The 144,179-nt window shown below is 46.8% G+C and overlaps 1 long non-coding RNA gene across 1 annotated transcript; it reads left to right on the top strand.

Moving 5' to 3' along the window:
* The first annotated feature begins 59,994 nt into the window (after positions 1-59,994).
* LOC147724717 (uncharacterized) lies at positions 59,995-120,040 on the top strand. The gene is made up of 3 exons (XR_015309931.1): positions 59,995-60,157; positions 101,018-101,122; positions 117,656-120,040. It is a non-coding gene; the product is annotated as an uncharacterized LOC147724717 (long non-coding RNA).
* Positions 120,041-144,179: the final 24,139 nt, after the last annotated feature.

The raw sequence follows: 144,179 nt of genomic DNA, 5'->3' as shown, positions 1-144,179 counted from the left end.
ACAGATAACCAGTTTCACTTATTGCAAATTGAAATTATAAATTGACAGGCAACACAATACATAAGTCAATCTGAGCAGTATGTCATGTGTGACCCGAGTCTTAAAGGTTTGACCTTTGTTACTACAATCTGCGGGGCCATAGCAGGATGTGTGATGGTATGTAACATTTGACGCACCAGGGCCGTGTCAAGTGGTCGGTGAGGGGGCTGCGTCTATGTCGACGGTGTTAGCCTGCTCCAAGACATATGACTGAAGGGTGGCCCAGATGTCTCGGGGGCGAGAAGATGGTGGGAGGAGTTCGGTCTAGGTGGTGAGCTGTTCTTGGCAATAGACTAAATTGTTCAGCCACACTTTGAATTTAGGTGCTCTTCCCCTTCTCCATTTACAGGCCACCCTTCATTTGGCGAGCATAGTGCCAGAGAGACATATTGTCTCAGGGAAGTGGTCAGCGCCTTGGTATAGCCTAGTAGTGTGACCAGAGGGTCTCTGGGGATATGCCGTCCAGTCATGCGGTCCAAAGCCCCCAACACCTCAATCCAGTAGTTTCGGATGGGGGGGCAGTCCCAGGCTGAGTGTCTGAAGCTGGCTCCCTCCCTCCCACACTTATCACACCGGTCAGCGTCACAAATGTGGAGGCGCATCAGGCCCGCAGGAGTGTAATAGAGACGGTGAAGGTAGCGATAATGAATGATGCGTAGTCTACTATTAGCGGATATTTTTCTGGTTTGTTGACAACCATAGGACCACTGGTCGTCAGTGATGGGAGAGTCTAGTTCTGCTGCCCAGCAAACCCTAGCCAGGGGGTGGTCATATTCACATTCATTTTAAGTGGTGCAATAGAGCATTGATATGGCATGTATAGGGGTTTCCTTCTGAAGGAGAGTGTGCAGCAGGGCGAGTACAGGAGGTTCCTGTGGGAAGCTCGGTGTGAGGGTTCTAAAGTCCTGCTTCAGTCGAATATTTTAAAAGCGTTCTAAATGGGTGGGCATGGTGGTTCCAAAGAAGTCCTCACTATTGCGGAATATGCCTTTGGTGTATAGCTGACCACATGTGTGAATCCCTAGTTTGCGGAGATGGCAGCATCCTCCCTCCCGCACGACCAGGAGGTCAAGCTGGCCACGGATAGGCAACAAGGGGGAGTATAGTATGGTGGTATGAAGGCGGTAGGCCAGGTCATGCCAAGCGCTAGTGGTGCAATTCACCGTGGAGGAGGCTAGTCGGCGCGGTATAGCAGGTGCGCTTAAGTATGCGGAGTAGGGGGTTAGGGACATGTAACCGTCCTCGACTGCTAAGTGAGGCATGTGGTGGGTCAATCCAATATACCGCAAACTGGGCCTGAGCGCAGCTAAAATACAGTTCTAAATCCGGGCTCTCAAAACCTCCCTCACTAAAGGGTCGTGTGAGCATGTCCCAGCGCAAGCGGGCGTGTTTCCCTCCCCAGGTGAGGCGGAAGAGTTGAGTCTTGAGGGCTTGAAAAAAATGCGTACTAGGGGCATAAGGGATCTTGATAAAGAGGCAAAGCAGTTTCGGCAGGATTACCATCTTTATAAGTGAGGCTTTCCCGGCCATGGAGAAGGGCATGGCAATCCATCTGGTGATTTTGCTTGTTAGGAGATCCAAGGTGTGCCGACAATTCGCCGTCATCAAGGCGCCGCCGTCACGTGCAACGACAATCCCCATGTATTTAAGCGTGTCCTCACACCATGCCAAGGGGTAGTCTGCGGTGAAGTGCGGTGTGGCAGCAGTTAGAGGGAAAATGTGGAATGGTCCCAAGTTAATGTTGACCCCTGGGAGGAGGCCAAAGAAGATAAGCAGTCGAAGGATGGAATTAAGGCTGTTCTCCGGGTTTGCGCAGGTACAGAGTGAGGTCGTCAGCGTACATGGACATCAGGAGTTGGTGCTCAGGGTAAATAAGGGCATGGTCTCGATAATGTTGGCGGACCTTAGCAGCCAGAGGCTCGATACCTAGGGCAAAAAGGATAGGGAACAGTGGGCATCCCTGCCTAGTGCCTCTGGCCACGGGGAAGGGAGGGGATCTAGTTTCCTTAATTAGAACTCTGGCCTGTAGGTCAGTGTATAGTAGGTTAATCCATGCTAGGAAAGGGGCGGGGAAACCCCTGCGCTGGAGGACGAACGCCATGTAGTCCCATTCTAGGGAATCGAAAGCCTTGGTGGCGTCAAGGAAGACAGCCACCGCGTTCATATCAGGATCGATATTGTGAAGGACAGCAAAAAGAGTCCGGAGGTTGTGGGAAGTGCCTCTCCTGGGAATGCACCCCAACTGGTCAGGGAGGACTAGGGTGGTCATGAGGGGACTGATGCGATTTGCAATAAGCTTAGCAAGTATTTTTGCATCTACATTGATAGGAGAGAGGGGTCTGTATTAATCGCACTGTGCGGGCGGTTTGTCTAGTTTGGGTAGGGAGACTATGAGCGCCTCCCTCATCGATCGCGGGAGGATACCCGTCTCTCTGGCATCCTCATATACATGGCACAGGGCAGGAATGATAAGGTGAAGATAAGTTTTGTCAAACTCGGCGGGGAGGCCATCCGGGCCAGGGGCTTTGCCAGACTGTAATTGCATTATAACGGAGATGATTTCATCACCTTCATGATGTGCTAGAAGGAATTCTCTCTGGTTATCCCCAAGCCAGCTGATGGCGGTGTCATCAAAAAAAGGGGTGAAGTTGACGGGGTGTGTTTTGTGTGAAGTTTACAGGGCACAGTAGAATTATTTGAAAATTGCAGCTATCTTGGTTGTGTCTCTGTGTATGTTCCCTTCCTCGTCAGAGGTTTCCAGTATGGTGTTGGAGAACCTCGGGCAGATCAGAGCCCCAAGAGCTTTCCCCGGTCACTCGCCCTTCCCATACCGGTGGGCTTGAAAATATTTCCCCCTGAACTTGCATTCCCTTTCTGCCGTCTCCTGGTATTCTGTGAGGAGTTCCCTTAGATGTAGCTGTAGCTCGGGGTGGGCGTGGTTTGTTTCTGGCTCTCCGTGTGTTTGAGTTGTCCCTCCAGCTTCTGAAGTGTGTGTTCAGATGTCTCTCAAAATACCTCCGCTTTTGGCAATGCAGATGCCCTGCACGTTGACTTTGAAGGCTTCCCAAATTGTGGAGTATTAGGCAACAGAGTTCTCATTGCGGGGGAAGAAATCTTTAATCTCTTGTTCAAGCTCGGTTTTAAAAACAGGGTCTAGCAAGGCTTGTACAGGCAGGTGCCAAGACAGGTATGGGGATGCTTCGTGTGGGGGTGCGAGCGTGATTAGTACGAAAGAATGATCGGAGTAGGTGCGCGACAGATGGGAGGCACGGAGCAGCCATGGGGTAAGGCTTCTGGAGATAAGCCATGTGTCTATCTGGGACCAGGAAGAGTGGACGGCGGAGATACAAGTGCCTTCTTTGTGTAACGTGTACATGCTACACCAAGCGTCCATGAGGCTATAAACTATGTGGTTGAGGGTACTGTAGGCGTTGGAATAATGATGAGGTTGTGGGTAGGATCTGTCCAGTGATGGATCCAGAGTGACATTAAATTCTCCTCCCCATACCAAGTGCCTAGTTCCCAAATCTAGTATCCTTCCCCACAAGTCCCGGAAAAAGTCGAGGTCGTCAGTGTTTGGGCCATAATAAGAGACAAGTGCAATAGATTGGGATGCCAGTCTTCCCCATAGTATGCTGTATCTACCTTGTGGGTCAGCAAAAGCTCCAACAGAGGTAAAGGGGAGTGTACGCTTGACCAAGGCGATCGTGCCGCATGCGGAGGTGGAGTAGGAGGAAAAGCAGCGGTGGAAGCGAATGAGGAGGGGGTAGTGGGGCTAAGGTGTGTTTCTTGGAGTAGAACACAGTGTATGTTGTGACGGTCCAGGTATGAGAGCATGTGGCAACCTTTGCGGGGGTCTCCCAACCCTCTCACATTCCAGGTTAGGAAGTTGTATTGGGTGGAGCTAGGGCGGGACACCATAATAGCAGAATATGAGTGGTCTGTTGGGCGTCAAACAGTGTTTGAGTCAGTCAGTTGCATCGGTCAAAGGTCTGCGTCGCGGAATGCCAGTAAACAGTAATAAACAAATTAAACCCACCTCCCCCTCTCACATCAGCAGCCCAATCCTGCCGTAACTAGTATCCCTCCCATTATTCACCAATGCCTCGTGCTCCAGGTATAAACAGAGCAAGATAGGGGTTCCCTGAGTGGATAGCTGCTAGAGGGCGAGCCAAAAAAACACTTCGCGGTGGCGAGGGTGCTAGGGATAAGAGTGGTGAAAAGTCTCAACTTGCCCTGAGTTCATGCAGTACAATTCTTACGTGAGGGCAGCGGTCAGCACACTAACAGGCGAGGCCTAGTAGGTGCATGACATATAAACTCTCGGTGATAGGTATAATGATATAGGCGGCAAGCCTGACTGTTAGAAAGCAATAGAGGATGTTAACGTAAGTTCGTGGTGTAGTTCTTACAAGAGAGCTGACATGTTATTCGAAATCTGAAGGGCCCCGTTGGCAGGGGAGTGGGCAGAAGGGGAGGAATGGCCAGCATTTGTCTTAGGCAGAGTATTTATAAAGTCCTGAACATGTTGGGGGTTTGTAAAGATATGTTGCTTTCCCTGGTAGGTGACTTTAAGGCGCGCTGGGAAAACCATGGCAATGTTCAATTGCTGGAGTTTCTCTTTCATCTGCAGATATTTTCTGCGCGCCTCCTGAACGGCCATAGTGAAATCTGGGTATAATGACACCTCAACCCCATCGAAGTGCACTGTTATGTTGTTCATAGTTTGACATTTTATTTAAATGTATTCATTATACTTGTGCACGCTCTTATTCACGTGTCATATGTTCTAATGCACGCTCTGTGCTTCGCGTTTCATGGAACACGGAATGTGAAGCAGGAGCAGTTGGTCAGATCCTACAGGAGCATCGTGCTGTCCAGTTGGGCAGATGTACCTGCTTATTTTATTTACAAATAAACAAGAACTACAATATCATAAATCTCTTTGAGTTATAACTTAACATGCACCTTGCCGTGCTACCGCGCGAGCCGCAGCGTAGTGTCCCGATCCCTCTAGTTAACGAACCTCGCAATGATGGGGCGAGCGGGGGCACCCGGTACAGAGTGGGGGCGAGAGATCTGTGTGCCCTCTCAATAATGAAGACTGGTGAGAAGGCCTCTACTCCGAAGGCCCCGATGAGCATACGTACTACATAGTCCTCCATTTTCCCCGTGGCTGTAGATTCCGGCATGCCTAGAATCCGTAGATTGTTTCGAAGTGAGGTGGAATTCTAAATCTTCATTCTTCTTGGCTATGACCTTCAGGACCCTCTCCATGTCGAGCGTTTTATCAACATTTGGGGTAGAGGTGTCTTCCAGATCCGATCTGCGGCATTCCGTTTCGTTAAGCCGTTCTTCATGGCGGTCGCTTTTGTGTGTAAGATTGTCCAAGCGAGCGCTCATTGCGTCCATTTTAGACTCTATGGACATTAAGCTGGACTGCATGATCAGGAGGAGTTCTTTCAGATCCTCAGTGGAAGTCGGTGGATCAGAAGCGGTGGATCCAGGTTGGTCCCCCTCTGCCTCAGCCTGCGTGCGCGCCGATTTACGGGCTTCGAAGGTGAGTTTTGGTTGCTTGCTGTCCGCTTTGTCCATGGCGGAGACTTCCAGGTAGGGGGGAGCAGGCGATGAAGTGGCTCCAGGGCTTGTGGTTGATGACCTCGTGAGACGCTGTGGTGGTGTCAGTGCCAGTCGCCCCCAGCGCCCCACGCTGGTCGAATGGGTAGGCCTAGGGGTGGTCTTCAATCAGGAGGCAGCGTGCCAGGAGGACGTAGATGCAGCCAGGAGGGGGGCGATCGGCAGACCCCTCACTGCGGGTGAAAGAAGCGAGGGCCACACGCTGCAGGTGCAGGGCAGCAGGCAAGGGCGTCGCAGGTGGACTCACCGACCTCAGCGGGTGCAGGGTGTCACAGCAAGGTAGCAGGCAGGCCAATCGGAATGCGCATCGAGTTGGAGGCAGCAGAGGTCGTCAAGCTTCTATCACGGCCAACAAGGGGCTGGTGGGCCAGGGCCCTCCAAAATGTGTATAGGTCCAGGAGTAAGGCAAGGCAAGTCGTATTGTTTTTCCCCCAGCAGCAGCCGAGCGAGCAGGCCCAGCGACGGTCCTCAAGCGGCGGTGGGCTCCCCGGGAGTTAGAGGTGCAGCTGGAAGGAGGGCCTCAAAACAGCAGCTCGTCCCAGGCAAGGATGGCAGGCCTGGGCGCCGCGGGCATGGGTGGTAGGCAAAGGCGGCGGACACCGCAGGCGGACTCACCGAGGCAGGCGGTGTGAGGTTCTTCTGCAGCAGTACGGGAGCGTTTGGCGTCCTTGGCTGCAGTTTCTCAAGAGAGCCAGCCCGGGCCACCGGGGCAGAGTCCCTCCAACCCTCCGCTAGGCCACTCAACCATGCAGCATTGGCAGATCTCCCAGGTCACGGCAGAGTGCCGGCCCAGCCCGCGCGGCCCCCGCCAACAGTCCTCCACGCTGGATCGTCAGGGCAAGCGGCGCCAGGGCGGAGCGCTGATCATAGATGCCTCTACAGGGCAATGTGCTCTCATGTCTTCCAGGCCCCTGGAGATCAGCCGTGCAGTTGGCAGCGGAGATAGGTGCGGGCCTCCAGTCAGTGTATGAAAGACATTTATTGCAGCTACTTTTCTTCCTTCCAGGAGGTGAACAGAAATAGGATTGAGGATCAACATTATCAGAAGTTTGTTCTAGGCTGGTATCTTCAGATTTACCTGAATCTAGTCATTCTCGACATCGTTATAGATTTTGCTCAGAGATGTTGGTTTATGTCGTTAGTTCTCCTGGTTAGTAGCCTACAGTAAAAAGTACTATTTAATGGACTATTCTTCTTAGGGGTTATATGAAACAAAGTGTTAGCAAAGAAAGGGGAACTAAGATGGCGTTACTCACTTTTAAAGAAGCAGAACTGTTATGATTGGTTAATGCAGCTGTGATGTATATTAAGTTATGATGGAAAATGTCGTTTTTTGCATTGAATTGTATTCATTGGCTGTGGATTTTGTACAGTAAAGATTGAGAAACATAATCCTCACCCTTGTGTCCTTAATACAATTAGATAAGAGGAAACAACGTTCAATTCTATTAAGGACACAGAGGCGAGGACTATCCATTTCTCTCTTCGCTGTATTACTCATAGCATTTGTTTTAAAGTCCATATCTTTAACAGTATAAACTACATTTCCCAGAAACGTATGAGAAAGAACCAATAGTCATACTATCAATCTAAAGTTCACTATCCACATGGCAAATTTATTTGATTCATGTTGCCACCTGCTCGAAAAAGCATTCGCTAGACATGTCATCATAATGTATGAAGCCCAACATAACAACCAATAGAAGCGTCTTTATTTTTTTCAAATACTAGATTCCTACTGGGATTATCCCTCCCAGGAATGTTATCCCTTCAAGATTCCTGGGGGGGATAATCCTCACCTCCGTGTCCTCAACAGAATTTAAACTTTCCTTCTCGTTAGCTAGGAAATGTTATTTTCTATTTCAAGACCGGAGGCGAGGATTGTGCATGTTCTGTCCAGTCTACCAAATACTGCAATTGCCTTAGAGGCCATTGTCCCTCTCATAGAGTAAGCTCCAAATTCTGTTACATCTACATCAGCTTATATCATGATCCATATTAGCGACCTGGAAATAGAGGGTGAAGACACTGATTTGATGGGTTTCCACACCAAAATGAGTGTTTCTCTTTCTGGGCTTACCTGTGCCGTCATGGATATAACCACACATAACTTAGGTGCATCATTGAAAGTTAGATATCATACTGACCTGCTATAAGTTGCTGTTCTCCTAGACACAGTAGATGTAATTCCTTCTGATGTGAACATATACCCTGAGATATCTATCGCCCTGACTTCAGAAGCCATTTTACAGGAAATCAAACACAATAGCATCGCCAATTTCACAGACAATTCCTTCCTGTTCAACAGTTCATTGTACTGCCAATTCATAAAGAATCGAGGTACCATACTGATGCCCCGAAGACCAGAGTATCTGGGTTATGGGGGTTTGCCCAAGAAGACTCATTAGTTTGCCAACCTAAGGGTGTTCTTCTACAGCCACCTACTTGACAGGGCTGTGTTCACCATTCTGTAAGCAAGTCCTGAATGAGCTCTCTCTGTCAAGAAGTTCAAGATGTGAACACTTCCTGACCCCATGGGATCCAGATGTCTCTTCAGGCACTAACCAGAACATTGTCTCCATGCCAAGCAGTATCTTTTGCTGGTGCCTGTCGTCCATGCCAGTTTGATAATGTTGGCTGCCTTCCCAATGTCCCATGAAATCCTCCAGGCCATGAGCTTGTGGTGGCACTGCAGTACCAGTGAATGGGGATAACCTTAACAGTTGAGTAAGATGTTTGACCCTATCAGGTCGGTAATGCTTTAGGAGGATGCCATGACAGTTCCATTAGCGTATAGAACCAGGCTTGCGATTTCCATGCAGGAATCACCAAACCCAGCAACACTTGCTGCCATCTGACTTCAGCGGAGACTTTGCTTAACAATGTTAAAGGGGAGAATGCATATTTTTGTCATCTCTGCCAATCCTGATGGAAGGCATCTACAGAGCCCGCTCGGGGATCCAGTGTCCAATTGACATGTCGGCCGTTGAGTGTTCATCCTCGAGGAGAGAAGATCCCTATCACATGGTCCCCGTCTGGCCATCAGGGCGTTGGGGGTTTTCAGCTCCAATCTCCAGTTACTGTTACCTGCACTTTATCTGGAGTTCCAGTCCCCTACAGTGGTCTGTGTTTCTAGAAGATATTCTGCTGTCATTGTAACCTGCATTTCCGGCGAAAGTGACAAAAGTCACCAGTACTGACAGGTTATTCGATTTCATGCCCCCGAAGAGGATGATATACTTTACAGCTGACATGTTGTCCATCTTCAAAAAGACACAGCGGGACACTCTGTCCTTGGTGAGGCAAATGAGCCAGTCAGGGGTTTTATCCAATTTATGTGTAGTTTCAGTTCCTCCTCTAACCCTCTGTCTCCTATGAAGATGTTCCTGCCTCTCGCACCCCAGCCCCACCAGCTGGCGTCCGATTCTTTTATTTGGTCCGGAGAGGCCCCAAAGAACGCTCTCTCATTTCAGGCATCCATGTGATCCAGCCACCATTGGATCTCTGTCCTGCCTTCCTGTGACAGGGGACAAGCTCCGAATAGGCCATTCTCTTTTTAGGTGAAAAGCTTTGAGCGTGTCTAACGCCCTGTAGTGAAGAGGGCTGAGATCGAAGAAGAGCAGCGGACCTACTATTATGGCCAATAGTCATAAAGAAATCCTGTCTCATCTCATGACTTACTTTGGTTCTTTCTTGATATTCAATACCTTCTTTCCTGGAAGGCTCAGCATAGCTTTTATCGATTCTATTACAAAACAAGTAAATTGCATAGTTTGCTTCGGTATCAAAACTGATTGCATTTTGTTGATCACAAAGCCCACATCTTGCAAAAGCGCAATAGTTGTGCTCAAGGTGGAGGTCAAATGGTAGCATTGTAACAACAAGAGGATGTAGTCCAGGTATATTAGCCTATTACCCCTCGTCCATAGATGCTCCATCACTGGTCGAAACAGCTTGGTAAAGCAACCTTGCGCTGATGATAAGCTGAATGGAAGTGCTTGAAATTCATAAATTTGCTCCCTCCAAATAAACTTGAGGAATCTCCTTTGTGGGGCGTAAATGAAAATAGTCAGATAAGTGACTATTAAATCTGATTGCACGATCCAATTCCCTGAAATCAGTATGTATCTCAGTAGGTGAATCCCTTTAATTTTGAAGAGGAGATATAGGTGTATCCCTTTAATTTTGAAGAGGAGATATTTCAGCCACTCATTCAATTCCTTTGAACTGATGACCGGCCTGAAACCTTTGTCTGTTTTCTCCACTAAGAATACATTTCTCACGAAACCTCTCAGGTTGAGTATGGACCTGGAAATCACTCCTCCGTACAACAGTTCTGTCACCCCCTTGTCTATAAGACTCATTTTTTGTGCTGAGATATTCAGGGGTCTGAGGTGGGTGGCCTGCACAAGAGTCCCATAAAACTCTATGTGGATTGTTTTCATTATCCATGTATCAGACGAGATGTCCCTCCATTTGTGTGTAAACCATTTCAGCCTCATCCCTAAACAGTTGAAGGAAAAAATGGGTAATTCTTACCAGGCAGGCAACTAGAGCCAAATTTCGGGGGGGGGGGGGGCCTGAAAAATATTTCGGAGGGGGGAGGGGGCTAATTCTTTCACCATAGACAGAGTGGCTGTAATAAGTGGTAAACACACCAAAAGCCCCATTTACAATTAATGGTCTTTTAAAGACCTGTTAAGTACTCGGGTGCGGCTGCAATTAGATGCTCGCCAGCCCGCGAAGACGTGTCAGCCCGGGCTGACACACAGCCCGGGCTGACAGCCCGTGAGCCCAATGGGTGTTGCGTGCCTGATTCTTACCAGAGTACCCTTCTGGGGCATTTTTTCCACTTCTGATGCCTCTGTTGCCCCTGCTTCTTCCAAATCCGCTTGATGGGAATAAGGTGCCTGCATAACATTCAGTCTATGAGACAGATTTGCTTTCTCTGCACTCTATAGGAGCCTTGCTGATAGAGCTGGCCGGAGGAGCGAACCCTGGCTCTTGAGGCTCCAGAGAAAACCTTTCCAGGAATAATCTTTTTAATCAATGTCTGTGCTTTGCCCAGTGCCAAGAAGGTTGATACAGATTAGCCTAGCGCTTTCACGAATGGGTCTCCAGAAAAGTTTCCATGGGATAATGCTCCTGCTTCTGATGATGCAAGGCCCCTGAGTTTGGGATTTATATTAATGAGGAGGGACCCACGTCTTTGCCTGACAGAGCACAATGTGTTATCTAGTAGCACATGGCCCTTTGCGCCCCTCCGGACACTATCTCCTGTGACATTGTAGTACCTGAAGAATTTAGCTCCTCTGCAAACTTGATGATTTTTGTGAAAGGGCCACCATGTCAAGGAGTTTATCCTGACATGCCATCCAAGAGCAGTCACTTTCTTTCTTGGAATCCTTCATATACTTTTCGAGTCAATTTCTGGAGTTGGTGTTACTTACCCTTCCAAAGAGGGACTAGGACATTCCGCCTCCAGTCGTGCATCTTTTTCGAAGGGTGTCGGATCTTTTCTGCCACATAATCAGCCACTTTGTTGTCTTGGATACATTCTGAGGACCTATGGCGATAGAGGTACTCCGGTTCAAACATGGTATTAGGATTTGTCCCTTCCTGCAGTATTCCTTTGACAATAGGTGCAGGTTAGCTTAGCCTACTACAACCCAGGCGCTCCTCAGTGGAGCCCTCTTTGCTGTCTGTGCCACTCTCCAATAACGAGGGAAAATCTGTTTTAGAATCGATGCTAGGGGCAATGTCATCATCAGATTCCCCAGGCACTATTTCTTCTCCCTCCAGCATCTCCGCATGTCCCCCCCCCACTCGCTACCCCGCTCCCGCCTCCCAGCTGCTCCTCCCTCCCACAAAGGTACATAAAGAGTGGCTCACAGGGCAAGGAGCTGTGACCTGACCTGACCTGGTCGGTCCGGTCGCTCCTCTTGCTGCGTGGCCACCCCGAGTGTGCCCGATCCCCTCTCGCTGCCGCCGCCAAATCAAGACTGCACCTGTCTTGGTTTGGCCCCTGTCCCTGACTGTCCCTGTGCCTGCTTGTTTTTCTCGTGTCAGATGTTTGTTCTGCTGCCGTTTTCTCATTTTTTTCGTGTTGCCCGGTAAGTTTTGTCCCATTGACCTCGTTGTTCCCTGCCCCACCCCGCTCCCTGCCGCTGCTCCCCCACGGCCCCACCCCCGCTCCCTCCAGCATCTCCGCACGCTCCCCCCCACTCTCCATCCCGCTCCCAACTCCCAGCTGCTCCTCCCTCCCAAAAAGGTACATAAAGAGTGGCTCACGGGGCAAGGAGCTGTGACCTGACCTGACCTGGTCGGTCCGGTCGCTCCTCTTGCCGCGTGGCCACCCCGAGTGTGCCCGATCCCCTCCCGCTGCCGCTGCCGAGTCAAGACTGCCCCAGTCTTGGTTTGGCCCCTGTCCCTGACTGTCCCTATGCCTGCTTGTCTTTCTCGTGTCAGCTGTTTGTTCTGCTGCCGTTTTCTCAGTTTTTTCGTGTTGCCCGGTAAGTTTCGTCCCATTGTCCTCGTTGTTCCCTGCCCCACCCCGCTCCCTGCCGCTGCTCCCCCTCGGCCCCAACCCCGCTCCCTACAGCATCTCTGCACGCTCCCCCCCACTCGCCACCCCGCTCCCGCCTCCCATCTGCTCCTCCCTCGCCCCGCCCCCCACTCTCCTTTATGGCAGAGTGCATGTGTACGTGCAGCGTTGACGCGCAGCGGGCGCGCCGATTGTGCGCCAAAGGCACGCCAAAGGTAAGCCCGTCTGCGCCCGTCCGTGTCTGGACCGCGCCCACGCCAGAACCCCTGGCCCCCGCAGAGGCCAGCCCACTTGCCGGACCTACGACGCAGCCACCCTCAACCCACTCAACAACGGTCGGACCCCCGGCTGCCACCGACCTACCCCAGGACACACCCACAGTCCCTTCACCTGCCAATCCTGCAAGTTCTCCTGCATCCGGACCTGCACCGCACCCGCCAAGCCAAGCACCAGCAGCAACCACCTGAAGTGCATCCTGCTCAACACCCGCTCCATCCACAGACAGGCCGTCGAACTCTGGAACCCGACTCCACATCCCCAGACGTCGCCTTCCTCACGAAAACCTGGATGAACGCCTCCTCAGCGCCCGACATCGCCATCGCCATCCCGGACAGATACAAGATCACCCGGAGGGACCGCGTCAACCAGATCGGAGGAGGCATCGCCATCGTCCACAAGCACACCATCTGTATCATGACCAGCTCTGACGACACGTTCGCCGCAGCTGAACACCTGCACTTCCAGATACACACCGACCCCAAGACCACCCTCAGAGGTACCCTCATCTATAGACCCTCGGGACCACGCACACTATTCAGCGAAGACATCGCCGACTTCATCAGCCCGCACGCCCTCCCCTCCGCTGACTACATCCTCCTAGGGGACCTCAACTTCCACCTGGAGAACAACAATGACCGTAACACCACCACCTTGCTGGACAACCTCGCCAACCTCAGACTCAAGCAACTGGTGACCACCCCGACCCACTATGCCGGCCACACGCTTGACCCCGTCTTCTCCTCCAGCAAGGACATCTCCTTCAGCCACGCCACCGGACTCCACTGGACAGACCACGGCTGCGTCCACTTCAGCTTCAGAAGGACCACGCTCCACCACCACCCGCAACAGGTTCCCCGCAGAAGCTGGAACAAGATCACAGCCGACCAGCCAGAACCCTCCCGCCAGCTCAGCGAATCCCAACCAAGCCGCCAACAACCTCACAAGTTGGATCAGCAACTGCGCAAACGACCACGCACCACTGAAGACCCCCCCGCCAGACCCGGCAACAAGAAAGCATCCTCGTTCACCGACGAACTCAAGAGCTCTAAGAAGAACTGTCGAGCCCTCGAGAAAGCCTGGCGCAGAGACCCGACACCAGATAACATGACCACCCTCAAGCTCGCCACTCGAAAACACCACCAGCTGATCCACACCACCAAGAAAACCACATTCAAGGAACGACTAGACAACAACGCCCACAACAGCAAGGAACTCTTCAACATCGTCAAAGAGCTCTCGAACCCTAGTACCGGAAACAACAATATCACCCCATCGCAAGACCTCTGCAACTCGCTCGCCTCGTTCTTCCACAGCAAGATCGCAGATATACACAACAGCTTCAGCACACAGCCGATGCACTCTACGACCACACCAACGCCCCGCACCACCACCCTCCGCGCCTGGACCCCGATCAACACCGAAGACACCATTCGCACAATGAACTCCATCCACGCCGGATCACCAACCGACCCCTGCCCTCACCACGTCTTCAACAAGGCTGACTACATCATCGCACCCCATTTCCGGGACATCATCAACACCTCCTTTGACACCGCCACCTTCCCAGAGAGCTGGAAACACGCCGAACTCAGTGCCCTACTGATGAAACCATCAGCGGACCCCACCTACCTCAAAAACTACCGCCCCATCTCGCTCCTTCCTTTTCCTGCCAAAGTCATCAAGAAGACCGTCAACAGACAGCTGGCCGCCTTCCTCGAGACGAATGGATCCCTCGACCACTCGCAGTCCGGTTTCAGAGCCAAATACAGCACCGAGACCGCCCTCATCGCAGCCACAGACGGCATCCGAGCCCTGCTCGACAATGGGAAACAGCGGCACTCATCCTCCTGGACCTCTCCGCGGCGTTCCACACGGTCTGCCACCGCACCCTAGTGCAGCGCCTCAGCAACATCGGAATCCAGTAGAAGGCACTGGAGTGGATCATCTCCTTCCTCGCCGGAAGAACCCAGAGAGTCCGCCTCCCCCCGTTCAGATCAGAGGCCACCGAAGTAATCTGCGGCGTACCATAAGGATAATCGCTCAGCCCCACGCTGTTCAACATCTACATGAGCCCCCTCGCGGCCATCGCACGCCAACACAACCTCAACATCATCTCCTATGCCGACGACACCCAGCTGATCCTCTCCCTCACCAACGACCCAGCAACCGCCAGAACCAACCTACACGAAGGGATGAAAGACGTAGCCGAGTGGATGATGAGCAGCCGCCTGAAACTGAACTCAGATAAGACTGAAGACTAAGCATGGGCGAATTTTGCGGATCTCGCGTTCGCGAATTTTGCGGATTTGCGAATTCGCAATCCGCAAAATCCGCGAATTCCCGCGAATTTGCGGATTTTTTTTTTTTTGTGTTCGCCCGTGTTTCTGCCAGTTCGCGAGGGTTTTTACAATTTCGCAATTTGCGAACTTACCTGTCGGGTCGCAAGTTTTGCGAACTTGTTGTTTCTACGTGTCCAGCCTGTTTGGGACACTCTTCTTCATCACTGCCACTCTCTGTCACCACTGCCACTCTCTGACTACTCATGCCACCCTCTGGCCCACCCATGCCACCCTCTGTTTCATCACCACACCCTCTGGTTGTCCAGTGTACATTATTTTCGGCAAAGCAAAGCACACCTTCCCTGCCTCAAGTGACCTGAATTAATTTGGGGCTGATTAATGTGTCACAGAATATTTTTTTAGCTGGCACCTGCTTCCTTAGTGCGCCCTGATTAGTGATCTTTTGCACTTGCTAAGTGCTTTCATTGTTGCAAAATTAGTTACAACACCTGCCCTGCCCCAACTGACAATAATGAATTAGGGGCTGATTAATGGATTTTAACTTCCAGCCTGGCTCCTGCTTGTCTCCCTTAGCTGTAATTCAGGACCTTTGTGGCATATGTGTAACTATTCTGAGGTTCAGAGCAGGGTCACATAATAGTTGCAACTGGCAACTGAACTCTGGAGGGGCCCCTCAGGAAGCACTACAGGAAATGGCTACTAATGATGAGCCTGAACTTTTGAACCTGGCAAGTAGTTTCAGTTTTGCTAAGATCGTATTTCTGCAATTTAGCACTTATTCGCGGGGCGCGAAATTGTACTGGGAAGCCGCGAACTTACGCGAACAGTGCGAGCAGTGTGAGCAAAATCCGCTGCTCGTGGATTTGCGGATTTTGCGGGAGATTCGCGAATCTCGCGGATTGCGGATTTCCCGAAAATCCGCAAAATCCGCGAGCGGAACGGATTTTCCGCCCATACCTACTGAAGACCTCATCCTGGGATCATCACCCTCCGCCTGGGATGACTCCTGGTGGCCCCCTGCCCTGGGCAGCGCACCCAAACCAACGGACCACGCCCGCAACCTGGGCTTCATCCTGGACTCCTCCCTCTCAATGACCAGACAAGTCAACGCCGTCTCCTCGTCTTGCTTCAACATCCTACGCATGCTACGGAAGATCTTCCGGTGGATCCCCACCGAAACCAGGAAGACGGTCACCCAGGTGCTCGTCACCAGTCGACTGGACTACGGGAACTCCCTCTACGCCGGAACCACAGCCAAACTTCAGAAAAGACTCCAGCGCATTCAGAACGCCTCAGCAAGACTCATCCTGGACATCCCCCGACACAGCCACATCGTCGGACACCTGAGAGATCTGCACTGGCTCCCCGTCAGCAAGAGAATCACGTTCCCACTCCTCACCCACGCACACAAATCTCTACACAACCAAGGCCCCAGATACCTCAACGACCGCCTGACCTTCTACGCTCCAACCCGCCAGCTTCGATCGACCAGCCACGCCCTCACCGCCGTTCCCCGCATCCGAAGAGCCAAAACGGGAGGAAGATCCTTCTCCTACCTGGCGGCCAAGACGTGGAACTCCCTCCCCATCCACCTCCGCCTGACCCAAGACCACCTCTACTTCAGGAAGCAACTCAAGACCTGCCTGTTCGAGCAGTAGCGGACCACCCCACCCAAGCGCCTTGAGACCCTCCGGGTGAGTAGCGCGCTATACAAATGCCTTGATTGATTGATTCATTGATCCCTCTAGGGTCTGTGTTTGAGCATGCATGTACTCTTATGGAAGAATTTGCATTGTTTTTTGAAGCCTTCAAGTTGCCCTGCATCATGCTTAGCAGCCGTCTGTGTCTGTCTGAAAGGTTGCACCCCTGAGCCAGCCTCACAGTTTATTTCCTCCCCAAAGGCAGATATTCCACCACTTATGTGAGCTGCCCACTAATAGGATTGAGAGCTTTGGAAATAGCCAGACTCAAGGCTCTAACTGTCTTCTCCAGCAGGGGCTGCTCAATGGACAGCCATTACTCATCCTCTCCCTCATAATATTGAGAGTGTTCATAGTCCCTGAAGGACTCCATTCATTGAGGGTGGGAGCATCACAGTGTGTAACACTATGTGTCTGTCAAAAAAGCAATTTTATAAACACAGGCTGCCCCTCGCCTTTGGGGTGGTGAACAACTGTGTAATGTGCATCTATGGTAGTGATAAACATCTGTTGGGTGCACAGGTCTGCATAGCTTACCACACTGCGGCGTTAGTTCTCACCAAAGAAGTTAAATCTGATGGCTGAGCAGTGCTGGGTCAGAGGGCTGTTAGGGAAAACCTCTTAATCCCCAATGGAGTTCTCTTGAAGGGCCTCGTCTGGAGCCAGTAGAGCGCAGGGCTTCCCCACCTCAGGCCGTCAAAGTACTGGGGAATGCCTACGTATAGCATGGCACCTCGCCACCTTGGTCTCCTCACACAAAGGAAACATTTATTCAATTCCTCAGGCAGCGCTCAAGCCTCCCACACTGAGTATTGTTGTGGAAAACGCATCCCAATTTACACACAATCAATTATTAACATACATAAATGACAGTAATGAAAAAAATGATGTGACTTAGCTGACAAGCAGTGAAGAAAGAGGAATAGGAAAGAATTTCATGAACGGATATGAAGGCATCTGTTATGTGATTGTCCGACTGTTTGTTAATGGTTCTTTCCCATATGTTTTTGGGAAATGTAGTTTTTTTTGTAAAGATATGGGGCCAGATGTAGGTAGGCTATTACCGGTCGGTAACGGCCGAAATCAGCCGTTACCGACCGGTAATAGACTTTTCCTATGTAGGGGGCAAATTTACAGATTCGGTAAATAACGAATCGCTATTTACCGATTCGATAAATGAAATGTAGGTAGCACTTCAAATAGTGCTTCTGCGCTAAAAGGATTCGTTATTTAGATGCAACAGGGTGTCAAAGTGACACTCTGCCACCCTTGACTTTTTCCCTATTTTACCGAATCGGTATTTACCGATTCGGTAATTGCCATTCATTCCTATGGGCCTGGAGGCCCATAGGAATGAATGTACCAATTCGGAATGTACCGATTCGGTAATTGCAATTCATTCCTATGGGCCTGGAGGCCCATAGGAAAGAATGTCAATTACCGAATCGGTAAATACCGATTCGGTAATTACCGATTCTTAACGATTCGGTAATTTTTAATTACTTTTTATCTACATTGCAATTACCAATTAGAAAATACTGAATCGGTAAAATTCGGTATTTTCGAATCGGTAATTTACAATTATCTACATCTAGCCCATGGACTTTAAAACAACTGCTATGTTTCATAAAATGAAGAAAGAAATTCATAATCCATGGAAGTGATAATTCTGACAGGGATAGATTGAAAATTGTATATTGAGCACATGTGGTTACATCCCATGTTTATGGTCTGGCTTGATAGCACAACTGTCTCCAGGTAATTATGTGAGAATCACCAGGAGAGGGACTAAGGCTCCTTCTACATGTTGGGGGCCAGAAGTACATGTTTTGATTGGGAAAAATGTGCTTGCTTCCACACAAAAAGTGCTTGCCCCCCACACAGCTGTGCTCATTTTGTTCATCCACCTGTGAGAGCTTGAACTTTCAGGGGCACACACAGGACACTGAAATGTTACTAAAGTGTATTAGATAACTAGATAATATATGGCCTTGTTCTCTGGCAGCAGTCAGAGCGCAGTCAAGGTCATGTTTGAATGTGGAGCTGTCACCTCATCTTTTAACCTTCACCAATATTATTCTACAGTTCTTTGCTTCCACACAAATAAATATCCATTCTTGTAATGCTTCACATTATCACAGAGCATTCCTTTGAAGCCACACCTATCATACATGCCAATAGACCTGATTCAGGCAGTAGACTCCTAATTTGGCTGCCTTCTGCCTGCAATTGCCTCTGTTTCCATAGAAATCAATAGGGGAACTATATCCTCCTGATTATTTTTTTTAATTCTCACACATACCTCTTCTGAAAATGTTGGTATGTATGACCCATTGACATTGCTTGTTTCATAAATGCATACGGATGCATAGCACTAGTGCAGACTGGTTCATTTCAACAGTCTTCATTCTGAGCCATCATTTTCTGGGCCCATACTTTTAACTTAGTCTTGGTCATCTGATGAATCTTTCTTGTGTGCATTGGGGAGAAAGAGAGTTAGTGGTGAACTTGTATTATATAGTGCAACCCATTTGGCTACACAATGACGACCAGGAATCGGTAGCCAGGTTTAAACAGGCTGTATTACACCTTAATAATCAAGTTCAAATAAAACACTCAACACCATACTATAAAGGTACATTATTGCCAAAGGGATACCAAGACTCCTAAAGAAATTCAGGCAGATCAGAATTAATAAGACAAGAAGTTCAACAGCTGTTACAAAGAGCAACAGCACGGCCACCTGATGTTCAGAAAACAATCTAAAGTTGTATGGACTATACATTAGTAATCTAAATATCCCAAGCACAGTCCACAAATAAAGAATTATTCAGTTATTCAAAGAGTCTCAGAAATCAAAGAGTCTCACATGGGAAATAAAGGCAGGGCACAGCAAATATGGGAGGCCCAGCACTTGCGTTGCAGAAGCTCTGTCTAGAGTCTCCAAGGGATTGACTGAGTCACACTTAAAGTAGAGTCCAAAAGAGTCATTCGGTCTAAACCTCTAAAGGTCAATTCAAAGGTCAGTTAGGAATCGTGAAAGGGATCAAGTGGAATTCTGCATCAGGTCTGCAGAAGGGTTTCGGCAAGGAAATCCACAAGTCTGGGGAAAAAGAGTTCTGCTCTCGTCCAGGAAAAGGTGTTATTTTCTCGTTCTGGGCAAATAGTAGGTTATAGTCTATAAAAACCGTAAGAAACACCTCTTTAGTTGCAAAATACTAAGGAATGAATTGTCCAAGGGGTTTACATGTTGCAGGCTGCAACAGTCATTGAAAGTCCCACACTAGACATGGGAATGGCGCTTCTTTTTCATCCCCAGGTTTGTGATTCATTACTCTCCATAAAGGGCTTCTTCCCAGACATCTATCTATCGCTAGTATAAGAATGTATCTATTCTAAACTTGCAATGCATAAGAATAGCCACAAGAATTTGTAGATTCAGCAGAAACAGTAGACAGTGAAATTTTAATATGCAGCATGGTAAGGTACAGGCCTACAGAATCTTTGTTTTGTTATGTTAATTATACTTATAGGGCACACAGTTACCCCTAAGGTGTCCTGGCGCTTAGTTCAACAGTCAACAAGTTTGAATGGATGCCCTGTATACTACTGATTGTTAAAAAGTCAGGTCTTTAACACCTTCCTAAAGGAAAGCAGATCTGGGTTGGCCCGGATATGGAAAGGAAGTGCCTTCCATGCCCTGGCAGTACAGGTGTCAAAGCTCCTACCCCCGGTAGCTGATTTGAATTTGACCACTATAATGGTCTTAGCTCTAGGGGAGCGCAGAGTTCTTGCAGTCGTATACCACTTAAATATATTGCCTAAGGTGATCTGGTCCTACATCATGCAGAGCTTTGAAGGCAAAGCAGAGTAATTTAAATCTAACCGAAATGTTGCCAATGTGCACACGTGCTTCTAAAAGTTCAAAAAGGTAAACACAATACTGTGTGCATCCACACCTGGTGCCTAGTCCAAAGGCAGCCGGTGCATAATTTTGTACAAGTCTGGCAGGAACACAATGCCAGTAACAAAATAAATTGTTATCATAAAATTTAAATCAAGTTGTAATCCAATAAATCCACTTCGATTCAACTCATATTCATATTTCCAAGGAATATTTATTCTCGGCTGTTCATTCATAAACAATAAGATATCCAATCAGTAATCATTTTCCATGATATGATCAACAGCCCAATGCATTTTGGGTCAATAACACGACCCTTCATCAGGGGTCATCATTCGAGGTTCAGAATGCTGTCGGCCATGAACATGAACCTCGATGCCTGTGTTACCAACAGTGGGAAGGTGTTCCTCCTACAGACTTGTATATCATTTAAAGCTAACCCATTACCTTATTGGCAGCCAGAGGAGCTTGCTCATTTCTATTTTGAAGTACTTGAAGTTTGTTCAAATGTTGCTGCTGAATGTTCAGATATAGGCTGTTATAATAATCTAACTTAGATAAAATCAAGGAGGTGATTACTATTTGTTTGCTGTCTGGAGGCAGAAGATGAAGAATTTTTCTTATTATTCTAAGCGCCTGGAAGGTGGCGGGGGTGACTGCATTCACCTGCTCTCCAAAGGTGAACTTATTATCAACTACTACACCGAGGTTCTTTACATTCCTAACTGAAATTGGAAGAGACCCTGCTGAGGCAAGAAGGCGGCCGAATGCTCGGCCGAGTGAGCTGACCACTCAACCCCTCCGGTGCTGACCTGTAATGACAGCGAAGAGAGAGCAGCACTGACCTGTGTCCAGGGCACAAGTCCTAAAAAAAGAAGTGGGGGGACTCTCCAAGGAAGGCGTGGTCACAGGAAGTGACAACACGACAGGAAGTGACATCACGACAGGAAGTGACATCACGGCAGGAAGTGACATCACGACAGGAAGTGACATCACAACATCCTGAGTGTCCTATAATAGCACGTGTTAAGTCTGGTTATTCCACGTCCCGAAGAAAGGGTGGTACGAGTAACTGGAAGGAAGAGACTCTGGGTTCTGCAAGTGTGACCATTGTCCACTGGGGTACAGTTATAGGCAGAGGTCATTCCACTGAAATGACGCTCCAGTCAGTACCTCTGAAGGTCTGCCTACTTGGGGCGGATTTGCTGAGGCAGACCACTCTCAGTGTCTGCCATGCCTGGCAGGAAAAATGAACACTGCCCACCACTTGTAGGGGAAAATCTCTCTGTGGGTAGGAGACATTTTTATTTTTCAGAAACAAACCCTTGAATTGTGGGCTTGTTTCTGAAAAACAAAGAAGTTTGCGAAGTGGGCTGTAACAATATGACAGCCCACTCAGCATTCAGTCTTGCCAAAAGCACATCTACTTCACTAATGGATACACTTGTGTTAAAGAGTTCCCCATCGACACAGTAAAGAGTTATACGTTGGGTGGGTTGTCCTCCATAGGGAGCGGTAGTAAAGGTTACAGAATATTGTACGTTCTATTATATGACCTGCTTTTTTGGGCAGCATGTTTATCCCTCAGTTAAAGATATTGCCAAGATGCCATTTTTCTAATTATCCAAATACAGCCCACATTGCCATATTATCAGACTGAATAAACTATGCACTTAAAGTAGCTTAAATATAGATGTATTTAGGTGGTAAATGGTACTAATGAGATGAAACATTTGCCCAGTTGCGGTGATTCCCAGGATCAAGAAGGCCAGAAGTGGCTGTAGCCTCTTCTCACTCAATGCCTCCAGACTATGGAATGCCCTCCCACTGCATCTACGGAGCAAACCAAAGCATTTGAACTTCCGAAAACAGTTGAAGACCTGGCTGTTCATATAAATGCTCAGACCCCCTCCCCTTAGCCCCGCGCAGCGCTGGGATGCCTCCGGGTAGCCATGCGCTATACAAGTAACAATACAATACAATACAGTTAGTGTTAGCATGTGCAAAATTTCAAAATAACAAAGTAACTCTATCATAAAATATGCAGCATTATACTACATAACTTGCCTTTGCTTGCCTCATAATTCCACCCTGCTGCATAATTTGGTCTTCTCCTGACTCATAATTCCAGTGACCCGGACTATGGCAAAAGGCAAAGGTGGGCGAGACACCAAATTACCAGGGACAGCGGAGCCAAGGGTCTGCTCTGGCTCTTAAGAACCCATACACAAGCCAAGCCTTGAAAAAATGTGGTGTGTCAATCGTGCAGCACAGATTATGTTAGACTATAGTAAACTATCGAACGCACCTCGTGTTAGTACTTCACATTATGTGCAAAGTATTTATCAAACAAGACCTGAGAATCGTTCCAGCTCCCCCACCACCTCCCCCCAAAAGACAGTGCTATTAGTGAACTAAAAGGCAAGTCAGGGGTTTTGTACAGTGCAAAGCCTGAAGTCATGTATTTGAAGGTGTATTCTTTGTGATGATAAATAAAAAGGAGGATTGGTTTAAAACTTTTTGCCTATACTTTAAGATGAATGTTTAATGTGGTTTTTACAGTTTTTTGATCAACATCGACTGGAAAGTATTGGAGCTCTTCATTTGAGTATCAATACTGGAACCTGTTTCCAGGGCCGGCTTTAGCACTGGTGGTGCCCAGTTAGCGCCCCCCAATGACCACTACCGCCACAGATTCCCTTACAACCACCCTTTAACAGGATTCAAAATGTAACACCATACTTGAGAGTTCTCTGTAATAATAACAATTGTTTTCTACCCAAACAAATCTTTTTTGCAACAATAAAAAAATGGAAGACTGGGGAAAAAAGTATAACACTCTAATATATAACTTGCAGTTTGCATGCAGCGCTTTGATTACAGTTGATAGCTCGCTGTTCCATTTTAGGATTTTAACTTAGAAACTGCAAGTAACTAAAGAATACCTCTAACAAAAGCAGTAACCCACTGAGCTACCTTCATAAATACAGGTCTGTGATGTATGGTACACGTCCTTTGCATCAGGCATATTAACCCATATTACAATGAGTCAAAACTTTCACTAGACAAAACTCAAATCTCACTCCAAGTAGAACATTAATCACCGAAGCTATGTAACATTTTTATTGTGGCTAGGAACGAGGCAGAAGGTGCTTTTTAAACTTTAATATCATAGCTGCCAAGGTTTCAGATTGCTATGTGTGACATTTTCATAATTTCAGTGTAATTATGAGTGACATTCGACGACTATGAGTGACACTCTACTGCCACAAGCAAAATCAAGCAATGAAGACTAGGGAAACATAAATGTCAGAAATTGCACCCATTTGAGCACCAAGAAACCATAAGATCATCTTAAAACACCTGTAAATCGCCAAAAATGGGAGGGCGCTAACCAACTTGAAACCCCGAGAGTTTCTGGGCTCTCTTCTTGGGATCTGACTGTCCCGAGACCGAGTCAGTCATGTTCAGGGCCTCTCTCACGTGATGGAGTCGACCACCAGCCCAAACAACAGAATGTGAGAGAGGCCGGGCTACAGGCTGAGAACCGAAAACGAACCTGGGCTGGTGGTCATCTGACACATCAGGGCCTCTCTCTCTAGTCACGTGGTGGGAGTCGACCCACCCTCACCACCTGAGCCGGCCCAAGCAAGATGTGTCTGTCTTGTGAGAGTAGAGGCAGGCTGGACCAAAAGCGAACCTGCTTGGTCATCTGTGATGTGCTGGTGGGACCTCCGAGTTCATCCTCCCTTGGCCCGGGCCGGGCAAGTAATTGCTTAATTCTCTCACCTTTTGCCGGCAGACAAACAACTGTGCGAGTCGTTAAACTCCCCCTCCCCCCACCACCACTCCCCACTCCCCACACAGGATGAGAGCAGACAGACAAACTGTGCGCCCTGCCTGGCAAAACACCCACCACCCGTCGTGGTAATGGTTTTGTCTGAAGACGGAAACCCTTTCAGTTTCGTTTGTACTGGTGCCCAATGCCTCTGAAGGATGACTCACAGAGCAGCCCTGCTGCTCGATCTGCAGATTAAATTGATTAAACACATGCAGATTATATCATCTTGCAGATAAACCACACACTCCGTTAGACAGGATTAAGAGGCAGAGCAGCCCTGCCTGCAGATTTTGTCTGAAACGGAGATTTTGCAGCCTGCGTGACGGTGAACTCGGCTCGTACACTGTAGAGACAAACTACTAGTTACTTACGTGACTTCACTAGCAGGAGCGCCTCTTGCCAATTTCAGCAACACTGGGCGTAATGACACGTCCACACCCTCTCATTGCAGTGTGAAACACATTCACAAAGGATTAGTTTCACACTGCCTGCTAAGGGCCTCTTGGAAAACTGTAAGCAGCCCCTTTGTAATGTAATTGCTGTACTGGGCTTCCTGGTGCGCCTCCCGCTTTGTAAAGGGACGTTTTTCTCGAGGGGAGAGCGCACTCCCACAGAGCGTCTGGGCGCTGTAGGAAGCAAGTGCAAGTCTGCAACACGCGCAGCCTAGAGGCAAACATAATTCATCAGTGATGGTGGACGCGGTTTTGACTGAGCAGGGTGGACGGCGTCCACCCTGAAAAACCCTCGAAAATAAGTAGGGGGATGCCGTCCACCCGTGTGGTACCCCGACTCGTGCCCTGCCTGTGTCGGAAAGTGAACATTATCCGCGGTTACTCCTTGGTTCCTTATTCGGTTCTGCTTATGCTTCTGAGACTATGCGGAGTGCAGTGCGCGGAGTCGAGGACTCTGCTTCCCTGCTGGTTGGTGCTGCGGGCTCTCGGCAGCTCCGTGATCGCAACTGGCCGCCCGAAGGAGTGGGTTGGCTGTATGTTGCCGTCGCCGAAAACCGGGAGTAAGGGATTGAGAGGACGTGGAGCCGCCTCAGCCTCAGCTTTTGAGGATACGACGAGGACAGCCATGGTGGCAGCTGGAGCGAGCGGCTCAGCGGGAGGTGACTGCGGGATAGTAAACCCACGACCAGGTGCAGAGAAGGGAAACGTACCAGAACAACCGAGGTGTTTGAAAAATGGAGCCACAACACACGGTAAGCAGTCAGTACCAGCGATGTTTAAGGTTCAGACTGCCAAAAATAAAATTACCTGCAATACTTCTAATGTGACTGGTAATGTTGGTCGGTCACCCTCTGGGAAAAATAAGGCTGTGATATCTGAAGCACAAAGGGAGAAGGTTATGAAAGCGCCCCAGAACCAAGCTGTTGGCACTATCGGTCTTGAGGAAGGCGGTGGAATGATGGCGCCTTTACTCACTGGGACTGGGGATCCGGTTCCAAGGGGTTCAAATACAGGACTGACCTAGTTCAGACAGTGGAAATGACAAATAGTCTTTTTGAAGAGCCAAATACAGTAGGAATACTGCAACTCCAGGGCATTCTGAGAGATGAAGTCCAAAGAAGGAGCAGCATGGGAGGGGACATGGAGGGTCCGGACTCCAACAGCAACGAAATGACAGTAATTGCCTAGAGGAGGAACTTATCGATAATTTTTTTCGCTCTCAGATCAGACTAACTCCTCAGAAGACGAGAGTCAGAGCAATAACTGGAGAGGGGAAGGAAGTGAAACTAACGGCCTGCATTGAGGAGAAGATGTGGATAATACTTTGGCTATTCCTGGCACGATTAAAAAGTCCTCTACCCTCCCCTTGTCTGGTAGCAGGGCCGATGGTGCCGCCGGAGGTATGACCTACTCCTTCTCCCCGAATTTAGGAGCAAATCAAGATATTGGAAAAAATGGTGAGCCCCTGGCAGAGACTGGTAGTTTGACGCAATGTAAGGAAGAAATAACACTAGCCACAATCTATCAAGTAATTATGGCTGATCGAGAGAAGACCAGGGCGGAGAGTGCTCGGACGCAAGGGGCCGCAGAAAATTGCAAGCCTCAATCAGAAGAATTGCTAAGTCCTGCGCGGACTCTGCAGCCTGAAATGAGGAGGCAGAAACTAGGATATCCCAATTGGAGGATGAACTTGATACACAGAAGAAAAAGACGGAGTCTTTGTAATTGCTACGGGATGATACCCTGATAAAGCTGACTGATTTAGAGAACCGCGCAAGACGGGACAACCTGTCCATACTGGGCGTTCCCGAGAGGAAAGAAGGGTGCAATATTCGCCAATTTGATATAGAGCTATTTGAAGATGGTTTTCCAGACTTACCTCAGTGGGACTGGAAGATGCAAATTCAAAGGGCAAATCACTTCCCCTTTAACCAAAGAAGAGAAGCCGGGCATAGTGACAATCGCCCGTGCGCTATCATGATCTCTCAAAATTATTTCCTGGCCAGGGAATCCTTGTACGATCTTGCTAGACCTGATCGAAAAAGATCTGGGAAGGGATGTGAATTTTTTGTCTGTCCGGACTTTTGCCAAAAGACGGTAGAGAAGCGCTGGCTTCTCCGGCATTTAGTATCTGAACTTCAGGCTAAAGGGGCCCAGGCATTTCTTATGAGTCCAGCCAAATTGAAGGTGGTCTTTCAAGGTCAGACACAGTATTTTCAGTCAGAAATTCAGGCCAAGGAATTCTTATTATCAATGACTGTGGCGTAAAAATAGAGGAAAGGGAAAAAATAATAATGTCTCTATTAGTGCAATTGAAGGAAACCCCAGTCGTAGAATACAAAGTGGTAGTTTAATTTCTTCTTCTCCCCATCTCTTCATCTCTTCGGACCATCTGTATCCGGCCCCTTCTTTATAGTTATCTCCTCTTCTCTTTTTTTTCACTTTTCCTCATCCTTTATACACAAATGTATTCTCTGGGTTCTTGAGTTCTTTACTCACCAATACATTTCTCTTACTTATTTACACAGCTTAGGTTAAGGTCACACTGATAAGAGGGATGAGCTGGGTTAGCTCTACATCACCAGGGACAGTAGGTCTCAATGCCTCGTATGTTGGGGGATTGGGGGGTGTGGGGGCTGAGGCTGGAGAGGGAGGGCATTTCTGGGGAGGGTTATAAGGTTTGACGTAGTATGCCTGCAAGAGACCCACATCTGCTGGAATAACCGATTGTGGTTAAAGGAATTGGGACTGGACCTTGTTGCATGTACTCGACAAGCTACTAATACGTGTGGGACAGCTATAATCGCAAGGCAAGGGCTCTTAACCTGTAAACGGTGAAAGAAGATAGTCTAGGGAGGTGGGTAATCATTGAGGCTGGCATTAGTGGGACATTGTATACCATATGTTCCTTTTACTGCTCCAACTTAGATGATCTCACCAGCTTGGATTTTTTCAGTACTGAGTTAGCCTTATGGTCACCATTGATAGTGTTCGGTGGGGATTTTAATATACATTTGAATGCCTGGTATAATCTCCAAAGCAGTGATCCCTATTTTGGACGTAACACAAAAACTTTTAAGTCCTTACGAGGTTTGTCAGGAGCATGGGCTAACTGATATCTGGCATAGTAAGGGTTAGATTTGGGGGTCTCTAGTCGGCACAGGTAAGTACGTGTGACAAATAAGGACCGTCTCCACTAGTCTGGATAAGGGGATTACACTCCTAAAATAACCCCTGCTCACCCCCTTGGTAGCTTGGCATGAGGAGCAAGGCTTTATCTCAGAGGCGCTGTAAGTTAAGCAGTTGTGACCACATACAGTAACCCAGTGACTACACTAGAAATGGACCCCACACAGGTTTTATATAAAAAATAAGTAGACTTTATATAAAGTTACCACAAGACCATAAACAACAAAAATACACATATGATTACTTTAAGATGGTAGATTTAAGCGTAGTTCAGTTCAGTTCTTAGATGCGACACTCTGCGTCAATGTACCTTAGGTTGCATTGCGCTTCTACGACAAGCAATGTCGCAGCATGGGAAATGCGGCAAAGTTCAGATACAAAGAAATAAAGACATGAAGGTCTTCCAGATGTGGCACGCTTCTCGGGGATGCGTGAAGTCCTCGGTTCGATGCGTGGACTGCAGCGGCACCACCCTTACGATGCGACGACAATAGCTCCAGTGGCGACGCTCTTCTCCCACGAAGCGTAAAGCTTCCGCTCGATTCGACAACTACAGCGGCAACATCCAAGATGCGACGGTGGCGAGCTTCTCTGTGATGCGAGGTGCTCTGGAGCCATGACCCACACTTTCTAGCCAGGTTGAAGCTCTACCAGAGTGGCATTCTGGTCATACCAGCGCTACATCTCCTCCTGGCTGGCTTCCAGATTCGCCTCAGTTGCCTGAAATGCCTAGTCTGGTTCCTGAAGGCCAGCATGTAGCTATATACATCCTGGGAGATTTGCTGGGATCATTGCTCCCAGCCTTCTTTAACCAGACTCTGAGGTCCTCTGACTGGGTGTCCATAGAGAAGCTCAAAGGGACTGAACCCTAGAGATTTCTGTGGCACCTCACGGTATGCAAAGAGTAGGCACGGTAAGAGGAGGTCCCACTTGCGCCTCATGGGTTCCTCAAGACCCATTATCATGCCCTTCAGGGTCCGGTTGAACCTTTTAAACAGCCCATTTCCTTGGGGTGGTAAGGAGTGGTGAACGTGTAGGTTACACCACACTCCTGCTACAGGGACTTCATATACTTGGAAATGAAGTTCGTTCCCCGGTCTGACACTACCTCGCGAGGAAATCCCACTGGGGAGAAAATTCCCATCAGTGCTCGTCCCACCACAGGGGCCGTCACTGTCCTCAGAGGTATGGCTTCCAGGTACCGGGTGGCATGGTCCACCAAGACCAGGATGAACTTGTTGCCCATGGTGGTCTTGGGGTCCAGTGGCCCCACAATGTCAATCCCCGCATCCTCAAAGGGTGTACTGACCACAGGGAATGCCTGGAGAGGAGCTTTGTGCTTCCTCCCACTCTTTCCACTTGCCTGGCAGGTCTGACAAGTCCTGCAAAGAGTATCAGAACTATTGCGCATTTGGGGCCAATGAAAGTGGGTGACAAGCCTCTCAAAGGTCTTGTCCTGCCCCAAATGTCCTGCTAACGGCACATCATGAGCCAGCCCCAGTAGGAAGGCTCTGAACTTCTGTGGTACCACCAGCACACGGGCTGACCCAGGTTCAGCAACCTTAGGCTTACTATAGAGGAGACCATTTTCCCAGTAAATCAAGTGTGACCCTGACTGATCACCTGCTGCTTGGCTTGCAGCGTGTTGCCGCAAGCCCCCAAGAGAAGGGCACTCTCTGTGTTCCTTGTAAAATTCCTCCCTGGAGGGGCCTTCTTCTTGCTGCCAATGGGTCAGCTCAGGCTGTTCCCTCAGTTCAGCTACTTGCTCCCCGGTAGGCTCCAGGGCATCCCCCTCAGGGTCTACCTCCTCCTGGGCCGTGGGAACTTCGGGGCGTGTTTCCTGCGCCCCGCCACTTCTCTCTTTGGCGGGTTCTTGGGGCTCCCTCTCAGGCTCCGTCCTCTTGAGAACCCCTACTGGCTGATATTGACCTGGTGGTCACGCACGCCCAGTCAGGCAGTCCAACCATCTTTATGTGAGTTGTTTTCTCCACCTTTTCCCAAGGGGAGCTCTTCAAATCATTTCCCAACAAACAGTCAACAGGCATGGGGGCCTCACATCTACCTGAAGAGTACCAGAGACCCCCCCACTCAAAGGGAACCTGAGCCATAGGACAATGACTCTCTGTGTTTTCGGCGTTAACAACTCAGCAAAATGCATGAGGGACAACCTGCTCTTGAGACATCAGGGGACACTTAACAGCTGTCCCACTGGCCCTTGTATCTCTAAGAGCCTTCACCTTTTGGCCGTTGATGGTCACTCGCTGCCCATATTTATTAGTGTCCCTGGGCAGCTGAGCTTCTGAGACCTTCTCACAGTCTCCTATAGAGACTAAGGTCATCTGTGCGGGACCCCACCCACCTTGGACATCAATCTCCTCCCCCAAGGCTACACTAGCCATCTCCCGGGGCGGAGCACCATTGGGTGCTTGTTTACCAAACAGGCGGCGCCTCGTATCATTCGCCATATGACCCAGGCCGCCACACTTGTAACACATTAGGGGCCCCTGGGGAACAGGACTACCTGTCGACCCCCTTCCTTTCTCTCAGGGGGGGATGGGAACCTTTCACTGGGTTCCCTTGGGGACTACTTTGAGGTCCTTTACGGAACTCCTTCTGTTTACCCTTGTCCCCCCCACTCTCTTCTGCTGGGGACCCTTCCCACCTTTGGCTGAGTCTCCCACATGACCTTTAGGGACCCGGGTGCTCACCCAGCAGTCCGCCGCCTCAGCAAGCTTCCTAGGGTTAGTCAGCTTGCTACCTATCAGATGCTGGCACAGCTCTGAAAAACTATTATCAGACAAGTGCTCCCAGGCAATCGAATCAAAGAGACCTTGAAAATCATTAACCTTGCTGCCCTTTACCCAACCATCCAATGCTCTGCAAAAGAAAGTGACATATTCAACCCAAGTACTGTTTTCTAACTTTTTGTATTTCCTGAACCTCTGCCTATAGAACTCAGGTGTCAAACCATATCTAGACATCAATGCTTCTTTCATGTAGCTGTATGAATTGTGGACTTCAGAAGGCAAGTCTAACAATGTATCCCGCCCCTCACTAAGGAACCTTCCCCACAATCCCGCTCCACAATCTCTCTGGGGGACCCGGTGGGAAGACATGGCTACCTCATAGGCTCTGAACCACTGACCAACATCATAATTTTTGTAAAACTCCTTCACCACATCCTTTGGAATATACACTCTACTTTCTGTATGTACTGGCGGTATGCTGCCACCAGAGGGAGTAACTTCTAAACTTTTGGTTTCAAACTCCAACTCCCTCAAAACTTTTTCATGCTCAAACTGCATTTTCTTTTCCTCAATATCTAATCTTCTATTTTCTAATTCCAGTTGCCTATTCACCTTGAACTTGGTCATCTCCACCTCATGCCTTCTTGATCTCTCTCTGTCCTCCAAATCCTCTGGAGACAGACTTTTGTTAGAAATAATGCTACCTGCGGAGGAAGGTGCCTTCCTTCCTCCTGGGCCAAATAGCCCTTCCTGCTGTACAACTGCCTGGTCATCCCCCTCCTCAATTTCAGGGGTTTTCCTTCCTTCTACGCAGGCCCTCAGAGCCTTCTAGAATTCTTCTTTCTTGGTGCACCCAACAGTGGCAACCTTGAATTTCTTGCAGAAGTACTTCAGATGCTTTACTTTGTAGCTTTCCAATTTTTCTTCTTCCCATTCAAGATCAATAGAGGCTACGGATTGTCCTCTCTCTACTACAACTGAATCAGCCATATTTCAAAAATAGAACAAAAAAATCCAAAAAGAAATCTACCAAAAAGTATGTGGTATCGTTATGGTCAGCACACACTAAGTAGTGTTCACCGGTCAATGTACATGAGTCACAAATGCAAATCTAGAATCCTCACCGCTGACTACCAAAGTTAGATTTGGGGGTCTCTAGTTGGCACAGGTAGGTACATGTGACAAATAGGGACCCTCTCCTCAAGTCAGGATAATGGGATTACACTCCTAAAATAACCCCTGCTCACCCCCTTGGTAGCTTGGCACGAGCAGCAAGGCTTTATGTCAGAGGCGTTGTAAGTTAAGCAGTTGTGACCACATACTGTAACCCAGTGACAACACTATAAATGGACACCACACAGGTTTTTTATCAAAAATAAGTAGACTTTATATAGAGTTACCAGAAGACCATAAATGACAAAAACACACACTATGATTACTTTAAGATGGGAGATTTAAGCTCAGTTCGGTTCAGGTCTTAGATGCAACACTCTGCGTCAATGTACCTTAGGTTGCGTTGCGCTTCCACGACGGCAGCAGCAGCGACGGCGACACGCTTACTCTTCATTGCAGCATGCTTCTCTCCGATGCGGTTCAGTGCGACAGTTCCAGTGGCGACACCCTCCTTCAGAGTTGCGACGGCAGGCACAGCGATGGCGACACGCTTCTTCTCGTTGAGTCGCACTTCCAGCTCCTTGCAACACACAGTTCCTCAGAAGACCCAAAATAGCAGCAGGCACTTCCACAAGAACTCTGGGGAGCTGGGGGTTGAAGTCTGTTGTCCCTGAGACTTCAGCAGGAAGCAAGCTCTTTTCAAAAGCCCATGGAGATCCTTCACAAGTTGAAAGCAAAGTAAACAAAGTTCCTTTCTCCTTCCTTTGGCAGTGGGGCAACCATTGCAGGCCAATCCCCAAAAGCAGCACTTCAGCTTGGGAATAGTCTCTCCTCAGTTTCTTCAGGTTCCTCTCCTCAGTAAAGGTTTCTTCTTGTTGTCCAAAATGATCTAATTTATTGGGATCAGGGTCCCAATATTCATACCCCAAAATCCTTTGGTCTCTGAGGGGAGAGGGGCCTTTGACCAGTCCAAACCAGTTCTGAAGCACTCTACCAGACTTCTCCTTTTCTTTCACAGTGCAGGGCAGGCACATCAGGCGCCCCACAGGAGGTGGAGCCAGCATTGTGGAAGGCAAGTACAGTCCTGGAGTACTTTGTTTACAGGACTCCTTCTCTCCTTTCAGTGTGCAGGGCAAAGAAATCCGCCGCTCCCCAGGGGGTGGAACCAGCATTGTGGCAGGCAGGCACAGCCCTATTCAAGGTTCTGGTGCAACTCCTCCCTCCCATCTAGATGTAGATGTCTCTATTCACCACTGGGTGACTCAGCCTGTCTCTTGGAATTCCCCAGTCCTGTCACTCACAAAACCAGACAAAGGAATGCACAACTTAGCAGAGGCAGGTTTGAATGATACCTACTTTATAAAAGTGGTATTTGCAAACACAGAATATTAAAATAAACTTCACTAAAAGATGTATTTTATTATTCAGAGTGCAGGCATACTAAACTCGATTTTCTACCATGTTCTCTTATTCAGTTAGGATCATAAACATGTAATAACCTAATAGCCCATTCTGGCCTATGGAGAACAGGTAGCCTTGCAATAGTGAAAAACGAAAATGGCTGTAATTCACTATTAGGACATGCCATAAACATCAGGGCTTGTCCTACCTTATACTTACAATGCACCCTGCCCTTGGGCCTACCATAGGGGTGACTGATATGAAGAAAAGGGACAGTTTAGGGACTGACAAGTGGGTGCACTTGCCCAGCATGACAGTACCAGACTGAACGCAGGCTCTGCAATGGCAGATCCTAGACACATTTTACAAGGCTGCTTCTGTGGGTGGCACAACCAGTGCTGCAAGCCCACCAGCAGCATTTGGATTTACACCCCCTGGGCACACTCAGTGCACTAGACTAGGGTCTGACAAATAAACCAAATATCCAATCGTGGAACCACTTATTAGTACATCAATTTACAATAGGGAGCACCTGCACTGTGGCACTGAATAGCAGTGGCACAGTGCCCAAAGCATCTAACACAGCAAAAATATATGAGGCACAAGCAAAAAATGGAAGGGAGACCCACGCCAATGGTGCCAGGTCTAACAGTAAGCGTCAAGGAGAAGCTGGATATACGTTTTTCTCGGCTCCCCATAAAAAATGTGTGCATTTAGATTACTTTTTCATCACTAATTTAATAGCAGGAAGGGTTACTTGTGAGCTTTTCCCTAAACTGATCTCTGATCACAATCTTTTAGTGATCCAATTCCCAACTATAAACTCGGTACAGGCAACGACGACATGGTCGTTTAACAGGAAGCTACTGCTGGATGTAGCATATTGTCAACATATTTCAAAATGGATCGTAGAATTTTTTGAGAGAAACAGAGGGACTGCCTCAGAATTGATAACTTGGAATACGTTTAAGGCGTCAGTAAGGGGCGAGACCCTGAGCTTTGCTTTGCACCGGCAGAAGAAAATAAGGAAAATGGTCAATGGCTGGTTGGATCAGCTTAGAGAAGCTGAAGAAGAGCTTATACAGGCAATCGGGGATCCACAGAAGAGTGGGGACTGTCGAAAAAAGATAGCATTAGCTCAGACTAAAGTTCATAAGCACTTTGGGTAAGAGCTAGCTATGAAATTTAAGCAATATAAGGCTAATGTATATGAATTTGGAGAGAACACAGGTAGATTGCTGTCTAAACGAATCCAGCAAAGAGCAGTGTTAAATAGGATATGTCGTATAAAAAATTCAGGGGGACAGATCCAGGACCTTCCGGATAAAGTCTTGGAAGTCTTTCATGGATTTGATCACAGACTTTATACTACAGAGAAAGAGGATGTAGGCTGCGCAGGTGAGGACTTCTTGTCTGACTATGAGGTGGGTCAGATCACTTTGGACCAAAGAGAGATGTTGTCCGCCCCGATCACAGGTGAGGAGATAGAGATGACCATAGCATCGCTGGCGGCAGGCAAGGCTGCGGGCCCAGATGGACTCCCCCTTGAATTTTATCACACTTTTAGACAAGTACCCAGAGATGTCAAGGCTTTCCTAATACAGCTATTGGGTAAGCCCTTGTCAATTACAGCTAGCCTAGTGATTCTGGGGATGGATCAAGTTCAAACTGATCTGACTATGTCGGATACTGGCTTCACATTCATAGCAATTGCCATTCTGAGAGCTAACATTACATCTCATTGGTTTAGTCCCGATCCTCCAACGTTCATTAACTGGAGAGCAAGACTACTGGCTATATATAGTTTGGACCTAGCCGTCTATAGACTTAAAGGGCGGAGGAAACAGGAATGGGGCAAAGATGGTTTGGATGCCATTGACTAAATGGATTGAGGAATAATTATTTTGTCTTGTTTTTTTCCAGTCTCTAAAGATAAATGGATTTTGTCTAGTGATCAGTGGCATGGTGTTCAGTTTATAATTTTCTTTTCCTTTTCATGTCTCCTCTTCATTATAGTGTTTTGTTAATTCTATGGAAGAGTATTTGTTGTATAGTACGCTGTTAAATTTGTCATAACAATTGTCATTATGCATGAAAAATCTGAAAAAAAAGGAATAGGAAGAGACCCTAATTCCTCCGGCCTCCATCTTGGGGACCAAAACTTTGCATTGTTTCTGAAGATAATCTTCTTGGTCTTGCTGGAATTAAGACAATTTATTCATTTAATCAATTTAAATCATGACAATTTAAGTTATTACATCAAAGACCGCACAGTTAATATGTGTGTGCTCAATTAAACATAAACGATTATACGTTTAGTATTTTAGTTCACAGTGCATTAGCATACAGCAAATAATCAAATTTCTCAATAGTAAGTATGACTGAGAACTACATTTGAAAGTACCTACATGCAACATAAATACACACATTGCACAATCATTATCGTTTTTATTAAAATCATACTTTACACATCTAACGATGGATAAGTACTAATATTTATGACACTAAAGGTTACACAATTTTACACATTAACAAATCAAAAGCACAATAACATGAAGGAAACAATTACTTTCAGTTCATCTAATTATTATTTCTAAATCAATTATATTTAATGCATTATCTATTAATCAATGACAGTTCCCACATTAATATTTCATTCGTCATAGTTAAACACTATATGAGTAAATTCAGATGTTCTAAAATAAAGATACTATTTCATAACAATATTCAGTGTAATGCCATTCATCATTGTGTCACATGTGCAAAGTGCATGTTTAAATCAGGTATCTGTTTACGTTTCCTGTCATGATCTGCGATGTACAAAGAATGGGCAACTTTGCGCTGTACCAATTTTTTTTACGTTTTGGAAAATAAACGTATGTTTCATGAGTGTTCTATGGTACGAATTCCTGTGACACAAATGGCATTCACGTGATGTCATCCCATATGCTAATAAGCACACTAACGAATTTGGAAACTTAAATTCTATCAGGACCGGAGGCTCCGATTATGCTTCTGATTTTTTTACTACTAATTTCAGCGGCCAATCACAATAAACACAAACTACATTACCCATGTTTCCCTGTACCTCCCATGTCATATGCTCCAATGATATACGAGCTACCATTATAACTGCAGAAGTCACCATTTTGTGTCCTCTCTTTCTTTACTGCTTCGCAGCCAGATAAGTTCAGTCTTACTTCTATCCTGCATGTAATGACGTGTTGGTAGATACATTTATTCTCTGTTTCAGTGGAATCCTATGGTGGTTCTATGAGAGACTAAGGGCCAGATGTATCAAAGGGTTTTACCCATTCTGTGTCAATGGGAAAATGTGCTCATACATATGGCCCTGAGTCTGCTATTGGAGGGGTGACTCTTCTCCCGATCTCAGGCTGCGCATCAGGGAAGGTGTACGCGCTCTGCTTGTCACTTTGAGTACGGTTGGCAGTATGCGGGAGCACCCAAGACTCCGCCTTCACTTTAAAGCTCTTACAGCAGTAGGGCTCCGAATCTGCTTTTGGTCTCTGTGGAGCGGGCAGCGCACATCTCACTGACGCGTGCAGTCCTATTTTGATGACTGCCAAAAGTCACACCACATGCATGCGCAGAATTTGAACGCGACGCTCACTGAAATTGATCAGAGCGTTCGCTGGCATTTTCTGCACAGAGCGCGACACGGCCATGATGTATTGGCAAACTGTGAATGCTCCCCCTACGCCCTGACACTTAGAAGTGCAGAGGGTTGTAAATTCAGCACAGGCTCTGCTTAGAGTAGGTTTTAATACAGGCAGCTCCCTCCACTTCTAAACAGAGGCATATTCTCTGGCCTGGAAGGCATTTGTTCCCACTCCCCTTAACTCTCTACGTCCCAGTAAAGGAAATCGATACTGAGAGAATGGCCCAATGGGAGCCTTATGAGGCAGAGGTAGAATACTACCAGGAGGATGGGGATGACCAGCTCAAGCTGGATCTGGTGAGTGCAATGGACTGCAGTGTACAACAATCAGTTAACAAGGCTCTGATAGGGACACTGGCCCCCTTCACAAGGCACTTACTTGAATATGCACACCAACAGGGTTGGCAACCCCATCTTCCTTCAGCCGGAATTGATGTGGCCACTTCAAAAAAAGGGCAAAGCCAAGAGTAAATCACAGGCAGAAGTAGACGTAGAGACTTTTGAAAAGCTGAGACGCAAGAGACAGAACACGATTATAGCACCCCCGCACAGGAAGAGACCTCTCAATCACACAGCGAGCAATATATACCGATACCCTAGACTCAGACTCCTCCTCCTCCCATACTGGTGACAGTCATGAGGGTGAAAAGGAAAGACCCAGTAAAAAGAAACAGGCTCCGGACGAAACCTCTCGGGTGCTTCAGTTTGAGCCCTCCAAAATAATTCACCTTGGGCGTGGCCAAGATGACGGCGGTGTAGGGCGTGCTTCTTAGTCCCTCCGGTGCCGCCTGGCATCTAGCATTGTATATCACCCTACCTGGTGCCCATCCACGCCGCCAAAGGGGTGCTCGGAGGTCCTCTCGCTGTCCTGGTCCCGGCGGTGCCTTTATTTCAGTGCTGGCTGAGGGAGATCCGCCTTTTTGAAGGTGCGTGGCCCCGGCGTCCCCTGAGATCGACCGGCCTCATGGTGAGCGGAGCTGAGGCCTGTATGCCGCGGTGTGGCGCATCCCGGGCTGTGGGCGGCCGCCCCTGGTGCTGAGGACTGCTGGCGAACTGTGTTGGCGGCGGCTGCTGTGCCCGGAGAAGTACCGGCCCCCATAGCGAGCTGAGGCCTGCCCCCGGAGAGGTTGGCGCTGCCCGTGAGCTCCCGCTGTGGTTACGGCGGTCGAGCGCCTCAGGCGGAGGTTGCTGGGCTATCGAGGTGAGGAGCGGAGGGGCGGCTGACCGGCGGCTGGTGAGTCGGTCCGCGGTTCGGCAGACGAGGTGAGGCCCGCAGAAGAGCTTTCAGGGTGGGCTGCGGGAGTAGTGACAGGCGAGGTCCCCCCCTTGAAGTGACTGCCGGCTGGCTGGACTTTGCGGCATTGGGGACCGGCGGCGCTCTGTCCCGGCCCACGGATTGGTGGGCGGCGCATCGGCTGGACCCTGCCCCCCCCCCCCTATTAGCTGGGGCACCTAGAGTGGCGGCTGCAGCCTGGGACCGGGCCCGTGATCCAGCAGACGGCGTGAGGCCCCCTGCAGGCGCCTGCAGAAGTGGGCCTCGATCCTGGTGGTGATTGCGGCCCCCCCCGCTAGGCCGGACTGCGGCAGACTGTGCCCCATAATTGAAGCCCAGTATCACTCTGTTTCAGCCCGCAGTTCGGCGGGCAAAGCGCCAGAGAGCCGGTGCACTGGTGGGGCCCTCCTCCCCTGCTGTTGAGAGTGCCCGGTGTGTGCCGCTGCAGGGCTGGTGGGAGGCCTAACATCGACCCGCATTTCGGCGGGCAGAGACTCCACGACTTTGTGCCCCCCCATTTGACTTCCCGCTGCATGTAGTGGCTGGGAGTGCATTGATGGCTGATCACTCGCTTTGGACACAGGTCAAGGGAGAGAATCCAGACAGGCCGCCCAGAGTAGCCCTTGAGGGGGCGTGCGAGCAGAGAAGAGGTGTGGTGTGTGACCTGGCGACTGTCTGCTTGGGCTGCAGCTCCAGTGAAGTTCGAGGGGCCTAGATCCAGACTGCCTCCCTGACTGAAGTACCCCCTGGTTAGCCTGCGCCCGGTGTGGGACGCATGGATAGTCTGGCTGGGCGTTCGGCACAAACACCTGGGAGATGGGGAAGTGCACGGGCAGGTGCCAGCGGAGGCCTCGCACTGAGGTGGACTTTGCGGTTGGCAGACCTGGGGCCTGCTCCCAAGTGGCGCTGACTGAGTGAGGGGCTTGTTGGCTGGCGGGGCACGCCATCGGCCTACATATTGGCAGGCGGCATTTTCCAGTAGCGGCCAGGGTCAGGACTGAGGGCCCAAAGCAATGCCACTATGTCGACTAACAGAGGCAAGAAGGACAAGCCCCCGAAGGACTCGCTGCAGAGGTTTGGGAGCAGAACTACAACTGCGGCAGACTGTGCCCCATAATTGAAGCCCAGTAGCACTCTGTTTCAGCCCGCAGTTCGGCGGGCAGAGCGCCAGAGAGCCGGTGCACTGGTGGGGCCCTCCTCCCCTGCTGTTGAGAGCGCCCGGTGTGTGCCGCTGTAGGGCTGGTGGGAGGCCTAACATCGACCCGCATTTTGGCGGGCAGAGACTCCACGACTTTGTGCCCCCCCATTTGACTTCCCGCTGCATGTAGTGGCTGGGAGTGCATGGCTGGCTGATCACTCGCTTTGGACACAGGTCAAGGGAGAGAATCCAGAGAGGCCGCCCAGAGTAGCTCTTGAGGGGGCGTGCGAACAGAGAAGAGGTGTGGTGTGTGACCTGGCGACTGTCTGCTTGGGCTGCAGCTCCAGTGAAGTTCGAGGGGCCTAGATCCAGACTGCCTCCCTGACTGAAGTACCCCCTGGTTAGCCTGCGCCCGGTGTGTGACGCATGGATAGCCTGGCTGGGCGTTCGACACAAACACCTGGGTGATGGGGAAGTGCACGGGCAGGTGCCAGCACTGAGGCGGACTTTGCGGTTGGCGGACCTGGGGCCTGCTCCCAAGTGGCGCTGACTGAGTGAGGGGCTTGTTGGCTGGCGGGGGGCACGCCATCGGCCTACATATTGGCAGGCGGCGTTTTCCAGTAGCGGCCAGGGTCAGGACTGAGGGCCCAAAGCAATGCCACTATGTCGACTAACAGAGGCAAGAAGGACAAGCCCCCGAAGGACTCGCTGCAGAAGTTTGGGAGCCGGACTGCCTCGAAACCTGATACCCAGTCCACGCACCTGGAGGACGTGGATGCGCCGGCAACTAAGGCTTTCATGCTGAAGCTTTTTGCCGCCATCAAGGAAGACATCCTGGAACTCCGTTCCCAACTCTCCTCTGATGTCCCTGAAATGCGGCGGGACGTCGACGCCATTGGTGAGAGGGTGGCGACCCTGGAGGAACACGATTTGGGCACTGCCGAACAGCTTCATCAGATCCAGCAGGATGTTCTTCGCCTGACGGAACAGAACCTGGACTTGCTGGCGCATACCGAAGATCTGGAAAATCGCTCGCGGAGGAACAACATCAGGATCCGAGCGTCCCCTGGAAGGGAGAAGAAGTTAGCCTACGGGAGTATGAGACAGCGTTGTTCCGAAAGATCCTAGATGAGGAAGACGACCTCGACCTTCAGCTGGACAGGGTGCATCGCGTTGGCTTGCCGAGGAGCGCTAAGGCCCCACCACCGGACATCTTAGTCTGTGTCCACGATTTTCAGATCAAGGAGCGAATTCTACGCAAAGCACGAGCCCTCCCCTCCATACAGTTCGGCGGGCATCAACCTGCTCTTTTTCAGGATCTAGCAGCATCTACCCTCATCAAACGTCGCAGTTTCAAGCCAATCACCACGTACTTGCGGGAGCAAGGCATCCCCTACTCGTGGGGGCACCCGTTCCGCATCATTTTTAAGTTCAAGGGAAAACTTTTGCAACTTCGCTCCCTGGGTGCAGCATTTGAGGCGCAGGGCTTGGAGAGGTCAGACACTCCAGTTGGTGCAGCCAGGTCTCCCGCTCTGCGATGCAGGCGCTCCGCTGAATGGCAGACCATGGGTAGATCGCCCCCGCTTGGGAAACCAGACCCTTCTGCAAGTCTCATGGAGAGAGAGGCGGCCATCTCCTCGGTGGCACTGGTGACCGACAGCGAGGGTGCTTCTTGAACGCTGTTTGCTTGGCCCGGGATGAGTTGCATGGCGGCGTCGGGAGGGGGCCCTGGGAGTTAAGACTGTGATATCCACTACTCTTTTGTCCTTAGTGGGAGGTGATGCCCTGTATCAGGGTTGGGTACGGTTCTGAATGGCGCCATGTTTTCTTTCTAGAATGATTTCTTTGACGAACATTGGTCATTTCAAAGACTTCTTCGTTTGCTTTTCACCCTTTTTAAGCTTTTGTTATGTTGTTGGGTGTTTGGGGAGGGGTTTTGGGGAAGGGGTTTTTTGGGGCTCCGCATCAGTTCTCTGGGGTTTAGGTGTAGGTTGGGGTGGCTGTGTGCTTCCGATGTGTCCGCCAGTGGCCCTGTCTCAGATGCTCCGGCTGGTGCCTTCGTCCCTCTTCGGAAAATATGGGTAGGGATCTGAAAATTGTTAGCTTGAATGTTCGGGGTCTAAATAACCCTGTTAAGCGCGCAGCCATACTATCGCAGTTAGAGAATGCGGACGGGGATGTGTGTCTGTTGCAGGAGATCCACCTCCTTTCCAAAGATACCAAGAGGATGAAGGACATGCGCTTCCCCGTGCAGTTGTGGTCCTCAGGTCCGGCAAAGAAACATGGGGTGGCTATCCTGTTTAGCGCTAGGGCTCACTGCAAGATCCTATCCCAAGTGGTTGATATTAGGGGGCGCTTCCTTGCGGTCTGGGCTCAATGGGGGAACACACACTTGACAGTGGGCTCACTGTATGCACCAAACCAACGCCAAGAGGCCTTTTTGAAGGCGGCACTCTCCGAGGTGCTAGCTTTCCCAGATGTGTATGTGCTGGTGGGGGGGACCTGAATGTAGTGATGGACGCAGAGCTGGATAGATCTGCTGCGTGCTCAAGCCAAACGGGAGCCCTCTCGTAGGGAGGGAAGCAATGGTTGCAAGACGGAGGGCTGCATGATGTTTGGCGCACTCAGCACCCCCTAGAGCGCGATTTCACTTATTATTCCTCAGCTCATATAACTTATGCGCGCTTAGATCAATTCTTGGCTACGACTTCCTTCATGCCCCATTTGTCTGAAGCAGCTTTCTCCCCGCGCTCTTTGTCAGACCATGCCCTTATTTCTGTTCAGCTTTCCTGTAGTGGACAGCAGCCACCGCTGTCTTGTTGGCGTCTTCGGGACTCTCTCCTCAACTCGGAGTCTGCAGTCACTCGCATTAGGGCTGCTATTACTCAGTACTTCGCTGACAACGATAGGGATGGAATGTCGCTGGGGTCCGTTTGGGAGCTGGTGGCCCGGGGAGAGTTTATTGCATTGTCCGCGACATATGCTCGGATACTTAGGGAGAAGCGCGCAGAGCTGGAGAAGGAAGTGGGTGGCCTAGAGGCGATACATAAGAGGACAGGGGCTCCATGCATATGGAGGGAGTTGGAAACGAAAAGACGCATGCTAAAACACCTCGATCTGGACCGGCGGAATACGCCATTTTACGCTTGCGCCACAAGTTTTATCTCAGTGGGGACAGAGGGGGTCGGATGTTGGCGCACAGGTTGAGGGCTTGAGCGCAGCAGTCAGCCGTCCAGTCCATTAGGGACTCTCAAGCAGTGGAACAGACAACCGATTCCCTTATTGCAGATTCCTTCCGGTGGTTTTACCAAACCTTGTACCGCGGGGAACCCTCGGATCCTGAGCGAGTAGTGGCATATTTGGCTTCCTGTGGCGTAACGACTCTCTTTCAGGCCTCAGCGGAGGCTCTGGACGCTGAAATACGTATCGAGGAGGTCATCTCCGCGATTGCGCGGCTGAAACTGGCCAAATCCCTGGGGCCGGACGACTTCTCGGCCATCTTTTATAAGATGTTTTGCGTGGAATTGGTGCCCTTTTTAACCTGCCTTTTTTATTTTAATTCCTTCCTGGAGGTGACTCCCTCCATGTCGGAAGCCGCTATCACGGCCATCCCCAAACCCGGGAAGGACCCCATGGATTGCGGATCGTACCGCCCAATCTCACTCCTCAACATTGACGCCAAACTTTTCGCCAGCGCTCTAGCCGCACGCCTCAGCCCGTTAATGGACGGCATCATAGATCCGGACCAGGCGGGTTTTATTCTGACGCGACAGGGGGGGGACAACACTAAAAAAACTTCTGCACCTCATGGACTCAGTTCACCGCTCTCGTACAAAGGCCCTCTTCTTATCCATAGACAAGGAAAAGGCCTTCGACCGTGTATTGGACGTATTTGTTTGCTGTTTTGAAAGTCTCCGGTCTGGGGGATAACTTCCTGCGATGAGTTCGCTGCCTGTATGCGGCCCCGAAGGCGGCGGTCCGGGTGAATGGTTGCAGGTCTACTCTTTTTCCTATCACTCGAGGGACGAGACAGGGGTGCCCCCTGTCGCCGTTGCTCTTTGCGCTCTACATGGAGCCCTTTGCTTAGTGGGTGCGGTCCAACGGGGGCATTGCGGGGATTTGATTTGGCGCAGACACGCACAAAATCAGCTTGTATGCGGACAACGTGATTCTTTCACTCACACACCCTCATGCCTCCTTGCGGCACCTGTAGACAGAACTGCACGAATTTGGTGGAGTTGCGGGATTTAAAGTCAACTTTTCCAAATCACAGATACTTAATGTGTCGGTCCCTGCAACTGAAGTGCAGGATCTACAACAGGATTTTCCCTTCCAGTGGGGTCACTCCGACATTCCGTACCTGGGAATTCGCCTTGCCCCCTCTATAGAACAGACAGCTTCCATTAACTACAATCTCTTAGTGAATCAAACAGCCAAATCACTGTCCGACCCGTCCCGTCTCCAGCTGGCCTGGTTCGGTAGACTGGCTGCAGTCAAAAGGACCGTACTCCCACGCATATTGTACCTCTTTCAGCTGCTCCCTCTGAGCCCTCCGCCGGGTACCATACAGAAGCTGCAGGGGCTGATTACTAAGTTCTTATGGAATCACAAACGTCCACGGCTTGCCTTCTCGTTGCTTACGGCCTTTAAGGCCAGTGTCGGGCTGGGCTTTCCCTCACTGAAAGCGTACTACCAGGCGGCCTGTCTGCGATTCATCCTCGAATGGAACAGGCCATGTTCCAGTGAGCACTGGAACTTTATGGACCAGGCGGTGGCGGGGCGCAATATTTGGAGTTGTGGCTCCCTTGAAAGCACAGAGCATGGGCTCTTTATTCTTCACCTGTGACGTCGCCAACTATGAAGGCGTGGGACCAATTGGCGCAGCGTAAAGGTTGGACTACTTTCCCATCGCCTATCACACCTATTGTAGACAACCCAGACTTCCCGCCTGGCTGCTCGTCCCGATCTTTCAGCGCTGGTGGGAGGAAGGTTGTAAGAGAGTGGGCTACCTCTTTGATCTTGATGGCCTAATCCCGTTCCCCTCGCTCCGTGGGGACCACTTCTCTCTCTTAGAGTACGATGCATTTCCTTATTCGCAGGTAGCGCATTGGGTCACTCAGCCCCCTAACGTTGCTGCTATGTCCCGCCCGCTGACAGCCTTTGAATGTTGGGTGGTCTGCAAGAAAGATGATCACAAACTTATATCTGACTTGTACGCCATGATCATGGCGCACCACAAAGCTGTGCGTACTAAAGCGCAGGTTCGCTGGGAGACGGAGTTGGGACGCCCGTTGTCACATAAGGAGTGGGAACAAGTGTTCTACCGCGCGCACCACATCACTGCCAACGTTGCAGGTGCAGAGTCAGCCTATAAGGCGGTTACATGTTGGTACTATACCCCAGCTCGTATTAAGACCTGGGACCAGAAACATTCAGGCCTGTGTTGGAGGGGATGTGGTGCCCCGGGCACCTTGACGCACCTACTATGGCACTGCCCAAAGCTAGAACGATACTGGAAGGCGGTCCTTGACGATCTAGATGATGCGTTTCACATCACGTTCCCTCGGGCTCCTGAACATGTGCTGCTAGGGCTTCCACATGCAAAAGCATTTCCCTTGCACTCAATGAGGGGTAAGCAGATTGCTTTGGCCTTGTTAGCGGTGCGCTTAGTCATCCTTGCGCAATGGGGGTCCACTGATTCTCCCGACCCGAGGGATTGGATCCGACGGCTGTGGCACCTATTGGCTATGGAGCGGCTCTCGCTGTGCATGGACGGCAATGTGGCGGACTATGCGGAGTTGGGGGACCCATTCATACGCTTCTATCCCGAGATCTGCGTGAGGTAACGTGTCCAAAATATCTGCAGATCCTGCAACTTATCCCCTTGGAGCCTCGGAGTCCCGCCAAAAAGACTTGAGTGGTCTGGGTGGTGCAGGGGGGAGGGTGCGGCTTAGAGTGTAAAGGGGGTAGATGAGGCTGATGCGGAGGAAGGTGGTTGGAGGGGGGGTGAGATGGGGGGGCTCCTTTTTGTTTGTTGTTCCTGTTTCTATTATTGATTGCAGTAGATTGATGATTGTACTGCCTGCTCATCATGACATTGCATTCGCCCTCGCGGGGTTGCCCTCCGGGGTGTAGACCCAAACGCTATGTTTAATACTAATGGATCTTGCTCTGCCGGCCAGTGGATGTAGGCAGCCGAGCTGTGTTATGAGATGTTATGCTGCTCAATAAAAATGATTGATTCAAAAGAATTCACCCGAGAGCGTCCAACTGGGTGCCCCCTCCAGAAGTTGCTGAATACCTTCAAAGCCATCTACGTAAGAGCTTTGATAAAAAGGTACGTGCACGCCTCCACACAGAGTGCCCCTGCACAGATCTGGCGGGTAAGGTGGCAGACACACCAGAGGTAGACCCTGCCATGGTCACTTTCATGAAGAAGTATGCGAAAGATCCGAAAAAGGGCCTGGATCGCTCATGGCCGAATTGCGAAGACAAATTACAAGGTATGACAGGACCCTTGACCAAGATCTTAGAGTTAGCATGCTACGCCAAAGAGTCCAACTCTCGTGTGAATACTGATGATCTGAGTGGCTGGGTGCAGCCAGCTGTCTGTATGCTAAGTAACACCAACTGCGCCATCTCTACAGAGGGCTGGAGATCTATTCTGATGAGAATAGACCCTAAACTCAATGGCCTCTCCACATCGTAAGCCAGCCCAGTGACCGACAGCCTCTTATTCGGGGGGTTCATTTGTTAAGGAACTGTCCAGATTTTGTGCCACCTACTTGACTATTGACAAGGCCCAAATGTCGCTAAAAAGGGTGTTCCGAAAGGCCTTTTTGTCAGGACTGGGCGATATGGAGGGTGTGTGCCAGGCCGTGGAACCTACGAAGGCTCTCACCAGGGATATTATGCCTGCGGCAAAGATGGTTGGTTTGGAGACCAATCAGAACCCAACTTCTACCCCACGCGACCCAGGGGTGGCCGCCCCAGATTTCGTCACAGACAACAGAATGCAATCCAGGACACAGGATATGCCGGTAATACTTTTTCCCTTCTCTGAAGTGAATTTGGGGGGATGGAGCAGCATTGTTCATGGAGAACTAGAAACGTATATCCATGGACTCATTAATTCGGGAGGCATTTTGGGCTTCTAGCCAAAGGGGCATTATGCTTGTAAACCCCAAAGCGATCATAAGCCCCATCTTTCTGGTCGAAAAAAAGGGCGGAGGTCATCGGCTAGTCCTAAACCTCAAAGAATTCAATGTTTGGATAATGTAGAGACATTTCAAAATGGAAGGTATTCACTTACTAAGGAATATTCTACAGGAAGGCGACTGGATGGTCCGTCGGGACCTGAAGGATGCCTACCTCTCTGTCCCCATATTCCCACCTCACAGACAGTTTCTACAGTTCATATGGCAAGGACAGTACATGGAATTCAAATCCCTTCCAGTCGGTCTCTCATCGGCCCGTGGTGTTTCATCAAATTGATGAGACCAGTGGTTGAAGCACTGAGGGCTGGAGGAGAACGTCTAATTGTGTACCTAGACGATCTCCTGTTGAAGGCCCAGGACCCTCAGACACTCAGGACTGATCTATCATGGACTATACAGCTTCTTCAGAGTCTGGGATTTCTGATCAACTACCAGAAGTCAGTCCTGTCGCCAGCCCAGCAAATTGGAATTTCTGGTTCTCCAGATAGATTCAGTTCAAGCACAATTGCTCCTTCCAGCTCAAAATATGAAGAGGGAATTGAGGTCTGCGTTGTGCCGACAGACTCGATCACTGAGGTCGATTGCCAGAATCGTGGGACTCCTGGTCTCATCGATACAAGCCATATTTCTAGGCCCTTCCACTACAGAGCCCTACAAAGATTAAAAATTCAACACCTAAGGAAGGATCCCTCTTACACAGAACAAGTCCTACTGCTGGGCAAAGCCAGGACAGAGACAAAACTGTGGTTAGCCCACATGGAATCCTGGACTGGTTGAGCAATTTTCAACACCTCCCCAGAAATAGTGATTAAATCAGATGGGTTTGGGGAGCGAGGTGCGGACAGTGTTGACAGGGGGTCGGTGGTCAGAGGCAGAGCTGAGTCTCCGCATAATTTGCCTAGAACTCCTGGCGGACTCTTTCGCCATCAGGAGTCTCTCTCTCTGATGAAGATGGACTGCTGTATCTTGCTGAGGATGGACAACATCGCAGCAATTCACTATGTCAACAAGCTCGGGGGACGAAATCCAGTCTAATAGCAGAGATTGCCAAGGACTTCTTGCACTTCTGCCCCTATCATTGCATATCCTTCACAGCAGAGTATCTACCAGGCAAGAGGAACATAATAGCCGACTGGAACTCCGGCCATTTGTGAGATTTCAGTGACTAGAAACTGAATCACTCAGTATTCCAAGTTCTGAACAAATTGTGGGGGTCCATGCAAAATGGATCTATATGCATCACGACTCAACAGGCAACTGACACATATTTTTTTAGCTGGAGCCCGGAAGCCAAGCAACAGATGCATTGCTCCACGACTGGGCTCATTTCTGGGCTTATGCCTTTCCCCCGCTCCTGATGATCCCCCGAGTCCTGTCGCAAATCAGACGTCAATTTGAATTTGAATTTAAAAGAATTTGTAGAGCGCACATACACTATGCAGTTTCTTGGCGCTAGGGGTTATTTTACTGGGCAAGAAAGGCACAGCAGGCTAGGAGCTGAACGCTTGCTGAAAGAAAAAAGTTTTAAGGGCCTTGCGAAACTCCATATAGGAGGAGGAAAGTCTAACAGGGGACGAGAGTGCGTTCCAGAAGGTAGGAGCAAGGACCGAAAATTTCTGACCTCCCGATCTTTGTTTCTTAAAACGAGGGATTACCAAAAGAGATTTGGTGGACGAGCGCAGGTCTCTAGAAGGGCAGTAGTTAGTAATGGCCGAATTTATAAAGGCGGGAGCCATGACCGCAGTAAGTAAGGCATCCCAGTTTAAAAAGGGCCCGTTGTTTGATAGGGAGCCAGTGTAAAGCAATAAGCAAGGGAGGGGAATGGTGGGATTTGGATAGGCCATATACTAGGCATGCTGCCTGGTTCTGCACCAGTTGAAGGCGTTGGAGTGCGTAAGCGGGGACACCGTTATACATGATATTTCCATAATCGATCTTAGATAGGACCATAGCCATTAGGATCAGTTTAAGTGCAGGGGGAGAAAAAAACCGAGATATTTTCCTAATGATACACAGGGTAAAGAAACAGGAGGAAACAACAGAACTAATGTGGGAGTGAAGTGTCAAATGATGATTGAGTGTAATGCCAAGGGTTTTAACTGAGTGTGATGGGGTGGGGGGTAAACCTAGAGAAGGGGGCCAAAACGAGGGGGACCAAGGGTTACCACTGCCATCAGTCAAAACCAACTCTGTTTTATCCGGGTTGAGTTTAAGGTGGTTCTCATTCATCCAATCCCGGATAAACAGCATAACGGACTGGAAGCTTGTGATACCTGATGTGAGGGGGGACAAATTAAAAATGAGTTGGAGGTCATCAGCGTAATTATACACTGTGACCTCCATTTGTTGCAGTGCAAAAATAAGGGGAAAAATATAAAGGTTAAACAAAAGAGGGGAGAGGGAGGAACCCTGAGGGACACCGCATTGCACCTGCGAGGCGGGGCAGAGAACCCGGCCAGATGGACTGCTTGCGTACGGTCAGACAGGAAGGAGCCGAGCCAGGCCAATATCAGTCCCCCTATGCCCGCCGCCTCGACACGGGACAAGAGAATGGGATGGTCCACCATGTCAAAGGCGGCGGACAAGTCCAGGAGGACAAGGGCCTGGGGGGTGTTGGTATCGAGCCCCTCCCTGAGTTGATCCATGACCGAAATAACCACCTTCTCGGTGGAATGCCGAGGACGGAAACGCGCCTGGCAGGGTGCAAGGTAGTTACTATCCTCTATAAAAGAGCTGAGCACCTGGGTGACATGGGACTCAGCAACCTTTCCCAGAAACGGGAGAAGGGATATAGGGCGATAGTTTGCCGGGGAGGCTGGGTCCGCCCCGGCAAGGAGTAGAAATCATTCTGGTGACCCCTTACTAGAGGGTTCAACCTCAGAAGTCCCTGGGATTCAGCCCCTTCGAACTATTGTACGGGCACCCCGTCCGGGGTCCCCTAAGCCTCGTCAAAGAAGGCTGGGAGGTGACCGCCCAAGATGCTCCCCCCGACGTATACCGGTACCTCCTGACCCTCCGGAACCAGACTCGACGGTTCTGGGAACTTGCCAAGACCAACCTCGAAGCCAGCCAGGAAGACATGAAACGCTGGTATGATCAAAATGCCTCTTCTATTGAATTCGAGCCCGGCCAACAGGTCTGGGCCATGTCCCCGGTCGAACCATGTGCCCTCCAGGACAAGTGGACTGGGCCCTTCAAGGTGGTGGAACGCAAGAGCCCCGTCACCTACCTGGTGGACCTGGAGTCCCCTAGGAACCCCCTCAGGGTCCTCCACACCAACAAACTCAAACCGCACTTTGTCCGATCAGAACTTAGCCTCCTGATGGCTACCGACAGTGGAGCTGAAGACGACTCCGAACCCTTAGCAGACCTCCTGAACGCCCTCGAAAAGGACGGCTCCGTGGAAGGAGTCAACCTTTCCTCCACCCTGACCCCAGAACAACGCCGAGATTGCCAAGAGCTATTGGGACAATTTGCCGATTTATTTTCTCTCATCCCCGGAGTCACCCCGTGGTGCGTCCACGACGTCGACACCGGGGATAGCCCGTCTGTGCGACACCGGGCCAACCGAGGTCCCGACCGAGTTCGGACCTGCATTCAGTCTGAAGTGTCCAAAATGCTGGCTCTGGGGGTGGCCGAGCCCTCCGACAGTCCATGGGCCAGCCCTGTCGTCCTGGTCCCCAAGGCTGCCGCCCCTGGCACTGCCCCCGAACTCAGATTTTGTGTGGACTACCGGGGGCTGAACGCCGTCACCCGGACAGACGCTCACCCCATCCCCCGGGCTGATGAACTGATCGACCGCCTGAGGGCGGCCCGCTACTTGAGCACCTTCGACCTGACCTCCGGCTACTGGCAGATCGGACTGACACCAGGCGCCCAGGAGCGATCCGCTTTCTCCACCCCCGATGGCCACTACCACTTCAGGGTGATGCCCCTCGGGATGAAAAACGCCCCCGCCACGTTCCAGAGACTGGTGAATAAGGTGCTGGCGGGCTCGAGGAGTTCAGCGCCGCCTCCCTGGACGATATCGCGGTGTACAGCCTCCACTGGGCTGAACACCTCCAACACCTCCAGGAGGTCTTGGCAGCCCTCCGCCGGGCCGGATTGACCATAAAAGCAAGCAAATGCCAGATCGGCCAAGGTTCCGTGACCTACCTAGGGCACCAAGTGGGGAGCGGCCAGGTGGCCCCCCTCCAACCCAAGATCGACGCCATCCTGGCCTGGGAACCCCCGGTCACCCAGACAGAAGTCCGAGCCTTCCTGGGGCTCACTGGGTATTACCGGCGCTTCATAAAGGACTATGGCAGTATTGTGAGCCCCCTCACGGAACTCACTTCCAAGAGACAGCCCCAGAAGGTGCACTGGACCCCCGAGTGTCAGACCGCCTTCGAGACCCTAAAGACAGCGATGTGCACCGCTCCCGTGCTCCAGGCCCCTGATTACAGCCGGGAATTCATAGTCCAAACGGATGCCTCCGATCACGGTGTCGGAGCAGTTCTCTCCCAAGCCAACGCCGAGGGAATTGATCAACCGGTGGCCTTCATTAGCCGACGGCTGCTGGCCCAATAACAACGTTGGAGCACCATTGAGCGGGAGGCCTTCGCCGTGGTGTGGGCCCTCAAGAAACTCAGACCCTATCTCTTTGGCACCCACTTCCGGGTGCAAACTGATCACCGACCCCTGCGGTGGCTGATGCAGATGCGAGGGGAGAACCTGAAGTTGCTGCGCTGGTCAATCTCCCTACAAGGAATGGACTTCACGGTGGAGCATCGCCCCGGCAGCGACCACGCCAACGCAGACGGCCTGTCCCACTTCTTCCGCCTCGACGAGGAGAGTACCCAAGAGGATGGGTGACTCTCCCTGCCTTCAGCTGGGGGGGACGTGTGTTGGACCCGGCCTCGTGGTGTGGTCCCACTCCTCCCGCATGGCGGGCCTGGGACGACATCAACCCCTGTCCTCCGGCCGAGGGCGACACCCTCCAACCTTCACGAGGGCCGCCCTCCGGGCGACTGTCGGCTCTCCCCCTCTCTAGAGCTCGGCAACCCCTACTCGCCCCACTCCGCGGGTCCGACCCCTATCCCGGACCACCATCTCAGACCCTGACTCCATCTTGGATCCTCCACGACCAGGCCCCGTGGCCTCGGCACGACCTCGGACCCAGCGAAGCCCCGACATCGAGGCACCAAGATCCAACCAGGTGGTAAAGCGGCCACTTGACGGAACAATGAGGAAAAGGGTTTCGATGGTCCTCCAGCCGTCCAGCGACGCCTGGTTTCGATCGCCTCCGACCTCCCTGGGCGCTGGCTCCACCCCCCTGCTGGGTGTCTGGACACCCTCATCCCGGCCCCTCCGACCCCCCAGGTGCGAGGGTCCGGACATCAAAGAACACCAGACCTATATCTGGGGCAGCCCTGAAGCAGGTCGGCAGGTGTATCCTGGAGTTGAGAGACCCCGAGACGAACTCATCCACGTGAAACCCGTAACCCCCCTTGTGGAGCCCTGCTGGCGCTGCCGCGGCTCATCTTCGTTGAAACCACTTCTGGAGCCCTGCTGGCGCTGCCGCAGCCCATCCTCGTTGAAACCACCTTCTGGAGCCCTGCTGGCGCTGCCGCGGCCCATCTTCGTTGAAACCATCTTCTGGAGCCCTGCTGGCGCTGCCGCGGCCCATCTTCGTTGAAGCCACCTTCTGGAGCCCTGCTGGCGCTGCCGTGGCCCATCTTTGTTGAAACCATCTTCTGGAGCCCTGCTGGTGCTGCCGCGGCCCTTCTTCGTTGAAACCACCTTTGGAGCCCTGCTGGCGATGCAGCGGCCCGACCTTGAGGAACCCTCCCCGGCTCAAGGATTGAGAGCTGAACGAAGGGTATCCTCGTAACAGGCTGGTACCAAGACTGTCCCGCTACCCCCTTCCCTCAGTGACTAAACCCGAGAGGACCCCTCGGTCCAAGTGAACCTGTACCGTTACGATTACCTGCCTTAATTGTTCATAAAAACGCTAAGAATCTATCCTTGTGTGGTGTCCATCTGTAGTGGAGTGATTGCTCGTCCGTACGATCCTAGGGGAGAAACCTCACCGGGAGGCCTCCCGACTTCGCTCGACCAATTCTAAGATCCCCTTTCTAACAGTAATCCACTCTTCATATTCTTGATTGGCTATGCGGGGATCTCCATTATAAGGGGGGCGGGAGGTCATAAGACTATTAGACCAGGATTCAGCTGGGAGTCTAGCCCAGTTTCTGGAGTTCCTCACAATGGGGATTGAGTGGGGTACCTTGCGTGTGGTCCATGTAAGGGGGACAAGAGAATGACTGGTCCAAAGAAGACAAATCGGTTGCCCTGCCTTGAACTCGATACAGTTGCTAAAAACTGGGTCCAAGAGATGACCTTTAATGTGGGTAGATGAGTCGACCAGTTGGTCTAGTTCTGGAGCCGCTAGGTCATCCGACAGCTCCGTAGAAGTGTGGTCAAGGGTGGCGTCAAAATGAAGATTGAGATCGCCTAGTAGTGTATAATTAGATGCGGTTGTGACCCGCTCGGCCAGAATAGATGGAAGGAACTTGTGGAACTGCTTTTGGGGGCCCGGCGGCCGATATATAAGGGTGCCTGAAAAACAGTTGTTGGGGGACAATTCAATGCTAAATGCGAGACTTTCACAGTCTGGGATTGATTATGGGGTGCATCGGCAAAGATACTGCTCTTTATATATTATTGCCAAGCTGCCTCCTCTCCCCGCGGCCCGGTCCTTCTGCATAATTTGGAAGCCTGGGGGCAGGGCTGATACTATGTCTGGATCGGAGTCTGGTGTCAGCCAGGTTTCTGTTAGGAAAACTACGTCTGGCATGCGTTCTTCCAACATGAGAGCAACTTCCGTCCTGTGTCTTGGTAGGGATCTACAGTTTAAGAGTAGCATGTTGTAATCCTGCTTCCCATCATGAGACTGGATGACATTCAGCTTATATTCTCACACTGGACAGACCGCGGGCAGGTCCATTGCTTGGAATGAGTGCAGACAGCCTTTTTCCCCTGTAGTCCTCATGCTAAGGAGGGACTCGGGCTGTAATACCCAATCTGTACAGAAGGAGATACCGGGGTTGTGGCCCCGGGTACCGACCGGTCGCGGACGGCCACAGACGGGCTCGTCTTTGGCGCGCCGCCTGCGCGCCCGCCCCCTGCGCGTCCTTGGAGGGGGAACCATTTTATGTCGCCGAGGGCGGAAGGGGCCGAGCGCTGGACTGCTCGCCCTAATCCTCACCCAAGATGGCTGATAGTATTCAGGGCCCCGGCAGCACCTAATCGGCTGCGGAAAGGGCTATCGGTAAGATTGTGCTATCAGTTTCAGTCTGCTACAATCAGTTTCAGTTTGTGCAAGTTTAAAAGTACAGGTGTACTGGTTTTAAAAATACAGAGTGAGTGCCAAGAACGTCGCACAGTGCAAATTAAAAAATCACAATTTAACACTTCGCCCAAACGCACACACCAAGTCCCGGCTTCCGCCTCAGGACCTCACATCAACACTAATATATATATATATATATGATCAAGCAACAGTGAGTTGCGAAACGCGTTGGTGTTGTGCGATGTATGCTGCTTTCTGACAATAAACCGTGACCTTTTGGGAAAGAATTCCTGTGTTGAGTGCTGACTTGCGCTATCGGCTGATAGCTTTTGGAGAATATATATATATATATATATATATATATATATATATATATATATATATATATATATATATATATATATATATATGAACAAACCAATCTTCGAAAAAACCACACTCCAGTGGACATGAAGACACGGACCCAATGGTTGCAGGCAAGGAGATTTTATTTCAAACCTCTCCGGTTACGCGTTTCGAGCAACTTGTGCTCTTGGTCACACACCGCGCACCTGGTCAGCTACAAATTTATACAGTTTTTTTCTCTATTCGTGATGCTCCACCCAATCACGTGAGTTGCAAAGGTGTAGACATAGAAAAAACACGTATCTCATTGTACATATACGTGAACACCTCTAAACTATATATCAGAGTTGATAATAATATGTTTGAAAAATTATATCTGCATGAATGCATTTACAATGTCATATGAAACCATAGCCATGTATAAAACATACTAAATATGTACATGTCAATTCTATATACAGTTGTGCCCATTTAATTTTTGACTCAATCTCTAGAAAAATATAAATATATCTTATCTATATACATTATACCTTGATCTCAAGTTATACAAAAATATATATGTTAAAAAATATACATATTCCTACTCCTATACAAATATATACATATTTATATCACACAAAAATACACACTATTTATCTATTTACAATATCTATATCTTATCCAACTTGCATAGCAAGATATTGGACAAATGGACACATATCTGTATCTAATTCCCTAAATTGTATAATTACATGTGCTAATGGTTTATCAACGCTGAAATTAAATAACCCACTGGTGAAAATTTCTTATTGTGATCTATATTAAAAATATAACAAAAGTGCACCCTAGTGAAGATAAAAACACAATATTGGTGGACAAAAAATCAATAGTCCCCAAATTATTCTATAAGTGGATAAAGAGATACTATAGACTTGAAGGCAATATATATATATATATAATCATTTACAAGCCGTATGTGTGTGCATGTATATATGGGGCTATGCAAAAAACGGGATAGGTCTGCAGTCCTGCCAAGCGTCACGCATCAGGTGTGACGCTCACGCATTTTAGTGCGGTGTGGCCGTGGCTAGTAATGTGGGACACCACATGGTGTTCGGGAGCCTAATCACTGTATATAGGCTCCTGCAGCGGTATCTACAAAACTCGGAGTGGACAGGATCAGGGACTTGCGCTTTTTGCAATCAAGAGCAGGGGGCGTTCCAACTGGCTCCGATGGGAGTGGACTATCACTTATTTAAAAAGGCCCCCAGGTGCAATGTGAACACGGAAGTGAAATGGGCACTGAAGAAAGACGATTGCCTGAAACGCGTCTGCCTAAGCGTTTTGCTCTGCTGCAAATACTTGTGTTGTGCGCTGATAGAATCTGGCAATTAAAAGTCTCTTACCTCACCGAGCTTGTGTCGGCCCCTTCTGTCAAAAGGAGAAGTGGATTGGTTTTGATATATATATATATATATATATATATATATATACATATATATATATACACATATATATATACACATATATATATACATATATATACACACACACACACAATCATTTACAAGCCGTATGTGTGTGCATGTATATATGGGGCTATGCAAAAAACGGGATAGGTCTGCAGTCCTGCCAAGCGTCACGCATCAGGTGTGACGCTCACGCATTTTAGTGCGGTGATCCGCATCACCGCACTGAAATGCATTGTCACACATTTTGCCACCTGCCAGGAGCGCCACCAGCGGTGCGTGTGCCTGGGCATTATCCTGCTCCTGAGACTGTGCTGCTGGCTGAGCTGAGTTCCTAAATAGTTAACCGGCAATCTGTTCTCAGCTCTGTAGTGGCTGAGAGCGCTACAATATATCTCTCTGTAGTGGACTCTGCCCAGGCAGCTACCTGCTGTGAATGTTGCCTGGAAACAATGAATGCGGCAAGGCGCCCGGCTACAGTCACTCATCACACTCTCTCACACTAATTAGGGGGGGGGGGCTGCCATCTCAGCAGTCGATACTGCTGTCAATCACAGTGGCACCATGGAGGCCGGGATTTTAATCCGGATGTGCCGGCGGTAGAGTGCCGTCACGTCCGGAGGAGGAAGAGGATGTAGGCAGAAGCGGCGGGAAATCCGAGTGAGCAGCAGGCAGCACGAGAGACAGACTTGAGTTTCATGGCTGCCCGCCTCCGCGCATGACGCTCAGTAACATAGAGGTGAGTCACCGACTCGGCCCTTGGGTAATGGCAGCGTGCAGGCAGTCGTCTACTGGTAGCGCACGCAGGAGACACCAATATCGATCTCCGGTCCCTGTACATTAGAGGGCCCCAGCGGGCATGGCCTCATAGAAGCCTACGCAGAAGGCTCCTTACACTGCGATGTTGCGCTGCGCTATGAGGCCCCATTTGGAATGTTTAAAATTTGTTTTTTAGAACAAGGCACAAGTTACTAAATGCTCCAAAAACACGGAGACAAAGGAGATTTGGGAACACTAACCTCTACTACACCGTGCCCTGTGTCCGTTGACAGCTGCCCTCACCTATGCAGACCGCGGCACCTGTTAGCTCCTCCTGTATCCCAAGACTGGAGTTGATACATGAACATAATTCGGGCTCAGGTAGCTGCGGGCAGGAGGTCGCAGGGTGGGGGGAGTTTTCGGACAAGCCTGGAGACTCAGGTTCGAAGCCCCTCTGTGCCCCTTAGCCAAGGCCAGAAAGGATTTCGAAAGGTATCCACCTCAGAAAGTCAGCAAAAATGGGGAGGGCGGTGGTATCCCGTCTTTTTCCCGCCCTTCTTGGAGGCAACCGGGAAAAGGCTGGACGAACAGCGAAAGCTTTGAAATTTACCTCCAACTCTAGTCTACAGCAAGGATGCTGACGTCTTGATTTTCACTAGGCCAATGTGCATTTTATGCCTCCTCCCTTACCCTGGTTATCTCAGGGATGTTGTTAGTGTGAAACACTGACTGCCACAACACTCCCCAGAAGCCAATTCAGGATCCAGATAAGTTGTTTCAATAGTATGTGTGTTAGAGTGGTTTGCTCTCTAAGCTTTTCTAATATACAATTGCAGCAATATCAGTGTGCTCCTCTACCCCCCTTCAGTACTTGCTAATATCAGCTGTATTTTATGTGTTGCCTATTCTGAGTGTCATTGTTACAAGGCGTAATGCACTGGTTTATAATGAATAGCTTCTGGCATCTGTAGCACAGCAGGCAGGACGCCTAACTGTATTCCTGCCAAATAAGGTTCTGGTTTTCAAATGGAGAGCCTCCGTTTCCATGACTTATGCGCTTAAAAGCACCTGCTGCAGAATTCCTTGTATGTCCAGCAGGGTTCAGGCAACAATAGGAATGTCAAGATAACGCTGATGATAAATGTTCCTGCTGGAGAGAGAGATCAGAGTTTTAAGTGGCAGTTTCTGTTCACAGGGGTAATATGCCTGCTACAAAGAATGTGTACCATGGAGATCAAACAACTGTATTTATGGGGATAGCTCAGTGGGTTACTGTTTTTGTCACAGGGATCTTTTTACCTGCAGTTCTTGAGTTACAATCCTAATATGATAACTATGAACTGTCATTAAAGCGCTGCATGCATACTGCATAGTATAGGTTAGAAAGTTATGTTTTTCATCAGTCTTTCATTATCCTAATGTTGCTGTAAAGGATTGGTTTGGATAGAAATAAATTATTAGTCGTAAAGCCAACCTCAACCACCAAACACTTTTAAAATATACTGCCTACTAGTATGGATGACAAATAATTACTACACAGTAGCGGTTGGTGACATACAAAAATGGTGAGGCACTATACGAGCAGAACTTGACCTGAAGGAATTGCAAAGCTTAACATGAGCACCAGTTGCATTACATTAGTTTAATAAAAAAACATTTTAGAAAGAAAAATGAAATGGTTAAATGTTTAACTTACCGTAGCAGCCTGCAGGCCAGCCCAACACATCCTTGATGCTCTACAGTCCCTGGCACAGAGCGCCGGGTTCCACAGCCAGCTCCCTTCTCCAATCCAGATGCTGCTCCCATGCTGGTACCAATGTTAAGCAGCATGAGTGAAGCACTAGGATTGGCTCCTAAAGGCACTGGGAGCTGTGCCTGCTCTCCATCCAGCTGTCTAAGACGACTGGGCTGGAGAGGTTTGAATTAAAGGTACTGGCTTAGGGTTATATGAGAAGACATGCGCATCCCGGTATAATCTTAGTAATGCTATATTTGAACAATGTGTACCATTATGGTTTAACAGTTTTGAGTTATTGTAAAGGTTTCATACTCATTTCATCTTCATTGGCATGTTGTTCGTTGATTTGCACAGCTGGGATAATGATTTGATTCGGCAAGGGCCACAGGTCCTAGGGGTCAGTGTCATGCGGTGCTTAGAAGCACATTCACACCTGTAGCACAAGGCTGCACCTGTGCCTGGGCGTCCTGGTAGGGCAGACGGAGCACCTCAGAAGCCAGGAAGGGCTACAGGTCTTGGGGGCAGTAGTGTGTTTAGAAGCGGAGCGCCTCGCACATTCACACATGTGGCAAGACCCTACATTCATTCTCAAGTGTGTCTACAGCCTGGGTGTCCACCTGGTGCGTTAGAGAGTCACAATAGGGTCGAGTGAGTGTCCCAGAACACAGGGAGAGCTGGAGAATCTGGGGGGCACTGGTGCAGGTGCTCAGAAGCCAAGCTCCTCATGCATTCACACCTAAGTGACCTTCAATTTTTGATGCTTTGCACCAGTTTTAAGATCTTCCTAGAGTTTCTCCTTGCTCAAATGGGTTTAATTTCAGATATTTATATATTTCCCTCGTCTTCATGGTTTGATTTTGATCGTGCTAAAGTGTCACTCATAGTCGATGAAATGTCACTCAAAATTGCACTGAAATTATGAACATGCCACACATAGCAATTTGAAACCTTGGCAGCTATGGGTCAGATAAAGAAGAATAAAGGCTTTAGTCCTACTTTTATGTCGAGCCAGTCCCGGTTTTTCCTTCTCAAAATCTGGTCACTAGTTTCAAATGCATCAACACCCCCAGCGCCTCTAAATAGTTGCAAACAGTTTAAACGGATAAAACTAACGCGACCCTCGAAATTTTGCAAAAATATTCACGCATTGTGTAAACCATAAAATAACTTATCAGTCGATCAGGTGACAGTGATGAGGTTTAAGATAATGCTTGTGTCGATAATCTACGAGAACTGCTCAAAATAAAATAAAACTATTATTCATGATTTTTACACAGACTTTTCAACACATCAAAAGTATTGGACCAGCCTGCGATGGTTTATTCAAAGGGAGCCCGTATGACCTTGGCTTCCCTTCGCGGCGCGATTTCCTTTGCCCTTTACACAATGTCGCCCGTTTTAATATGACTGCTAAGTCCAAAGAAGAGCTTGCACAGCCTTTCGATGACCTTGTCAGTCCAGTCCGTTTTCTGTTTTCCTGCTAGAAGCCTGTTCGACTAACAAGACCGCCCACCTTGAAAGAAATGGAAGAAAGACATAGCTAAACTTTGTTATTCCGAAGAGGCGACCATTTTGTAGGGGGTAGTTGTGATTCCAAGAAGCTATTGGTGGTTGGTGAACTATATCTAGTTAATAGAAGTTATAACTATAACACTCGTGGTCATTTTCAATGTTAAGCTTTACTTTTTATAGTTACTGTAATAAAGACTGTATTTAACGTGGGCATATTTTTCACATATGATTGTGCCTAAATAAGCACTCTGCTGGAATTTGTATTATCTTTTCAGATTTGTTTTTTTGTCTTTAGGGTAAGACTGTGCGATTTGCAAGAAACTTGACACTTCAAAGATGGTTGCCGGGTTTAGCAAACATTAGACAGAGGCCCTCTTGTTCGCTAACCTTCTCCTTGCCTGTCTCACTTTGGTGCCTGCTGCTCGCGGGGCACGCTGGGAATGTGCGGCGGCTTCCCACGTCTCATTCTTCTCCTTGGGACGGTTTCCTCTTGCCCCCAATTGGGTCACTCGGCTCGTTTCTGCTAGTTGCGAGGTTGGCGCGCTCAGAGGCCAAGGAGCCGGTAGTAGGTAAGAATAAGCGGGTGAGAGTTGGGAAAGAGGTTCTTTGAGTTGACCTGCTTGGCGCGAGGAAGAGGTCACGCATATCCTCTCGCCTCCCCCTCCCCCGAGGCTCCGGCGGGAACACATAGCTCTCTCTCTCCAACTTCTGGGTTTCGATACATGTTCATAACTCTCAGGCTTTATTCTTGACACCTCACTAAAAGATACATGTTTTACAGTCCTCCAGTTTTCTCCATTGACTTTAAAGCTCCGATCTTAGATGGTGGTAAAAGACGCCATGGGTTTAATACTGTCGTCTCTCTTCGCTTGACACGCTTGATCTTGGTAAAATCGCATCTTCTGCGTCAGTTCACTTTGCTACTAAAATTATGAGCACGTTGGATCAGGTTATGCGCTGGTATTTAACTGTGTACGAATTGCGAAGATGCGATTCGATTGGAGTAATCTGTTAGAGCTGTCGTCAAGTGCACTTCATCGAATTTATTTACTTTGATTTTTGATTCTTATATTATCAGTAGTCCTGCAATGTTTCTCCCTTGAAATCATCGACGAATTGCCCCTAAGGGCTTTTATTCCTCAAATTGGTTTTTACGTACTTTTACTTTTTTCTTTTAACGCTGCCTGACCTGTGATAGCTTTTGTCTGTGGAATCATAGACTGTTGGCCGATCTCTTTTGTTTTTTAGGTTTCTCTGAAGAGAGAAGTTTGCATTAGGATGAACGAGGAGACTTTTGATATGGTATTATGGATGTCGTGATTTAAAACCTGAAGTATACAGTTTTTTCTAGTTGGCCTTACTTTGCTCCTCGCTACTTGCTTTTTTCTAATGACGGTGTTGTCAGATGTATTTGTTGTAAAAGCACTTTGAACAGAAACTGAAAGGTACTTCGAATAATCCCAGTTTTGTGATATTGCTGAAGTTTTAAGGTGTACATGATCGATCCTCACCTCACTAGTTTATAAGAACGGAGTTGGAAACACATTTTCCAAATTGATAATCTCATACGAAATCGCGATGAGTGTGGTCTCTGAAAGATCTGTGTAACCCAGAACATCGATTGAGGATGATGCAGTCATTAATGAATTGTTGATGAATCCAAAGTGCCATAGGGAGTCTGAGGGCAGCTTGCTGCTTGAGAAGATATTTTTTGGTTCATGAAGGTGAGTACGTTGGAATTTACTGTAAGGCTATTTTTGGTGACTGAGCAGCTAAGGATTTTGTCTCAATCCTGCCCTGCATTCCCTCAACATTAGTGATTGAAAAGGTTGAGGTTTTGTCAGTGGTGAGGTAGACTGTTTGACACACACAGATGTGTTTTCTCAATACATCACATCCTTGGAACAGTTAAGAGGGTTGAAGAATCTGTCTCGTAGGATTTTGTGGGCAGAGACAGTAGCTTTGTTTTAGTCCTCAGGAACCTTGAATCTAGACCAGATTTTTCCTTGCCACCTTTCATACCTGCTGCTAGGGGTCAAGTGACTTTTGCTGTTTGTCTAGTGTGTTTTAGTATTCGCTTACACAGTTTCTGTAGGGAACAACTTGATGTTTTCAAAGCAAGTGGGGACAGTGAGGATTATTTTGCCTCCGGCAGGGAAATATTGTGCACCATACAAGCTATTAAATATTCCTTACTAAACTTGGTGTGGCAGTAAAGGCCACAGGAAGATCAGCAGGTCCTCATGTCATACTTGCAAGTCATACATAGAGAATTCCAGGTCCAGAGGCTGGCACCTTGTCCTGATGTTGCAGCACACTTGCACTGCATAGTCATTACCTTGTCAGCCCTCCCGTCCTAGTCCTAACTACATGAGCATAGCTCCTTCCACCAGTAACTCCCAAGCAACTTAAAACCCATCCCTTCCCTCCAGGCCACACCCATAGGCATATAACTCTGTGACCTGCCAATCAACAGGGCTAGAAAAATCCACTCAACCGCTCGCATATGCGAGCTAAATTTAAAGAGGGCGAGCTGTTTTTAGGTCCTACTTGTCCTTCCTGGCGAGTAGGAAGACAAACTAACTTTTGTCCTCGGTCTCTGAAAACGGAGCAAATGTGACAAGATAACAAGATTTAAAGGCATTTTTATTGCTCACAAAGTTAATGAGCAATAAAGATGCCTTTAAATCTTATCTTGTCACATTTGCTCCACTTTCAGAGACTGAGGTCCATTGGGTTGCAGTTAGGTCAAGGAGATTTTACAAGGTACAAGTACCATTTTTTTGATTTTTTTGAGCCCTGATCAACATCCTGTTTGTTTTTTCTGTGGAAGCACTTCGGGGCAGACTTCGTCGTGGATGGAATCACGTTTTGTGACCTTTGGACTAGATGGCCAAGGTCTGAAGCCTTCTGGGGCTACCCTCAGTCTTTGGCTGCGGTGGGCTGTGGGGGCTGAATATGAGGTCTGTGGGGTGTTTGCTCCTGGGTCTGTTCAGGAGAGGTCAACTCGGGGGGGGGGGGGCAGCTTCCTAGGCTTGTTTTCAGGGGGCTTCCATGGCTGAGATCTGCAGGGCTGCTACCTGGAGTTTTCCACACACCTTTATGTCCCATTATCGTTGGTGGTTGGGTGGACTGATTCTGCTGGGTTTGGGGACGCTGTGTTGCGTTCTGCTCCGGTGGTGTGACTTTTTATGCGCTTTAATAAAGTTTGTTTTTGCTACTGAGTGAAGCCGATTCTTGCTTTGGTATCTGCTCATGTAGTTGGGACGGGGAGGGCTGACGATGAGGTAATGACCGGTTAGTCACCGGTAATATTCATTACTCAAGAGTCGTAGCCCTCCCTGTCCCAGTCCAGGTTTCCATCCATCCCTCCCCCCCTGTTCGGCCTCTTGTGCTTGTTCGGTACAGGATCTTGATTAGCGGGTCACAGGGTTATATGCCTCAGGGTATGGGTGTGGCCTGGAGGGAAGGGATGGGTTTTAAGCTGCTTGGGAGTTTCGGATGGGAGGAGTTATGCTCATGTAGTTAAAACTGGGACGTGGAGGGCTAATACTCGGAGTAATGAATATTACTGGTGAATAACCGGTCATCTCTTTGTGTCTGCTGTTGTCAGTGGATTGGTGTATGTATGTGTGTGTGTGTGTGTGTATGTATATATATATATAATATATATATATATATATATATATATATATATATGTATGTGTGTATAATGTGTATATATATGTGTGTATATATTTTTTTTCTTTTTACATTTTATGTATTAATTGTTTATAATAAGCACAGGATAATACATTCATCACCATATCACTTTTAATAGTAGTGCAGTTTATATTATCACAAGTCCCTTGCAGGCATTTGCCAAGAGAATACAATAAATATCAGCTGCATACCGATATAGGGATAACATCGAGCCATGAGCTTATAGATGTCTGGTGTGCATGGTCTTTGACGGCAGCAGTTTATGTACGGTGGGGATCTGGCAGCACAATGGCGGTGATCGTGCTAGTGTGTACAGGAGTAGGTGGTCAGGATGTGGTTGTGTCTTGTGTTAGAGTGCATAGTTAATCGCACAGGGTTTTCAGAAGTCAATGGGGCAAAGTTGGGGGTAGTAGTGTGGCGTAATTTGCGCTAGTGATGTCGCAGTAGGTCGTGTGTTTCAGCCAAGAGGCGGATGTTGGAGGTGCTGTCCTTCACCAATGTACTGCAATCTCACGTTTAGCCAATATGAATGACATGGAGGCTAGTCTGCGCACCGATCTAGGGAGCTAGGCAGTATAGCCTAGGAGTGTCACAGCAGTCTCTGGCTGTATATAATAATAATAATAAAGAAACTTGTAAAGTGCCTGGTTACACTAACTAGTGTGTCCCCGCGCTGCGGCCAGAGGTTGCTACATGAGATGAGAGAGCAGGCAGAAACCAAAGAAGCCATGTCTTCAGCTTTTTCCGAAAGGTTTTGTTCCAATTGCTCCATCCGAAGCTCCAGGGGAAGCAGGTTCCACTGTTTAGCAGCCAGGTAGCGGAAAGATCGCCCCCCCCCCCCCACCCCCCCACCCCCCATTCTCATTCTTTTTATAACTGGGACCTGTACTAGCCCTGAGCCCCAAGAACGTAAGGCCCTGGTAGGCGTATAGGGGGACAGTAGGTTGTAAAGGTAGTTCGGGCCCTTCCTCATCAAGATCCGCTGACTGAAACATAGGGCCTTGAAAATAATTATTTACTTTACTGGGAGCCAGTGAAGAGTAGTTCGGGCATTTTTGGACGAGGCTCTCCTGGGAAGCATCAGGACTAGGCGGGCAGCTGCGTTTTGGATGTATTGTAATCTTTGCATGCTCTTTTTAGTGGCGCCAATATAGAGTGCATTCCTGTAGTCCAAGCAAGAGGTGACAAGTGCGTGGACCAGGGTTTTCCTGGCAGCTACCGGGAGCAAATCTAAGATCTTCCTGAGGGCTTGCATTATGCCAAAGCACTTTCCCGCCACAGTTCTGGTGTGGTGGTCAAAGGAGAGATTAGAATCAAGCCACATCCCCAGGTTCTTCACCTCCTCCTAGGGGTGGTGGTGGTGGTACTCAGTCTGCGGCTACTATCTGGATGGCCATATCGGGGGAGCCTTACCCACAATTGGGACCTCAGTCTTATCTCCATGCAGCTTTAGGCAGTTGTTAGCCATCCAAACTGCAAGTCTTTGTAGGCATGTGGAGAAGTTAGCGGCGGCTACTTCCTGGGATTAAGACATAGATACTACCAGTTGCGTGTCATCCGCATATGACACGACACTGATGCCGTATTTTTCAATGATTTTTGACAGAGGGGCCATATACAGATAAAAAAGTGTAGGGCTAAGTATAGAGCCCTGGGGAACCCCCTAACCTAATCTGATATTCTTGGAATAGTACGACCCTTGGGATACTTGAAAGATCCTGTCCTGTAGAAAAGAGCTTAACCATTTCAGAGCCAGGCTGGTCAGTTCACTTTCCTTAAGTCGCTGAAGGAGTAAGGGATGGGCCATGGTGTTGACTACGGCGCTAAGGTCCAGCAGAATCCACTCCGAGCATAGTATTAACATGTAAATACACCGCAGTCTAGGATGCGGAGATGGTGGGACATGTCCATGAGAGGTGTACAAAGTCTGCAGAAGGGCGTGGCACTTGGGGCATTCGTCTGACCTGGTTGGTTCATATATAGCAATCTCTGTCGGTGCAAGGTATGCTCGATGCAAACATTTGAAATGGAGTATTTTGTTTATGGCTAAGAGAGACTTTCTTGATTTGCGCGCAACAATAGGCCCACAATGTGCCTGGGATCTGTTTGCCAAGGTCCTGTGTCCATGCCTCGTGCACCCTGGTGGTGGTGTTGGGTTTTAATGCTAAGCTAGTGCGATACAGTTTGGATGTCAGATGTGTGCCGTCTGCGCTGGAGATTACCAGCGCAAGCAGGGGGAATTCCAATGGGGTAATAGGGTAATCGGGCACGCAGCGTGGCGTAGAGCCGCTGAAATAGGAAGTGGTGCTTGTGGGTCATGTTGAGAAATCTGGGATCCTCAGCAACCTGCAGTACATGGCCATCTGGGGAAAGGTCTCCAACAGTGTGAATGTTATAGTGTTGCACCATGTGCTTTATCAAGGGATCTCTGGTTAATGTCAGCAGCAGGGAATAAAAATTGCCACGCCCTGCATGTCGTGGCAACAGTCATATCGATGGGATCCAGGGGAATGCCCCTGGGCAACAAGGCAGAGTGTGGAGTGTCCTGTACCTGATCTAGTTCCGGCTTTAGATAGGGAATGCGAGTGCTGGGTTGATACCATCTATGTGCATGTTGGCACTGAGCTGCAAGGTAATATAACTGCAGGGCTGGCACGCCTAGGTCTCCTTTATCATACGATAAGATCAGGGTATCCCATCTCACTCGAGGCCTGTGACTCGCCCAAATGAGTCGCAGCAGGTGGCTGCGTAACGTTTGGAAAAAAGAGTTTGGGAGCGGCATTGGGATATTAAAGAAAAGGTATAAAAACTGAGGTAGTACTATCATTTTAATAATGGCTACTCGGCCTGCCATTGAGAGTGGTAGCTTAATCCACCTCTCAACCTGGATTGGCAGGTTCACTATTGCAGGGCCGTAGTTCAATTGTAGCAGTTGGTGCTTATCCTTGTGCAGCTGTACTCCCAAATATATAGTATTGCCATCTGACCATTGGGCTGGGTATCTGTACTTGATGGCTGGCATCTGTGAGCAGAAACAATTCAGATTTGGTCCAGTTAATCTGCAACCCGACAGTGCCCCAAAAAGCTTTATTTCTTCCACAAAAGTTGGGAGATTGTCTGCAGGGTGTCTTATAAAAAGAAGGACATTATCTTCATATAGGGAGAAAAGTAGCGGTCACTGCTTAAGTTTGTGTCCACGTGGACGTGTCTTGCCTGCATGTGGCGAACCATAGGGTCCATGGCTTTGGTAAACGATCAGGGGGATATTGGGAAAACATCAGATAGAGTTCTGTTAATACATATACAGGCCACTGGCTTAGCGTATAGCAGCTGAATCAGTGATATGAAGGGGAGAGGGATCACAAGTTTCCGCAATACCGCTGACAGGAAGTGCTGTTAGAGAGAATCAAATGCCCTCTCGGCGTCCACTAGACCCACCGTCGGGGACACACTATTAGGCACAGCAAATATTGTTCAGAGATTAAATGAGGTTGACCTATGAGGGACCAATCCGGACTGCACCAGAGAGATAATTCGCTTCAGAAGGAGGGCCAGCCTGGTGGCCAAAGCTTTCGCTAGAATTTTATTATCTAAGTTGAGCAGTATGAAGTGCATACGGTAGGGTCTTTGCCCGGTTTTAGTAATAACGTAAGCACTGCTTGTAGTAGAGGAGGTGGCAGCCGGCAAGTGGTCAAGGCCTCGTACAATGCAAGAAGTTGCAGGGCAAGTTGTTCCTTAAATGCCTTGTAGAAGGCGCCGGTGAGGCCGTCCAGGGTCCTTACAGCCATCTAGTGAATTAATGGCCTCTTTAATTTCATCTAGTGTGAGGGGTTCTTGGAGAAATTGTTGATGGCTGACCAGCCACACCATCGCAATCTCTTCAAGGCAAGCAGAAAGATCGGGGGGATTCCGGTGTTTAGGAAGTGTACAGGTTTCTATAGTACTCCAAGAAGGCAGCCCTCACCACCTCGGTGTCCAACGCACATGCATCATCAGCGGTTTGGACTACGACAATGTAGTCGGACACTCTATTAGGGTGCCGCATCCTGGCCAGTGTTCGGCCCGGCCGGCTGTTCACCCTCTCCATATCTACATGCAGATATTAAGCGAGCCCGAGTATGGGATGGCTGATAAGTATCCGATATTGCTGCTGCAATGACAGATTGCAGGTTGGACTCGATGCGTTTGATTTGGCGACAAATATCACCCAGGATTCCCGCCTGTTTAGATATGCCAATCCCCCGGGTATATACGCCTTGAAGGCTTCCCACAGCTTGGCAACTGAACCCGTATTTATCAAAAAGTACTCGGTTACAGCCGCTAGCATCTCACTCCAGTACACTTGGTCGCATTGGGCGTCTCCAGGGAAACGTCAGCGTCTTTCAGCTTTGCAGCCGTGTGGTATGGCTAAATGGAGGAGTACTGGGCTGTGATCAGAAAGGTTGTGTGGGAGGACGTGGACGTCATTTACCCAATGTAGGATGTTGGCTGAGAGAAACAAGTAGTCCAGCCTGTTTGTGGGGAAGAATAAAAGGTGAAGCCAGGATCAAGGGGGGATGATGAGATCGCCGGTAGTCTTTAAGTGCGTATGTGTCAATTATGTGATGGAACAGGGCTCTGGCCCTGGGCTTATCCCTAGGGTGTGCACTAGAGGTGTCAAGTCTGGGGCATTGGATTAGATTAAAGTGACCCCTCCCCCCTCAACCCCCCAATTAGTATTTGGTGTAAGTCTGTTTTGCTCATGAGATTGTAGATATCCTGAGAAAAATGTTTGTCATTGACTGTGGGGCCACATATATTCACCAATAAGACCTGTTTGTCTGAAGGATTATTTACCGCCCTGAGGGGGTCAGCAAGAGATTTATATAAGTGAAACGGAACACTCTTATGAATAAGTATGCAGACTTCTCTTGAGTATGTGCTGTAGGAGGAAAAATATCGATGGGCTCCCCAGGACTTGGCAAATGTGGGGGCTGAGCTAGGGCATAGATGTGTTTCCTGAAGGTACGCGATTTTGACACCATGCCTGCTTAGATATGCCAGGACTTGTTTACCCTTACGCAGATTATTGAGGCCACGAATATCCATGTTTCACAGGTTACCCCTAGGGACTTGGCTTCATCACCTGTCATTATACTTGTAAATCAGGTAGGAGAGGGCCCGTTGTCCGTATTATAAACTGGAAATAGTTGGCTTTGTGTGATAGCATAGCGTGTACATTAACCAACATTTAAACATCAATTCTCCCGGAACATCCCCACCATCCACACTAGATTCAAAACCAGCCAGTGAGACCCCTGTTTCAAATCCCCTCCCCCAATAGTCAATAAACAATAAAAGGGAAGGGAAAATAGAAAAGAAACCCACATTTATAGCACTGGTATACACCAATGTGGCGTAGTGGCGGCCGTGGCCATATCTTCAGGGAGATAGCTTGTGGATATTTATAATCAGTGCTGCCCAATAGTTTGAGTGTAAGGTCAGTTAATGCTCTAGGCAATCTCGTTCCGTCCCAGCGTCTGAGTCACCGTTATAAGCATGCGTAGCTGAGCCACTGAGCAATTAGCCACAGTGTGGTTATCCGTCTTCAGGACCCGGCGGCAGGGAGAGGAGCCTCTGGATAACTTCTTAGAGAAGGTAACCGCCTCCGCAGGTGTCTCAAAGATTTTGGGCAATTTTTTAGGTGCGCATGATTTAGAATTGCATAGTGAATGTTCAGTTTGAGGTGGGCGTTCTTTGCGTCAGCAAATTTACATCCGGCCTCTTGCACTGTGGGGATAAAGTCTGATATATGGATATTACCGAACCCTGATGTTGCAATTGGCCATGTTTGCGGGCCAGGCAGAGAACAGTGTCCCTGTCTTTGTAGTTTAGTAGACGTGCTTTTAGAAATCGTTGTGGGCGCTAGTAGGGAATCCCGGCCCAAGGGTCCGATCTCAGCTAAAAAAGTTGGGGAGAAGCTGGGTCGATCAAAGCAAGCAGCAACTGCTCGACATACGCATCTAGCCAGCCCTTGTTTGTGGATTCTGCAACACCTGAAATGCAAATATTGTTGCGCCTTGATCGTGCCTCCAAATCTTCATTTGTGATAGCTACTTGCTTAAGTATATGCTCCGCCTTCTCTAGACGCTTTTGGACAGTAGATGCTATGTCCTCTAAGCTCGAGATATGTTCCCCTGGCGGTCTAAGCGGTCCCCCATTTTATCCATGCGAGAAGCCAACGTATCAAATTGGGCATCCATGGCCCGAAAGCCTGCCCTAAGTTCCTGCATGATGGCTGCAGAGTCCGTGGTAGGGACTGTCTCGGCGAGGGCCCAAGCCGCATCCGCCATGTCTGATGCCTGCCCGCCGCCTCTAGTCGGGCTGGTCTGGTCGAACTGTGGTTTGCGCTGGGGTCTGTGCAGCCCATATTTATATGATGTATATCGGTATGCTACTGAGTACCTTTGCAGGGTTTCAAACTGTCACTCTGTGCACTGTTGATGTTGCTCTTCCAGTGTATGCAACAAATCGTATTGTGTGTCCAAGTATGATGTGGGCCCATCTATCCACAGGAACGGCCCAGTGCCCCTATATGGGAACCGCCTGCGACATCTAAGAGTAAATGGAGGGCAGGCCCAGCCGCCGCGACAGGCAGCCAGCTCTGGCCCATGCAGGCCGGTCCACCCCAGCTGCCAGCAATGCGGTCACTCATCAAGGCCTACACACATCCCCGTAGGAAGGGCCACTGCTTCCCCAGCCTCTGCAATGATGTACCTTGAGCCCCGGCTTGGCGAGCAGAGTCGATGTGACGCGGCCCAGCAACCTGCAATAGTGAGCAGGCCCCCATGGGGCCGTCCAGGCATCTCAGATAGCCCCTCACAGCATGTGGCAGCCCATTGGGGGCCCGGGCCGGAAAGACGTCCTCTGGTTGGCCCCGAGACGGCACCAGACGGACTGGGTGGTCCAGGCCTTGGGCTCATCCGAGGCAGGCTGGGCTACTACCGGGCCCAACCCGATTGAGCCACACACAGGTCCCGGAAATTCCGCCCGGCCACCGCTCATACAGCCTTGGGCCCGGATGACTGTGGGCGTAGACTTTCCGACCCCATAGCAGAGGATTTGGTAGCTGCACTGCCGACTTTAGGCGCGCTGCCGCTCTTCCAAGTTGCTGCCATCTTGGTGACAGTCGCGGCTACGCCCTGTGGATTGCTATCTAACAAGTAGTTTTTGATCCTATTTATGGCTCCCTGATGCCGGAATCACTTGGAAAATCTAGATTGTTGCTTTCATCCTGTTCAGTGGTTGACTGTTGCAGGGTTTGATTTGTTTTTGATATGAGTGCTTGTTAACTTCTGGTAAAACTCTGTGCAGGGTTCACTGAGCTGGCAGCACCATGATGGTTTGGTCTACAGGGAAGATATCCGTTTGCTGCAGCTATGAAAGAAATAATAAAATAAAAAACGCAGGGAGGAGAAGATACCAGAAAGAACAAGTCTTTGCAATGCAATAGGGCTCGCATTAGTAAAGTTAGAGGTATTAGTATTGTAAATGACAAATGTTTTATTTATTTTTGTTTTGAAAATAGCGAAATTAATAACTTTGTCATTTACAATGCCAATAGTGTTAACTTTTGCAAACGTGACACCTGTAGCATTTGTAATGCAATATGTGTTGTATTTACATGACTTAGATGTATTAATATTAAAAATAACAAAGGGTTGTATTTTTTCAATATTTAATACTTAAATAAAAGTTATTGTAATTTATAATATCAATAGCTTAAACTTTTCCACATAACTTTTTGGAAGATTATGTTTAGTGTATTTTATTGTGATGAAAATACAAGCACAGAAGTGAAATATTAACATTTTTTTGTGACATTTGTAATAAAGTTTGAAACATTTAGAGAACATATTTGAATCAGTTGTTGTTGAATGGTTGCACAGATTGATGCTGTGGTGGTTCTGTATGATGTTGTGGCGGCGACGAGTGATGCTGTGGCGTTCAGTGATGCTCTGGTAGCGCATAGTGATGCTGTGGTGCCCCTGAGTGATGCTGTGGTGCCCCTGAGTGATGCTGTGGTGATAGTGAGGGTGATAGTTGGATAGATAGAGGGAGGGCGAAAGATAGAGGGAGGGATGGAGTGTGGGGCGAGGGATGGAGTGTGGGGCGAGGGATGGAGTGTGGGGCGGGGGAGTGGATGGAGTGTTTTTAGGTGAATACACACACACACACTCACAAGTAATTGATGTGTTTAAAAAAAATGTTACCTAAAATAGGGTGACACATCAATAGCAGTTTGCTCTAAGATGATACCCACAGGTAAGTGCCTACTAGAAAATGTTAACAAAATTAGATGTTATTATCCAAGTAGAGCCCTGTTTCCAGGTTACTATCCGAGTAGAACCCTGTTTCCAGGTTATCATTGGTGTTTAAGCCTAATTCCAAGTCCTGTAATGGCAGCTTTTATTCATTTATTTTTTACTTCCGTTATCACTTGCAGAGTTTTTGCCCTGCTGAACGTACTGGCTCTGTTGACACTAAACTTTAGATTAGTGACTGCATTTGTCTCGAGACTAGTTTGTTGGGGTATTTCTTAATGGATCGTGCGGCGCCGCACGCTGACTTTTCTGCGAACCTTGATTTCTTTGCCTTGCTTGGAAGCTGGTTGAATTTAATGAGGCTTCTCCAGTTCGCGTTGTGCGATATTAAGTGGAGAACCGAACGCTTTCCCCATTTGGAGGAGACTGTTTTTGTATGCAGACGTGTCTACTGTGTAGAAATAAGACAACAGAACTACGCGATGCACGCCTTAGCAAATGCCACAGAGGTCTGAATATGAAATCCGACTAATAGCTCGCTGAGTTATTTGAAATTCAAAATGCTTCATAAGGGGCTTTTCCACAACCTTCTGTAGGATGGTTTCCAGGGCACAATGCATGTTTACTTGCACAACCTGTGAAAGAATGTTACGTTATCAGCATGGGTGCAGCCTCGTCTAGCATTGTTATGGACGGTCGCGTTTTCTCAATCCGGTTGCCCTTGTTTTTTACAGTTCTTTGATTCCCATCCTTCGGCTGTGCATGGCTGTTTGCTGCTTCGGGGTCAGCAGAGATCGGTTAAGTGTCTCGTTCAGCAGTGTCTCACGTTGACGTGCCCCCGATCCGCCGCCTTGCAGCTTGAATACCGACCGGCTCAAGCAGCACAGTGTGTGGTGGCATCAGAAGGCGCTGCCGACAGATGGACGGCGCCAGCGCTGTGTGTTCCAGCTGCTCCCCTCTCGTATAGGCAGATTAGTGTACTTGCAGGGCAAAACGCATGGCTCTGCAGTTACAAATTTGCTTTCTGTCTTTGTCATAAAAATATGAAAACCTATGGTACAGTGGCGTGGGTGCCATGTGCCTAACATCAGGAAGGAAACGGGCCCCATGCGCCTTGTTTAGGTAGAGAAATACAGCCATTTTTATAACGTCTTTATTTACAGTGTCAAATGAATAACCTAATAAAGCGTGAATCACAGCTCTGCACAGGTTCGATACTCTTCAAAATTTTTCTCAGGCATTTTATTTTACAGTCTTGTTTTAACTATTCGGTCTCCAAGATATACAGTCCAAAGGGCATGCCCATCGCAGGTCCTTTGTTGTCCAATACATACACAAGTGTACAAGGCCAGTTTCATGGTTACCACGCCTCGTTATGGTTTGGTTCTCTGGTACCCCTTGTGCATGCGACCCATGTCTAGGTATATCCGTCCCACTTAGGGTGTTGCGATAAAGCACACAAAAACCTGATGGATGGAATGCTTGTATTAATCTCACCATTGGCAATTACTCTGGGCCACATTCCAGTCCATTGTTAATTGACGAAGTTTTTAGGGGCGGGGGAGCGGATCCCTTTGAAGCACGGCCTCGCGGCCTTGAAAGAAGTGTGAAACAGCAGGGATTAATTAGATGTAATTAGCGCGCGCTGGGGTGAATGCCTGAGGCCGAGCTGCCTGATGAAAGGCGGCTGGGAAGCAAATGGCAAGCTTGTGCATGAGCACATGCACTCTTGGAAATCCGCCCGATGGTTTGACGGCTTATTTTGGCTACTATACTCTCGTCCTATTATTCCTTGCGGGATTAATAGGACGAGCCCTAAAAAGCGCTTATGATGGACTTTTTAGCATACAAACGCAGTGTTCCTAATACACAGCTTGTTGAGGGCATGAACTGTACACCTTAAAAGGGGTAGGAAGGAGGAAAGTCTCTATTAAAAAACAGTGGGTAAATACTGTGTGTGTGTGTGTGTGTGTGTGTGTGTGTGTATATATAATATATATATATATATATATATATATATATATATATATATATATATATATATATATATATATATATATTGCTCTTGGCGTGTCATAACTAATTTTTGGTAGCACATGGGTGGGCGGTTAAGTACATAAGTGTAAAAGAATAGTCTGATGTTGATTCTCTCGACTGTAACTAATTAAAAGGGTCAATGCTTAAGATCGGGACCGAGTTTTTGTGAAAGCTTGTGAGTCTTCACAAGGCCAATGAATAAACCTGCCCAAGACAGGTTAAAACTTAATGGGTTTATTAAAAAGTATAATTATGACAGAGAAAAGAAATCGTCATCATCAAACATTATTCAGCAATACTCTCATAAAAGTATAGTAGAGAAACTTTTTATGAGGCAGGACCAAAAGCCCACAAATAATTATACACTATGATCAAAAGCATTTAAATAACATAGTATTGCATATCATAACAACATAGCGTAAAAATGCTCACTTAATTAATCTCTGCTGCATATAATGAATGTTAAGATAATGAATGAATAAAATACTGAATGAATAAAATACACCAGCAAGGTATCGCATTAAACTTTCATGTCTTTCCTAACTACTAGCGCCTCTCAAATAAAATTGATTACAGCAAAGCAAATTTCTGGGCACTAAAGACACTGAAGGTATTGTGAACCCTAATGTATAATCTAATAGCCGGGGCACGTCAAATTGGGATTAGGAAAAGATTGTGTAGTGCTCTATATAAGGTGCAAAACAATGTAAAGTGTATGGTGTTCTGCGGAGACACATTATCGCACGGTCAGTTTGGCAGGTTCACATACCAGCCAACCTCCACTGGGAAAGCTAATGAAAAGTGCAGTGTGCTTTAACGGAATCACATGAGAGAAGATCTACGTTGTGGGTTCCAAAAAAGGACCAAATACGGTTCTAGAATTTGATTATAATGTATTTCCCTTTAATTACTAAACGGCTGCTCGTTTGAGCATAATGCGACCTTTCATTGCTGCAGTAATTTGGAAAAAAGGGGGGGTTGATTTGCAGCTTACAATATGACTAGTCTATTCTGGTTTAGTAAAATAATTGCATACTCCAAGGTTTAAAACAAGCATTTACAATGCAACGGTTTCGCCTTTGACAAAGTTAGAGCTATTGGCATTGCAAGTGACAAATTATTTATTTATGTGTTGGTTTTGAAAACAGATAAATAAATGGCATTGTCATTTACAATGTCAATAGCTTAATCTTTTGCAAATGCAAGATGCGAGACCTAACAAAAACAAGAGGGGGGGGGGGGCAACCAGACAGGACTTTATAGTGAGTACACATACACACAAACATCTTATAGGACAAAAGTTGCACAGAGGGCGTGTCATACACAGATGACCAGCAGTCCTCGCTATGAAGAGGCCGTGTGTGTTGGTACATCTCACAACGGAGGCACGTGTCATGCATAGAGTGGGATAAGTATCTTATGCTGAAGACAGTTACACTGTGCAGGGAGAGAACGGTCATCTTGCAGTGCGAACATACATCTATCAGAGTGCTGACTGAAAGAAAGATGCTTATACTGAGGATATATATTTATATATACACACACACACACACACATCACAGTAAACGCGCACACACACCTCATAGTGAGTACACGAACATGCCCCAATGTAGGCGGGTGTACAGTGAGAGCACGTGCGTCTGACAAAGTATCCAAAGTAAAGTGTCCGGGTATATGAACATCTCACACTGATTTCTCATACACACCTTTTCGTGATAGCACACATTCATCTGACAAAGGGCACATGTATGTGGAGATCTCACAGTAGTGACACGCATGCAGCTTTTAGTGAGAGCATCTACATCTAACCCAATGTATAATGTACCGTGCACCTCTCACCGTGATAGCAGCTATGCACCGTATAGTGACAGCACAAGTACACCCGAGTGGAGAGCAGTGGGTCAGTCTTGAGCGGTTTGAAGGTTGATGGACGGGCGTGGATCAGTGTTGGACAGTTTGAAGGGTAGATGGGCGTGGGTCAGTGTGGGATGGGTTGACGGTTGGATGGGCGTGGCTCAGTGTTGCACGGGTTGAAGAGTGGCTATCAGTGGGTCCGTGTTGGACGGTTTGAAGGGTGAAGGATGGATGGGCATGGGTCACTGTTGTCTGGGTTAAATCATGCAACAGGCCACGCTTAGTGCTGGGTGTAGTCGAGAAGGCCATGGGCGTCAGGCTTGGGCGGGTTCAATGCTGGTCGTGCATGGCTGTCCGGGTCGCTGACCTGGGCTCAGTGATGAATTGGCATGGCATGATGTCGAAGGTTTTTGGGGTATGGTTTGTTTTGCTTGAAATCGGCAAGACTGGCGAGAGCAGGTGCTGTTTGATGGTCAGGGTTCAGTATTAGGTGCATGGTACAGCGATCTGACGGCTCTGAGCAGCAGGCGACACCCCGCCATATGAACATAACACACCCCCTTCTAAGCCCAGCAGCCCTCCAACCGCAGAACAGGCGGCGATGTGAGGTAATAGCGGCTTCCCACAGGTATTGTTTAATAGGCAGACAGACTTAGCCCCCTCCTATGCCCCTCCCCCTATCCTTCAGCAGCCACCAAAGGCTCGCAGAGGCAAACCGCGCCCACGCCTCCTCGGGCTCGTAAATACTTCAAGTGCTCAGTAGGTGCGTGTGCATACTGCGGAGACCAGTCAGTGGAAATCCAGGCACGGTAGCTTAGCGGTCGATCAGTCTTCTACAGAGCATGGATAAGGAGGGAAAGGTGACCTGATCCCACGCTTCCGGGGCACATCTTGTTCGCACATGCCTATCATGCCTTACCGCCCTCCCTGAACCACTAAAGTCCCCACCCAGGCCATACCGTGCTTCCCGTAGTAATTCTCGTCTTAGGTGCCCCCCATGCTGGCTGAAGGCCGCACCCTGGATCCCAGCCTGCTTTCACTCTGCGATCCTGCAAACTCTGCCGTGAGCTCCCTTCCCACTCCTCGCCAGTCGGTCTGAAGCCCTCCAATCCACCCACAGGCCTTCCTCCCTGAATCCACCCTCCTTTCTGGTCAGGTGGGGCTGAGTCCTCCAATGAACGTAGACGGGAACTCCCACAGTGATCTAACCTGAGAGAACAAGCACCTACGGGCACACGGACAGCGGGAGGAGGGGCGGACACGGACAGCGGGAGGGGGGGCGGACACGGACAGCGGGAGGGGGGGGCGGACACGGACAGCGGGAGGGGGGGGCGGACACGGACAGCGGGAGGGGGGGGCGGACACGGACAGCGGGAGGGGGGGTGGACACGGACAGCGGGAGGGGGGGGCGGACACGGACAGCGGGAGGGGGGGACGGACAGCGGGAGGGGGGGGGGGACGGACAGCGGGAGGGGGGGGCGGACACGGACAGCGGGAGGGGGGGGCGGACACGGACAGCGGGAGGGGGGGGCGGACACGGACAGCGGGAGGGGGGGGCGGACACGGACAGCGGGAGGGGGGGGCGGACAGCGGGAGGGGGGGGCGGACACGGACAGCGGGAGGGGGGACGCGGACACGGACAGCGGGAGGGGGGACGGACACGGACAGTGGGAGGGGGCGGAGGACACGGACAGCGGGCGGGGGGGGCGGACACGGACAGCGGGCGGGGGGGCGGACACGGACAGCGGGCGGGGGGGCGGACACGGACAGCGGGAGGGGGGGCGGACACGGACAGCGGGAGGGGGGGCGGACACGGACAGCGGGAGGGGGGGCGGACACGGACAGCGGGAGGGGGGGCGGACACGGACAGCGGGAGGGAGGGGGCGGGAACGGGCACTCACCTGGACTTCTTCCGGCGGCCGTGGTCGGCATAACGACGAAAACAAACACCAAAAAAAAAACTCCGCCCACCGCCCGATGACGATGCAAAAAGGGTGGAGGGGGAAAAAAATGCAGGAACGCCCACAAATCTAGTCCGGCCATGACTGACAGATCTCTGTTCCAATGGCTAGCCTCCATTTATGGAGCTAGCCAATGGAACAGAGGGCGGGACTAAGCAGTACACTGTAGGGACAATAGATTTGTCCTGGGCCTACCTAGGAGCTCCGGCCCCAGGCAAAACCTAAAAAAAAGTTCTGGTTTGTATAACTAAGCTAGGGAATCTTCCTCATGTAATACCGCTGTAGGCAATCTTTCAGAATTAATCCTGAGAAAGACGACTCTGGTGTAAGACAGAGCTGGAGTCCTAATTGTAGGGTGACAGATTCTAACGGAATCCAGCCCATAAACGATTCCCAGTTCCCTCTGTCAAATGTGCGTTGTGACACCTATTGGGATGGAGAGGAGTCTATGTAGAAAGTTATTCTCTATTCTTTGCAGTACCTCAGTGTCATTGTACCCCAAAATACCATTCCTGTAATTTCCCCCTGGAATACATTAGTTATTATACCATTGTAATAGCTCCTTCACCGGTCTGTGGCCCAGCCTAGAAAAGTAATCAGTTAAGCACGAAGTAGGATAAAATATGTCATATTCTGTGAGTGAACTAACATACGGTCAGTTTCTCAAGAAAGCCAAAGCCAGGCTTACCTGGTTTGCTATATTAGCCCCAAAAGAATTGCATGTCTCCAAAATATAGTTATTTTTTAAAGTCTCCACTCGGCTGTGCTTCCTCTTTCTTTTCATGACCAATTGTTCACAGCCAGTGGGCTTGCAGAGACCGCCTATATCCTAAAATATGTTGGTTTTAGGCCGCTCTCATATCCTTTGTTCCAGTTGGTCATGCCTCTTCTTGAGTTTGGCCTTTCTGTGGACCATAGACTAAGTACTTGTGTCCATCCACTGCTGTTATTTTTTGGGCTGCATTTTTATTTGTGTTCAAGCACTCCATAAGAATGCACAGGTTTCGTGTTGATCCTTATACCCATATCACCCGCCCCCATCCCTATTGCTTCTTTTCTCCTCCCACTCACCCCCTTCCCTGTTGCTTCTTTTCCCCTCCTGCTCGCCTGATCCCTGTTGCTTTTTTTCACTCTCATCCACTCACCCCTGTCTACTTTTTCTCTATTCACCCCAGCCCTGTTCTGCTTTTCCCCTGTCTGTCTGCTTTTTACTCGCAGTCCCTTCTGTTTTCATTTCATTTTGCCATACATATATTAGCCATGGTTTGCATGCCCTGAGAGAATTAAAGGGGTAAATCTTAGCATTCCACACAGCTTCTGCACAATTAGTTTTTCATAAGCAGTGACACAAATATTTTCCTTTAGAACGGGAGATAAGGAAATTATTTCACGCTTGTTGCTAGTAGTTATGTTGAGCTTGTATTCTCTTGTATGACAAGTGTAAAATTCCCCGTCTTCAAACAAAAACTACCTTCTACCTACCCACCCTCCACCCCCTCCCATGTTGTGTTGCTTTCCCCACCACCTACCCCTGTGTTGTGTTCCTAGTCCCGACCCCCTTCCTGCCAGACAAAAAAATCGCTATGACACGGCCAGCACTAGCCACATCATATCGCTTTTTTCCATCATTTTCAGTCATGCTGAAGAGCTGATGTGCTCCTTTACAACCTGGCTAAAAGACAATTACAACACCAGTTGCTCTCGTATTTTGGAGACCTATTGGCTTTGCCTGTGTTTGTTTTATAAGGTTTCTGTGTTCAGAAAATACACACATTGCATTATTTGATATGGCATGACGGTTGAACTAGCAATGTTACATGACATGGATCAATCAATATTCTAATAACTTAAAGCCACATGTATTAAGCAATTTTCCTGTTGCACGCAGCCCAATTTGCAGAATCTGGCAGTTTGCAACAGGAACAAGCATTTGCAATGCAATAGGTCTCGTATTAGGAAAGTTTGAGCTATTGGTTTTGTAAATGACAATTTTTTTTATTTGTGTTTTTGAAAATAGCTAAATTAATAGCTTTGTCATTTACAATGTCAATAGTTATAACTTTCGCAAATGTGACACCTATAGCATTTGTAATGCAACATGTTTTGTATTTACGTGACTTAGATGTATTGATATTACAAATAACAATGGCTTTTAATTTTTTTAAATAATTAATATTTAAATAAGTGATTGTAATTTATAATGGCAATAGCTTAAACTTTTGTAAATAACTTTTGAGAAGATTATGTTCAGTGACGAAAATCCAAGAACAGAAGTGAAATATTAACATCTTTTTGTGACATTTGTAATAAAGCTTGAAACATTGAGAGAACATATTTGAACCAGTGATGCTGTGGTTGCGCTGAGTGATGCTGTGGTTGCGCTGAGTGATGCTGTGGTTGCGCTGAGTGATGCTGTGGTTGCGCTGAGTGATGCTGTGGTTGCGCTGAGTGATGCTGTGGTTGCGCTGAGTGATGCTGTGGTTGCGCTGAGTGATGCTGTGGTTGCGCTGAGTGATGCGGTGGTTGCGCTGAGTGATGCGGTGGTTGCGCTGAGTGATGCGGTGGTTGCGCTGAGTGATGCGGTGGTTGCGCTGAGTGATGCGGTGGTTGCGCTGAGTGATGCGGTGGTTGCGCTGAGTGATGCGGTGGTTGCGCTGAGTGATGCGGTGGTTGCGCTGAGTGATGCGGTGGTGCTGTGGTGGTGGTGCTGTGGCGTTCAGTGATGCTGTGGTAGTGCATAGTGATGCTGTGGTGGTGCTGAGTGATGCTGTGGTGATGCGATAGAGTGAGGGCGATAGAGTGAGGGCGATAGATAGATGTGTGCTTTCTATACAACAATCACTTCAATGCCTCATTAGGGCTAGCAATAGCTATAGAAATGCAATTACAATACAATCTATTTTCAGGTTATGTTGATGTTATGGAAATTGTTGCAGTAAAATAAATCGTAGTCGTGAGACTGTAGTAGAAGGGGCCCAATTAACATGTTTTGTCTTCAAAAAGGGAACACTTTCCAAATTGCCTCCGACTTTCCACAAGTAGGTCACAGCTACTGATGGAAAACCATCTTTTTGACGCAGGTTCTAAGTGAAGTGTCAACAGAGACGGGTAAATGGAATGGGTTGGCTTCAGTCTGACAGCAGACACCTAGAGCATGCCAGCTGCATTTGAAAAGCAGAGAAGAGATAGCATAGGAAGCCTACAAAAGGTATTAGTCCATCAGTTAGGAACAGATGACTTGTGCTATCAAGGGAGGCAGCAACACTTTCAGAATACAGAAGCAGATTAATCACAGAAGTCCAAGAAATATAAATAAAAACAGCAGAAGGAGCAGATAGCGCTGAACGTAAGAGTTCATATTTCTCCACAGCAGATGAGAAAATAGTGAAACAAGTGACACGTAGTTTGTAGAAACAGAAAGATGGTAAACAAAAAGAAAGAAAAGCAAGAAGAAGATTAAACTTAGCAAATCAATGGAAGGATCACATTTAGTAAACAAGTAGAGAAAAACAATAAGTCTGGAGTGGTGTTAATCCTTCCTGTGATTCTGTATGTGTTTGAATTGGAGGGTGTGGGGCATTACGGAAACGGGAGGGATGGGGAAGTGAAAGGCACGGACAACGCGCAGGGACAGAGGGAGTGAGGGGGGGGGGGAGTGAAAGGCAAGGACAAAAGTACAACAGGAGGGAGGTCGGGTGGAGGAAAAGAAGGCACCAAAGCAATGGAAAGGAACAGAGCCCGGAATGTCTGTGCTGAAATATATATACTTTAACCCCATATAAACAATAAAAGCCATGCTGAATCCCACCATAAGAATAATCCAATTGAGAATTAAAGAAACCTAGACCAAACGTAAAGGAAACAAGACGGGTTCGGAACAAATTGCGCCTCAGCCTTAAGAGTGACACATAATCGGAACGAACGACTGCCGTCTAGCTCAATGCTTTAATGGTCATCTGTGGTGTTCGATGGGAAGGAATGCAAACATTGACAGTACACTCCTGGCCGAGGAAATTGTGAGCGGCAGAAGCTAAAATAGACCGCCTGCCTTCACACGGCCTTTCAGGTCAAGAATAATATTGACTGCCAATCACTCGAGCTCGTGGGCCAAGTTACTGATAGACAAGCTAAGAGGAAGGGACAGATTGGAATCAGACCTGGCAACCATCGGCTTCACAGCAGCGGTCCCGGGACACTGCGGATACCAGGCACACTCACGGGTGCATCCATATTCAGCAATATTCACCTCTGCCAGCGCATAAACGGCCTGATGCCCCGGACGCGACAGCTGCAGAGGAGTGCAACTCTTGCCACGGAAGAGGAAGCTCCATATTAAGCGCGTGCTTTTCACATGTTGATGGCGCATTTAACTCCTTCCACGCTCATGACGAGCCCAGCTCGTCATGCAGTAGCCTGCTGCTACACTCATGACGAGCTGAGCTCGTCATGAACTAATGGAAAAGGTCCAAAGTCAGTGCAGCAGGGGAATTCCCATAGCATTGAAGGTGTTAACAAGCATTGGCTGCCGGCCGGGCCGCGAAAAAAAATAATTGTTAATAAAACGCGAGTTGTGCGCACGCTCACGAAAAAAGTGCTGTGCACGCGTGCTTGTGCGTGTGCAGGTAAGCTGGTCGCAAAGTAGCGTGTGAGGTGGGATCAGAGGGACGGGAGAGTGTTCAAAGACCCTGACTAGAAATAGACTGAGGTTGAAGGGGTGAAGAGGGACCGGCTGCACAGGGGTGGGGGGTGGAGGGGGGGTTTGAGGTGAGAAGCAGCGAGAGATCACAGAGGGAGAGGGGGAAGGAGAAATGCGAGTCACGGCCGCCAGGCCGTGAAGTGTGAAGCAGTGGACGGGGAAGCAGATCCCTCTGTAGCTGCTGCCTGCTTGTGGGGACTGGGAGGAAGGGTGACGAGAGTGAATAATTATGGGAGAAGAGATGCTGGCCTGAGGCAAAGCGCACCATATGGAGAGGGAGGGGGGTGGGCTGAGTGCAGGAGAAATGCTGCTGGCAGGGGGAAGGCTCGGGCAAGCTCGTGCATGAGGAGCTTGTCACGCGATTCTTTTCTCATGAACTGTTTGAAATCCGCCTCTTAGGAATTTTTTGGATTGACAGTAATAGGTTCGAGTAAACTCGACCTAAAAATGCATTTTGGGATGTACAAAGTCAAATTACGATTCTGTAATTTATCAAATTGCAATCTGGGATTTGCAGTTCGATATTAAGAAGGGGCGTGTTAAGGGTGTCCCTCCCTACTACGTAATTGTAAGGGTATGTAAGATGTTTTGCTACCTAAAAAAGGTCATAAAACATTTGCTTTTTACCAGCCAATTCAATTTGGTGGTAACCCATTCGAAAACTGGAAGGTGTTCTCGGAGGACCCCTTCCTCTTTGTGAATGCATGCAAAAACGTTTTTTAAAGCAGGCAGTGATCCCACTCAACTGAAACACTTAATTTTTCTTTTTGAAACGCACCCCATATTTTTTGTTTCACGAAAATGAGCTGCATAAAAAAAGTGCTTTATTTAAAAGCAAACACAGACATGGTGGTCTGCTGTCCCCAGCAGGCCACCATCCCTGTGTTTTTAGCAATTCCCAGTGGGTCGTTATTTGCAACCTACTTCATGAATATTGATGAGGTAGGTCTGTTTGCTACCCTCCGGCAATCGCAAGCGAAACTTTAACAAGTTTCATACATTGCAACTCGCAATTTCAAACGTTCGAACATATCCCCCTAAGATACTTCTAGAGACATCTATTTTCTACTGCATCTCTTAGGTTAGACATAACTAATTAACTAAATAAGTCGTCATTTTTAGGTCTCGCCTGGCGTTCCTGCGCAAAAGCGCTGTTGCCAGCTAGACTTATTGTCAGCGTCATGCCTCTCATGGGAGACAGACCGGGGCACGCGTGGCGATTGGGGTCTGTGGACGCACAGGTACCACCACGTGCACATCGCCTGTCCCGCTTTCGCAGGCAATCCAGCATGGAGTTTCACTTTTGCGCGTACAGCCGCGCGCACATCTCCTGTCCGTTTCACTTTCACGCGAACAGCGGCGTTCAAGTGGGATAACATGAGATGTGTACGCGCACAGCGTGATCACACCACCTGCTCGCTCCCTGCCGCCCTGTATTTTACCTGTAATTGTAACTGTACGCTCACGACCCCTATCGGAATAACAATTTAACAAATGAAAATCTCCATCAGCTTTGCCCGCTCCTGAATGTCACTGATGTACAGCACTGCCCCTCATCCAAACGGGAGCCACATCTACTAACCACTCCAAAAAAATCACACAACCCCCGCGATTTTGAGTTAGGAGGATTGTGGCAGAACCATGTCCCATCCTCCGCGTCAGAGTACCCCATCTTCAGCGTTGCAAGGCCACACTGCGGCAAATCTCACGAGAAAAGCGTCTGGGAGTCTAGTTCTTTGATTCAACTAAAGGACGAGTGAAGGTGTCTTTTTTTTTTTTTTTTTTTTTTTTGCAGATCATGTTCAAAAAAAATTTTTTTTTTATCTGGTCAAAAAGGATAACCTGGTTTTATGACACTGAAAATCATTCATGCTTTTTTTTGTTTTGATATTTACGGTGCAGAGCGTTAAACAACTTTATGCGTTTTGAGATTTTCTAGCCTGGCTCTGCCTGTGCAGCAGCGGAGCGCCCTGCCCATGCGCACCGCCTTTGTTGGTCTGGTGTACTCGTGTTCCTGCTCTGGTATCACTGTAAGCCAGCAGCCTACTCTGTATCTGATCCGTAACCTATATGCTCTTTCTTCTACTTTAGTATCCTTTTAGATTTGCCACTTACTGTTCGTATTTTAACCTCAAAGTCACTTCCGGTAATTACAAAATGCTCAGTTACCCTATTTCCTGTGATGTCAGTGGGGGTCAAACGGCACATGGTGTCACGTCTGCTACCTCTGAAATTTTGCTGAATCAATGTCCACTTGTCCACTGTTTACGCGTTGTGTTCTACTGACCCGTGATTCGCCCAATAAACAACAAGCATTTTCAATGCAATAGGTCTCGCATTTGCGAGACTTTAACCTATTGGCATTGTAAATAATAATGCCTTTTATTTATGTTTTAAAAAAGCACCACAGAAATAAAAGGCATTGCCACTTACAATGCCAATAGCTCAAACTCTAACAACTGCGAGACCTATTGCATTGCAAATGCTTATTATATAAGACAGCAATACAATGGTCTGTTCAGGTTATCAATGACATTTGCAAAGCCTCAGAAAAACACTGTACAAAGTTACAGGATAAGAGAACATCCCGAACATTGCTTCCTCAACAGAACACAAAATATTAAATTTCAGGCACCACTGTAGAGCCTACTTTTTCGAGGATATTAATGTAAGGACAAACACACCACGCACCCACTAAGAGAAAACTATTTTGTTCATATAAAATAAATGTGCACCATTATTCTGTCAATACAAATAGTTGTCGATGAAAGCTAACTTGGGCATAGTCCGTCTTACTGAGCCACATCTAAATTAGACTTTATTTCTAATTGGCATAATCTCTCACAGGACATACTATATGTAGATTGAGCCTTCATTCCTGGGATTACAATCCATGGTCACCTGGCTCTGGTTTGGTGTTGTTTTTAGTACAGGAGTCCTCTTTTCACAAGCAGCTAGATCTTTACTGCTTTTAGATTTTTGATGTTTCCTACCTTTGCAGACCATGAGTCCCTCATCTTTCGACAGCCTAACTCTGAATGTGCCATCAGTCTGTGTTTTCCTTTAAGGTGGACAGACTAGGAGTGTCCCTATGGGGGGGAGGGGAGGAGGGGGTGTGTATTATTTTGCCAAAGTTTGTCTTGGATAATGAATGACCCAGTGATATCAAGGACTGTGTGAATGAAGCGGAGTGTCTTGTTGGAGTGTCTGGCCATTAATAACTTGTCGAGTTCTTGTTATGGTTGAAGTAAAGTTGTCAGATGGATGCAGCTGTATCCAGTGTTGCATTGCGAATATTATGTAGACCTCATAGTAGGTAATCTGTCGCTCCAAAGTAAAGCCTGTTGGAATAGTAACGGTGCAGCAGCATTGGGGCTTTTGTGGCCTGGATCTTTTTAAGGAAATGTAGAGGGTGATAATGGTAGTGGTCCGAGTTCATGAAACCAGATGATGAATTGAGCTTCAGTTGCTTGATCAGCTGCCATTAGTCCACGGCTCGGAGGGAACGGTCTAGTGAGATTATGGTGACTTACTTTACTGCCTCTATCACGGCATCTTTTCACCTACTTTCAGACCTGATACACATGGTGAAGTAGGTTGTGAGAACGTCCAGCAATCGCCTGTCTTTTACTAGCACTTAAGTCTGCGAGTCTAAAAGCACTGAAGGCTGGTGAATTAAGTCTGTATAACTGCACTTAGTAATACTTCCACTCAGTAAAAAATGTACTGAAAAGTAACAGATCGTCAGTATGCAATGCGATAAATAAACACGTTGCATCCAAGTAGCAAGAGTATGTGGCGACTTAACTAATGTTACACTTGACAGTGTAGAAAACGGGGTGTGACTTAATGCCTGGTATATGTACCACTAGTAGACTCTCTCCTCCATCGATACCTTAGCACATGTTGTAGTTCTTATATTGAAATTGCATTTGCATCTTTGTATCCCCCACTAAAAATTAATTTCTTATGTACACTGTGATACACAATAATACTGTACCCATTTTGCAATCTGTCCATGGATGTGAACATCATGACTGCTCAGGCTAATGGACTGCCAGTGGGAGTTGCTGACACTTTCTCGAGCATGCTTTTGATCTGAGGAAGTTGCTAACATGAACTCGGATAAGTTTAGTTGACAGAAAATATTTGTTGTTGCTAGGCAGCAGGATTACTGCTTCGTTAAAGACCGAGGTTGCTGTGTTACTGCTAGCTCTTCGGTGACTGGTGCACCTGCAAGTCACATTTTGAATATTGCTCCTCTTTATTTAGAGCCTAGCAGACAGCTTAGCAAGACAGCTCAAGCTGTCTGTTTGCGAAAGACACATTGTGAACTTAAAAAGAACACGGAGGGCTTGAAGTCTGCCAGTTGTTTACCATTTGTTTGCTTTACTGCCACTCAATTGTCTACTTCTTATTCTATGGCTGGCTTTGTCCATCGTGCACTGGAGCATTGCAGATTTACTTGTTTGTCCACTGCTCACTTTTAAGCAACTACATTTTTCTTTCGTCCTAGACACTCCATGAGAGTGCATGTGTTTTCTAGCAGTGTACTTTGTGTGCTTCTATCTCCCGCAGCGAGAAGTGTTGCCTACTGGGCAAGCCGATCTTTCGGAGTAAGGTTAATTGTTTAAAAATGTTTTCTTTGCTGTTGTATACAACATGGTAAATGTAAAGAAGTGTTTCAGAGTATGTTGAATATACAAGGTTCACTCCAGACACCCAGAGCCCCCATATCAACAAGCGTGTGTCTAACAGATGAAAATTGCACATTTATCCTACCCGACAATGAAGCGCAGAATTGTCAACAGTTTACAAAAGAGACACCATAGCTGTGTAGTTTACCTAGGAAGGCATACACCATCTCGGAGGATCAACTGTTTAGATGATGTGCATAGATATCTGAAATGAACGGAGCTGTCACAGGACAAAACTGCAGTGGTGTGATACGCCTATGTGGCAGACACGTGTATTTTGTTTAATGAAGGAAGATCGATCAATAAGAACTTTAATTTATTTATTTATTTATTTTATTTAAAGAGTTTTATATAGCGCTGGCTAGACCCGGAGGTATCAGAGCGCTTTACATGAGGTTTCACAGAATTACAAGATTACATCAGTTTCGATTACATCAGTTGCTAGACAAAAAACAATTACAGGAGCATAGAGAATGAGATAAGTGGAGTGTAGAGGGTAAGGGGGTAAGGGTAAAGGGGAGTGAAGGAGAAACGGCAGAAAGACGAAGGAAGGTCTGCCCAAAGTCCGGCTGGGTTGGTGACGGTCGAGGGGGAAGTCCCAAAACCTATCTCCTCTAGCTATCCGGTAGCTCCCCCGGGCTTTTGCCAAAAAGCTAGGTCTCAATGGGAAACATTTAAAGAACATGGAGGGCAGAATAATGGAGCGTGAAGGGGAGGGTGAGAAAGGGAGGAAAGGGGAAGAGACCACAAGGAGAGACAAAAAGGAGTCTGTCTAAAGGCTGGGTAGGTGACGACCAAGGAGGGCGTCCATGGCCCATCTCCCCTACAGAAAAACCAGGTAGCTCCATCGGGCATCAGTCAAAATAGTTCTGTCTCAAAACATTGAGAGAAGAAGAGACATAACTAGAAGGAGGATGCGTGAAGAGATGACAGGAGAGATGAAAGGAAGTCTGGCTAAAGACCGACTGGGTAGGTGACGTCCAAGGAGGGAATCCCCGACCTTTCTCCCCAATAGCCAGACCCCCCAGGATATTGCGGCATGGATTAGCAAATTTAGCGGCACAAATATGGAAATTTAGCGGCACAAATATGGAAATTTAGCGGCATTTCTGCAGCACTTTATTTTACTCCTAATCCTTCATTTTCAGTCTGAAATCAATGGAAACTGTTTCAGCAGAATATTCCACTTTGCAATAGGCATGTCTGCAGCTCTACAGAAGCACAGCTCCAGTCCTAACCTCGCGGGAGGGGGCTGGATTTCGCCCTAGGATGTTCTAGTGCCCATGTGTGTACCCTTGCTGGGGCACTGCTGCCTCCCGGATCTGTGAGGCAGGACACCTCTTCCTCAGGCACCCTAGGGCACAGGATCGTAGTGGCTGATCAAAATAAGTAAGACAGACTGCATAGGGAGGTCACCTCTTGCTTTCTGGTTATTTCTCTAATTTGTGTAAATGTACATTATCAGGTGCAATCTTCACCTTTAAAAAAGGGTAGAGCATATTAATAACTTCTTCAAATGCTCCATCAGGTGCTCAACGTCCATTGAAAGCACCACCCCACCCATGGACTCATCTGCACTTTAATCTACAAATCTCCTAAAACGTAATTGTAAAGGGAAGCCTTGTCTACCGACCACCCGGACCACGATCTACCTTCACCAGCCTCATCACGGACTTCATTGCTCCCACTTACTATCAACTCCAGAGCCTTCATACTTCTCAGCGACCTCAACTTTCACCTGGAAGATAGAACCGACCCCTGCTCCACAACACTCCTTGAAAGCCTCAACAACATTGGACTAACCCAACGAGTAACTGAACCAACACACATTGCAGGACACATACTGGACCACATCTTCACCACAAATTATAGCATCAAGTATAACTCCACATCGCCATTCATATGGACTGATCACTGCATCACCCACTTCCAAAACAACACACCAAAGGTCAACATGACCACCAATGCCAGCCTTGGGATCCTTAGCCCAGATCAACCAAAACCCCATGGATTACCTCAAAGATATCACCAACTTCATTAACTGGGTCAAACACTGTGGAGACTCCCATTGCACCCATCAAACACAATAGGCAAAGAAGCCTTCATCAACAGCATCGCACCCTCCCAAGAACTCTGCAACAACCTATCAAACTTCTTCAACCACAAAATCACAAGCATATAGCTAATTCACACACCTACTAAGCCCTAGCGATCTCATCACCAGCCTGCCCATCACCAACCAAGACAACCGCATGGGGAAACTCGCACCAGAGAAGACATGGACGATCATGAAATCCATCCATTCAGGAGCAACACTCAATCAGGATTCAGGAAAAACCACAGCACCAAAACAGCCCTCATCACAGCCACAGACATCCAGAGCATCCTGGGGCAAGGGGAGACAGCAGCTCTCATCTTACTCAACCTCTCAGTGACATTTGATACAGTCTTCCGAACCATACTCATCAGAAGCCTTCATGAGATCTGCACCCAAGGACCCGCACTCAAATGGATTTGCTCCTTCCTCACAGAAAGAACCCAAGAGTCAGACCAATGTGCTACTATAGGCCAAGGAACTCTTTTAATTTGAAATATTTGGTAAACGCACATATCCACCCTTGCTTGCATACACTTGTGTAGCAAGGAGGCCATGGGCCCTGGTGCAAGCAAAGGCAATAGGTCATTTGACTGCTTTTGGAGTAGTAAAATGCAGCATTGTCAAGACTCAGTGGGCCCTCAGAGCTTTGGGTCCCAGTGCCACGGCACCATTTGCACCAATGCTAGCGAAGCTCATGTTGGCATACATAAAAAAACACTTGGACCAGAAAACCAGGCTCTGAGCCCACAATACATGAACTTATTTTCACAAACATTAACCGAAAAATGCAGAGAATTATTGAAATATGCAAATTTCTGTGCACCTCAGTATGCTTTTCCAATGTGCTGGGTACATTATTAACAGAGTGGCTGTCAGAATATATGTTTTACTCGATCCTACCCTTTTTAGTGTTGTATTTTTCTCTGTTAATTTGAAGTGCAAAGATTTATTAAAGCCTTTCCAATAAACACATAGTTAGACATAAAAGGCTATTTCTTTTTATCTCTGCCTGTTTAAATTATTCCTGTGCAATTATTAAGAGAGGTGCTGCCAACCTGCTGGCACCAGTTTCACGTTCAGCAAGCCCTGTGTTTTTTGTAATTACTTCCACCCTCTGCGCGCTGGGACACGTAAACCCATCCTTAAAAAGGGAGAAGAGTTCCAGTTTTGGGGAGGACTCTCAGTCTTTGGTATTTTCAGTCTTGACACAACAGGTAAGTGGGCAGAGCCAAAAAGGCACAGTGATATAAACTGGTTGGGGGAGGGGGCCGAGCCACAGTTCCTCATCCATCTCAAACAGTGCTGACCATGCCGCACCACTTCCTAATTTCCCTCACAACTATCTAAAGGAGTCGTCCGGTACCACTTGTATTGTGCTGAGACCAACACTTTCAGAATATTGGCACTGAGAGGAGGGGTAGACGCACTGTGGCACCCTCAGAGGTGATCAGCTGAGAGCACTCCATTGACATCAGTTCCATTGGATGGGATGCGGGAAGTCATACATAACAAGTCACTGTCCAAATGAGGTTAAGCAATGAGCATCTTGTCACTGCAAGGCCAGAATCAATGCCCCATATGGAAAAACTATTGTTCCCACAGCTGTGTATTGGGGTATCACCCAGTTATTGCCTCGGGGTAAAGTAGAAGAAAATAGCCTTCATATATTCGTAATAGAGTAGCCAGCATCTTCGTGGCCAAGCAGTGCCTCAAAAAAGGTGTTTTCTGATGGCAGAACCTGCAGCCTGCTTTGCAGTTATGGATGGTGGCAAATTCACTATCAAGTGGCTTTCTAAGAATATTGGAAAGCCTTTTCTATTTAAGTAGAACCTTCTGAAACAGGTGTGCCACGCCCATTGGATTCAAAGGGCTTCAGCCCCCCCTCCCCACCCCCTTGTGTGTGTCAGCCGGGATGAGACAGTATCCCGGGCGCAGACACAGCCGCACCCGAGCACTCTACATGTCTTTTAAAGATCTTTTATTTGTTAATGAGGCTTTGATGGTTGTTACCCCTTCTTAGGGCCCCTGCAGCTCCACTCGGCCTTTTGCTTGCAGAATCAGACCCCCACCGAAATTTGACTCTAGGTGCCCCTCTGTTCTGACATTTACTGCGAAGCTTGGCAGCCACAGGGTGCAAACGAAGTCATCAATAGGTTCCACTTGCCACTTGCCAGGAAGAAACTGATTTTTTTGTTCTCTCGACACCCCACTTGACACCCCACTTGCAAGTTTTGTTTTGCTTAACTAAAAATAGGCTGCGTGTGACACAGTAACAAGTCAGTCTGCCGGGCATTCGATTTTTGACAAAGTGCTCCCATCGAGTCAGCAGAAGCACGCCAGGGGGTGGGGGGTGGAGTGAAGGTGGAACCGTCACCCCCCTAGTTGAAGACCGAAAAGATTAGCAAAAGTTAGGAATTGAATTCATCCCATTAGGCAGCAGCTATTTTACGGCTGCACGGTGACACCTACTGACGTGTGCGCTCCATGGCACCCAATAGGAAGCCTTAATTATTTCCTTTGTTCAGGGAAGACACTTTTTAGCGGCCAAATCAGCAAAAATCGCGGGCATCGCGGTAATCTGCCGATTTCGCGATTTTTTTCGTGAATCGCGAAATCGCGAAATGCTGGAGGGTCTGAATAGCTAAACCAGGTAGCTCCATCGGGCATCAGACAAGAGTCTGCTCCTGGTAAGTGAGAGTGACTGCATGACTTTGCAAGGTGGATTAAAGCCTTTTGTATCTTTACGGATGTGATCCTATTGCTTTCTGAGATGGCTAGCACCAGCCAGTTTGACTGCATAAATGTCATATATTATTTACGTTATAGATCCAATTTCCCATTTTTTAAAATCCATTCCAAACCAGTGCTTCGGGAAAAACATGCTTCTTTGGGGCTGCTAGTGTCCTACATATATAGAAACAAATAAACAGAGAAAAACTTAGTAGCTCATCCGTTGTAATAAAATCATCAGTGCATATTGAGAAAAAGTTGTTACGTTATATTCTCTCGGGTTAAAGGTCAACTGCATTTTGAAAATAAGTTAACTGATTAAATCTTTATTTGTATGCAAATGCTAATCCATATATTTTAATCATTGTTTATTTTTGGGAACCTAGAGAGCACTACCATACATAATCGTACTGTGGAAGTTTGGGAAAGAGAAAAGGACTTTATTGAAATATTATGGTGAGAAACTGGAGACATTTCAGTTGCTCTATGTACTCTAAAGGTATAATATTGCAGGTATGACATTATTAGCTTGCTTAATCAAATCCCTATAAGTTCATTGGCTACACAGATTCCTTTGCTTCCCTCTGGATTCATTAGAAGACAAAACATACCTTTATATTTGTTGGGATAGGAATATCACACTTATGTAAATAGACTCTTGTTGGGCCTGGTCCTTTTTGCTGGGTTATTCCCCCAACTTTTTCCCTTCCTTCTGTCCCTTCCTTCTGTCAATCAATCAATCAGGGTTTTATAAAGCGTGCTGGTATCATGGTGGGGGTGGGTGGGAGGGAGAGGCGAAGTGCACGTCTGGTTCAGTCGAAGAGCCAGGTCTTGAGGTTCTTCCTGAAGGGCTGCAGGGTAGGGGAGCATCTGATGTTGACAGGGTGTTCGTTCCAAGAATTGGCTGCGCTGTATAAGGCTTTTCTGCCTGCTCTGTATTTGTGGATGCATGGGGTTTCTGCCAGGGCGAGGTCAGCGGAGCAGAGGTTCCTATTGGGTATGTGGAAGGAGACTCTCGTTTCAGTATTTGGGTTTTATGTTGTGGCGGGATTTGTGGGTGAGTAGTTTGAAGGTTACTCTTCTCGATGGGGAGCCAATGAAGGTCTCTTAGGTGTTGTCATGTGTTCGTGCCGTGGGTTTCGAGGAAAAGTCTGGCCACAGTGTTCTGGATGGTTTGGAGCTTGTGCAGGAGAGTTCTGTTGATTCCGGCGTAGATGGCGTTGAAATAGTCCAGTCTGCTTGTTATGATTTAGTGGGTGACTGTCTTTCTGCATTCAGGGTGGTTCAATTTGAAAGTCTTGCGGAGGCAGTTGAAGCTGGTGGAGGCGACGGAGTTGATCTAGAGGGTCATGGTGAGGGAGGAGTCAAGGATGATGCCGGGGTTCCGTGCATGGTCTGATTGGGTGGGGTGGGCTCCCGAGGGTCGAGGGCCACCAGGTGTTATCCAAAGCGATGGTGGAGAGGACGAGGACCTCTTTCTTCTCAGAGTTTAGCTTCAGGCAGCTGTTCATCCAGGCTGTGATGTCCTTCATTCTTTCCTGGAAGCAGAGTCTAGTGTCTTCGGGGTTCTTCGTGAGGGAGAGGATGAGCTTAAGATAAAATGCTGAGCCCATGCTGTCTGACGATGGCTGCGAGGGGGGGCCATGTAGATGTTGAAGAGCGTGGGGCTGAGCTGTTTTTTCTGGCTCTGTTTTTGTGGGTTTTAGGACTGAGTACTTTACCAATGCTAAGCAGCGCTAACGTGTATATGTGCTTTGTCTAAATAGTATTGGTGATTGGTTTATCCATGATTGGCATATTTGATTTACATGCAAGTCCCTAGTAAAGTGCACCAGGTGTGTATGAATCAAATGCTAATAGTGGGCCTTATGCACTGATTGCCACCCACACGAGTAACCCTGCAAACATGTCTGAGGCCTTCCCCTGCAGTATCTGTGTGTGTAGTTTTTAAACTGCCATTTCAACCTGGCAAGTGCAGCCACTTGCCATCTCCAAGCCTTCCCTTTTACTACCTGTAAGTCACCCCGAAGGTAGGCCCAAGGTAGTCCCATGGGTAGGGTGCAGTGTATTTAAACCGTAGTAAATGTGCTGGTGTTTTTTACATGTCCTGCTAATTTCGTTTTTCATTATTGCAAAGACTCATTCACATCGGTTAACATGGGGATGTCCTTGAAATATTTTTCAAGTGTAATTTCCCATTGGGCGCAAATAGAGATTTGGGGTCACTAAACTCACAATTTAAAAGTACATCTTTCGGTGAAGTTGTTTTTTAAATTGCATATTTGAAAATGTCACTTTTAGAAGGTGGGCATTTTCTTGCTTAACCATTCTCTGCTTGTCTGTAGAATCAACATCTGGGTTAGAATGATATTTGGCCTCTTGTGTATTCACTCTAGTCAGTCTCACAAAGGGAGCTGAGGTGTGCCTTGCATATCCTGATGGTCCATCATGCTGATGGGCCTTCCTGAGCTAGAGTGGTGGGAGGAGTTGTCACTGTCACCCAAATAGGGCTGTGCCTATACTCTCTCAACGCTGTCTCCACCCCCCTGTAGTGTGTCTGGTGCCATGTCAGGTAAAGCCAGGGTCTTGTGTACTACAAAGACATTCATTTGAAGTTTGCCTACTTCAAAGGCAGAAAGGAGTATAGATATTGGACCTCTGACACTAAATTCAGAACACTTCTGGACTGAGGACATTCTGCCTGGAAAAAGCTGGAAGCTATAGAGGGGACTGACACACTGTCTGTTGCTCTGTTGTGATGGCCTGCTGCTTCTGTCCTGTGAGTGAAAGGATTGGACTTTGCTTTCTGAATCTTGCTTCCAAGGTTCTGTTTGCTTGCATCCTGTAAGAAGTCACAGGGCCGAAAGACTTCACCTACCAGTGCCTGGGCTGTTCTGCTGAGAGCCCTGACTTGCAAAGTGGTGCCTGATCCAGTTCCCTGGCCCTTGGAAATGCAAACTGGTTAGAAAATCCACACATTGATTCGCAGCGCCAGCATGCGGCTGAAAAATCTGCATATCAGCACTGTGCGAATGAAGAATTGACACAGCGCAGTTGTGCAGCGTAAAAATCACCGCAGCCCGAGCATCGTGCTGCAGGCGTCCGTGGCACCTGCTCTGACTCCAACCCAGCCCCTGCTTTGTGGCTGAGGAATCAACACATCACATGCTTCGTGGCTTTGAAATCGACGCAGTGCCTGCTTCACCGCCATATTGACACAGCATGTCTGGCTCTTTCGACTTTTCTTACTTCGATGTGGTCTCTTCATCGACGTTGACCAGCATTAAGGAACTGAGGCCCCGTGCCAGGAGATAGATGCATCACCTCCCCTTCAAGTAAGGAACAGATGCATCACGGCGCTTGACAGTAAGGAACCGACTCATCACCTTCCCTTTCAGTAAGGAACTTGCACATCTCTTAGCTTCTCCGGCGACTAAATGACTAACAGCAGCTGCCACTTTGTAAATGGCAGGCAGTACAAGGTGAGGCATGCACTACCTGTTAGAGAAAGGAGCCATTTGAAGGGGCACAGATTCTTCTCTCTCTTCTTGATCATTGTGAGGCGGGGGGTCGTAAATAACAGGGTGCAGTCTGCTCTAACCGTTTTGTATTTCTGTGGTGGCCACTCCACTTGGAGACTGTACTGCTGGGCAGAGCGTCACTACAGACGTATGCCAGCTTTGGAACGTGCCCTGTCATGTACATGTGAAAGGAAAACCAACCCCAGCCAGTTCCAAGGAAGCAAACCTTGAATACACATCCTCTCTCTGAGATCGATCTAAAGATTGGATCTCATGACCCATTGTTGAATCAGGTCTGGGAGGTGGCCTGGCCAGTACACTTGAAAAGAGCCCAATCCGGTTCCAAGAAAGCAGACCTGGAATACACTTTATCTGTGAGACTGATATAAATATCGGAGCTCAAGACCATTGTTCTCCATTGATGCAGTTTCTTTTACCAAAGAGGGGGCACTCTCCAGAGTACAAAGGGACTATTAGGCAGCGAAGGATTGGTGTTGCACCTACAGCCAATGCTCCAGAAGTGAGGATACATTGCCTGGTGTCTGATCTGAAGGAGAATGTACTAGACTGTAATAGGTGCAAAGATATTGTGCCTGTGAGCAAGGGATGAAAGCCCCAACCCCGCAAGAGGAGTGTAATGTTGTAGGGACAGATGTAATTGACCGTGGCGTAGGGGACTGTGGCCGGGATACGTACCTGCTGGTGGCCCATGTGCACTGCTAAGTGCGTTGTTTGGTGGGGACCCTTCCTGAAGATTAACCAGAGTGGTGCCTTCGGGGTACCTCGTAAAGAGGCAGCACTGGCTTCCACCACAACGAAAAATCATCATTGTCTCCAACCCCCCATCCCACCCCACCGAAAAAGTTGCAAGTACTCACTGGAGTCTGTAAATGAGCCGATATCTGCAGCCCACCACCCGAAAGAGAGCTCCTGATGGAAGTGTCTTCTACTTCTTTGACCCATCAAGCGTCGTGCTGCACAGCTGTCGAACACTGCTGCATGCCGGTGAGATTCAGGAGGGCTGACTCCCGCCCAGCGCTGCTACTACAAACTTAGTGAGAGACTGAGCGGACCTTGAGCCCTAACGACTGAGAGCTAATACAAACCCCAGTAGGGGGTGGGGGTACAAGAAGGGAATGAGCACAACTTAACTCCAACTCTGAACCTGAAAAGTGGGAACACTTTGGAGGGCAGGGACACTACCGGCAGGTGGCGATCTAGATGACGAGGCCCCTAGAGCACACACCCTAAACGAGGTATTTGCGCGCTACTGAGTGTGTAGTGGAATTCTGTTTCTGTGTACCAGAGTCCTTGTCTTTTCCTCAGAGAAGCACTGCGCTGGACATTGATGTCATTGGACTGCTGGGGGATTGTACTAATTATTGAGACTGAGTAGCCCCCGCACTAACCTCCTTGAGAACTCCGTGACTGATCACTCTCGCTACTACTCAGGGTCACTTGCCAAAAGAGTTGCCCCAGTTTGCAGCGCCATAGTAGGGCAGGCCCCGATACAGCATTAGTAAAAGGCCTCATCCCGAAAGTTTGTGGCTCAGTAGCCTCTGTCTGCCCCAAGGCCTCCTGAATGGGGGTTGAGAGTATATGAGGCAATTGTGTTTTTTCTTCAGAAAACTAGATATAGTATTTAATCTCTTGTCCTTAATTTGTTATGTCGTGGGTCACTTTGAAAAGACCGTATTTGATCGATCACAATATATTTCCAACTGGCCATGATACATCCTCAAAATCTAAAAAGTGAACAAAAAATAGGAACAAGTGTTCGAATAATGAATTGTTGCTCTTAAGTTTAAATGATGCAGCAACGAGCAGTAATGCGGCTACCAAGTGCGCACATGCTCTTGTATGCGACAGATGCGTATAAATGTTCCATCACATGCCACAACAAAAAACATTGTCAAAGCCAATACGCCTGTACTCTCCTTCAAAGGTGCGACCTATTGACTTTGGCAGTGCTTGTTTTACGTTTCTGCTCATCGGCGATGTCTCAGCAAAATCGACTATTTAATCATGAAATGAGGGTTAATTCATATCCTAATTTATGATAATTTAAGGTAAAGCCCATTAAAGATTATTCTAGTTTCAGCGATGTTAAATAGTCGCTTTGAAATCCATTGGTGTACTTTGTTGTGGATCCAAGTCTGCGCCACCATCTTGCTTCACTCCTTTGTCACTAAACATCAGTCCTATGAGCCTGAACCCTCTTCCCCCACTTCAGTATTACCTGGAATAGGTAAGGATGCTTAGGTTTTGTCGTAAGTAATGTACGTGTGCGAACACCTCGTCCTATCCTTGACACAGTAGACTTGCCTGAGAGTTACACCGCCACTGAAAATAATTTGGCCTATTTAGAAACAAAATGACGTCCTTTATTATGTAGTTATGTAGGGTGGGCTGTATACTACTCACTTTGCTCACCCACTGCCTGGGCGCCACGTTTGTGTAGCAGGATTTTACATTCGTATAGTAACAAAGTTACATATTTAAAGGCTGTCTCATAATCATTATTAGTTTAATTTGGCAACCGATCATGGCTATTTTGTGCATAACATGTAAGATTTTTTTTCCTACCAGTCCTGGCATGACAGTTCATTTCCTGTCTGTTCGGTATGCAAACCCAGCTGTAAAAGGGACAAAAGCCGCCCGCTCCTCCTACCCCCACCCACTCACAAAGACTATTTTGAAAATATGAATCACTGTTCTCTTAAAGGTAATCAAACATTCTGTACAGCTCCCCATTCGAATTTTTGAAGAACTAAAGACGAGGGACCAAATTATTTTACCTATCTTTATAACTATTGATTTTTTTTGTTAGCTCAATGTTTATGTGCTTTCAGTTCTAATTATACATTAAAACCCTTGGGACCTGGAGACTGTAATGAGATTTTCCACATGGTCCGAAATCGTTTAGTGCGCCCTTCACCCGCTTCTTCCTCCTACAAAATATACCACCTTGAGTGCACTTTGACCTGACAACGATGTATGAGCAGAGGCCATCCGATGCACATGTATGAAAAATATGCACAGTTGTTAGTGCTACTGACGGGCTGTTTACTGCCATAAGGAAGTGCAAGGACGTACACATTAACTTGCGTGTGGATTTTACGAGTAGCGTGTGGATTTCGCGAGTATCAACCGCTTCTGTGGTCACATCGTTCTGTAAGTACGACAGCGTTAACAAAATTCATAGCTTTCAGAGCCAAAGTAAAATCAGTTGCATGCCTTAACGTTTGCACACTCGGTAATAAAGAAAATTTGATCTTTACACCAGAACATCACTCGTGCCAAATTTGAGCTAATGGTTTCCAGTGGAGGCCACCGCCACTAATTTTTAGGGACAGTCACTTATTTTTCTTCAGGCTTTTCAACAGAGTGAGGTAGGGAAAAACGCAGAAAGGATGAAGCAAAAGACTGGAATAACGTCAGAAAGGGAGAAAGCAGGGTCTGGTAAGAGCGAGGTAAAGGGCCTTGGGTGGATTGGAGACTACCAGCATTGGTATTTGGCACGCTGACATTTAATGGTGCTGGCTGCGGGCTTCTGAGCAGAGGTTTGGCACCAGCACCCTTCCACAAATCAAGCACTGGCTGCTGACAAGTATTTATTAATTAGTACAGCCTTTGCCTTTTGCAGTATCTCTTTCAAACCTTCTCATTAGCGGTTCTGGTCTTTTCTCTCCGGCTTAAGTAGTGCTTTCAGCTTAAACTTATATAGTCTTCTGATGCCGCTATCAACTGTGGATTTTCCTCAAGGCCAACTTTGTTTCCCCCAACAAATTAATGTTTTTATAAAACCACTCTCATCTCGTAAAAGACACCGACTGCTCTTTTGATGAAGGGCACTCAGTCGCTATTTATGTCAGTGGTCCACTTGGTGGCTACGATAGTACTGGCTGACTTAGCCGGCATGGATGCACTTAAGCAGCCTCAAACTTAACGTGGCCAAGACTGTCTAACAATTTAGAGACTTAATCCATCTTACCCCCTCGTTTGACGAAAAAGTAATAAACCTGGAAGTTTGGTATACGAAATTTAGCTAGGGCCTTCATATTGGAGGAGGTATACTATCCATGTTCTTTAGCTTGAGACCGCTTGAACAGTTTCGTCAATTTATCGGCCAGATTCTAGGTTAATTGGCTATAAGCAGTGCAAAATGTTACCACTTCTTGACCCTGAAACTCTAAAAGCCCACGCAACTTTTTCTTGCCATGTAAACATTGCACTGGCTGCCAGTATAGCTAGCTCGTTTTATTTTTCAAAATAGTCTTCACATGTCTCCCAGGAACAGATCCTGTTTACCATTGAGAACAAAATGTTGTTTATTGTTCTATGCAAGGTCCTGGCAAGCTGCTTGTCCCTGGAGTTGACCAAATGTTCTCTGATTTGGGACCATGCCTCTGAAACGACTTGTTTTTGCATCTTAATGAGAATTCTATACTATTTAGCTTTTGAAAAATCTTAAATACTTTGCTGTTTTTAAAATTCACTAGTGTCTCTGAAATACCGGTTCATCTTCAGCACATTGCTGATCAGATAGTCAACATGTTGGTTTGTAAATTTCCCTTGGTCATGGCACCTATAGAATTGAAATGATGATTTCTCAACTTGAATTCTATTTGATCTTCATACCCAAGATAACCGTATCAATACTAATTGAGCAGAGTCGCAATCTTCGCTCTCGCAAGATATTCAGGGGGTAAAAAAATAATTTGCGAGAGGGGAGATTGTGAATCCGCTTCATCAATAGCAATACTCTTTATTAGCCTCATCATGTAGATAAAGATCAAATGGAATTCAGTTCGAGAAATGATCAAGTTACTCCTATAATACATTTTATTACTTTGGATAACCTTATGTTAAGGATGAATACTGTGTAATTTGCGATAATATCTAGTTATTACTACTAACACGTACTACTTTAGCCCTGAAGAAATGACTGTTGTGTAAAACGTGTCTTGCCTGTTTGACACACATTGTTTTGTGAAATTATGAAAATCAAGATTTATGTAAATACGTGCATAAAAGAACTTATATAAAAACATAAATAAGAGTCACAATTGTGTTGTTTCCACCTTGATGGACTGATTTTACTGAAACTTTTTAAAACTGTACTGGGCAGGTAACCAGCATGTCTGAGAGGATAAGTGTCAGGCAATAATCCTGCTTACCAGTTTAGTGCACATGCTTCTTATAGTTGGATATATGTTCATGTATATAATTCATGGCAGCGGCCCCTTACCTGCTACAGTGATGTTTAGCTCTGCAAAGCGCAGTAACTGGTTTTACATTATTATTAAAATATGGCCATGAGCCATTGCTAAAAGTTTGACGTGACTCTACCTTCATTGCCGCTTGTTCACTTGATGGTACCCTGTTAATATCTTGGCAAACACACACATCTGTGCGAGCGTCATACAAAGGACTTTACGTGTGCATTGGCTTAGAAAGCTGTTTTGGGGACTGCAGTTTCCACATCTTTTTTGCACATCAACAGCCTGTTATCGAATCTTGCTTATGTATCACTGACTGGAACCCCAAGTATGCTTAGCATTTCTGTCTTTAATTTCATGTCGCATATAACAAAGAAACCTGTATGTGTGACTGCAAGTCTTAACTTGTTATGCAGCCAAAGTGCTGAGGAGCTGAGGTGACTCGTTGCAAGGTTGAGTTAACATATTAAAAACAAAGTCGTACATTCCCTGGAAGCATAATAATAATTTACTCGTTTGGTCTAAGTCCACTTCGCTGACAGTGTTAACCTTGTTTCTCTTGTGCCCCGTCATTCGCGCTCTCAAGTTCATGTTCTTTTTCTCTGCAGCAGGGGAAAGACGTGTTGGCTCTGAAAATGATTTTCCACTCTTAAGCTGATCGACGGTGGATATGGATTTTTCCATTTAGTTTTGCCAAGTGAACTACAGAAAAGGTAAATAAATATTTCCGTTTGAACAGGTCACGTCACTGTTAAAAGGCACCCATTAATTGAAACGTTCAATTCGTGTAAGAGCGTTTGTGGCATTAGAATCGAGATTTGTGTGAATCATTCTCTACCACCTCCTCCCCACCACTTTGTTCTGTTTTGCTTATTGTGTTCTATGCTAAAGGATGTTACTCCTTGTGCCTGTACATATTTTCGAACTTTACTTTGTCCGTAAGTTCTCCCGAGAGTTTACATGCTCTTAGCAGCCATTCCATGGAGGTGCAAGGTTGCATTTTTTTTTTTTTTTTTTACCTTTTAAAACTACTAATTGGTGTACTTCCGGAGTAGTTTTACATTTACAAAAAAGTAAACTCTTCCTTTCAAATTGATCGTGCAAAAATATAAAGTTTTATAAAAGTTGAAAACATTTCAGATGTTTTTTTTATAAATTATTTTTATAAAGAATACAATCACAACCGCTGTTACAGGGTTAGTATAGATTGAGTAGTAGTCGTTTATACATTGTTGTTTATCTAGCTAGCCCCTTCTGTCTATTTTGAGAGCGAAAGAAAGGCAAGAAGGAATGGATAGAAAGATTAGTGATGAAAACCGAGGTAGAGGACCGGCACGGAGAGAGAAACAATCGCTGTACATTACATTTGGCATCAGTTATACATTACATCTGACACACTTCCAGGATGTTTGAGTCCGCATGCAGGCCCAATCGGGCTAAAGTAGGGAACACATTTTGGGTCGAGGACCGATACGTTTTAACACCTTGCCTGCGGCGCCAATTCTTCCCCGGTGCTGAACATTCCAATCGTGGATGTGGTCATGATGGAACCGTTCCGTCATGAGCATCGAAGGGGTTAAAATTGTCTCCTTGCTCTTTTGTAGGAAAAAAATTCAGGGATTGTTGCAACACCTTCAAGTTTAAAAAAACACATTTGATGTCTAACAAGCATCATTAACATAGTTTACTGGTTTTGATCAGTAGTTTGGAGATTTTTGTACATCTAAATGTCAATTCATTGTTGCATTGCAGTCTGTTTTGGGCTCAACATCTCACAGCACAGGGACTTTATACATATTCTAAAATGGAGGCATATTGTTCATACAGTAGAAACAGAAGCTTTATGTATACATATTTAAGGGTTCCAAACGTATTATATCCTGTGCCTGTAACTCTGGAAAATATGTTTTGCAGAAGCCTGCAATTCTTGTTTGAACACACTTAGCAGCTTTTATATAGCCCAGCACTTTTTGTATAGACTAGCACTGGCCTATTACTTAGCGCTTCAGTAATATTGGGAGTGTTGGTTACAGCAGTGTCCTGCCATTGGTGGTTTTGGCTAATAGGGCTGGCCTTATCTTCACCTTTCAGCCTTCCATTCCACACATCGGAGACTGCTCCAAAGTGGAGGTTTCTTACAACCTTCTCAACTAGTGTGCATGTGTGACTACTGTGGTTTGGCTGTGCGATCATCTTACCAGCCTGAATGTGGTTACTAAGTATGTGTCTGGCAGACCGTCCCTAACAAGCATACTTCGAAACGAGGAAGCTGAGAACTATGACCTTCCTCTGAACTCAAGTTTTCAGTCCTTGCTGTAAGCAGTTGTATTGAGTTCAGTGTCTCTGTGTTTGTACAGACTGGATATTAATTGTGGTCTGGTGTGGGAAGTTAGCTCCTTGTCGATGCATTTGACAGATGCTTATAGTATGAGGCTATCAGTCTTTTGACACCTTATGGATGGCTTCGTTCTTTGGCAGGGTTTGTTGCCAGGGAGACTGGCAAATAAGGCAGAGGTGTTTCATGGAAGTGGTGTAGGGCAGCTGACATTACAAGAAGAGGTGGCAAGAGTGGGACTCCGATGTTGGAATTAAAGAGTTTGTGATGTTGGCATATAAGTGATAAAGGTTTGGATAAGCATTATCTCAGTCAGAATAAAGTTACAGGTTAGTAGGCGAGAGGTGGGTGGTTAGGTTTTGATAGAAATTAAACAATAGGGAGTGTTTATTGGACGTATTGATGAGTGGTATGTGGGTAAGAGGTATGCACAGTTAGAGGGAATAGGGACGAGCCAGTAAAATTCGTTGGGGAGGAGATGGAGGGAAGAGTTATGTTGGGTAAACAGGGGTGGCTGGGGGTCCACAGGATGTCATCGATGTGGGAGGTGGCTGTAAAGAGGAATATTGCCTAGATTATAAAGGGGGGGAACAACAGGAGTAAACCCTTCAACCGCGTTGGGATTGGGGTAGAGAGTATGCAATTAACGCCTGGTCCGTAATTCATTAGAATCCAAGGATAGGAAGCCGACACTGGTGAGAATCTAGTCGGCAGGGAAGGCGATCAGGCATTAGATCCGGAGATTGATCTTTTTAGTCGATCCAGGATGGGATCTGCAATCAGGGAGTGAATCTCCAAACGGCGAGGTCTCTGCAGGGGAATGAATCCGAGCTTGTGTTGCCTGGGTGTTGCCTGATAACTGCAACTCCTTTTTATTTGTGTTTCTTTCCCTCTTTCTCCTACAATAAATATGATGCCATGTGCACTTAAGTGAAATACCAAAAGAGGCTCCTTATTTCCTTTTGATAATGTTTTACACATCTCTTTACTAATTGTCTCCAAGTTATATCAGTTGGGATACTATATGTTAATTGCATAGATTATAAAGGGTCAGTTACTACGGTATGACAGAAAGTGAAAGAAAATGATGGTGACAGAAGACTACAGAAGAAAGCTGAATTTGAGTTGGTAAGAGATAAGGTGATTGTTTCAGGGAGAATAGTGGGACTAGAATGTGGCAGGAACATAAGGTGCAAAGAAGAGCATTTTGCGTCTAATATAAATCAGAATTGTTGAGGAGCTCGGATGTTATGTGAGATCGTAGGAGTGGTGGTATGGTTGGTGAATCCTCAGGAGAAAATGAGATATGGGAAGGCTGTGGTTTTGGTGGTTCTAATAGAATTGCCAAGGGGTTTAGTTGTGGTAGGGTGAACTGGGAAAGAGGCCAAAGGCGCTCAGTGGGTAGATGGGGGTGTCTTCACGTGAGTGGGTGCATGGTGCAATGAAGAGGTGAGTGACGGGGTCATACTGGGACAGTAAATAGGGCTCTGAAATAGAAGTGGCCCCCACATCCATGAATTAGATAATTTAAAAAAAATGGTCATGTTTGCAAGTGGAGGCAGCTTTGAACTTAAAAATACATGCTGTAGAATAGAAGTGTTTTGCGAGGTTTGGAAGACTGCTTGGATCCGAGCTTGCTGCAGGCCATGTTTGGGTAATATCAAGGAATTCAGTAGTAAACCAACCCACCATACAGTATAGCAGGCCCTCCACAAGCTGTTAAAAACAAACAAACAACACATCCTACACACTGACCTATCAGACCAGCCCTTCGGACGTTGCCAGTCTGATGTGTCTAGTGGGCGAATATCGAGCAACAGGAGCAGAGCATGGGGAATTTTATTGTAAGAAATTGGGGATTAGCTGGGGGGGGGGCTACTCACCTTAAGCAGTAATCATAGCCCTTGTCAGGGTAAACCCTTAAAGTCACTAAATTAACCTGATCTCAACCCCCTGGTAGCTGTGGCGCAGAACAGACTGGCTTAACTTAGATGCAATATGTAAAGTATTTATACAGTACCAAAACAGTAATAAACTTCAAATGCAACAAAAGAAAAATCAAACCAATTTAGAAAACTAGGGAATAATTTAATAAATAAAATTACTAAAATTGAGTAAGGGAAAGTGAGTTAAGAATTTTTTAAATGTAACGTTCAAAATGGAGCTAAAAGCATTAAGCTCCAACCGCAGTTCTCTATTTGCATTTGACCAGTACATAAGAGCAAGATGAAGTTCATGGCAGTGGAGCACGGGTCTGATACAGACACCAGGTTTGACCCAGTCGGAAGTTTTACCCTTTGACCTAATCTCTAGAATGAAAGTCAAAAATCATCAGCAGGACAGGGCAGAAGGCTGTGGTTAGCTCCATGTCGTGGATAGCCGCTGGATGGGCTCTTAGTTAAGCGTTGACTTTTGCCGGGAAAGAACAGAGCCGTAGAATTGTGAATTTTGTGCCCAGAGAAGGTCTCTGGTATGCCAGATTTTTTTGGCGCCTTTGCCTGTGTAAGATTTCTACGTTCAGACTTTTTTGTGGAGATCAGATTATTCTAGCGAGGCATGGCTGCAGGCTGTATCCAAACAGAGCTCCATAAGGGTGTAAACCTTCTCTGCGAGCTCTGGCTTAATTGCCTTTGCTTCTGCGGTAATGCTCAGAGCGGGGGCAACCTGAATCTTCAGCCCGGCGGCCACACAACTTCGTCGTATCGGCTTGGTAGGTTGATCCAGTCCTCCTGAGGTCCTTCGAGCCAAAGCAATTCAGAGTCCCAGGTTTCAGGACATGTTAGGAAGGGTACACTTTGATAAAGCCATAGGTCTTAGAACCTTGAGGACAACACTTGGGGGTATAGACTCACTCAGCAGAGGCTAGAAGGGATGCCTAGGGCAGGGCAGGTCTATTTGGAACTGGTCATCTGGGCAGTTGCAGGAAAAGCCTCATGTAGCTTGTTGTGTCCCTGTAGCTTGAAAAGGAGGCACCCTTATGACCCTTGGAGTCCATTTCTTTGTTCTGGGTACTATATGGAGAGCATTTCCAGTCTTCTAGGCTCTTCTCTGGCCCCAGACAGCACATTTAGTCCTCTTCTAATCTTCCACAGTCCTAATCGTGTACCGAGGAGGGTACTATGGGTGCCACAAATATGCCTGGCACCAGCTTCTGGATATGGTGGGGGGAGGAGGTTGTAACTTCTGGCTGCAAACAATCCCACAGTGCCATTCTCTGACAAAATCCAAGATACTTTATTTTCTTCGCCCCTAGTGCAGAGCCTGTGTGCCCACACCAGAGGTGTGGTGAGGGATATGAGCAACACCTCTTCCTTGGTCACTCTAAACCCATTCTGGGGCAGCTACTCTCCCACTGTGATTGAAGCCTCCCTGGCTGGTAGAACAAAGACCCCTTTCTAGGTGTTAGCTAACATTTGCCTGTGACATGATAAACCACTTTCAAGTTAATCAAGTTCATGGGCACAACCCAAATAGTCATTCTTTCAGAGGAACAGAAACACTTCCCCACACCCAAACTTCTGTCGTGCTCTGGGATTTGACAGAAGTGGTATAGATGTGAGCTGGCTGTGGAATGGGAGTTGTTTGGAGAAATATGACACTACAATAAGATTAGGAGAAAGGTTGGGCAAGTAGTTGTTAACGGGTCAGTAGTGGTGAGTAAGTAGGAGGAGGTGAGGATTGGTGGGGGAGCTGGACTGTAGTTTTTTATAATTGCCCATATTTAAGGAGGGAAATGTGGCGGTGAGGAGCTACCGAGGCAGGAGAAGAAAGTTCAGCAGTGTTTTTTACTGTTTTTTCGATATACACATATTCACATTACTATGTATCCAGTCAAAGGACTATGTCTCCCTTCTAGACTGTTGGTGCAGCCCATCTGCCTTGTTGGGTATTATCGTACATGTGTGTAGTTCCTTTTAGGTGGCCCAAGTTTGTGATTGCTAGGGAGGTGTTCTTGTGTAAGTGGATTTCCCTTGCCTAGATAAACTTTCTATCCCTTATGCTTATCCATAAAACACAATGTGCTCTATACTTCTAGTTTTCGTTGCTGCATGGCCAGCTATAAAATATTTGCTACAATTTGTGTTGCAGAGGACATTTAATTTAAACATTATACTTAAACATGTTTTAGGTCTCACCTAGGCAGAGCTTACGCGATCTGTTCAAGACATGCTGTATTCAGGATATTGGTATAGAGCTCTACCTACTTTCGCTCTCCTTTTTAATTGGCTCCTGTCCCTGTCTTTTGTAAATGGTGGCTTTTCTTTGGTCATTAGGCTTAGTAGTCCCTCCTTAGTACTGCCTTGTGTCTTCTTGTAAACTCCCATGAGGACACCCCCTGCTACATGTGGTGTTCCGCCCTAGGATTTAATTACAGCCTCAAGGCACTATTATCTTAAAGGCCTTCAGACAGGACTCTCATGTGGTCGTAAACTAGGTTGGCAGTGGTTACTTTACTCGCTAGCACATCTCACATTTATATTAGACCGTCAATAAATTTCCCTTCATCAGCTCCACATAGAGTACAACCTAATCTAGAATTAATATAATTATTTTGTCACATTTCAAAGCTACTAATTGTATATATGGAAATAGCTATTTGAATGTACTCGTGGTACTGTCTTGCATGCAATGTATTATGGGAAGGGGGGGATTTACCATATTTTCTGCATGGTGTAGCCTCAAATGTGACCAAAAGTTTGATGCTCACTAGGGTCCTCTAGAAGCCACTTTCGGAACTGCACCTAGACAACCGCGCTGGTGCCTTGCTCAGTAGGGACCTCTAGGAGCAGCTTGCAGTACTGCACCTAGACATGCAGTGCTGGTGCAGTGCTCACTAGGGACCTCCAGGAGCAGCTTGCGGCACTGCACTGAGACGTACAATGCTGGTCCTGACTCACTACGCAAGCATTTGCAATGCACTAGGTCTTGCATTACTGAAAGTATGAGCTATTGGCGTTGCATTATTTTTTGCAACTGCAGTACATCAAACTATCAATGCGAGACCTATTGCATTGCAAATGCTTGTTTTAAGTGCGATAGGTCTCCTTTGGCAACTTAGGAGCACTTTTGATTAGCTGCCTATTTGATAACAATTATCATGTGTATAAGTAAGATGTGTGATTCCTATGTAGACTTCCTCGTCTCTGCCCATGAAGTTTCAGGTGGTAGTAAAACAGTTGAGTTAAAGGATCTGTCACCAGGAGCTCTACATTTGTTGAAAGCGTTGCTCTGGCATGTGTGAAGGATATGCTCTATTTGGAACTTGAATGAATACTTGTGGATCAGAATAGATCTTGATCAAAGGTTCTTGGTAGGTTTGTAGTGAGAGTATATAAGCGGTACAGGGGCTTATCCTTCTGTTTTAGCCAACTGTTTGAGCACTTTCATCCAGTAAGCCTCTGCGCGCTTTGATCCAGCAAGCCTCAAGCATGATATAATATGAACTTCTTGCTTTTATTGGCTTTCGGCCAGCCGATTTCATAGATTAGTATGTTGTCACCACATTTTTCTTCTAGTCACTAGACCATACAGCATTGGCTAACTTTGTGATAAGTGACAGAATTCTGCCTTTCACAAGGAGCATATCCACATACACTATAGTTCCCATTAGTGTCTAGGACTATTGTGACAATGTGTAATTTTTGGGCCTGGCAGCTCACTCAATAATGCAGTTTTACAAAAACTATGAGAAAACAAGAAGTAACAAAGCCAAAATGATGGTAGCCAATACAAGGCTATTGGCTTTGTCAGTGCTTGTTTCTGAACATTTTCGTGTAAGTCAACAAGCATTGGCAAAAACAATAGGTCGTGCCTATGAGGGCTATTGGCTTTGGCATTGTTTTGTAGCCATGCTGTACAGCAGCGCAGATGCTTTGCAGTGTGGCCTAAATGAATCTAAAAAAATCTGACGTAACCAGGGATAATGCACTTAAAAAATATATATATATAATTTTAAATTGCATTAATGTTGGATGCATTATAATCCTTTTTTATTATTAATTTTAGCCATGCTGCACACCAGCCACACTGCTAACAGCATGGTTAACAATCATTGCAAAAGTCGGCAATGCCCATCCTGTACAGCAGAAAGAAAAGGCAATGACAAAGCCAATAGTTTCAGGTGAGACCTATTGGTGCTGGCAATGCTTGCTAGAACTTGTCACAACACCCCTGTGATTCTGAGCAAATTAGTTAATCTCCCCATTAGTAAAAAAGAGAGAGAAATGACATTTGGCAAAAACATCCAATCACCTAAAAAAAAAAGAGCTGTTGCATCCATTTCTTAGTGAAAATACATTTGGATGCAGATAACATCTGTTTTCGCAGTAAACATCTATTTCAAAGGAGAAAACGGTTTCTTAAAGTGCGTGTGGTATAGTAAAACATAGCCGAAAGAGGTTCCACAAGGATGACCGGCAAGAAGAAAAAATAAAAGTAGTGCCTCAATCACAGCGCAGTCAGCAGATAACGGCACTAAAGTTGAAACTAAACAGCTCTATTGGTTGAGGCTCCAGCCTAAAGAGGAGGGAGGGACGCCAGCCACGCTGGTTCGTTAGATGACCGCATATAAGACTGACATTGAGGCCAACAAATGGTATGCAATGGGCAGGGTCTATGTTCCGTGTTGTATTCAGTATCTCTCGAGAGTGCATGTAGCACATGTGCTGTCACAGACTAGACCTAAAATGTAGTCCGAATTCTTGCTAAGTGGACTACCATCCAGAAATTTCCAATACCGTTTTATAGTCGATCATCCCCAAAATCTATATCTATTTTCGTCTCAAACGTACACATGCGCGCACACATTCTTGTGCTCTTCTCCTCACCAAAAGTGCTTTTATAACTTTCATAGATTCATTTTGTTTTGCTCACCAGAAGTCTTACATTCCCTCCTCCAATAATTGCCTGAAGTGTTTTGAGGCCTATTTCTATTTTTAAAATGTTCTTTTCCTCCATTTTCTTGTGAGCTTTCAGCATATTGTATGTTTTTACTCAAACTTCAGCATACATTGATCATACCGGTTCAGGTATTGATACTGAATACAACACGGGACATAGACCCTGCCCATTGCATACCATTTGTTGGCCCTCAGGATGGCATACCTGGAATGGGGCAATATTTCAGCCGTAGCCCTTCTTCTATCAGTGCCATTACTTTTTTGCATCCGTTTAGTAGACACCCTTGGGTAAATGAATTCATTTAAATTTCCTCCTGGAAGACGCAATGTCTAAGTAGAGCCCTCCTTAGTCACCACTGTTGCCCGTCGCTCACCAGCCCTCTCAGAAGCTGTTGTATATAGTTAAAGCAATGCGGCTGTCCTCGGGAGCAGGTGAAGCGTGGGTGCCAGAGCAGCAGCAACTGGGGCGGTTTCCTGTGCCCAGGGCCCTAGCAGCTGTACTTGCATCACAAGCTTTGAGCTTTAGCCGGTCCTGATACTGCAGCTCCGCCCCCTCATCTCCAACATTACCATGAAGATTATGGTAGTTAAATAATAATGCACATTATCTTACTCTCAACTTCTTCTATTATGTCCCCAACTCATCCATTATCAGTGATTTCGTGGAATATTCATGGTCTCACCCATTATATAAAACGAAAGAATGTCCTTTCATATTTGCACTCTAAACGTGTAGACATTGCTTTACTGCAGGAAACGAATTTGGATGATGTGGAATCTAGTAAGCTCAGCAGAGATTGGGTCGGTAAAGTTATTCATAGTAGTGTTTCTAAACCTGATCCCACCAATCCATGGTCTGATCCGGAGGGTCGATATGTTTTTGTCAAACTGAAAATTTGGAACTCTTTTATTTGTCTCAGCTCTATATATGCTCCACTTGGTACCAAAAAACAATTTTTCCTTCGAATAAGAAATAAATACCTCTCAATTTCTCATTGGAGGGGATTAGAATTTGGGTCCAGATCCTGCCCTTGACAAAACAGGCTGCCTTGATACTGTTAACGCTTCAGATAGAGCCATTTTACGTGATATTCTCGCCGACAATGGTCTTGTTGACCATTGGAGGTTAAGCCACCGACAGGATAAAGAATATACGATCTTTTCTTCTACCCATGGCACATTCTCCCGTCTCGACTATTTCCTTCTTTCGCAAAAGACAGTTCAATTCGTTACAGAGTCGAGGATTTTGGAAGCAGCCATATCCGACCACTCCTATTCTTTTGTCTCTCGATTTAGGTCTCTCTAATCCAGGATGCAAACCATGGAGATTGAGCATTAACAAATATAGAACGCCTGCAGGTACACTTCTTCTTTTACAATCACATCTCCAGGATTATCTCACTATTAATAAGGATTCAATCTCCTCAAAGAGAATGGTCTGGGCAGCTGCTAAGGCGAGCATTGGAGGTAAACTGATGCGCGATGCTGCTCTTATTAACAGGAACGAGGCTGCCAAACAAGTAGATCTTGAGCAAGTCATTCAACAGCTTTCTCACTCCTATGTCTCAAATCCTACCCTTCAGAATCGTAAATCATTGGAACAGGCACGAATGTCTCTTAATAGTCTTTTTACTTCAAAGGCTGAATATGCCTTGCAAAAAATGAAAGGACGACACTATGAGCAGGGGAAAAAAGCTGTTCGGTTGCTAGCTGCGCAAGTGCGCCAGAGGGAGGCCGCTATGGCGATTCCTGCTATTAAATCCAGTTGTGGCGACGTACTTACTAGACCACAAGAAATTATTGAAGAATTTGCTTCCTTTTATATATCTCTTCACTCTCCAAGCACTCATATAGATAAATTCAAAATATCCAAATTTTTAGATGCGATACATCTTCCATGCCTTTCAGATGACGGTAGGGCTTTACTTGATGGTGCCATTACAAAAGATGAGATTTCTTCAGCTATAACTGCCTTACCGTACCATAAAGCTCCAGGTGACGATTGTTTTCCTCCTGAATTTTATAAATGGACCGGCCAGAGCATGATTGATACCTTACATGCCGCGTTTCAAGAAGCCGTTGAAGAATCCTCTTTCTAATCTTTCTAACAAAGCAATTATAGCTGTTCTACCAAAACCTGGTAAAGATCCCTTGTTGTGCGGTAGTTATCGGCCTATATCTCTCTTGAATTCTGATATTAAAATACTGGCTAGCATTCTTGCATCGCATCTTCGTAAAGTTTTACCTTCTTTAATTCATAACTCACAAGTAGGTTTTGTTCCAGGTCGTTCGTCTCGAAATCATCTCCGTACCTTATCTCATGCTTTATGGTCAGCTAAACATCTTGCAGACGATGCATTACTTCTTTCTCTTGATGCTGAAAAAGCATTTGATCGCATTGAATGGGAATATCTCTTTACAGTCATGCAAAGGTTCGGTTTAGGCGATCAATTTATTGATAAAGTGCGCCTCCTCTATGATAGCCCATTGGCTTAAGTCAATTGCGATGGTTTCCTGTTTACCCCATTTCCAATTCGACGTGGTACTCGTCAAGGTTGTACACTTTCCCCTCTCCTTTTCCTCCTAGCAATGGAACCTTTGGCTGCAGCAATACGACAATCTGCTGAAGTAGTAGGTGTCCCTCTTCCAATTGGCCATTCTAAAATGTATTTATATGCAGACGATATTCTTCTTACCCTTACTGATCTTCCCCGTTCTCTTCCCGCCCTCCTCCAAATTATCAACGATTTCTCTTCTTTCTCAGGTTACAAGATAAACTTTGATAAAAGTGAAGCATTACCCATGTCCATTGGTACTACAAAAGCAGCAATCTCTGGCTTTCCTTTTCATTGACAACCATCCCGGCTTAAGTACTTAGGAATATTAATTAATAGAGGTTTGGATAATGTGGTCACGGATAATTTAATTCCTTTAATCATGCAAATGCAAAGAGACTTTGATAAATGGAAAGCTCTGGGATTATGTCTTTGGGGGCGGGTTCAGGCGGTTAAGATGGTTACTTTACCACAGTTTCTTTATGTGCTAGGTATGCTCCCTCTCCACATTCCCCTAACTACTCTTCGATCCATTAACTCTAAAATAAAACTTTTTATTTGGGGTACGGTTAAACCACGCCTTGCTTTGGCCAAATTAAAGGCTCATCAATTACATGGGGGTTTAGGTCTTCTCTCCATTGAGCATTATTCACTTGCCCTTCATATCTAACAACTCTTCTAGAGGTTACCTTAATGGCCTATTTTGGCCACTGCTGCTCCAGACAGGCTGGATGGACTCAACGCATGTAATATTATCAACCTTTGGGTACTCACCAGTCCTCAACAAACCACCAGAAACCTCAATTAATTCACCCATGGCAAACTTATGATTTATGTAATTCCTACCTGTATCAAACAACAGTTTTACATAGCACTTCAAGTCAGCTTTACCACTAACTCTGGTGCTTCAGAACCAACATTTACTTCTACTGCTCAATACTGTTTGTGTTTATTTACAAAACTGATCTAATACTTTTAGAAGCAACTTTTACTGTGGCATTGTAATGCACTGAATGACTCAAAGGTTTAACACCTTTGACGCTCATGACGAGCTCAGCTCGTCATGAGGTACACCTCTCGTACACTGATGCCGTGCTGAGCTCGTCATGATTAGTGGGAATTCCAGATTTTCAGCGCAGGGGGGCAAAACCATAAGCATTGATGGAGTTAAAATAATAAAACAAAAATGAAGAACCCCAGAAGTATGGCCATAATTTATCAAATCCTCAGCCGTTTCTCAGCCGTTTTCAAAGTGTATCATGTAAATGCTAGAAATTATGTAAGTGCTGTTTCATCTTCCTGTCCATTAACCCACTGACAAAGAACAGCTCCCATGCCAACAGCACTCACATTTTTACTTAACATCACACCATCCGTAATGGATTGCAAAGCTGACACTTTCAAAAACGTACTCAGTCTGCCCAAGAGGATGTTTCTCTTTTTCATACCAGGTTCTTTAATTGTTCCATCAACAAAGCATACCCATTACCAAATCATAATACTCACTTAGACCAATGAATATCTTCAAGTAATACTTTAGACAAGTTTCTTCTTCCTGGGTTGTTGCATAAATCAAGATGTCATCCCGGAATGCTGTACACCAGATATGTCTTTGAACAACAAGTAGATTAAGTTTCTGAAAAACACCAGTGAAATTGGTGAGATGGTAGGTTTTCTCATGAAATCCATAAAAACGAAATGTGTGGGCAACTCTGGGTGTGTTGCAGGAAAACTTTTGCCAAGGAGCTAAAGGAGCATGACACCACAGCACTACCTCATTGGGTTTCTATCATGGTAACCTTCCCAAAGTCCATCATAGATTCATCCCTGCTGCTCTGATTGGTCCTTAACAAAACCATACATGGATCTACTTATCATTGTTTCTATGTGCCCTCCACCTCTCGGTCTCTCCAACCAAAGGCGTTAATTGATTTATGGGCAGGTCGCTGTCTACTCCCACCAACCTTGTATCTACCCTTGTATTGTACAGGTGAAGCTGTACTTGGGCTAAACCTCTGTTAAAGACAGTTGTAACTAGAAGTTGCAGATCCTATACCGCTTGCCACCAATTGTCCGACCCAGTTTTTGGGCTGGGGCGGGGAGGAATGGTGGCAGGGTATATATAGCTTTAGCCGCTACTGGGCCATGGGTGCTGTCCTTCTTTGGCTCTGCAAAGTGGTTCAAGTACTCTCTTAAGCAGCAGTAGGGAGGTCAAGGAGTCAAAGAATGCTTGGGTAAGTAGTGTGGGGGATAAGACCTCATAACTCATCAGTCAACCAACAGACACTATGTCCACCCCAGTGGTTATCTTTTAGTTGGAATAGTACTTTATTCATGCAGAAAAAAAAAATACACACCCCAAGGGTGACTTCAACCCCCCCTTTCTTGGCCTCTGAGAAGTTTCCTCATTTAGGGCAACTTTGTAAAGATACAGGAATAGCCATAGAGTAGGCATAGGTGCATATCAGTAGCAGTGATCACAAATGTTAGCCTCTAGATTAGTTTCATTGTCTTAGGGGCCAACACAGTCATTGTGGCAAAGGTTATAGCTGTAGCAGTCAAAATTGTTTGTGTGTATTAGGCACAGTTTCACAGTTTGAGTAGGTTTAGTCCTGCGATACCTGCTCAACTGCTATAAGAATCAATGATTTTAACCTGTGGGAACCTCAATCTGGCACTCTTGGTTCTGACTCTCGCTTGCCCTCTATGAGCAGACAACCTGGTTTCTAGCCATTTAGGCAGACCCTCAGCTTCTCCAGCAAGTTGCAGTCTTCAGGTGATGTCCCCTCACCTTTGAGAGGCTGATATATATATATATATATATAGATATAGATATAGATATAGATATAGATATAGATATATAGAGGTATATAGCCAGCTACGGCAGTCGTGTGCTGATGACGAGCTGAGCTCGTCATGTAACGCAGCTTTTTGAAAATTGCTGCACACAGCGGGAAAAGCTGCCGCAGCGATGCGGTTAGAGGGCGATATAGAGAGTTATAGATATATATCTATATATAGAGAGAGATATATATCTCTCTGTATATCTCTATCTCTCTCTGTATATCTCTATCTCTATCTCTCTCTGTATATCTCTATCTCTATATCTCTGTATATCTCTATCTCTCTCTCTGTATATCTCTATATCTCTGTATATCTCTATATCTCTGTATATCTATATCTCTATCTCTGTATATCTCTCTCTATCTCTCTCTATCTCTATCTCTATATCTCTATCTCTGTATATCTCTATCTCTGTATATCTCTATCTCTGTATATCTGTCTCTCTCTCTCTGTCTCTCTCTCTCTCTGTCTCTCTCTCTCTGTCTGTCTCTGTCTGTCTCTGTCTCTGTATATCTCTATCTCTCTCTGTATATCTCTCTCTGTCTATCTCTGTCTCTCTCTGTCTCTGTATCTCTCTCTCTGTCTATCTCTATCGATCTCTGTCTATCTCTATCGATCTCTGTCTATCTCTATCGATCTCTGTCTATCTCTATCGATCTCTGTCTATCTCTATCGATCTCTGTCTATCTCGATCGATCTCTGTCTATCTCGATCGATCTCTGTCTATCTCTATCGATCTCTGTCTATCTCTATCGATCTGTCTATCTGCCTCTATCTCTCTGTATGTCGATCTATATCTCTATCTCTCTGTATGTCGATCTATATCTCTATCTCTGTATATCTCTCTCTATCTCTATCTCTGTATATCTCTCTCTATCTCTATCTCTGTATATCTCTCTCTCTATCTCTCTGTATATCTCTCTCTCTCTCTCTATCTCTCTCTATCTCTATCTCTATCTCTCTGTATATCTCTCTCTCCATCTCTCTGTATATCTCTCTCTCCATCTCTCTGTATATCTCTCTCTATCTCTATCTCTCTGTATATCTCTATCTCTATCTCTCTGTATATCTCTCTGTATATCTCTATCTTTGTAATATATATATATATATATATATATATATATATATATATATATATATATATATATATATATATTCATCACACAAGTAGGAAAATGCAACCGTTTTTTATCAAATGCAACTGTTAAATGCATGGGATAAAATACAAGACTATAATGTTGATGATAATACTCTATGTCCACTGCAAGAACTAGGCACTATTCAATCCAAATTAGGATTCAAAGGAAAGCAAGAAAAGATATATACACAGAATACATCAGATGATTATGACCACCGGAGACTTGAATGTGCACACAGGCGCACTAGCATATCACAATGCCAATAATCAGAGAAAATACATCACCGGATGCAATAACTTCATCTTAGCCTTCACCAAGCTGGGGGATTAACAGCAAGGGTCAAGAGACTCAGCAAGCTGGGAACTGCAGCACGGAATAAGATGTCCGTCCGTCCTTCAAGACCAAAATACCGTTTTCCAAGTCCCCAGTTTTATAATCTCAATGCAGTAGAAGTTTCAGAGAAGACCTCTGCGCCAAGGAAACTTACTAGAGTTGGCCAATCTCTCACAAGCATTCCAAAGTCAAAGGAGTTCTCACGTACTCTTCTGCGCTCCCACATGTTCCAGCCCCTTATCTTAGTGAAGCTTGAGGCAATATAAAACCTCTCCAAAAGTACAGAAAACAATCTTGAATGTGAATAACCCAAATCACATGAGTAACATGGGGGCCTGTTGTGTGCGCAAAGCTCAAGCTAGACAGTCAGAATTCAATATGGCATGAAGGCATGTCAAAGCCAGTAGTAAAAACTTCCCAATGTGCAACATAATTCACATTTGTGCACCACTGCCTATAGCACCGCACACTTCATTTCCTAATGTACAACATAATGCACGTTTGGGCACCACTGCTTGTAACACTACACTCCAAGACTGAGAAGTACATTCCACGCCTTTCTCTCTCATATTCTTTCAAACGTACATCCCACACGAATTGGTCCTGGCAAGGCTGTAAAAAGCAAACACTCCCACTCTGAAGCAACAAGGAGACACAAAATGCAAGTTCAACGTGGATTAAAACACATGAAATCAATTGAAATAATGGTAGTCAGTGGTCATAATAGGGTCCCAATAGATAGGAGTGCCGCTGCCACAACAGTCCACCATAATAGGTCGGACAGTTGAAGGGCTGTTTTGTACAGCACAGAGACTTTGGGCTCGAGTTACAGGTAAGTAACTTGTTAAAACTCATTTCTATGTCTTCTACTCACTTATCTGCTCAGACCTTGTGGTTCTCATTCTACCACCATCTTTCTGCCTGCCCTATTGACTAGTTCTGACATGTGCCACACCTCTTCTTGTTGCCAATCGCACCTTGCATTTCATATTCTGATTAACAATGCTGTAGCTTGTTAATGGCAGTAGCTCATTGCTCTTTTTTATTCAGTATTGTGCTCCCGTTTCAAATAGTATCTTAAATCAGGAAAGGACAAATAAAATGACTTTTAACATACTGTTTTTTTATTCTCGTTTTATAGGTGGATGCCACTGTTCACCTACTGCATGTCTGCACTTAGTACTTATAGAAACACTTCAGAAATACGGTCTATTGAACGCTTTTTGGTTGCTTGTCGTTGTAAACATCCCCGACTGGAAGCTGTAAATTGTGTAGCTTTCAGTCAGATGTTTGCTGCCACCGGCTTGACATGATCAGCTTCTGTGAAGACTTTCTCTGATGACGAAACTTGAACAAATGTTCATACGATTGCCAGCCAGTTAAAGCACTGTATGTCCGGGGAGCTGGACATCTTCGATATGTTTTTGAATGTAAAGTACTGTAAAACAAAGAACTTTAGGATGAATTTTAAACTCCTAATTATGGTTATAACAGTCCTGTCCACATGAACAACTTCACTGTAGGCTATAATATATAATACTTGTGGAAAGGATAGATTGCTGAATGTGTGACTGATGCTTCATGTTTTACGACTGTTGGGGCTCTATAATAGATGTTAAGCCATGTAGCGGATGAGTTATTTTACTTTTTGGTAAAGGTAGTTTGACCTGACACTGTAGATTATATGTTCACGCCTAAGAATACTAATCTTATTAGACAGGCAAATCATGGATGAATGTAGAAATCCATTCACTTTCTTGAAGTACAGCATGGAAAGAAATGAAGTGTTGAACACATTAGTCATAGGGCCGTTTGTAGAATTACCCTGGGCCTTTTGTAGTTTTACTTTAAATCTTTTTTAACAAAACTTGTCACTAGATATCTAGAACTATATTCGATCTAGTGGTCATTTGGGTATCCCCCCTTGCAGCCTAAAGGTGGCCGAATGCCATTGTTATCTATAGTGGAAATGTATTACCTAAAATTCAAATTAGTGATGTGATGTATAGTATAATATCTACAGGTATTTATTTATTTTTGGGATCGACCATCTGCAGAAATAATTTTAAAAGGAACCTGCACCAGTCACATCTGGTAATGAAGTAGAAGACATAAGTCCAAAATGTGCCCTGTTCGCTCTCCTATTTTGCCCCCTCTGTGCTTTTGTTCCCCGTACAAGGGAACACTATCTATTGCCATTCGCAGGATCATATTTTGCAACTTCTGCTACTATCTACCCACTTCATTGGTGTAACGTTCATGATAGTACCTTGCCTGTAGGCAGTACTGTAGTTGGTGCTCTGTACCTGCTAACTTATGCTCTGACAGCATCTCTGAGCGCTGTTAGATGGATGGAGGTAAGTATTAATGGGATGGGTGGAGAGGAAGAGGTCTGTCCGGTAGTGTCACTCAGGCTTCCTCACATGCTCTTTAATCATTACATCCAACAATCAGATGCAAGGAGAAAGTTACCAAGGGATTCTCAGTCTACTAAGATAGTTCAATGAAGGTGGGCTATCTATGGTAAAATATAAATTTTCCTTTTGTATATATTAATGTTAAGCATTTGTACTCTACACAATTAATTGATGTCTAATGCAATGCTTTAAGTAAAATTAACTTTTAATATGATTGTTTAATTTGCAAAAAGAAAGTTGCAAGGGGATGACCAGTTTTCTGAGCTGTTTCAGTGGGCGGTTATTATTTTTCTTTTTGTATATAATAATGTTAAGCGTTTATCCCGGAGTAATCGACATATCCTTTTTTAATAATTCAAAGCTCCTGCTCCGAACTGTGGCCCTACCTTACATTGAAAATACAAATAAAAAGTTACACACTTTGTTTAAAAGTTTGGCATTTACTATGCTATTTTCTCAGTATGTACAGAAGGTAAATAAACTGTTCAGTAGGCAGTGCTGAATGAACAGATTTGACTGCCGTGTCAGAAGTTGCTTTGAGATTAGTATATTGTTAATTAGAAATCTGCCCATAGTTTGTTATTGTACAAGTTTGATTTGAGAGCAGCACCAGAAGATAAAAGCAATTCAGTTCTAGAATGACGACAGCAATACTTAGTTTATGTAAACATCCTACACTCAGCTCTAACACATACAATGGCTGGGAGGCGGATGTTTACTGAAACTGGTTTGACAAGTCATCCATCGTTAAATTGTGAAAACATTCGAATGTGTAATTTGTAATTTTTTTATTACGTTGAGGTGCTGCTTTTTAAGAGTGTAATAGAGAAAGAATGTTTAATTTGGCTTGATTCTCAGAGGAGCAAATGCTTTTCTTTAAGGTACATATTCAACTAATAAACCACTTCGGTTATTGTGCCTAGTAAGTGGTTTTTCTAGTTTCTGTGAATTGTAATAACACTTGCGCAAATTGTTTTTAAAGTTTAACATTATTCCTAATTTATCTTCTGTTTATTTTCACTCACACATATTCAAGGCTGAACAAATATGTAGCAGTATATGAAAATGGAATATTTTAATATGTAAAAATAAAAAGAAAAGCAATTGGATCAAATGCCTCAATGGAATGTATTTTCCTTACTAATTGCATTCTCTGCATTCTTAACCAGGTCATGGGGATCTCTCGATCTCAGAGTGTTAGGGTAAACAGTACAATCTCACATCCTATGGGGATAGAGCGCGTTATCAGGGTGTTCTATCTTAGCACTTACATTGATGCTAGAGCCCTTTGCTATTGCTGTGTGGCATAGGAATGACATTAAGGGGGTGCAAATTGGTAAAGATGTTTTTAAGTTGACTTTGCGGATGGGGCCATGCTCACTCCCAAAACCACTCTTATTCATACCACCAGTACGAGAAGAGCTGGACACTGTCAGGGTGAGCTCAAACTTTCAAATTAACATTTCAAAATCAGAGTTCCTCTTGATTCATCAACTTCTACACCAAGCTGAGAATCTCTAAAAGCTCATACCTATCCAGTGGAACTTAAAATCAATCGAGTACTTGGGGATGATTATAAATTAGATACACTATTGCACAAGTGGCAACTTTGAACTACAAAACACTTAATCCAGAGCATTTGAGAAAAATTCAGCAATGGCTCCTGAAGTTATTATGGGCTAGACGGGATAGCAATAATTAAAATGAAGATTCTTCCTCAGATCCCTTATGTAATTCAGACAGTTGCTCTGCCTGTGCCGTCCCTGGTTCTGAAACAGCTGCAAGACTTAATTTCTATAATACAGTGCAAGTGCAGAAAATCAAGAAATTAAAAAAATAAAATCAAGCTATGCCGCTATAACAGACCCTATAGAAAAGCTGTTGGAACCATAAAAAGATAACACTAATACACACACACACAACTGAAGTGGACTACCTTTCTGAGGAGCTCTACAAGTTGCTATAAGAAATCTGTAGTTCAGAGGGCCAAAACGCAAACACCACAACCTCACGCCTTTGGTGACGTCATCTCCCTGGAATTGATTAAAAATAAAAAAATAAATCCTTAAGAACACACAATACCACCATAGAAAGACCAAAGCAATCTTCCACGGATGTATGTCAGTACATCGCATACTATCTGAAAGAGACACGTTAGTGATAGATTCCTTACCTTAGAACAGAGGTCTTAAAACTGTTTTGCTCTGAGCCCCCCAAGCAAAATGTTTTGAGGTCAAGTCCCCCTCCAAAACTTTATGGCACAGATTGGGAGAGCAGGAAGGACATGGCTGCGTGCAGGAGGCGTGGCTAATGAGATTATTTCAGCAGTACTTTTTCTATAGTTCATAAACAACACTGACTATGAGACTTCTAAAACATCAAATGCATCAAATGAAAACATGTATTGTCCCAAAACTGCTCCCCAGAATTGGGTTTGTTGGTGAGCCCCTGACACCCATGGACCCCAATGCAACTACACCTACTGTACTAATGATAACTGCAATCCTGAGTAGCAGGCTATCTCCTCTGCATATTTTACCTCTTCCCCATCATGCCTGACCATCACTCCAATCTTGAAAGAGGCTCTCTGTCCTGTTCGGAAAAAAGAGCTCCCATGTTGTATCCCTTTCTTCTGCAAGGGTGCCCTCGGTCATAATGCTAGAAAGGAAAGTAATCTCCCATGCCCCTTTTTTAAAGGTAGACAGTCATAATTGTGAAGCAGTGGGCCTCTCAAACCCCTGGACCACCGCTTTTCTGCATCTGCTTCATTAATGATAACCAAGAGTGGCCACTTACACACCTGGCAGCAGTATCTGTTTCATTGATGAATGGCCCTTTACCTGCCCCCCTCACCCCCTCCATGGACTTAGCTATCACAATAAAAACTGTTTCTGAACAGTTAATGCTGACTTTGAGGTGCCTCTGCCTAAAAGTGAAGAGTGTGGTGGTAGTGCAGGAAGTTAAAGAAGAAGCCAGCCTTAATTGATTGGATCACTTGAAGCCAGTGCCACCTGAATTATGATTTTCTGCAGCACCAGTGTTTACCACCTAATTATGAGTTTACCGCATTTGCTACATAATCCATCGTCTGCTGCATAATCTGCAGAATTAAGCCCCCAAAAAATTGATTCCAGCTCAAATGGAACAAAAGTTACTTAAAACATGACAGTGTTCCGGAGCAGTGCAAGGCTTTTTGCAAAGATTGACTAAAAATCTTGTAGCTGCTTATTGCTGTATTTGGGTGTTGAACTGGTACTAATGAGGTGAAATATTGTTCCTAACAGCATAACCATGAGTTAAAATGTCAAAATAATGAAGTAATGCTAGCCACAAAATGTGCGGAATTGTGCCGCATAATGTATCTTTACTTGCTAAATAATGTATCCAACCATGCTGCATAATGTGGTCCTCTCCTGCTGAATAATTCCAGTAGCTCTGCTTAAGGCTGCATGGTGGCAATTATTTATTCTGTTCGAGGTATAATGTTGGGCTGTTATCAGTGGAGCTCTTTAATAATGGAGACATAAAATTGTCTGCATTATATAAAAACGTGTTTTATCTCAAACACTGCATCAGTTTTCAGCAGCCAAGCTTTGACTGTGAAATACTATTTTAAAATAATGACTTATATATTTACAGTGCTTTCTGCCACAGACTGGGACGTCTCCTCCCTATAAACAGGAACACTGGAATTATGTGGCAGGAGAAGGCCAAATTAAGCAGCAGAGTTAACAACATTTTGCAGCAAGCAAAGGACATGTTAAATAATGCTGAACATTTTGTGATAGCATTAGTGTATTATTTTGCTATTTTTCACTGTCCTGGCACATTTCCCTTCATAAGTACCAGTTTAAAACCCACATATTGCATAATGCAACTTAAATTACTGTGAATACACAAAACTAAGACTTTGTAGCAACATCTTTACCCCTCCCAGCACACTCTGTGACCTCTGACCCCAAGGCACTGATCAGTTTTGACATCAAGGGCACCGAGTAAATGGAGACATCCTGGAAATGCAGCAAATACACGCTGTACTTCCATGCCATCTTCATTTACATGTCTTAGCAGAGGCATTTGAGCCCCCCTGGGAACTTATCCATGCCCACCCAGGGGGTCGCCCCTCACAGTATGAAGACCTCTGCCTTAGAATGTCCCCAGGCGGTTGGCTGGATTCGGAAAGTGTTTCTGATTAGCAGTACCTCTGCACGCCAGTAGGTGGCGTCCTGACGCTCCGTGTCCGTCGCTGGCGTCGTAGGCGCAGAGATGATGTCACGGAGAGTACTTAGGCGCCACCCATGCGTGCTGACGTCAGTTCTTTCTTTTTCCGCGCTGAAAGCGCAGATCCGGATTGAGCACGTACCTGTCATTTTTTGATCACTTTTTTGTCTCCTTTTCTTGTCTCCTGGTTCACGTAGGGATGCCCGGCTTTAAGTCTTGTGGGTCGCGCCACCGTAATAGGTCAGTGGCTGACCCCCATGATGTCTGCCTCTACTGCCTGGAGCCGTCGTTCCACGGACTCTTAAGTCTTCACCTTCAGATTCCGGTAAGCAACGCCATAAACAGAAGTCGAAGAAGCGCATTCGCTCACAGACGTCCCCGTCGTTTCCCGGAGGGGTATGTGGGGGACAGGGGCTCTGCCCCTGCGGCATCTCCGGAGCCTGGGAGTACTGCGGCCTACCCACTATACCGGGTCTGTCGGCGACTCCCGAAAAGGTGGAAGAGTTTGTTGCGGCCATAGACCGCATGTTTAGGCCTCGGACTCCAGCCGGAGGGCCTGTGTCCAGATCCTGGTGGCCCGGTGCACTGCCTCTGGTGCCAGCCCCGGAGCCACTGGATCCAGCGCCCTCAGCGCCACAAGATCCGGCACCGCTGGCTCCGGTGCTGCCCTTAGCTTTGGCCCCAGCGCCGCCACAGGTGCCGCACTGGGTGCCGTTTATCCTGCCCTGGTTCCCGGACCAGTTTGTTCTGGCCTGGGATCCACGTTGGGATGTGGCTCAGGCGCGGTGCGAGCTGGCGCCGTTCCCGGCGCCGCAGGATTGGGTGGATGGCCTTCAAGATGCGGGTGAACTTGATGTGTCTTCTGACCCGGGGTTTGCCTCACCTCCGCCTACTATGGAGGAAGGTGCTTCCTATACTATGGTGCTGCGTCAAGCCGCGGAGGCTCTACATCTCTACCTCCCTACGGTGGCCCTTAAGACCAACCTCCTGACAGAGGTGCTTCAGACGTCATCGGAGCAGCTGCTCCCTTTCAATGAGGCCCTTACCGAAGTCCTCTTGGGTACTTGGTTGCGGCTGGCCTCGGGGGCACCGGTAGATAAGAACGTCGCTAGGCGTCATCGCCCGGCGCCTGGTTGAGTCTGCCTTCTTGACCACTCCTGAGACGGAAGCCGGGAGTTAGACATAGAACTGTGTTATTTTAATGCACTTGTGAATTGACAAATTGCAACTTTTAAAAATCGCTGTTTTTTATAAACTTTCACTCGAATTTTCCTGGGCACTGGAAACGTTTCCCCTGACACTACCTAAGGATCCATTCCCTTTAGGATTCCTGCCGTCCTTTCTTGGCCGATTTACGGGCCCAGCAGGTTCTCACTCCCCCTCCTCCCCACGCCCAGACAGCGGCCGCCATCTTGGGTGAGGGCCAGGAAAGCGCGCTAGTGCAAAGGCCGATTTGGGGCCAGAGCACGATGAAATGGATCACGCTTTCCGTCCGCGCAGCGGGTGGGCGCAGCGGGCGTGCCAATGGCGCGCCAGAGGTAAGCCAGTCTGCGCTCGTCCGCGCTAGGCAGAGCTCAGAGCTCGACACTATGGGAGAATTACATCAGGCCCACGTAAATACTCTAGAGACGCCCTAATACTCATGAAGCAAAATGTAGTAAACCACTGTTTACATTCCATGTCAGGGGACAATCTTTCCACCCACTGTCTACACTGCCCTTTCAAGTTCAAGGTAGATGGGCCCTGTCAGGATACTTCAGTCTCATTTCGCATGGCCCTAGTCAATTGCAGATCGCTCCCTAAACACGCCGAAGAAATTTACCATATTTTAGATGACCTCCAGTTGGAAATACTCTTCCTAACAGAAACGTGGTTAGGCCCAGACTCAGACCCTGACGTCAGTAAAGCTCTTCCACCAGGATAGCTTATTCAGCATCTAGATCGACTTAAAGGAAAAGGAGGGGGAATCGCTATTATTTATAGGGACCACCTTTCCTGTCGTCTTCAGGGCAGCCCACTTTCTGACTGCGAAAACATTCTTTTTATGATTCAAGTCTCCCCATGTAAATCCCTGTCGGGACTTCTCATCTACCGCCTGCCAGGACCAATAGGACATTTTTGTAGCTCACTCCTAGAACAGTCCGCCATACTGGCCGCTACTCACTCCAGCTTCATGATTTTAGGGGATCTTAATATCCATTTCGATAAGAGCTAAGATAAACTAGTCTCAGACCTTATCCTAGACCTTGGAACTCACCAGCTTAAGCTGGAAAGTCGGAGTCCCACCCATATGTTAGGACACCTTTTAGACCCCATTTTCTCCAACATCTCTGACCTTACAATCCCAGGTCCTACCCCAGTACCATGGTCTGATCATTTCTTAATAACGCTCAACTGGCGAATCTCCAGCCTCGTCCGCCCCAGACCACCATCCAGTAAACCGACACGTCCCGGGGCTAAATTAGACCCAGAGAAATCGAAGTATAACCTGGAGCTTTCTCCCCCGTCTTTGGTCTTGCATCCTGTTCTTGCCGACGCAGAATTCTCTAAATGGATCGGAGAAACACTGGATAAAACTCTCCCGAAAAAATCCTCCTGCAAACCACGAAAAAAAATCACCTCGCCCTGGTTTACCGAGGAAGTGCGCATCGTAAAAAAACTCTGCAAAAAAACTGAACGAGAATGGAGAAAAAAACTTTGATCCCACCAAAAAACTTGAATATAAACTCATGATTCTCAAATACAAAAAACTCTTAAAACGACTCAGCCTAATTTTTTCTTCAAAGTAATTGGACTATCTGCCAATTTCGAGTTTTTCGATTCTAAGGTTAAAAAAATTCTTAACTCCCTTCCCCCACCATCACCGCACCATCCACCCCCTAACTTACCTAGATCCACATCTCAAACTCTGGAGCCCCGGCTGAATCAGTTACCCCCCCCCACCACAGTAGAGACGCTATCCCCAATAGTACAATCAATAAAAAGCGGATCCCCATTGGACCCCGCACCCTTTAACATCCTAAAATCAGTCACCCCAACCATTTTGCCTTTCATGGTCAATCTTATTAACATCTCACTGTCCCATGGTACCGTCCCACCCAGTTGGAAAAAAGCAACTGTTAAGGCACTGATTAAAACACCACACCTAGATCCTCTGGACCTAAGCAACTTTCGTCCAATCTCTTGCTTACCAGGCACCAGTAAGATCGCAGAAAAATATGTAAATCGCCAACTCTCCGACTATCTGGAAATCAATGGCCTTCTCAAACCATCACAAACTGGCTTTAGACCAAGCCAGAGTACAGAGACTGCGATGTTGGCGGTGGTCGAAGAGGCAAGAAAGATCATTGATTCGGGAGGATCAGTGGCAGTGATCCTCCTGGACCTCAGTGCGGCCTTCGACACCGTCAACCACTCGACACTGGTCCACAGGCTCAAGGAGTTGAATATCTCAGGGTCTGCCCTATCCTGGCTAGAATCCTTCTTGAGGGACCGTTCCTTTCAGGCTACGGATGGGAATTTCATCTCCAAGTCAACACCTATACACTGCGGGGTCCCTCAGGGCTCATCCCTGAGCCCGACCCTTTTTAATGTATATATGTCCCCCCTCGAGAAGATTGTCGCCCCATTTGTGATTAAGCTTTTAACCTACGCGGACGACACCCAGCTGGTGGTATCCCTGAATCAGCATGACCATTCTCCCTCTGACCTTTACACCTGTCTCAGTGACATAACAACATGGATGTATAAGTCACATCTTAGGCTCAACAGTGAAAAGACTGAGATCATGGTCCTGGGTAATCAGTCACACTTCCGCCCTGAGTCCTTGTGGCCTCCCTGTATGGGTACGCCCCCTACCCCCAAGCATGAGATCAAGAGCTTGGGGATTTGGTTGGACGAAGGTCTTAACTTTTTCACCCAAGCAAGGAAAACAGCAGAACTTGCTATGGTCTTCTACGGTCCTCTAGAAAAATCCTCCCTTTGCTCCCTGCAAAATCCCCAAAATTACTGATTCAAGGCCTAGTGATGGCCCGATGGGACTACGGTAATGCCCTGTATCTAGGGGCCCCAAACAAGGTGCTGGCTTAACTTCAGACGGTGCAAAATACAGCTGCCCGTCTTCTCACAGGGACACATAGCCGTTGTTCGGCTAAACCAGTCCTAAAATCACTGGATTGGCTGCCTATCCAAGAGAGGGTGCATTTTAAAGCCCTCTGCACCACCCATAAAATTCTACACAAAAAAGCACCACCCATCTTGAAAGACCTTACTGCCCCTCACAAAACCACCAGAACCCTTCGATCCTCATTCTCAAACTTGGCAGCAGTGCCCAGAGTTAGGAAAGCCCGCTCTGGAGGCCGACTGTTTTCGTACAATCCCTCCAAGCTGTGGAATGCTCTCGCCCCAGACATCCGAGCCCAGCCTAACCTTCTTCCTTTCTGCAAGGCACTTAAGACTTGGTTGTTCCCTTAAAACCCATTTCTCTTCTCAATCTTCTCTGATCTATCATTAGCGCTGGGACGCTCATGGGCAGCCATGCGCTTTACAAGTCTGTAAAATAAAATAAACTGCACGCCTGAGAGCCTGGTCATTGATGCCTCGACATCGCAAAGTGCCTTTCCCTCGGCTCCGCCGGATAAGGACTCTAAGAGGCTGGACCAATATGGCAAGAGGTTGTTCTCCTCAGCCAGTTTGGGGTTGAGGTCAGTTAATGCCGCCTGCTTATTGGGCCGTTACTCCCACGCAGTGTGGGATTCGGTGGCAGAGGTTCTGCCTCAGTGTTCTCAGGAGGTCCAGGCTGTCCTTTCTCAAGCAATTGCGGAGTGCAAGGATGCGGCAAAGTTTGCCATCAGGTGTGGTTTGGACACCGTTGATTCGTTGGGCAGGGCGATTTTCACCGTGGTGGCGTTGCGGCACCATGGCTGCTTGCGTTCCACTTTGTTCTCACCCTATGTCCAGAGCTCGCTCATGCCCTTTGATGGCTCCTGTTTCTTTGGCGACAAGTCTGACAACGCCCTAGAGCGCTTTAAAGACTCGCGTGCCACGGCCAAGTCTTTGGGGTCTTTCCACGAAGGCCCCTGCCACGTCTGGATTTCTTTCAATTTGTGGCCAGGGTAAGAGCACCCAAGCACGCTCCTCCACTAAGCCTGTGCAGAACCAGCCGCAGCATGGCCGCGGCTTCCGCAAGAGCGGGTCTGGTAACCAGCGAGCGGGTCAGTCCGCCTCCTCCTCCTCTGCTTCAGCACCTACGCCTTCCTAATCCGAGCTTCAGGGAGCACCCCACGCCAGTGGGTGGCAGGGTACGTTGCCGCTCCACCACTGGCACAAAATTACCTCGGACAAGTGGGTGCTGCAGATAATCTGTCATGGGTACTCGCTCCCCTTTCTGTCCTCCCCTCCGGCCATGCCACCTTGGTACCATCGCATGTCGGGGGATCATTTGGCTCTTCTCCGTGAGGAAGTCACGGCCCTCTTGGTTAAGGGGGTCATTGAGCGCTTTCACGGTCAGGACATAGGGTGTGGTTGTTATTCCCAATACTTCCTGGTCCCCAAGAAGGACAAGGGGGGCCTACGCCCCATCTTGGACCTATGGAACGCCAATCGCTTCCTCCGGAAGGAGAAGTTCAAGATGCTAACTCTGACCTAGGTCCTGGCTGCCCTGGACCTGGGAGACTGGATGGTGGCGTCGCACTTGCAAGACGCCTATTTCCACATCCACATCCTGCCGGCTCTACCTGCGGTTGATCGTAGGCCAGGAGCATTTTCAGTTTGCCGTGCCCCCCTTCGGCCTTACCAGTGCCCCTCGGGTGTTCACGAAGGTGTTGGCGGTGGTCGCGGCTAATCTGCGCAGGTCAGGGGTGTCAGTCTTCCCCTACCTCGACAACTGGCTGTTGAAGGCGTGCTCGCACCAGGCAGTCGGCACCCAGCTCCTGACTACGGCCAACCTCCTGCACTTGCTGGGTTTCTCCATCAATGTGCCGATGTCGCACTGGAGTCCCTCTCAGAAGCTCCCCTTCATTGGAGCGGTTCTGGATTAGACTCTGGTTGGGGTTTATCCTCCCGAGCAGCGAGTCCGGGATATTCAGGCTATGATTCTACTCTTTCAGCCTCTATCCCGGCTTTGTCCCGATGACCCTCCGGCTTCTTGGCCCGATGGCCTCCTGCATCCTGCTAGTGACGCATGCCAGATGGCATATGTTGGCTCTGCAGTGGGTCCTGAAGTTCCAGTGGGCACAGCATCAGGGCAAGCTGTCAGATCGCGTCCCGATCTGAGGGCGCTGCACGTCAGTTGCAGTGGTGGCTCACGAATCGTGATTGGGTCAGTGGCAAATCCCTCTCCCTTCCCCAACCAGAGCATACAGTGGTAACAGATGCGCCCCTCCTGGGATGGGGCGGCCACATGGGAGAGGCAGAGATCAGAGGCCTCTGGTCTCCAGCCGAGTCCCGGCTCTATATCAACCTTCTGGAGCTGCGGGCGATCCGGCTTGCACTGAAGGCATTCCTTCCCTCTGTCTGGGTAAGTGTAGTGCAGGTGTTCACGGACAACACCACTGCCATGTGGTATTGCAACAAACCAGGCGGGGTGGGGTCGTGGACCCTATGTCAGGAGTCTCTGCTCCTCTGGACATAGCTGGAACATCAAGGCATTACCTTGGTGGTTCAACATCTGGCAGGTTCTCTGAACGCCAGGGCAGACTAACTCAGCCCGCGGTGCATGGTGGATCACGAATGGCGTCTGAACTTGACGTGGCGCAAAATTTCTTTCTGCAGTGGGGAGAGCCTTGGTTAGATCTATTCACCACCGAATAGAACGCGCAATGTCATTGGTTCTGCGTGTTGGAATTTCAAAGGGGGCACTCGCTCGGCGACGCTTTTAGTCACGAGTAGAGCTGCGGTCTATTGTACGCCTATACCACTTCTGCCCAGAGTGCTGAAGATCAGGTGCGACAGGGCCCAAGTCATTCTTGTGGCTCCAGACTGGGCTTGAAGAGTTTGGTATCCCGAGCTACTCAGTATGAGCATTGACCCCCCCCCCCCCCCCCCCCCCAGCCACCCATACCCCACTCCCTCGATCCGTCTGCCTCTCCGGGTTGATCTTCTGTCGCAGCAGCAGGGGACAGTCCTCCACCCGAACCTGTTCAGCCTCCACCTCCGTGCTTGGAGATTGAGCGGCGACAGTTGACACCTTTCGATCTTCCTCCCGAAGTCTGTGATGTCATTCTGGCAGCTAGGCGTCCCTCCACCAAAACAGTGTACGCCTGTAGGTGGAACAGATTTGTGGCATGGTGCACAGCGTAGACAGTGGACCCCCTTTCTGCCCTGCCTTCTGAGGTTCTTCTGTTCCTTCTCTCTTTGGCCCAGCACTATCAAACGTTATCTTTCGGCCATCGCTGCCTTTCTACGGCTTCCAGATCAGCCGTCTTTTTAAGTCTTTGGTTGTTAACTGTTTTCTTAAAGGCATTACAGATACGTTTCCACCAATACCCTTCATAATGCCTCAGTGGGACTTGAATCTTGTCTTGACTTTTCTGATGTCCACTCCCTTTGAGCCCCTTCATAACGGTCCCTTACAGCTTCTTACTCTCAGAATGCTTTCCTGGTAGCGAGCACCTCTGCCAGTGATCTCCAGGCTCTATCTTCCAAACCTCCTTTCCTTTCTGTTCATCCGGACAAGGTGGTTCTCAGAACCAGTCCTTTTTTCTAGCCAAAGGTTCTCACGCCCTTACACATCGGGCAGACCATCACTTTGCCAACCTTTCTGCCTCTGCCTCCTTCAAGGGAAGAGGAAAGGCTCCGCCGTCTGGACCCAAAATGTGCGCTCTCATTCCATCTGCAGCGTACACAGCAGTTCTGGATGGATGATCAACTTTTTGTTGGCTACGTGGGCGCCAAAAACGGTTGGGCGGTGCACAAACTGACCATTTCCTGGTGGGTCGTTCTGTGCATCATTGAGAAACAGTGAGCAACCCAAAATACCCTTGAGGGCTTGGGTGATTAAGTGAAAAGGTAAAAGTGCAGTCGAGGGAGTTTGTTTGAATGACAATTAGAGGTTTGAACTTACTTGATAGAATGAGTAAATGATACTTTTGTGAAATTAATTCATCAGAAATTGAATAATTAATAATATATAGTCATTGATCAAAAACACATACACAAAACATGAATAACAAACACAAAGGTGTATTGAGAAAAGAATATATCCAATAGTAAAAAGGTCTATAATTTGATATACAAATAAAGTTAATTCAAAAATAATGAGGTCTGCAGGTATATAAAAGATACATTGACAAGTGACTCAACAGAACCTAAATACACCTATCCAAAATCAATATAGATGTGAATGGAACAGAAGGTAGATGAGGTGGAGGTCGACGTTTCGGTCTCCTAAATACAACTTTTCGAGACCATCTTCAGGACAGTTGTCAATTGTGAACTGTATAAAAGACCAATGTAATCTGAAATATAAATATTTACAATTACATATCCATCATTTCTATGTACAAATTTACAACACCTTTGTGAGAAAACAAGTGACAAAAACATTACTATACAAACATAAGCAAGATATTGGTGAGCCTTAATTTCATTGATACGATTATCATATTAACAGCCCATTATATGTGGCCATTTGAGAGATATTGAGAATCGCCCAACCAAACATTTAAAGTCATCTCTTATCAACATCAGAGGTTAAATTTACCTTAAGAAAAGTTTGTATTTCATTGTATCAATAATTTGATGTGCACTGGGATTCATCATAAACCAGGCTGTTGTATCATTGCGGTTCATTTATGTAAAAAACAAATACTTATCGAAGAATACATCTTATTTAGAACAACTTATATATGGAAACATTCTAATTAGAGAAAACATTGTACAATTACACTGCGATCACCTTTTAAATTTTCTATGAAAAAGGTCAGCCATTCAACACATATATCATTGGTAAGATATTTCCAGCCAAGACAGAATTAACAAAGTGGCCATATTGTTGTTAATGATTTTAGATGGCCCTTAAAATAGCATTGATATATAGAGGTCCAATTTAGATCTATTTCCTTAATACAAAACATATTATTCGAAGAACCAATCACAACAATAGATAGAGCGGTACAGATGTTTTAATAACAAAAGAGAATATGGTTTGATATGAGTGGACAGTTTACCTCAATTAGACTGCCGCTTATGTTTGATCGTCTCAAATGTAAGCCTTTCGTGTGGAAGAGTGAATCTGTGCTGTTCCTAAATGGGAAATATTTAATTAGTCAAGAATCGGCCATGTGATAACTAACAGACGCTAATGATATAAAATATAGTACCTAATGTTGTAGCCGCCTGTTATTTACATTCTGGTCAAACACGGGTCATGGAAATCGATGTCAAACGTGAGTAATCTACAAGGTAAGACCCGGATTTAGAGACATTGGAGCTACAGAAATTATTCACCACTCGGTCATTTAAGCCTATGTGCCACAGAGTTAAGGTATAGAAACATACCTATCACTTCATGTTAGATAACTTCCAGATAGATATCCGTAGCGTTTATCATCAGCGGTCACGAGACTTCAACGAACTTTAAAGGAGAATCTAAAAACGTAAATAATACCGTGTCACATACTGATCTAAGCCAAAATTAATGAGAGTATTCGAAGAAATAAGCGCAGCTATTTACCTGGCCTCAACCACAGAGTCATTTGAGGTCGGGAAGAGTTTTAGATGAAGGATACAATTACTCTGAAAAAAGAGGAGGACCGGAAACTGTCAATTTCACAGGTCTGTGCTCAATAGACTTTCACTAAGACAACCTAGATTAAAGCGCTTACCTAATGTCTCCATTTACATCAATAACGGCAATACGGGAAGCGAGCAGAATGCAGCAAGCAACAGTTGCTGAATCCGTCTCTATTTAAAGCACCGTTTGGAGTGCGAAATAGGGCTGGGCAATGGCCGCCATATTGGATAGGGATCGGGAAGTGGATCCCGAATTAGATGGTCATTGTTGTAGAACCGAGAGGTTTATCAAAGCAATGGGCTAGTCCATTAATAAAAGGTCACTCGTGGAAAGGGTAAATGAAAGCCAAACGAATCGCCATAGATTATAAATAGGGATCAAAATATAAGTAACTGGGGCCATCAAAATGTGAAGAAATATAAGGGCTGACATCTTGGAGAGGGAATCTCTACAACAATGCATATTGGTCAACAGAAGAGTTTCTTTATGGAACGATATGCATACCGTGACCACTGCACAGTAGTATAAACCCAATATATCTTAGAAGGTTGTGGAACATAAATTGGTTAAAAAAGCATCTGTAGTACATCAGGACCATTTTTATAAAAATACAATCGTAATTCTAGTACATGATTATAGAACAAAGTTAATAATCCAATTTGTATCGATAACATGTGTAACACATCGTAAGCATATTTCTAGTACAAATACAACTGCAGTGACTAGAATAGAAGACATACATACTTGACTGGTTTATTATCAGAAAATATGAACGAAAGCCGTGGAAAACTAGATGTGCCGCACGGCCAGCAGTGAATAATTAGGGGAGGTGCTGGGGAACAGATGGCCGTGAAGCAGGGGGCGGGGCAGCAGAACCCTTTGAAGTCACGGCGGGGGAAGCCTTTGATGTGGCAATTGCTGCTGGCAGGGGGAAGCCTGTGGGGGAAATGCAAGCTCGTGCTTGAAGGAGCTTGTGGTCACGTGATTTCACGTGAACTGTTGAGAATCCGGATCGTAAAAAGTTAGCTTTTGGGTTGACAACAATAGGTTCGAGTAAACTCGACCTAAAAATGGTCCTGATATACTACAGATGCTTTTTTAACAAATTTATGTTCCACAACCTTCTAAGAAATATTGGGTTTATACTACCGTGCAGTGGTCACGGTATGCATATCGTTCCATAAAGAAACTCTTCTGTTGACCAATATGCATCGTTGTAGAGATTCCCTCTCCAATATGGCAGCCCTTATATTTCTTCACATTTTGATGGCCCCAGTTACTTATATTTTGATCGCTATTTATAATCTATGGCGATTCGTTTGGCTTTCATTTACCCTTTCTATGAGTGACCTTTCAATAATTGACTAGCCCATTGCTTTGATAAACCTCTCGGTTCTACAACAAATCACCATCTAATTCGGGATCCACTTCCCGATCCCTATCCAATATGGCGGCCATGGCCCAGTCCTATTTCGCACACCAAACGGAGCTTTAAATAGGGACGGATTCGGCAACTGTTGCTTGCTGCATTCTGCGGCTTCCCGTATTGCCGTTATTGATGTAAATGGAGACATTAGGTAAGCGCTTTAATCTAGGCTGTCTTAGTGAAAGTCTATTGAGCACAGACCTGTGAAATTGACAGTTTCCTGTCCCCTTTTTTCAGAGTAATTGTATCCTTCATCTAAAACTCTTCACGACCTCAATTGACTCTGTGGTTGTGGCCAGGTAAATAGCTGTGCTTATTTCTTCGAATACTCATTAATTTTGGCTTAGATCAGTATGTGACATGGTATTATTTACGTTTTTAGATTCTCCTTTAAAGTTCGTTGAACTCTTGTGACCGCTGATGATAAACGCTACGGATATCTATCTGGAAGTTATCTAACATGAAGTGATAGATATGTTTCTATACCTTAACTCTGTGGCACATGGACTTAAATGACCGCGTGGTGAATAATTTCTGTAGCTCCACTGTCTCGAAATCCGGGTCTTACCTTGTAGATTACTCACGTTTGACATCGATTTCCATGACCCGTGTTTGACCAGAATGTAGATAACAGGCGGCTACAACATTAGGTACTATATTTTATATCATTAGCGTCTGTTAGTTATCACATGGCCGATTCTTGACTAATTAAATAATTCCCATTTAGGAACAGCACAGATTCACTCTCTTCCACACGAAAGGCTTACATTTGAGACGATCAAACATAAGCGGCAGTCTAATTGAGGTAAACTGCCCACTCATATCAAACCATATTCTCTTATGTTATTAAAACATCTGTACTGCTCTAATCTATTGTTGTGATTGGTTCTTCGAATAATATGTTTTGTATTAAGGAAATAGATCTAAATGGGACCTCTAAATATGAATGCTATTTTAAGGGCCATCTAAAATCATTAACAACAATAAGGCCACTTTGTTAATTCTGTCTTGGCTGCGAATATCTTACCAATGATATGTGTTGAATCGCTGACCTTTTTCATAGAAAATTTAAAAGGTGATCGCAGTTTAATTGTACAATGTTTTCTCTAATTAGAATGTTTTCATATAGGAGTTGTTCTAAATAAGATGTCTTCTTTGAGAAGTATTTGTTTACATAAATGAACCGCAATGATAAAACAGCCTGGTTTATGATGAATCCCAGTGCACATCAATTTATTGGTACAATGAAATACAAACTTTTCTTAAGTTAAATTTAACCTCTGATGTTGATAAGAGATGACTTTAAATGTTTGGTTGGGCGATTCTCAATATCTCAAATTGCCACATACAATGGGCTGTTAATATGATAATCCTATCAATGAAATTAAGGCTCACCAATGTTGGTTATGTTTGTATAGTAATGTTTTTGTCATTGTCACTTGTTTTCTCACAAAGGTGTTGTAAATTTGTACATAGAAATGATGGATATGTAATTGTAAATATTTATATTTCAGATTACATTGGTCTTTTATACAGTTCACAATTGACAACTGTCCTGAAGATGGTCTCAAAGTTGTATTTAGGAGACCGAAACGTCGACCTCCACCTCATCTACCTTCTGTTCCATTCATATCTATATTGATTTTGGATAGGTGTATTTAGGTTCTGTTGAATCACTTGTCAATGTATCTTTTATATACCTACAGACCTAATTATTTTTGAACTAACTTTATCTGTATATCAAATTATCGACCTTTTTACTATTTGATAAATTCTTTTCTCAATACACCTTTGTGTTTGTTAATGTTTTGTGTATGTGTTTTTGATCAATGACTATATATTATTAATTATTCAAGTTCTGTGCATCAAGCATGTTACTCCTTGGCCAAGAAGGAGCCTCCTGTGGGGCTGCGTGACAATTTGACCAGGGCAACAGCAGCCACTACTGCCTTGGGATGCGGTGTCCCCCTGCAATATGTTTGTCAGGCAGCTACATGGGCCTCGCTGCACACGTTTACCAAGCACTACTGCCTTGACAGTCCGGTCCGGAGAGGCGGCTTCTTTGGCCGTTCTGTGCTCCCTGACTTTCTGGTGTAATCCTGTTTGCAGACCCACCACTGGGGTTGGTATTGCTGGGGTATCTATTCTAAGGTAAGGAATCTATCATTAACATGTCTCTTTTAGATGCACAAGTTACATACTCGTGTAACGATATATCTGTAAGACATTAGTTAGTGATAGATTCCTTACCACCCTGCCCATCATCCCCGTTCTGCGAACTGGTTACTAGGGTTAAGGTCATTCCCCTTTTAGGGCCCTAGTTTTATGCTCCATTTATCAGTCTCTTGCATGGCTCTGCATTTCCGTGCGGAGTAGTTATGTACAGAACTGACGTCAGCGCACATGGGTGGTGCCTAAGTACTCTCCATGACGTCATCTCAGCGCCTACGAAGCCAGTGACTGACGCGGAGCCGCAGGACGCCACCAACTGGCACACAGAGAAAGCATAAAATCTTTCTGGATCCAGCCTGACGTCTGGGGATATTCTAAGGTAAGGAATATATCACTAACTAATGTCTCTTACAGATATATTGCTACACAAGTAACTTGTGCAATACCACGAGTGCCATTACAACGTGGGTATTACTACGCAATGTCAATGACTTGTCATTACATCGCAAACTTTTACCACAAGTATGCCTTTACCAGGCATGCCATTACAACACAAAGGCATGCATGGTAGACCCCTATACTCGTGGTTAAAGTTTGCAAGGTAAGTGACAACCCTACCTCTACACAACCCTCCCCCGACCCCCAGTCCTCGCCCTACAATAACACTACACTACCCTGCACGACCCCTGACACTTCCCTAAAACACTACATTACAACACTACCCTAAAACACAACACTACTACCCTAAAGCCTAAAACTACACAAACACTACAGCACTACCCTAATGCACTACACAAACACTATAACACTACCCTAAACCACTTCATTACACAAACACTACCCTAAAACACTACACAAACACTACCCTAAAACACTACACTACACAAACACTACAACACTACCCCACACCACTACCCACACTGCTCCCATCCCTACACTACCCTAAACACTATACTACACAAACACTACCCTAGACTACCCCCATCCCTACACTACCCTAAAACACTACCCTAACCCACTACACTACCCTAAACCACTACCCACACTACTCCCATTCCTACACTACCCTTAAACACTACATTACCCTAAAACACTACCCACACTACTCCCACCTCTACACTACCCTAAAACACTGACACTACACTACCCACACTAGTCCTACCCCGACACTACCCTAAAACACTACGACACCACCCTACCCTAAACCACTACCCACACTACTCCCAACCCTACACTACCCTAAAACACTACCCTAAACCACTACCCCCACCCCAAGCGCAATCATCCCTACCTCTTACCTTGTGGTTCCTCTCCACCGTTGCCGTCTCTGCTCCTGGTTCCTACGGCGTTGCACATCGTTGTGAGGAAACGGCCTCAGTTTCCTCACAACGACGTGGATAGCCATTCTATCGCATGCGCTTTAAAAGCGCATGCCTAGTAATGGTATGCATAGTTTTGCAGCGTGATCTTTCTGGATTCACAATGCTGTTCATTATTCTGCAGTCTAGTGGTTGGGTCCGGATTCGTGGTCTTTACACTTTTTTTTTTTTTTTTTTTTTTTTTTTTTTTTTGGTAGCTCAGGTGGGCGTCGACGTCCCACCTTTTGGTGTACTTCCTGTGACGTTGGCACGCTACCTGCGGAAGCTCCCACCCTTGGGTGCCATCTTCACATTATTTTTTCTGTCATTGGGTCTGGATCGTTACCAAGAGGTTCCAGAGTTTTTGGAGAAAAGAAGATGGAAAAGACTGAAATCTACCAAAAAAGTTTGGAGAATACATCCAGGAACAAGACGACTGACCGGGAAAACAAAGGAGCAGGAGAACATAGAAGACTTAGACATCCAACTGAGAATGCACACACAGGGGGCTCCCTAAGCGCAGGAATGGACAAGACCCTGTTCAAATTCTGCCGCAATTGCCACCACAAAAACGCGCAGAAAAACCAGCACCAGGTTTGCAACCTCTGCTTGCCGGTCGACCATGAGAGCAAGGATTGCAACGCCTGCTCAGTCTTCACCCCGAAGATCCTCCGGGTGAGGGAGAGGAGAGCCAACTACAGCAGGCAAGGCCAAGGTCAACCTCCGTCGCCTCGGGACTTGGGCCTCTGCAGTGAGGAAGAGGACCACATCGCCGAAGAAGCAGATGACTTCACGGTTGTAGAGACCGATAAGAAAACCTCAAATGAGGTAGGAGAGACGTCGACCCCTAAAACCAACAGACTCCCGAAAGTATGAGTCAGACTCTCGAAAAACAGAGTCTAAGTCCACGAAAGGAGCACTGGCACCGACAATTTTGACGGAAATCCAAGCACAAACAGCCCTGCAGATCCTTCGAAAAGGACTCCAGACGGCAAAAACACAAGAAAAACCTAGGTCGTTGAAGCACGTCCCCGAAAAGCCTCGCTTGACGCCAAAAGAAAAGGACCCGAAGGAGACTTCGACGTCTACGTCGAAGAGATCGTCTGAAACACTCGACGTCGGAAAGGCCGCCGAGATGGAAAGGAAAAAGAGAAGGCTCGATGCAGAAATAGGTAACATCCTGCAAAGGAAAAGAGAATTCGGTGAGCGGATGAAGAGGTTCACCATCCCGTCGAAGCCGGTGACGGCGATCGAGGACGAAGAGGAGTTTGATGCCGAAGAGCCGCCGTAAACTCCAGAGCCCCAAGAATACCAAGAGGAAGAGGGCCTATACTATGACGAGGAAGACCAGCACACAAGTTTGGGCTCTGCATCCTCGGTGGCGGAGGACCTGGATTGGCAGGACCTCCACCCCCGAAAGCCCGGAAGAGGCCGTGGAGACTTATCCTTCGAGGCCTTTGCCGCCAGATGACATTGGTATCTACAACATGGTCATCAGGAACTCGGCAACAGCTTATGGAGTGAAACTGGAGGAAGAAAAACCAAAAGCCTGCTTCCACTTGGAGACCCTGCTCCCCACTCAAACCAGGAGTCAATTCCTCTCCATGCTACCAAGTGTCCTGGACCAAGGGAGGGAGGCATTCATAGAACCAGCAAGCTGCAGTGCTGTCACACCTAGGACAGAGAAGAAACCATAGACCTAAAAGACGCCTACCTTCACATTCCCTGAACAGGCAGCACAAATATCTACTGAGATTTGCCATCGACAAAGCATGCTACCAGTTCACTGCCCTGGCCTTCAGACTCAAATCTGTGCCAAGGGTCTTCACCAAGTGCCTCGCAGCCGTGGCAGCGCACCTAAGGAGGGAAGGGATCCTTGTATACCCCTACCTCGACGACTGGCTAATAAAAGAAAGTTCCTACAAACAATGCAAAGAACATGCACAGCGGGTCACAAAAACGCTAACAGAACTGGGATTCTCAATACACTGGGGGAAATCCTCAATGGAAGCAGAACAAGTGAAGATCTTCTTAGGCGCACAGATCAACACCATACAGAGTAAAGTGTTCACCAGCGAAAAAAGAACGCTTGTCCTGCTGAAGGAGATAAGTCTATACCAGAAGGGGCGAGCACTGACCGCGAGCAAGATCATGGGGGTGATGGCGTCCTGCATACACCTAGTCCCCAATATACGACTCCACATAAGACCATTCCAGGAATGGCTCCAACAGCAATGGTCACAAGCTACAGGGAGTTGGAAGATCTAGTGGTTATAACGCATGCAGTGCAAGAGGAGATAGTGTGGTGGAACAAGGGGAACATAACAAAGGGGAAGCCTTTAACACCACGAAACCCAACAGTGACCATCATCACAGACTCCTCCCAGAGGATATGGAGAGCACACATGGACCAGCTCAAGGTGCAGGGCCCCTGTACTCCAACAGATGCGATCAAGCACATGAACTACCTAGAACTAAAGACCATGTTCCTTGCCCTAAAAGCCTTCCAGAAACAACTGTAGAAGCAGACAACAATGTTCTACATTAACAAACAGGGAGGAAAACAGTCAGTTGCACTATACAACCTAGTGCAGGAGATATGGAGATGGGCCATCCCACTAGAAATAGACCTCCTGGCTATACACTGACCAGGAAAGGACAACGTGGAGGCAGACAGGCTCAGCAGACTGACATCAGCATCCCACTAGTGGGAGCTCAATGCAGAGGAAGCGCAAAAGCTATTGAAGAGGTGGGGGACATGGAAAATAGATCTATTTGCAACACACCAAATTGCAAAATGCCAATGCTTCGCAACCAGGGGGAACAGTCCCAGGGGAATGGCCTATGGATAAGCTGGTCGAAAACATTTGCCTACACTTTCCCCCCGATACCACTGATACACAGAGTACTCAACAAATGCAGAACCAGCAACATTACACTGATTCTGGTGGCACCACAGTGGGCCAGACAGGCCTGGTTCTCACAAATAGTGGAGATGGCGCAGGGACCACCTCACAAGTTCGCAAAAAGGAAAGACTTGCTCACCCTGCAAAACGGGGAGGTACTCCACCCAGAGGCAGAGAGCCTCTGCCTGACTGCATGGCTCCTGAAGACGTAGAGTTTGCACACTTGAAACTCCCAGAGAGCACGCTACGGGAGGCAAGGAGACCTACCAAATGGAGGTGCTATGTGGCGAAATGAAAGATTCACACAATGGTGCATCAGGAAAAAACTAAAGAAGAAAATGACCAAGGAATCAACTGTGCTAAAATATTTAACACACCTGCTGAAAGCGAACCTAAGCTCTACCTCGCTGAGAGTTCACCTAGCAGCGATAATAGCCTACACAAGAGGAGAGGCGAGAAAGAGGTTCTTTACATCACAAGTAGTAAAAAGATTCATGGAAGGGGCTAAAAGGATCGCCCCACCAAAGAGGATGCCGCCACCGGCATGGAACCTTAATGTAGCCCTAAGAACTTATGAAGGCGCCTTTTGAACCTATCCATAAAGCCTCACTACAAATGCTCACAATGAAGACAGCCTTCCTAGTGGCGATCACCTCGCTACGCAGGGTAAGCGAGCTGCAAGCTTTAACACTACAAGAACCCTACATCCATACACAATGACCTGGTTGTAATGAGAACGGACCCACACTTTATGCCAAAGGTGGTGATACCAAGCTTCTTTCAGAACCCAACCACAAGCGCAGAGAGGGCACTGCACGCACTCGACGCTAGAAGGGTAGTAATGCATTACATTGAAAGAACTAAATAGCACAGGTAAAGACAGCAGTTCTATGTGTCCTTCGCGACCAGTTTCATGGGAAGACTGGTAACAAAGGGCACCATCGCACGATGGATCGCACAAACTATACAATTCTGCCAAAAGCAGGCAGGCCAAGAGCTACTAGGAGGAGCCCACTCTACTAGGAAAAAGGGAGCAACAAATAGCCTTCCTGGCTAACACACCCATACAAGACATATGCCTGGCGGCAACTTGGGCTTCAGTGCACACGTTCAATAAGCGCTACTGCGTGGACATACAAATGAACAAGTAGGACAGAAAGTGCTTCAACATATATTCAACAACCAACGCTCATTTTCCACCCAGCTTCCACACAAAGTGTGCCAACGTCATACGAAGGACACCAAACGGTGGGAGCTCGACACCCACGTTGGCTACGAAAAAAAAAAAGAGTAAAGACTACGATTCCGGACCCAACCACTAGACCGTGGAATAATGCACAGCATAGTGAACCCAGAAAGATCTTCAAGCTGCAAAACAACACTGACAGGTAAACTATTCGTTTTTAGTACGTGTTGTAACATCGCATGCATTGTAATGCATGCGATGTAAAAGCAGCGCGTAGTAAAAGTTGCATTTTTGATGGCTGTTACCCATCTTCCACCACTACATACTTTCAATACTGTCTAAGAAAATTATTTCCTCAATATTATCTTAAATAGACCATTAGGATCACTGTCAAAAATCTTTAAAGATATCCTTCACACAGCCTATACAGGGGAGGTAGCTAGAAGTTTACTCAACAAGTCCTTGAAATAGGTTCATTCCCACCGAAACCGAATAGCTCCTATATTAAACCACTTGTCTGAAAGAAAACTTTGATCCATCCTAGAAAATATTTTTGCAGTGTTCAGCCACATTTAGAGAAGAAAATAAATTTATATCAGGCTATCAATCTAGCTTCAGACCAGGCAGAAGCAGCCGTTCTATCCATTTAGGATGCCCTAAAACTCAGTGTACAAAAATGGAACAGCTACTCTATTGCTTCTGGACCAATCGGCATAGTTTGACACTGAGCACCTCCTAACAAACTGATTTACCCATCATGTTTCACATCCGTTCCTCACGCCCAACACTGTGGTGTCCCTCAAGAGTCCATCATAACTCCTCTATTATCCAATCACCATGCCTTGGTGGACCCTGTTTCATCATATGCAATATATAACCAATCCAAAAAGCTGAAGTACTCTCACCTTCACCCAAGAGAACACGACTACAATCCTGCAATAACGTTACTGGCTACCATTAGCTAGAAGAGTAATATTAAATAAATGGTGCATTGTTCACTGTGTCTCCCAAGGAAAAGAACCACTATGCCCACAAGTTAAATTCAAGCAATACAAACAGGATATTGCCCACTCCGTTTGCTCCAAAGGTCATCATACTGAGGTTCCGTGACAATTGTAAGTGGTGTTTTCGACTCGTTCGAATATGGACGAGTTTGGTATCTATGAACCGCAAATGACGAGTTTAGTGGGTGTACGCGTTTTCGCTATGCTGACCTAAACCGTTCGTCCGTTTCGTGGGTTTCTTCATTTGAACCCACGGGTTCCATTTTAGATACGGCATCCATTTTGTTTCTTGCCCTCAAGTAGCCAGCGAACGGACACTGTCCGCTTCGTGACCCTGGGATTCCCAAACTCTTGCGGAAGACACGTGTTCCTTTGAGGGTGTCTTTATGACGAGGGGGATGACACTGCAAAGGCAGATGGCCCCGCTCGAGGCTCATCTTGCCGTGCCGGTCTATTGTTTCAGCCGTGCATTCATTAGGCATGTCTCCTTTGATCCTGCAATCGTGTTTCCGATATCACCCCCCTACACTCTTTTCAATCTGTTGACTATCTTTGTCTTCCTCTGCACCTGTTTCTGACTCTTCCTTAACTCGTTTACAGCTGGAATGGAATGTAATGTACTAATGGTGGGAAGATGTACTTTTACAGTTGGGAACCGGCGATGCTACTGTCATTATGTTCCGGGACCCTGAATACATGAAAGCGACCTTTTGAAGTTTTACTGTGGGAGCTAAGTTGTAACCTTTTGTTCGCTATGTTGTTCTATGACAGAAATCTGTATAAAAGGAGCGATCCACAGTTGCAATTTGAAGCAGTCTCCTAGAACCTACACGTGTTGTACTACTTGTGACTTCTGTGTTCCCTGCAGTAAATAAACCTCGATCTTTGACGCCGAAGGAAGTGTCCCGTGTCTCTGTCATTTGTACGCCGGAACAGGTAACCCACGAAGGTTTCAGGTGTTGTCCCCTGGCACCGCTGGGCCTTAGAAAAGCCCAGTCCTTCAGTTGGCGCCCAACGTAGGGCGACATCAGCGGTACCGGTCCAAAGCCCGACGATCGTGAGAAACTTCGTGTGAAATCTCTGAGGGAAGGTGCACCCCGCTTCATCGATCCTGTTGTCGAAATAAGTGGCCCGAAGACTTTTCCGCGAAGATCCCCGCCTCCTGACTGCTGCGACGGACTGATGCCCTGACTGTCGACCTGTTTTGGCGCCTGGCGTAGTCCTTGGTACAGCGAGACGATT

This window comes from Lissotriton vulgaris, chromosome 4_1 (genome assembly GCF_964263255.1).
Source record: "Lissotriton vulgaris chromosome 4_1, aLisVul1.2, whole genome shotgun sequence".
NCBI lineage: Eukaryota > Metazoa > Chordata > Amphibia > Caudata > Salamandridae > Lissotriton > Lissotriton vulgaris.
The sequence above is the reverse complement of the archived record's forward strand: the minus strand, read 5'-3'. Positions and strand labels throughout refer to the sequence as shown.